This window comes from Engystomops pustulosus, chromosome 1 (genome assembly GCF_040894005.1).
Source record: "Engystomops pustulosus chromosome 1, aEngPut4.maternal, whole genome shotgun sequence".
NCBI lineage: Eukaryota > Metazoa > Chordata > Amphibia > Anura > Leptodactylidae > Engystomops > Engystomops pustulosus.
This window is the reverse complement of record NC_092411.1, coordinates 260,786,436-260,930,614: the sequence shown is the minus strand read 5'-3', so window position 1 is coordinate 260,930,614 and position 144,179 is coordinate 260,786,436. Positions and strand designations below refer to the sequence as shown.

At 43.8% G+C, this 144,179-nt stretch overlaps 5 protein-coding genes across 10 annotated transcripts in view; 2 read left to right on the top strand and 3 right to left on the bottom strand.

Moving 5' to 3' along the window:
- The window catches only part of DHX15 (DEAH-box helicase 15), an 18,969-nt gene extending 15,670 nt beyond the window's left edge, over positions 1-3,299 (bottom strand). The window contains exon 1 of one of the 2 annotated variants that reach the window (XM_072126004.1): positions 3,158-3,299. In XM_072126004.1, the coding sequence (XP_071982105.1) occupies positions 3,158-3,192 (35 nt within the window). In that variant the 5' untranslated portion in view covers positions 3,193-3,299. Of the gene's footprint in view, positions 1-2,081; positions 2,290-3,157 lie in introns of those variants that run through there. The other variant, XM_072126003.1, reaches the window with a different exon arrangement.
- A 32,667-nt stretch (positions 3,300-35,966) lies between these two features.
- Positions 35,967-39,355, top strand: LOC140112715 (extracellular superoxide dismutase [Cu-Zn]-like). Its single transcript, XM_072132603.1, has 2 exons — positions 35,967-36,172; positions 38,294-39,355. The coding sequence occupies exon 2, from the start codon at positions 38,304-38,306 to the stop codon at positions 38,988-38,990; it is 687 nt and encodes a 228-aa protein (XP_071988704.1). The 5' UTR covers positions 35,967-36,172; positions 38,294-38,303; the 3' UTR covers positions 38,991-39,355.
- A 5,832-nt stretch (positions 39,356-45,187) lies between these two features.
- Positions 45,188-56,906, top strand: LOC140078401 (extracellular superoxide dismutase [Cu-Zn]-like). Its single transcript, XM_072126002.1, has 2 exons — positions 45,188-45,345; positions 55,979-56,906. The coding sequence occupies exon 2, from the start codon at positions 55,992-55,994 to the stop codon at positions 56,730-56,732; it is 741 nt and encodes a 246-aa protein (XP_071982103.1). The 5' UTR covers positions 45,188-45,345; positions 55,979-55,991; the 3' UTR covers positions 56,733-56,906.
- A 1,055-nt stretch (positions 56,907-57,961) lies between these two features.
- On the bottom strand, positions 57,962-106,213 carry CCDC149 (coiled-coil domain containing 149). 3 transcript variants are annotated; one of them, XM_072126000.1, is made up of 13 exons: positions 106,059-106,213; positions 88,954-89,115; positions 85,184-85,222; positions 83,444-83,551; positions 82,525-82,641; positions 77,171-77,343; positions 73,739-73,811; positions 70,204-70,288; positions 67,927-68,071; positions 66,250-66,326; positions 63,513-63,545; positions 60,814-60,927; positions 57,962-60,201 (listed from the first exon to the last, which is right to left on the bottom strand). In XM_072126000.1, the coding sequence occupies exons 1-13, from the start codon at positions 106,104-106,106 to the stop codon at positions 59,675-59,677; spliced, it is 1,701 nt and encodes a 566-aa protein (XP_071982101.1). In that variant the 5' UTR covers positions 106,107-106,213; the 3' UTR covers positions 57,962-59,674. The 3 variants fall into 3 exon arrangements, with proteins under 3 accessions (XP_071982101.1, XP_071982099.1, XP_071982100.1); XM_072125998.1 differs by lacking the exon at positions 106,059-106,213 and adding an exon at positions 91,085-91,247; XM_072125999.1 differs by lacking the exons at positions 63,513-63,545; positions 106,059-106,213 and adding an exon at positions 91,085-91,247.
- A 4,698-nt stretch (positions 106,214-110,911) lies between these two features.
- On the bottom strand, positions 110,912-140,920 carry LGI2 (leucine rich repeat LGI family member 2). Of its 3 annotated transcripts, none has more exons than XM_072125995.1 (8): positions 140,629-140,920; positions 133,927-133,998; positions 127,824-127,895; positions 123,603-123,674; positions 123,422-123,493; positions 116,365-116,534; positions 114,638-114,802; positions 110,912-112,474 (listed from the first exon to the last, which is right to left on the bottom strand). In XM_072125995.1, exons 1-8 carry the CDS (start codon positions 140,808-140,810, stop codon positions 111,657-111,659), a joined length of 1,623 nt encoding a protein of 540 aa, XP_071982096.1. In that variant the 5' UTR covers positions 140,811-140,920; the 3' UTR covers positions 110,912-111,656. The 3 variants fall into 3 exon arrangements, with proteins under 3 accessions (XP_071982096.1, XP_071982098.1, XP_071982097.1); XM_072125997.1 differs by lacking the exon at positions 140,629-140,920 and adding an exon at positions 134,095-134,195; XM_072125996.1 differs by lacking the exon at positions 127,824-127,895.
- Between the last annotated feature and the right edge of the window lie 3,259 nt (positions 140,921-144,179).

The following is a 144,179-nucleotide window of genomic DNA, read 5'->3' as shown; positions in this document are numbered from 1 at the left end:
ACTTGTGCTAAAGAGACTAATGGGCTCTATTCGGCGTTTCCAGAGCCCCTCAGTGCTGCAGATTGAAGGGCTGTCTTCCCCACTCCATACCTGTGTAATCTAGCTGCAGTAGGAAGTGCAGGGGAGGGGAGACCTGCTCTGCTCTGGAAACACCTTGGATTCATTAGCCTAATTTTAAAAGTTTATTTTAGAAGGCTGCAGGTCAGAAATATAAGATTACCACAGTCACGGTGCCTGGATCTATGAGTAAGTGTCCCTGGTTCATCATAATGAATTTCGGTAATAGATTCTCTAACACAAAAAAAGCCACTTGTTTTGTATTCCTTTAATTTCTTTTTTTTTTTAATTAAAACATCCCACCTTTCACAAGCCATAGATTTATTTTCAGAAACATTAAAGTGACATATTCTACCTCCTAGTGGCACCATTAATATTCCAAGCAATGAAAAATGTAAAAAAATCCAAAAGTGGTGGAATCAAGACAAAAAAAAATTAGCAGTCACTACACAGACCGGTACACATCCCTCTATGAGTATTGCACCACATAACATACCACCAGAGCACCTGCTGCTATACACCACACCATTAGTATTGCATGACTTGCTACATAACACACCATTGTCTATGTAACATACCACCAAGTATAGCACCCTTTACTGTATGCTACACCACTTGCTATATAACACACCACCAGGTATAGCACCCTTTACTGTATGCTACACCACTTGCTATATAACACACCACCAGGTATAGCACCCTTTACTGTATGCTACACCACTTGCTATATAACACACCACCAGGTATAGCACCCTTTACTGTATGCTACACCACTTGCTATATAACACACCACCAGGTATAGCACCCTTTACTGTATGCTACACCACTTGCTATATAACACACCACCAGGTATAGCGCCCTTCACTGTAAACTACACCACTGGTATTGCACCACTTGCTATATAACACACCGCCAGGTATAGCGCCCTTTGCTGTATACTACACCACTTGCTATATAACACACCACCAGGTATAGCACCCTTTACTGTATGCTACACCACTTGCTATAAAACACACCACCAGGTATAGCGCCCTTCACTGTAAACTACACCACTGGTATTGCACCACTTGCTATATAACACACCGCCAGGTATAGCGCCCTTTGCTGTATACTACACCACTTGCTATATAACACACCGCCAGGTATAGCACCCTTTACTGTATGCTACACCACTTGCTATATAACACACCACCAGGTATAGCACCTTTTGCTGTATATTACACCACCAGGTATAGCACCCTTTGCTGTATATTACACCACTTGCTATATAACACACCGCCAGGTATAGCACCCTTTGCTGTATATTACACCACTTGCTATATAACACACCGCTAGGTATAGCACCCTTTACTGTATGCTACACCACTTGCTATATAACACACCACCAGGTATAGCACCTTTTGCTGTATATTACACCACTTGCTATATAACACACCGCCAGGTATAGCACCCTTTACTGTATGCTACACCACTTGCTATATAACACACCGCCAGGTATAGCACCCTTTGCTGTATATTACACCACTTGCTATATAACACACCACCAGGTATAGCACCCTTTGCTGTATATTACACCACTTGCTATATAACACACCGCCAGGTATAGCACCCTTTGCTGTATATTAGACCACTTGCTATATAACACACCGCCAGGTATAGCACCCTTTGCTGTATATTACACCACTTGCTATATAACACACCGCCAGGTATAGCACCCTTTGCTGTATATTACACCACTGGTATGTCTCCACTTGCTACATAACACACCACCAGGTATGGAACCCTTCGCTGTATACTACACCACTTGCTATATAACACACGGCCAGGTATAGCGCCCTTTGCTGTATACTACACCACTGGTATGTCACAGTAGTACGTATGACCAGTATCCCGGGCGGGATATACGGAGGCCGTGCAGCACACCACAAGGAGCAGACGTTTTCTGACGCGCAGGTTCCCAGTCTCATGGCCGCCGCCATGTTCCAACGCGGACAAAGAAGCGGCAGCCGTGTCCCCGCACTCACCCTTCTCCTCTCTTCTTGCTCGGGGCATGGTCATCGCCCAGGTCCAGTCGGTGCCTCTTGGACATGGTATCCGCTTCTCCTCCCGTACACTGGGGGGGTCACGTGCTCCCGGAGGGACCCGCGCGCACAAACAACGTGAATCGCGGCTCCACAGGCCGAGAGAGAGAGAACGCACGGCGCATGCGCGGAGGAAGAGCGGGAAAGGGGGGCGGCTGAGGCGGCGTGACGTCGGCAAACGAACAAAGAACGCCATTGGATGATCTGTAGAAACCCAAGAAGCACAACGAGTGGACGATGCACAGCCAATAGAATGGCAGGACGTCGAATGAGAGGTGACGTCACTGCGGCTCAGGGGAGCTGTGCGGATGACGTCAGCGATTTATGTGGGGAAGTGTAGAGATGTGTGCTACTTGCGGTTTTAACCCTTTACTACCGCACCTGTCTTGGAACATTACTGCAGCACCTACAGGACTATTTACTATTCAAAAAGCCAGAACTTTATTATTATTCTAACATATGTATTTGCTTGTTGCCAGGGCTTGTTATTTGCAGGACAAGTTATACTTTTTAGAGGCACCATGTAACCCTTTAATGACTGGCCCTTTTTTGTCTTTTGCGTATCCGTTTTTCACTCCCAGTCTTTAAAAATCCGTAACTTTTCTATACACAGCTGTGCGAGGGCTTGATTTCTTCCTAACAAATTGTCCTTCCTAGTGAAGTATTGAATATTCCATAGTGGGAACTGGGAAAACAGAAACAAAGTAGAAAAAAAGTATTTGTACCATTATATTGTGGACATTGTTTTTACAGCTTTTAGAGTGCGCTCCAAATTACACTTTCCCTTTATTCTTTGAGTCGCTACGATCATGGAGATTGATATAGGTTTTTACAGATTTTTAAAAACTTTTTGTAATAGCAAAAAAATCTCTTCATTTTGCCCTATTCTGATGCAAAATACTTTCTTTTGTGGACCTCATAGTGACAATAATAGTGCAACAACCCAGAAGGAAATGAAATTTCAAAGATGCAGTTGAACTCCGGTGGTGAGAAGCCCGAAATTACAAAAAAATACTTACAGCAGGGTGACATTAAGCTGTCCCTCGGGTAACATCTACGGTCTATAGTTGGTATCCTGAAATGGTGCTCCGATCACAGGTCTGACAAGATCTGATAAAATGTCAGCATAGACACACGGCAGTAGCTGCAGAACCTGTCTAGGTGCTGCCAAACGACAGTGCTGTTACCAACTAATGACTCCTGGATCTAGAGCACAATACACTCCACTCCCCCGGATTTATAGAGTGTGCACTTGGCCAATCTGAGCACAACTTTAAAAAAAAAAAAAAAAAAGGCACCCATCCTCATACCTCCCAACTTTTGGGCAAGAGAAAGAGGGACAACAAGCCCCTCCCCTTTTTTTCAAAACTACGCCCATTGGACCACCCACACCTTGATGGCCCCCACATAGTACAATGCCCCTTACTTTGGCCAAATTGTCGCCCCCCCATGGACCCATATAATACCCCCTAATGCAACTCTGCAACATATAAACACATATAAAACCCCTCTTTACCTCCCTTTACATTTGGTTTTCCACTTTTATTTATTTATCTCCCCAAACTTACACATAACACTATCTGTACTCCCACCCCCACCAATCCTCACATGGTGTGGTCCTTATCCTCCAGCCTCCTCCTGTGGCCTCCTCCTTCTGTGGCCTATTGTCCGCTATCCTCCTCCTGTGGCCCCCTGTCCTCCAGCCTCCTCCTGTAGCTCCCTGTCCTCCTCCTCATCCAGCATCCACCTCCTGTCCCCCCGCCTGCTCCAGCATCCTCCTGTCCCCCCTCCTCCTCCTCTAGCCTCCTCCTCCTGTCCTCCAGGCTCCTCCTTCTGTGGCCTATTCTCCTCTATCCTCCTCCTGTGGCCCCCTGTCCTCCAGCCTCCTCCGGTAGCTCCGTCCTCCTCCTCATCCAGCATCCTCCTCCTGTCCCCCCGCCTGCTCCAGTATCCTTCTGTCCCCCCTCCTCCTCCTCCAGCCTCCTCCTCCTGTCCTCCAGCCTCCTCCTTCTGTCCCCCAGCCTTCTCCCCATGTACTCCATCCGACTCCTATGCCCCATTATCCTCCTGTCCCCAGCCTCCTCTTCCTGTAGCCTCTTCCTGTCCTCCAGCCTCCTCCTCCTATAGCCTCCTCCAGCATCCTCCTGTCCCCCAACCTCCTCCTGTCCTCTATCCTCCTCCTGTAGCCTCCAGCCCCCCTGTCCTCTATCCTCTTCTTGTCCCCCCCCCGCCTCCTCCTCCAGTAGCTTCCAGCCTCCCCTGTCCACTATCCTTCTCCTGACCTCCAGCCTCCCCTTTCTGTAGCCCCTGCCCCCTGGTATTAAACAATAACCCCCCCCCCCCCCCCTGTTTCTTACCTTACATTATGAAAATGTGAAAAATCGCACCTAACGTTCAAAGCCCCATAACATCCTACAAATATAAGAGAATGCATAAAAAACCATGTCCACATAAAGTAGACATTCAGTGAATGTTAGTTAGTAAGTATTTTTGCGGTTATGACTATGTGTGGAAAAAGTAGAACATTTTGAAGTTCAAAAATCCAGAATTTTTACACATTTTCACCAAATATCAGATTTTCTCATAAATACACTGCTCTTACAGTAAAGAACCTTTGTCTATGTTGATGGTAGAAGCTCCTCTCCTCTAGGTGTAGAGCAGGGGTAGGGAACCTACGGCTCGGGAGCCAGATATGGCTCTTTTGTTGGCTGCATCTGGCTCTCAGACAGGTCTTTAATAAATAGTGATGGCTGCTGTGTCTCTTAGGCCCCTTCTATACTTGCGTTTTTCACGCACGTGTTCTACGCATGCTTTTGACGCGCAGAACTTGCATTGCACTCTGACCCATTGTAATCAATGGGCTTTTTCAGACTTGCATTTTTATTCACGCACACACACGCATGTTTTTTTAACGCACGTTTAAATCTCTGCATTCTCTACTTTTGCAAGTCACGCGCGTGAAAGACGCACCATATGGAAATGCATCAAAAACGCATTGCACTCTGAGACACATGCAAGTGCAATGCGTTTTTTATGCATCAATTGCCATAGAAAAGATAGAGCTCAGCCCTGAGTCCTTTAAATTGCATTGAAAACGCGGATGAAAAACTGAGATACTGAACACATTTTGACGGAAAACTGATTGAACCTCTGATGCAAAATGTCGGTTTTTCACTGACCAAACCCTGATCGCTCCCTGATCAGACTCTGACGTGATCATCAACGCAAGTGTGGAAGGGGCCTTAGACTGATCAATGTGGCTAACCATCTACTGGGAGGCATGTGCTGTGGCTACCTATGTACTAGTGCATGAAGCACTAAGATCTGGCGGGGAATGCTGGGAGCCGCCGGTCTTTATAGGGACCCGGGAAGTGGGTAGCTCCAATCAGCGGTGCGCTGGCCCTTAAAACAAACGAGTGCCAGCCAGGACGGGAGTGGGAACATGATGAGGTGAGTGAGATCAGAAAGGGGCGCTGCCACAGAGAGGGGCATGGGTGTGCCTGCGGTACGAGACGTAGATCGCAGGGGCACCCGTGACATTGGGACTACCTATCTACTTGGGGGCATGGGCATATTGTACGGCTCTTATGGAATAATATTTTAAAATATGTGGCGTTCATGGCTCTCTCAGCCAAAAAGGTTCCTGACCCCTGGTGTAGAGGATGCCCCTGTCTATGGTGATGGTAGAACCACCTCTCCTCTAGGTGTAGAGGATGCCCCCTGTCTATGGTGATGGTAGAACCACCTCTCCTCTAGGTGTAGAGGATGCCCCCTGTCTATGGTGATGGTAGAACCACCTCTCCTCTAGGTGTAGAGGATGCCCCCTGTCTATGGTGATGGTAAAACCTCCACTCCTCTAGGTGTAGAGGATGCCCCCTGTCTATGGTGATGGTAGAACCTCCTCTCCTCTAGGTGCAGAGGATGCCCTCTGTCTATGGTGATGGTAGAACCTCCTCTCCTCTAGGTGTAGAGGATGTCCCCTGTCTATGGTGATGATAGAACCACCTCTCCTCTAGGTGTAGAGGATGCCCCCTGTCTATGGTGATGGTAGAATCCCCTCTCCTCTAGGCGTAGAGGATGCCCCCTGTCTATGGTGATGGTAGAACCACCTCTCCTCTCGGTGTAGAGGATGCTCCCTGTCTATGGTGATGGTAGAACCTCCTCTCCTCTAGGTGTAGAGGATGCTCCCTGTCTATGGTGATGGTAGAACCTCCTCTCCTCTAGGTGTAGAGGATCCCCCCTGTCTATGGTGATGGTAGAACCACCTCTCCTCTAGGTGCATAGGATGACCCCTGTCTATGGTGATGGTAGAATCCCCTCTCCTCTAGGCGTAGAGGATGCCCCCTGTCTATGGTGATGGTAGAACCACCTCTCCTCTCGGTGTAGAGGATGCTCCCTGTCTATGGTGATGGTAGAACCTCCTCTCCTCTAGGTGTAGAGGATGCTCCCTGTCTATGGTGATGGTAGAACCACCTCTCCTCTAGGTGTAGAGGATGCTCCCTGTCTATGGTGATGGTAGAACTGCCTCTCCTCTAGGTGCAGAGGATGCCCCCCGTCTATGGTGATGGTAGAACCTCCTCTCCTCTAGGTGTAGAGGATGTCCCCTGTCTATGGTGATGGTAGAATCACCTCTCCTCTAGGTGTAGAGGATGCCCCCTGTCTATGGTGATGGTAGAACTGCCTCTCCTCTAGGTGTAGAGGATGCCCCCTGTCTATGGTGATGGTAGAACTGTCTCTCCTCTCGGTGTAGAGGATGCCCCCTGTCTATAGTGATGGTAGAACCTCCTCTCCTCTAGTCGTAGAGGATGCCCCCGGAATGATAATAATAATATAATAATAATAACTGAATAATCCCAAATTTAATAATTTGCCATTGTAGTCCCTCCTTTCCCCAAATAATCTTGGTTGCTCTCCTCTGCACCCGTTCCAGTTCTACTATATCCTTTTTATACACTGGTGCCCAAAACTGTACACAATATTCCATGTGTGGTCTGGCCAGGGATTTGTATAAGGGCAGAACTATGTCTTTATCATGAGAATCTATTGCTCTCTTGATACATCCCATTATTTTATTTGCTTTAGCAGCAGTTGCCTGGCTCTGGTCACTAAAATTATGTTTACCATCCACCAATACCCCCAAGTCTTTTTGAGCTCCAGTTTTACCAAGTAATTGACCGTTTAGAACATAATTATACTTTTTTCCATGGCCCAAGTGCATAACTTTACATTTACCTACATTAAACCTCATCAACCATTTCTCTGCCCACTCCTCAAGCTTCCACAAATCCCTCTGTAATGCTAAACTATCGGCCTCAGTATTTATTTCTTTACACAGCTTAGTATCATCTGAAAATATTGAAACTTGACTGTGTAAACCCACTACAAGGTCATTGATAAAAATATTAAAAAGAAGTGGCCCCAATACTGACCCCTGTGGCACTCCACAGGTAACGTCAACCCAATCTGAGAATGTCCCATTAATGACGACACTCTGTTTACTATCACTAAGCCAATCTTCTACCCAAATAAATAGATTTTTCCCTAGTCCCAGTACCCTCCTTATATTTTGGGGTGCATGGACTACTATCAGCACAGCCAAAAACCCTTTTTCAGACAAGTTGGAAAAGGGGAAAGAATGGTGTAAAAACCTTCATAAATGTGTCGGAAGGTGGTTTTTAACACGAATTACACCAGAAGTCTGTCCAAAGTGGCCTCATGAATTCCCGCTACGTGCTCGCAAGGACATCTGGGTGCTTCTTCTTGCTCCAGTGAATCCAATGGCTCGTCCTCATTCTTCATTGTCTCTGGACATCATCCACGTATTCTGCTTCTTCTGAGGTAACCGGTGCAAACGCTGCCTTCAGAAAATGTATTTAAATCTGGCAAGATGCTAAGTCGATGAGCACAGATGCCAAACTCCTCCGCAGTTTGCATAGGGGGGACAAATTATGGTTGTCCTCCATAAAAATCCATTTGAAGATAACATTTAACAAGTTAGCTCAGTGATACACAGGTCCATTTACACCAATGAAGCCGTTATATCATGTCTTAGAGAAACTCTACCTGCTGTCCTTCCTGTGAATTCCCAATTCCTTCCATGTATACCTGCTCAAACCTCTGCTCCTTAATCGACACTCCAGGACTGTATCTGCCCTGTTCCCATTGGTCCTGACTGGAGTACCAAGTGAGGGAGATTCTGGACAGTAAAAAGGTGGCAGGTAATGACTTTTATCTGGTGGTCTGGAAATATTTTGAACCCACAAAAAGTATTTATGCCCCAGGACTTCACTGGAAATAGATCAAGAAAGAGAGAGTGTAAGTAGAGGGTACTGAAATAGCTGTGGTCACAACCGTGTCACCTGTTTCAGTGGGCTTGGACGTTGCTGTGCTGCTGCCTGCCAGCGACTCCTGGATCCTAGGGCACTCTACTCTCCAGGATGTATAGAATCAGTGCACCAATACTAATGTGCCCCTAGCCAATCTGTGCACAATGGGAGGTGCCTGAGCATTTAGGTTCTCTTGTTCATTATAAGGTGTGTTCTGTATTCTGCTTCCTTGAGAACTAGCTCTGAGCCTCATTGTTATCTGCCTGCCTCAACTTCTGGATCGTACCCTGGATTCTGCTTGTTTGCTGCCTGCCCTGTATATTGGCTGTTTCCTCTCTGGGTTGTGCCTCTCGGGGTTTGTGTCTCTCTTGGCTTGAGCCTTTGTTTCTTTGTGCTGATTTGTTGCTTTGGAAACACTCTTTTATTAAAGTTCAGCTGTGTTTTAGTAAACTAATTGGACTTGATTAGGAAAGGCACACACCTGTCTATGTAAGATCTCACAGCTCACAGTCAGATCACATGAGAATCATGAGGTATAAGGTACTGCCCAGGGGCTCAGAGACAACATTGGGGTAAGGCACATATCTGACAAAGGTTATAGATTAATTTCTGCAGCACTCAAGGTTCCTATAAACACAGTGGCCTCCATAATCCTTATATGGAACAAGTTTGGGATGACCACAACTCTTCCATCCAGCCAAACTAAACAATCATGGTAAAAGAGCCTTGGCGAAAGAGGTAAAGAAGATCCCTAAGATCACTGTGGCTGAGCTCCAGTGATGCAGTAGAGAGATGGGACAAAGTTATGCAAAGTCATATATCACTGCAGCCTCAACCAGTCGGGGCTTTATGCCAACGGAAGCCTCTCCTCAGTGCAAGACACATAGGGGGAGATTTACTTACCTGTCCGACTGAGTTCACCTAAAGAGCATTGTCCAACGATAATGCCACGATTCACTAAGATCGCGCGCCTGATATCCTGCATGTGTCGCTTCCCCGCTCAGGTCTGCCGGAGTTCACCTTCTTCTTCCTGGTGCAGGTAAGTGCATGGCTTGCGACACAATTTGAAAGTTAAATCCGCACTCAGTCCGAATCCGTCGTATTGTCCGATGGCACTTCCCCAGATTTCTGTCGCAAGAAATCCAGCACAGCTGTACAAGCTCCAAAGCTGCTTCTACTCAATACTGAGCAAAGGGTCTGCATACTTATGATCATGTGATTTTATTTCATTATTTCTTTTTTAATAAATTATTTATTTCAGTTTTTTTCTGCCAATATGGGGTGCAGAGGGTACATTAACCCCTTCCCGAGGCGCGCGCCGGGTCCCGGTGCATGGAGAGGGCTCGCGGGCCGAGCCCTCTCCATAGCCGGTAAGTATTTGCTGCATATTGTGTTTTTACCTCGCCGCATGGGCGCCGCCATCTTGTCGTGGATCGCCACTTCCCGATGACGTCACGGGGAGCGGCGATCCGTCGCCATGGTAGCCTCGGGTATTAACCCGTTTTAACCCATGCATTACAATGTGCTAATATACACATATACACAGTATATGTATCCACATATACTGCCATACAGTAGTATGGCAGTATATGATAGGATGAATCAGACTACCTAGGGTTAGAGTACCCTAGGGAGTCTGAAAAATAGTAAAAGTAAAAATAAAAAAAAGTTTAAAAAAAAAAATTATAATAAAAAAACCTAAAAATTTAAATCACCCTCCCCTTTCCCTAGAACTGATATAAAAATAAACAGTAAAAGTCATAAACACATTAGGCATCGCCGCGTCCAAAAATGCCTGATCTATGAAAATATAATAAAGTTTTTTCACTGCGTTTAACCCCGCAACGGAAAATAGCGCCCAAAATGGCTTTTTTTTTGCCATTTTGAAAAATATAAAAAAAAACATAAAAAGTGATCAAAAGGTCGCACAGTCCCAAAAATTATAGTAATGAAAACGCCATCAAAATTCGCAAAAAATGACACTATCCACAGCTCCGTACACCAAAGTATGAAAAAGTTATTGGCGCCAGAAGATGGCAAAATAAAAAAATATATTTTGTACAGGAGGTTTTAATTTTTTTAAATGTATGAAAACATTATAAAACCTATACAAATTTGGTATCCACGTGATCGTACCAACCCAAAGAATAAAGTAGACATGTCATTTAGGACGCAGAGTGAAAGCTGTAAAATCCAAGCCCACAAGAAAACGTCACAAATGTGGTTTTTCACCATTTTCACTGCATTTGGAATTTTTTTGCCGCTTCCCAGTACACACCATGGAATATTAAATACCGTCAATATGAAGTGCAATTTGTTACCCAGAAAATAAGCCATAACACAGCTCTTTATGTGGAAAAATAAACAAGTTATAGATTTTTGAAGTTGGTGAGTGAAAAATGGAAGTGAAAAAACTAAAAAAGGCCAAGTCGTTAAGGGGTTAATGAGCAAAAAACTTAACTTTTTTTGATGTTACCAATTGGCTGCAATGAAACAAAGCGTGAAAAATATAAAAGGGTCCGAATACTTTCTGTACCCACTGTATTATTAAATTATTACCACAATGGGACGATGAGACATAATCGCTTGATCACTTGAATAATACACTGCACTAGTACACTGACATGTTAATGTACATAACAATGTATAGCTGGATTCTATTCTGTGTGAGTATATGGTTCTTCCAAGATAATCATGTGGATACAACATACTTCTCAACATTTGGCAAACTTTCTCTCTGAGAGAAGCGGTGCTGGCCACGTCCCCTTTTAAAGGTCCCGCCCTATATGGATAGTATTGCACACCCCCATGTAGGCAGTGTACTGTATATAGTAAACATGCCCCTTTTTCAGAACACGTAACATACATAAAATGCTGAAAAGAGGTGCCGCAGATTGGGAGTATTCCATTGGGATCAGGAGATTTGTCAGTACTTTCCATCCCCGTTTTTGAGAACCTCTTAAAGGACATCTAAAACCAGGATGAAGGACTGTATGCAAATAAGCCTGAGGGGCTCCAGGCTGCATAGGTGTTAATGGAGCCTAGAGCCCATCAGGCTCATTTGCATACAGTCCTTCATCCTGGTGGTAGATGTCCTTTAAATGTTTTAGAGGAAAGGAGAAGTATGGGGTCTCATGTTTCTAGGGCTTTATGTCTTATAAGGTCATATAGATATAAGCACACCAAACATACTACAGTTCTGTCGGCGTAGAATACATACATTAAGTCTCAATAGAAGTTTCACCACCTTTGTTCTACCATCGCCATAGACAGGGATTCTTTACTGTAAGAGCAGTGAGACTATGGAGATTGTTATGGCCGACTCTATGTACATGTTCAAGAGAGGCCTGAATGCCCTTCTTGAGAGCAAACATATCACAGGTTATAGGAAAAAGATACGATCCAGCTTCTGTGTGCAGTATCATAAAATCTTCAGAAATTTATTTAATACAATTTTAAAAATAGGGAATTATCCCACATGGGAAACATGGATAGAAAGACAAAACAAAAAAACGGTCTGCAGGCAAAGCCTACGCGTTTCAATAAAACATCTTAATCATGGCTTAGCGTGTGCGTTCGCTACCCTGACTTATATTCCCCTAATGAGCTGGTGTCATGTGATTACCAGTTCCGTTCCGAGACGGGGGAATGAACAAATGGAAATAAAGGCAAGTTTGTATATCTAAATAGATTCACATTTTATACTTATGCCTGTCTATCCACTATTCTTAGACCCAGAATAAGAAAATAAGGTGGTATTAGATTTGGAATGGTTAATAGAAATATCACAGGTTATGGGAAAAAACATTTATTTAATCCTGTAGGTTGGACTTGCTAGACCTTTTCACAACCTTATATACTACTAGCAGGGGCGCACCTGCCATGAGGCGAGTTGAGATTCTCGCCTCAGGCGGCGCACCTCCTGCTAGACAAGGGGGCGGCGTCGGGGTCCCGCCTGCCGGCATGTTCTCCAGGCGCCACGTCCCCCAAATCACCCCTCAGCCGGCGCATGGACCTGCCCTTCACGTCAACCCGCCCGCTGGCACTTCCCTACGCGGCCCGCCCACCACATGAACACGCCCGCTGGCCGGCACACTCCCCCGCGTCCCGCCCATCACAGCCACCCGCTCACCGGCATTTCCCCTCGCAGCCCGCCCATCACATCAACATGCCCGCTGGCCGGCACACTCCCCAGCGGACCGCCCATCACATCAACCAAGCGGCACTTCCTCTCGCGGTCCGCCCTTCACATCCACCATCCCGCCAGCCGGCACTTTCCCACGCGGTCCACTCATCATATCCACCGGCCGCCCGGCACTTCCGCTCGCGACCCGCCGGCCGGCACATCCACCTGCAAAGGTACCTGCCCCGGTCCAAAGTCCACACCGGTCCCCCCCCCCCCCTGCTCGGATCCCCTCCCCCGGCTCGCTTCCCTCCCCACCCCCCAGCTCCGATCACCCCCCCCCCCCCGCTCCGTTTCCCCCCTTTCCCCCGGGACTGATTCCCACCTCCCTGGCAAAGCCCACCCCCCCACTGGAGAACAAGGCCAACGATGGAAGAAGAAAAAAGGTAAGGTAACTTCTTTGTATGTATGTATATGTAAGTATGGATGTATATATATATTTGTATATTCTGTATGTGGCATATGTATGTGTGTGTATATATTTGGTGTATATACTGTTTATAAATGTATTTGCTGTATGTGTAGTCAGTATGCATGTGTGTACATTCAGCATGCCACCACGTACAATATAACATATGTCGGCACGCTGTATGTATTATATGGTATATGGCAGCACTCTATGTATTATATGGTATATGGCGGCACGCTGTATGTATTATATGGTATATGGCGGCACGCTGTATGTATTATATGGTATATGGGGGCACGCTGTACGTATTATATGGTATATGGCGGCACGCTGTATGTATTATATGGTATATGGCGGCACGCTGTATGTATTATATGGTATATGGCAGCACACTGTATGTATTATATGGTATATGGCGGCACGCTGTATGTATTATATGGTATATGGCGGCACGCTGTATGTATTATATGGTATATGGCGGCACACGGTGTGTATTATATGGTATATGGGGGCACGCTGTATGTATTATATGGTATATGGTGGCACGCTGTATGTATTATATGGTATATGGGGGCACGCTGTATGTATTATATGGGGCACCCTGTATGTATTATATGGTATATGGCAGCACTCTATGTATTATATGGTATATGGCGGCATGCTGTATGTATTATATGGTATATGGCGGCACACTGTATGTATTATATGGTATATGGGGGCACTCTGTATGTATTATATGGTATATGGCGGCACGCTGTATGTATTATATGGTATATGGCGGCACGCTGTATGTATTATATGGTATATGGTGGCACACTGTATGTATTATATGGTATATGGGGGCACGCTGTATGTATTATATGGTATATGGCGGCACGCTGTATGTATTATATGGTATATGGGGGCACGCTGTATGTATTATATACTATATGGTGGCACACTGTATGTATTATATGGTATATGGCGGCACACTGTATGTATTATATGGTATATGGCGGCACGCTGTATGTATTATATGGTATATGGAGGCACGCTGTATGTATTATATGGTATATGGAGGCACGCTGTATGTATTATATGGTATATGTCGGCACGCTGTATGTATTATATGGTATATGGCGGCACGCTGTATGTATTATATGGTATATGGCGGCACGCTGTATGTATTATATGGTATATGTCGGCACGCTGTATGTATTATATGGTATATGTCGGCACGCTGTATGTATTATATGGTATATGGCGGCACGCTGTATGTATTATATGGTATATGGAGGCACGCTGTATGTATTATATGGTATATGTCGGCACGCTGTATGTATTATATGGTATATGGCGGCACACTGTATGTATTATATGGTATATGGCGGCACGCTGTATGTATTATATGGTATATGGCGGCACGCTGTATGTATTATATGGTATATGGAGGCACGCTGTATGTATTATATGGTATATGGCGGCACGCTGTATGTATTATATGGTATATGGAGGCACGCTGTATGTATTATATGGTATATGGCGGCACGCTGTATGTATTATACGGTATATGGCGGCACACTGTATTGATTTTATATTATATGGCGGATTGTTGTATTTATTTTGTTCTTTGTGGTAGCTCACTCAGTTTATAATATAGTACAATGGGAAGCTCTATGTATTTTGCATTGCTTTATTTTCACATTAAACCAATATGATTGGGTCTGGTCCAGACACTCCATGATATATTACATATATGGAGTCGGGGGGGGGGGGCGTCTTTTTATAGCTCGCCTCAGGCAGCAGAAAGGCTAGGTGCACCCCTGACTACTAGCTATAGCTCCTGATGCTGCCTGGGATAGTAAATAACTGCTTTTAGTGCCTCTGACTGTCTCTGTCTGTGTCTATCTGTCTCTGAATGTCTCTGTTACTGACCTTCTCTGTCAGTGATAGGGTCTGATCATCTCTGCCTCTGACTGTTTCTGTCTCTGAGTGTCTCTGTCTGTGTCTATTTGTCGGTGACTGTCTGTGTCTCTGTCTCTGTTACTGACCCTTTCTGCCTGTCTCTGATTGTCTCTGTGACTGTTTCGGTCACTGAGTGTCTCTGACTGTCTGTGTCTGTCTCTGATTGTCACTATCTGTCTCTGCCTATCTTTGTCTGTCTCTGACTATCTTTGTCTGTCTCTCTCTACAACTGTCTGATTGTCTCTGACTGTCACTTTGTCTATGGAAAGATTTGTCAGAAGTGGCAACCAATCAGAGCTCAGGTTTCATTTTCCCACAGCTGTTTATAAAATTACAGCTGATCTCTCATTGGTTTCCATGGGAAACTGGAACAGTTTTACCTAAGACATTTTTGATAAAACTTCCCTGTATCCTTGTATCCCTGTCCATCTTCCCTCACACATAAGCATCTTATACTCATTGCCTATAGCAGTGGCGTAACTAGCAGTGCCAGGGCCCCATGGCAGGCTTTGGCATGGGGCCCCCCTTCCCACTTGAAAATTATACATATTTGTATACTCACACATGCAAGTTACAATCACACATTTGTACCCTTATGCACATATGCTCATATAGAGCTTATAAACACACATACGTGACATTTACAAACACACAGCATATATACACACGTACAGTATATGCAGACGCCATACACCATATACACATACAACATATACACATCACAGATGCAGCATATATACATCACACATATGTTATATACATATTATGATGTACAAAGTGCAGCATAATATAGATATAATGATGCACATGCTCCACTCTTTAGTGTGTCAGGTCGGATGCTGGGGCCCCCGACATTGTGGGCCCCATAGCAGTTGCTATGGTTGCTACCACTGTAGTTACGCCTCTGGCCAATAGTAAATTATCACAGCTCAGAGCTCATATTAATGTCCTGTGGCAGAATAGCAACCAATCATGGCTCAGCTTCTAACTTTCGCAGCGGCCGACAATGACTCCTGTATAAAGTGGGTAATAAATGGAACTTACACACATACACTCAGCTTTATATATTAGATGATGCCACAAATTATACAGGAGCAAAACAAACCGAAAAATCTATTAAAGAAAGAATTGACCACTCTTCTGCTATGAAGTTCTCCCCATCTCATCCTTTTTATCACTACTTACAGTGACTCATCAGGGGGGGGACCATTACTGGGAAGATATATGTAGTACCCAAACACCTCCTCTTGTGGTGCTCACAGGGGTTGTTCAATGTATCCTGGAAGATATCTGTTTTTTTTCACTTGTCCATTGTCTAGGTTGGAGATCAACAATTCCTAATTAGTTTGAACAGATTCTAAGCCAAAATATCAGGACTTCCCGGTTTTAGCTTTAATAGTTTAGAACCAATAAAATATACTTTTTCTAAAATGAAACCTGTCCATATAAGGATAATACATCCCTGCAAACACCAAACTTTCTATGTCTCCAGTGAGGAAAATTGCCACATTACAAAACCTGATGCTGTTATTATAAGAGTTTCCAAGAAGGGCAGATGTTCTGTGTTTGACGCTTTTTGCTTTGAACCTGCACATGAATTTCATATTCCAAAAATTCTTTAAAATTCTGACAATTACAGGTACAAGCAGAGGCAGAAAATAACATGTTGTTTTTATCCCGCTCTGCCTACATGATTTATTTCCAGTGTATGATTATTTTCTGCTCTTGCATTTCCCCGAGGATCTGTCACTTTCTCGTTTATATAATAATACTTAAGTGCGCTATTATATAAACCTGTCAGGCTTGCAATACAAAGGATCTTGAAATCAAACTGGGAATTGTTCTGCTCATGGTTTTTTTTTTTTCGGTGAGACTACCGGATATTATGAAGATGCGGGGATGAATATTCCAGGCTTTTACTGCAGACGGGTGATCATAAAAACTAGAAGTCTGAGAAAGAAAACTGTCCATTCACTATTTGCACCAGATACTGCTGAACACTCACTGTTCCTAAGAGAGATTAATAGAAATTCATGACTCGCTTCCTACTGATTTGTGTTGTCAGGATTAGGGATGAGCATACCCATTCGGGTGAGTTCTGCCGAACCATGATAGGGTTCCCTAACCCAACAGTGACAAGTGTTGACTAGAGATGAGCGAGCACTAAAATGCTCGGGTACTCGTTATTCGAGATGAACTTTTCCTGATGCTCGAGTGCTCGTCTCGAATAACGAGCCCCATTGAAGTCAATGGGAGACTCGAGCATTTTTCAAGGGGACCAAGGCTCTGCACAGGGAAGCTTGGCCAAACACCTGGGAACCTCAGAAAAGGATGGAAACACCACGGAAATGGACAGGAAACAGCAGCGGCAGCATGCATGGATGCCTCTGAGGCTGCTTAATCGCACCATTATGCCAAAATTATGGGCAACAGCATGGCCATGACAGAGTGACAGAATGAAGCTAGATAGCATCTAAAATATCCAATAATTGACCCTGACACTATAGGGGACGGCATGCAGAGGCAGCGGCAGCAGCGGCAGGCTAGAGAGTGGCATGGCGACATACCCTAAATGGACTCAGGCTTCAAACCAATGGGTGGCAGAGAGGAACCAAAGGAGGTGAGCAAGAAGCGCTCAAATAATATCGGTACATGATAAAAGTTTGCCAGTATATTTTGTGGATTACACAGCAGGGTGGCGACAAAGTTAACATGGAAGCCATGAAAACAACCCAAAATTCTGCCTGACACAGCTCGTTTGATAAGTGGACCATGTTTGGAGGCAGTGAACTAGTAGTAGATTAAAGGTGCTGCAGTTAAAACTATGTTAGTTGGATCTTGGCATGGAGCTGGCGCTCCGCTGCCAGGCGAGCTTTCGCCAATCCAAGCCCCTGTCTCTAGGCTACTCCCCAAACAGCACTTCTAAGAACCTTTTGTATAAGATCAAGTGTAGTAGCGTTCTTATAAGTTTAGGATATGGCGGGTGAGGGGAATGTAAACAGATGCGCAAGAAGCGCTGAAATAATATTGGTAAATGATAAAAGTTTGCCAGTATATTTTGTGGATTACACAGCAGGGTGGCGACAAAGTTAACAAGTTTGTTGTGGAAGCCATGAAAACAACCCAAAATTCTGCCTGACACAGCTCGTTTGATAAGGGGACCATGTATGCCTACAGTTCATGCCAGTCGCTGCACTGGCTGCCAGTCTCCTTTCGAATACAGTTTAAAATAATAACCCTCATCCATAAAGCTCTGTATAATGCTGCACCCCCCTACCTCTCCTCTCTTATCTCAGTCTATCGCCCTACCCGTGCTCTTAGATCCGCCATGATCTTAGATTAACCTCTACCCTAGTGCGGACCTCCCACTCGCGTCTCCAAGACTTCTCTAGAGCTGCACCAATTCTATGGAATGCTCTGCCCCGGACTATCAGACTAATACCTAACCTCCAAAGTTTCAAACGTGCTCTTAAAACCCATTTCTTTAGGCAAGCCTATAACACTCATTAACTGCATGAAGTTTTAACTCTTCTACTAACCCGTCCTGTGTCGTCCTCCCATCTGTTATCCAGCAACCAACAGGCACCAGACTTCTCTGCAGTCCCATTCACCCTGGACCTGGTATATAAGATGACGGCTGAGTGGTTCAAGCGACAGCAATTCCATTTATTATATTTTGTTCTATTCCCTAAGAAGAATGGCTTGACCATTAAATATTCTTTTACCTCGTGTTACCCCATCATCTTCATAAACCGTAAGCTCTGGCGAGCAGGGACCTCACTCCTGTTGTTCCATACAAATGTTGTGCTCTGTTACATTACATTTGTATTTGTTTCCTATGATTTGTAAAGCGCTACGGAATATGATGGCGCTATATCAATAAAGATTATTATTATTATTATTATGGAGGCAGTGAACTAGTAGTAGATTAAAGGTGCTGCAGTTAAAACTATGTTAGTTGGATCTTGGGATGGAGCTGGCGCTCCGCTTCCAGGCGAGCCTTCGCCAATCCAAGCCCCTGTCTCTAGGCTACTCCCCAAACAGCACTTCTAAGAACCTTTTGTATAAGATCAAGTGTAGTAGCGTTCTTATAAGTTTGGGATATGGCGGGTGAGGGGAATGTAAACAGATGCGCAAGAAGCGCTGAAATAATATCGGTAAATGATAAAAGTTTGCCAGTATATTTTGTGGATTACACAGCAGGGTGGCGACAAAGTTAACAAGTTTGATGTGGAATGCCCTGTAATAGCTCTTGGGCGGTGTGCCTTTTATCGCCTAGGCTCAGCAGTTTGAGCACCGCCTGCTGTCGCTTAGCGACGGCACTGCTGCTGTGCCTAGAGCTACCGACTGATGGCGCCATGCCCACGGATGGTAATTCGGAGGAGGAGGAGGTAGAGGAGGGGTGGGAGGAGGAGGAGGTATAATAGGCCTTTGAGACCTGGACCGAGGTAGGCCCTGCAATCCTCTGCGTCGGCAGTATATGACCAGCCCCAGGGTCAGACTCGGTCCCAGCCTGCACCAAGTTAAGTGTAGTAGCGTTCTTATAAGTTTGGGATATGGCAGGTGAGGGGAATGTAAACAGATGTGCAAGAAGCGCTGAAATAATATCCGTAAATGGTAAAAGTTTGCCAGTATATTTTGTGGATAACACAGCAGGGTGGCGACAAAGTTAACAACTTTGATGTGGAATCCATGAAAACAACCCAAATTTCTGCCTGACACACCTCGTTTGATAAGGGGACGATGTATGGAGGCAGCTATATGGACGACTTTTGGAGGTAGCAATGGAGACAACGTGTGGAGGCTGCTATGGAGACAATTTAATTTGGATAGTGCCTGTATGTGGCAGTCCAAAAAAGTTTTCAAACCAGAGGAGCAGGTAGGTGGCCCTCCAGAAAAATGAAATAGATTGAGTGCCTGTATGTGGCAGTCCAAAAAAGTTTTCAAACCAGAGGAGCAGGTAGGTGGCCCTCCAGAAAAATGAAATAGATTGAGTGCCTGTATGTGGCAGTCCAAAAAAGTTTTCAAACCAGAGGAGCAGGTAGATGGCCCTCCAGAAAAATGAAATAGATTGAGTGCCTGTATGTGGCAGTCCAAAAAAGTTTTCAAACCAGAGGAGCAGGTAGGTGGCCCTCCAGAAAAATGAAATAGATTGAGTGCCTGTATGTGGCAGTCCAAAAAAGTTTTCAAACCAGAGGAGCAGGTAGGTGGCCCTCCAGAAAAATTGAATAGATTGAGTGCCTGTATGTGGCAGTCCAAAAAAGTTTTCAAACCAGAGGAGCAGGTAGGTGGCCCTCCAGAAAAATGAAATAGATTGAGTGCCTGTATGTGGCAGTCCAAAAAAGTTTTCAAACCAGAGGAGCAGGTAGGTGGCCCTCCAGAAAAATGAAACAGATTGAGTGCCTGTATGTGGCAGTCCAAAAAAGTTTTCAAACCAGAGGAGCAGGTAGGTGGCCCTCCAGAAAAATTGAATAGATTGAGTGCCTGTATGTGGCACTCCCAAAAATTGTTTAAAACAGAGGACCGGGTCGGTGGCCCTCCAGAAAAATTAAATGCATAAAGTACTATAGCTAGAGCCAGTGGGCCCTTTCAAAAAATAGCCAGTTTCCTCTGCTTTAGTGTACAAAGAGGAGGAGAAGGAGGAAAATGAGGAGGAGGAGGAGTGCATAAATTATTCAGGTTGAGCTTCCTTCACCTGGTGGAGATTGGAAATTATGAGAAATCCAGGCTTTATTCATCTTAATAAGCGTCAGCCTGTCAGCGCTGTCAGTCGACAGGCGTGTACGCTTATCGGTGATGATGCCACCAGCTGCACTGAAAACCCGCTCGGACAACACGCTAGCGGCAGGGCAGGCAAGAACCTCAAAGGCGTACAGCGCCAGTTCGTGCCACATGTCCAGCTTTGAAACCCAGTAGTTGTAGGGAGCTGTGTGATCATTTAGGACTATGGTATGGTCAGCTACGTACTCCCTCACCATCTTTCTGTAAAGATCAGCCCTACTCTGCCGAGACTGGGGACAGGTGACAGTGTCTTGCTGGGGTGACATAAAGCTGGCAAAAGCCTTGTAAAGCGTACCCTTGCCAGTGCTGGACAAGCTGCCTGCTCGCCTACTCTCCCTCGCTACTTGTCCCGCAGAACTACGCACTCTGCCGCTAGCGCTGTCAGAAGGGAAATAGTGTTTCAGCTTGTGCACCAGGGCCTGCTGGTATTCATGCATTCTCACACTCCTTTCCTCTCCAGGGATGAGAGTGGAAAGATTTTGCTTGTACCGTGGGTCCAGGAGAGTGAATACCCAGTAATCGGTGCTGGAATAAATTCTTTGAACGCGAGGGTCACGGGATAGGCAGCCTAGCATGAAATCTGCCATATGCGCCAGAGTACCAACGCGTAAGAATTCACTTCCCTCACTGGCCTGACTGTCCATTTCCTCCTCCTCCAACTCCTCCAACTCCTCTTCTTCTGCCCATACACGCTCAACAGTGAAGGACTCAACAATGGTCCCCTCTTGTGTCTCGCCAACATTCTCCTCCTCTTCCTCCTCTTCCTCCTCCACCTCCTCCGATATGCGCTGAGAAACAGACCTAAGGGTGCTTTGGCTATCAACAAGGGAATCTTCTTCCCCCGTCTCCTGTGACGAGCGCAAAGCTTCCGACTTCATGCTGATCAGAGAGTTTTTCAACAGGCCAAGCAGCGGGATGGTGAGGCTGATGATGGCGGCATCGCCACTGACCATCTGTGTTGACTCCTCGAAGTTACTCAGCACCTGACAGATATCAGACATCCACGTCCACTCCTCATTGTAGACTTGAGGAAGCTGACTGACCTGACTACCAGTTCTGGTGGAAGTTGACATCTGGCAGTCTACAATCGCTCTGCGCTGCTGGTAAACTCTGGATAACATGGTTAATGTTGAATTCCACCTCGTGGGCACGTCGCACAACAGTCGGTGAGCGGGCAGTTGGAGGCGGCGCTGCGCTGCCCTGAGAGTGGCAGCATCTGTGCTGGACTTCCTGAAATGCGCACAGATGTGGCGCACCTTTGTGAGCAAATCAGACAGATTGGAGTATGTCTTGAGGAAACGCTGAACTATCAGATTTAACACATGGGCCAGGCATGGCACATGTGTCAGTCTGCCGAGTTGCAGAGCCGCCACCAGGTTACGGCCGTTGTCACACACAACCATGCCTGGCTTCAGGTTCAGCGGTGCCAGCCACAGATCAGTCTGCGCCGTGATGCCCTGTAATAGTTCTTGGGCGGTGTGCCTTTTATCGCCTAGGCTCAGCAGTTTGAGCGCCGCCTGCTGTCGCTTAGCGACGGCACTGCTGCTGTGCCTAGAGCTAGCGACTGATGGCGCCATGCCCACGGATGGTAGTTCGGAGGAGGAGGTGGAGGAGGGGTGGGAGGAGGAGGAGGCATAGTATGCCTGAAAGCCTGGACCGAGGTAGGCCCCGCAATCCTCGGCGTCGGCAGTATATGACCAGCCGCAGGGTCAAACTCGGTCCCAGCCTCCACCAAGTTAACCCAATGTGCCGTCAGCGATATATAGTGGCCCTGCCCGGCAGCACTCGTCCACGTGTCCGTGGTCAGGTGGACCTTGTCAGAAACGGCGTTGGTCAGGGCACGGATGATGTTGTCTGACACGTGCTGGTGCAGGGCTGGGACGGCACATCGGGAAAAGTAGTGGTGGCTGGGGACCGAATACCGAGGGGCGGCCGCCGCCATGAGGTTGCGAAAGGCCTCGGTCTCTACTAGCCTATAGGGCAGCATCTCCAGGCTAAGCAATCTGGAGATGTGGACATTAAGGGCTTGGGCGTGCGGGTGGGTTGCACTATATTTCCGTTTCCGCTCCAGCGTCTGGGGTATGGAGAACTGAACGCTGGTGGATGCTGTGGAGGATCGTGGAGGCGACGATGGGGTTTTTGTGCCAGGGTCCTGGGCAGGGGGCTGACTATCAGCTGACACAGGGGAAGGAGCAGTGGTGTGCACGGCCGGAGGTGAACGGGCTTGGTGCCACTGAGTGGGGTGTTTAGCATTCATATGCCTGCGCATACTGGTGGTAGTTAAGCTAGTAGTGGTGGAACCCCTGCTGATCCTGGTTTGGCAAAGGTTGGACACCACAGTCCATTGGTCATCCGGTGTTTCTTTAAAGAACCTCCAGACTTCTGAAAATCTAGCCCTCGCCACGGGAGCTTGACTACGGGCAACATTTGGCGCTGATGCACCTGCTCTGGCCCTGCCTCTCCGTCTGGCCCCACCACTGCCTCTTCCAACCTGTTCTGGTCGAGGACTCTCCTCCGTCTCAGAAGCACTGTGTTCACCCGGCCTCTCAACCCAGCTTGGGTCTGTCACCTCATCATCCTCCGATCCCTCAGTCTGCTCCCCCCTCGGACTTCCTGCCCTGACAACTTCACCACTGTCTGACAACCGTGTCTCCTCATCGTCGGACACCTCTTTACACACTTCTTCCACTACGTCAAGAAGGTCATCATCACCCACAGACTGCGACTGGTGGAAAACCTGGGCATCGGAAAATTGCTCAGCAGCAACCGGACAAGTGGTTTGTGACTGTGGGAAGGGTCCAGAAAACAGTTCCTCAGAGTATGCCGGTTCAAATGCCAAATTTTCCTGGGAGGGGGCAGACTGGGGGGGAGGAGGCTGAGGTGCAGGAGCTAGAGGAGTGCCGATTTCGGTGACATGGGTGAACTGCGTGGAAGACTGACTGGTGGACAAATTGCTCGAAGCATTGTCGGCAATCCACGACATCACCTGTTCGCACTGTTCTGGCCTCAACAGTGCTCTACCACGAGTCCCAGTAACTTCAGACATGAACCTAGGGAGTGTAGCTCTGCGGCGTTCCCCTGCTCCCTCATCAGCAGGTGGTGTCTCACCCCGCCTAGGACCACGGCCTCTGACCCCTGCAGTAGTTGGAGGCCCATGTCCCCGCCCTCGTCCTCTACCCCTAGCCCTCGGGTTAAACATTTTGAAAATGAAAGTTATAACTTTCATTTTTTTTTTTTTTTGTGGGTTTTTTTTTTTTTTTTGTGTTTTTTAGTTTTTAAAACCAAACGATGCTATCCTATTGCTATGGCTATTTTCTAGCCAAGTATGAAAGCACACTGCTATGCCAGATGAGATGACGCTGAGTTATGAAAAAATAAACGTAAAATAAAAAGGAAATGGCAGACTGTGCCTAATTGAAATCCAACCCCTAATAAATTTTCCCACTTCGGTCTTTGCAATGGATATGTGCGTCACTAAGCGCTAAACACAACGGTCGCAAGTCTCACTACAAATTCCTCACAATATGGTAGTAGATGCACTGCAGCAAGGACAGCCACCAGCAGATCAACCAGAAATAAAATATATATAACGCTATTGTAGGCGTAAGTAAGCCGTTTGGATTCTCCTATGGCTATTTTCTAGCCAAGTATGAAAGCACACTGATGAGATGACGCTGAGTTATGAAAAAATAAACGTAAAATAAAAAGTAAATGGCAGACTGTTCCTAATTGAAATCAAACCCCTAATAAATTTTCCCACTTTGGTGTTTGAGGTGGATATGTGTGTCACTAAGAGCTAAACACAACGGTAGCAAGTCCCCCTGCAAATTCCTCACAATATGGTACTAGCTGCAAATAAAAAAAAAAAAAGTATAACGTTATTGTAGCCCTAAGAAGGGCTGTTGGGTTCTTGTAGAATCACTCCTGCCTAACACTATTCTAATAGAACAGCCTAACTCTTTCCCTGACCAGCAGCAGCTCTCTCCCTAGCGGCATCCAGACACAGAATGATCCGAGCAGCGCGGGCAGCGGCTAGTCTATCCCAGGGTCACCTCATCTGGCCAGCCAACCACTGCTATCGACGTGTAAGGGTACCACGTCATGCTGGGTGGAGTGCAGAGTCTCTTGGCTTGTGATTGGCTCTGTTTCTGGCCGCCAAAAAGCAAAACGTCGGGAGCTGCCATTTTCTCGAGCGGGCGAAGTATTCGTCCGAGCAACGAGCAGTTTCGAGTACGCTAATGCTCGAACGAGCATCAAGCTCGGACGAGTATGTTCGCTCATCTCTAGTGTTGACCATTAAATTTCCTCTAACAAATATGCGTCCACAGCAACATTTTCTCTAGGATTGAAACCTGAAGTGATGTTATCAGGGGACGATGATCCTAGAAAAAATTATGGCCAATCACTGGTGTTACCGGTGTGGGGTGAGCCTGAATGCTGGACCTAAACTTCTAGGTCAAATCTAGGTTTTAGGACCCAAACCTGCAATATTTGGCATGGTCCGCTCAACCTTAGCCAGGATCCATCTGGTCATCCATAAAAGTAATATCTTTGCAATTAGAAAAGGAACTACAAGGGTTATACATAGAATTGACACTACTATGTAGTACCAGCAGCCAGAGGCGTAAGGGGTGCAGAGGGTGTGGTCGCAACCGGGCCTATGAGGCCTAGAGGGCCCATATGATGTATCTTTCTTATATGAGAAGACTAGTACTATAAACAATAAATTATAATTGGGGGGTCTGGCACGCATTTTGCACAGCTTAAAGTTGCGCCTCTGCCAGCAGCTATTGATAGTGAATGCCTTGTCTTACCTCTAACTGTTAATTTCTTGCTAACTTCTCATACTGCATGGAGCTAGAGGCTGCCAGGTCCTAGTGGTAGTAAGACCTCCAAGGTATCCACACCCTGTCAGCACTTTAAAGGCCACCTCACACACCGTGGGCCTGTTTGTACCATTCACATCACCAGAAGTAATTTAAGGCATTTACCCCATTAAAGAAAGGTATCTGAGTGTCACCTAGTTCCTACTCTCCTGTAAAGACGTTCATCTTTACAGACGCTCACTGCATTAGTTACCACTAGAGGGCAGTACGACTAATACAATGCTAGGGAAGACGTCTTCTAATAGCATAAAATGTGTGACGTTCAAGAGAACAAATATTCCACATTACATTTATTTTTAGATACATTTGATCTTTTTTTATATTAGACGATTATGTACCAACATTAGATTGATGGGTTTATTGTACTTATTCGTCACCCACCATTTAGAATTAATTGACTGAATTTCACTAAAATTTAGGAAATTCATAGAAATGACCCAACTGTTTTCCTTTAACACCACAAAAACTTTTTTTCACCACTACTAATATAAACCTTCACTTTGGATCACACCTGACTGTTGGAGTGCTTCCGGATCTACAGTTTTCCGAAGAGGTTTGCACCAGAAACATGTGGACTTTGCACTCACCCATATTGGGTTTATTGACATGGTGCTACGTTAAAATAGAGAGCTAGTCAATAGTAAAACACTTTAATTCAGTATTATATACATATAATATACAAATATAATATATATTATTGTATTAAGAGTCCACCATATGGCACAATCACCTGTCCATCCCATGTACAGTTTTATTTTGGGTACCACTTATAATATTATAACTCGAATTCCACAATATCTTCCCATTCTAAACAATTTATAAAAGGGCCTTCATAAGAAAAAATAACACACTCCAGCTTTATAAAGAGAATAATATGGTGGCGTTCTTCACTAAGAAATATGGAGTCAGAATATAAAGCGGCGAAGATGACATAGAAGAGATAAATATGGCAGGCTAAGTGCCTCTTAACTTTACTTCTACAAGGCTTTCAGAAGGTAATTTAGTAAAATAAATGGCTAAAGATTGTAAAATTCCTGGAGAACAGACAGAAATAATGAGAGCAGAGGGAGATTTATTTGATATAATAGAAGCTGCAGGTTGATTTGTCCATCACAGAACAAATTGCTAAGTGGATTTTGTGATGTGCGGCTCCCGCCGTCCTGCTGGCCTTCTGCCATAGGAATAAACAACAGTGGAACATGGTAAATGGGTTTCCTGGGTTAATATGTTGTTCCTCATGTAAATATCAGACTGCTGGAGATGGCAAATTAAACAGTAATGATTGTTACAGTAATGTGGTAGTATCTAGATGTATGGCAATCATAAAGGCTTGAAATGTTGGAATTGCTGTCATGTCCTGCCAGGCGTTTACGTGCTCCGCTAGCGGCTCTGCCCCACTGGTCCAAGACTTTCACAGATTATATATATATAGACAAAACTAGGGACTTATAAACGGCTCCCCATGACTGTATAACACCTGTTGGCGGGTTTTTGTATAAACAATCTCCATGCAATAAGTTTCTTTACACTTCTCAAAACTGAAATGTGTGCCCTCCCTGTCTGACTACGACTAATGACTTCTGTCTCCTTATAACCTGTTCTATATGAGGAGCTACACTACTCCAAATGGAAGTATACATTAGGCAAAGTTCACACTATGATTTACTTGAGTCAAAAATTTGACCTTTTCAAGCCTTTCTAAGCAATGTCTGCGGAGAGAATTGATTAATCTTTATAACCAGTAAACTTGATCTCCACAACCCTAGCAATCATCTGATATTACTAGAGAATATTAATAGTGCATTGATACTTACTTCTACCTGGTGGTTCCCTGTACTGAAAACAATTATTGTTGCGGTGCACAATTCGCCCCTACGGAGCTACTCACGGAACAAGACTGGTCCACAATGTCTCAATGGTAAAGCAGTTTTTTTTCTCTCAAAAAAACTGGTTCCCTGTACTGAAGACCAGGTCTCTTTACAGGTGTTGAAGGGTAATTGCCAGAGGGCTATCAAAGACTAGATCTCCTTACAGGTATTGAAGGGTGATTGCTAGAGGACTAATAATGACCAGGTCTCCTTACAGGTGTTGAAGGGTGATTGCCCGAGGGGGTCAAAAGACCAGGTCTTCTTATAGTGCAGTGGTGGCGAACATATGACACGGGTGCCAGAGGCGGCACTCTGAGCCCTTTCTGTGGGCACCCGGGCCTTTGCCCCAGGACACCAGACAGGACTCAAAGAATCTTCCTGCAGTTCAAAGCAACTTGGAAGCAAAGATGCTGTTTTCTGTGATATTTTAAAGTGACTTACTTGGGATTGTAGGAAGAGGGAGAATGTGTAGACAGGGCCTAATTATCTGTGGAGGACCTCCTGCTGCCCCACAATTCTCTGTGTACAGAGGGACACTGGAAAGAAGCTACAATGAAGCAAATTTTCCCTACTTTCTACTGTGTTGATGTCCTTAGGAGGCCAGTTTGATTGAACATTGTTGAAGAACAGGCAGCAATAAGTTACTGCTTTAATTTTTGGTTGGCACCTCGCGGTAAATGCGGGTTTGGGGTAGCAGTTTGGGCACTCAATCGCTAAAAGGTTCGCCATCACTGTTATAGTGTGTAAAAGGGTGATTGTTAGAGGACTACTGAATACCAGGTCTCCTTATAGGTGTTGAAGGGTGATTGCCAGAGGTCTACTACCTAAGTAAGTGGTAGTGGTGGTTCATTGAGTCTATATCTGCTATGTTAGAAGCAGGCCACACATTAAAGTATTAGATGACCTCCATTCAGACGACCAAGACAGCAGCTATTCTTATTTAAGCCCCGAAGAACAGACATTTATAGGTTCACTCGTTCCTGTTAACACTGTCCAGTCTATTAGTGCTGCTCAGTTATCAGCTATTAGCATTTTTTATGCTGCAAATGTGCCACTAAGTGATTAATCTGCAATATATGGCCCCTAGAATAGAGGGATGTAGAACTAAAAATTAAAGAAATGAATGGGGGACGAGCAACAACAGTAATAATTATCCCACCAGCTATTACTTTGAACTGGTCAGTGTAATGGGGTTATGTAAGCGAGCCCCAGTCAAGGACCTTAAGTCATATGAACTTGAATTGTCTTTCTTAGACCTTTTGGTGAAGGAATGAATTGTCTCTTATTGATTGTCCTTTGCCAGGTGTAATTACTTCAGTTCCGTGACCTTAGACCCTTAACATCAGATAAGAAAGGGAGATGTGCTTTGTTCTCCACCATGTCTAAAATAACAATTTCCCAGGAATTTCCATAAAAGCCATTCAACTATTGATTACCCAACATCGTGTGTGTGTGCTTTCTCATCCATGTGAATGAAGATCCTACAGTTAGTGAAGATTATTATCTACAAGGTGGAAAAATATAAGTTTGTCCTATAGGAGACGTCAAGGGGAGTGAAGAGTCAAAAGATGGAGATATACTTTATGGAGCTATTAGATGAACAACTATTCCACCTGATCCCCTCATCCACACAAATAAAGATCCAATAAAAATCCAACTGCTTTGTGTTTGGCGTCTTCTATAAACAGGGAGTCAGGAGGCCTCCACATACATTCCATACTTGGCTGATGCGGACAAAATTAGCTTTCACAGTTGACATGGGGGTCCAGTTCTCACCAATTGATAGACTGGCAGGTCAAGCATGGGTCCTGCAGCTCCATTCAATATTATGGAAGTGTATGAAAATAGTAGTACCACTTTTGGGGTTACATAGGGAGGAGTGAATATCTAATGATGTTTTCTGTTTAACATGCTAATAATTGTTGCTCCTCGAATACTTTAGACCTTCTATATTGGCCAGTCTACAACACAAGCACCTATTTAGAAATTAGGCCAATTTACACATAAAAATGAAGTGACAACGTCTTTATTGAATATATACAGTACAGATATATATTAAAATATGAGATAAAACGGGGGAAGGGAAATAATGCAGGTATCGGAATGAGGGTGAAGATGGAAATTCATCACAATGGATAAATCAAATAACCGTGGGCACATCAGTGGGGGGGGGGGGGGGCGGAGAAAACACTAAATATCATAAAGTGCATAATGCAAATAATAGATCGCCACAATGTCTCAACGGGCCAGTCAAAGTGCTAGTGCATATCCCTATCACTTGATAACATAAAGTGCACATTGCAAATGATAGATTGCCACAGTGTCTCAACAGGCCAGTCAAAGTGCTAGTGCATATCAGGAGAAGGTGTAGGTCTATATCTACATATTGAGCCAAAGTGCGTTCAAAAAGGCAGAGAGAACATTGCTTACCCCTAGTGTTTGGTATGTCCCAGGTATCCCACGGACCAAATGATCCCCAACGCGCGTTTCGGCGCTAGCCTTCGTCTGGGGGAATGTGTGTGTTACTGACAAGATTGAGTATATATGAGCCTTGTAGCCTATGGGCTGCACGGACCCTCACCTGTGGACTCCAAAATGTAATCCCGGCGGAACTATTGGGCGCGCGTCGCACGGAGACGCGCCGCCTCCTGCCCGAGGTCCGTCCCCGCTCACATGACCCGTCACGTGACGCAGACGTCACTCCGGGGCAGTCAGCTGGGGCGGACCCTCAGACAGGAGACGGGGACATCGTACCGCGCGCATGCGCACACCGGAGGGATGTTGTAAAATAGGTGAGGTGACCTGCAAGCCCATTATGCATATAAGAGACTATGAAACAGTTTAACTGAGTGCCGTGTCAAAAAGAAAATCCATATCAAATACAATTATTGACATTTGTACCTTGGTCCATATAAAATGCAATTATTAACATTTGTACCTTAACACAGTAATATGGTGCCAAAATAAAAGGGTGGCATTATTGCTGCTATTGTAGGAGAATGAGGTTAACATAATTTACCATAAGTTATCAACAGCAAAATTTGACCGGCAGTCCATGGCCACAAGTATATATATCATGAAACCGAAACTCAAAACAAGTGTCTGCATTCTGCAGTGTACTTTGTGGTGCGACTCACAGCCTAAGGGTGTATGTGCTGAAAGATATAAGTGTATCATGTGTGTTAGGGTGTACATGTGCAATGGATCCTCCTTAGGGCAATCTCAACACTCACAAAATCAAAAAATCACAAAGTGTATATGTGTGTAAAACCAAAATTATGATGTGACACAGGGGGGGGGGGGGGGGGGGGAGAAGGCGGGTGTATGTGTGTGTGAAAATGAGTGGGGCCGAGAAATATGTATGAGGCGGAAGCCCAAAGACAGCTAAGAGACAAAATGTGCTACAAAAAATTGACTTTCAACCCGACTGGTAAATTTGTAGAAGAATACACAACATATTACAAAGAGCGACCAGGTCCAAGACCATATCTAAAGAGTGTGCCGATGCCCTGTTTACCAAAGTACCGAAGACCCCAACGCTGTACCTCTTGCCAAAAGTGCACAAAAACTCAAATAACCCCCCGGGCAGACCAATTATCTCGGGGAAGGGGGGACTAACGGAGAATATTGGAAAATTTATAGATCATTACCTTAAAGATATAGTAGAATGTCTACCATCATACATTCGCGATACATCAGAGCTACTACAGAAGATAGAGGGAATCCACATGGATGAGGATATGATTTTAGCCACACTTGATGTGGAGTCATTATACACAAGTATCCGACATCAAGACGGCCTTAGGGCCGTACATTTTTTCTTGAGGACCACCACTCTGGAGGAAGATATGAGAAACCTGATCCTCCAGCTGCTGGAGTTCGTCCTCCTCCACAACTTGTTTGTGTTTGGGGTTTCCTTCTACCTACAGCTCCAGGGCACGGCTATGGGGGCGGCATGTGCCCCCTCATATGCCAATTTGTTCCTGGGGCTGTGGGAGAGGGACCTCCTCACGGGTGATCGGGATGTCGCCATGGACCGCGTCATATTTTGGGCGCGGTACATTGACGACATCCTGATCATCTGGAGGGGGTCGGCCCAGCAGCTTGGATCATTCGTTCAGACGTTAAACCAGAACGATTTAAATATAAAATTGACTTATAAGTGTGATCAAAATAAGGTGGATTTTCTTGATGTTATTCTAGAACGTGATAGTCATGGATACCTTCAGTCGGATGTATTCAGGAAGGAGACTTCGGTGAACGCCCTTCTACATGCATCATCTTCCCATCCCCCCCAAACCATTAATGCAGTACCAACGGGGCAATACCTACGAATGAAAAGAATCTGTTCTACAGAAGAAAGCTTTGAGAATCGAGCACAAGAACTGAGGCAAAGATTTCGAGATCGAGGATATAGTCAAAGATCATTAAGAAAAGCTTACAATAGGGCGAAGTCCACCCCAAGGATCGAACTCCTCTACCCAGAACAAAAGAAACAGGAGAATCAAAAGGTAAGATTCATTACAGAATATCATTCCCATTGGTCACAGATTAAACAAATCCTGGACAGATACTGGCCGATTTTAGAATCTGATACCACCATACAAAAGTACATTCCATCATATCCAGGGATAGCAGCCCGGAGGACCAGGAACCTAAAAGATATATTAGTGAAAAGTCACTACATCAGGAAGAAAAACCAGACCTTTCTAGACAACAAAGGTCCGAAATGGGGCTGTAAGCCATGCGGCCGCTGTGTAGCCTGCCCCAATATCATCCGGACAGAAACATTCACAGATTCAAAAGGTGAACAACTATACAAGATCACACATACCATAAGCTGTAACACAAAGGCAGTAGTATATCACGCCACGTGCCCATGTGGGATGATATATGTAGGGCTAACGACAAGGGAACTGAAAACGAGAGTACGGGAACACGTCCGTGACATATGGGCCGCAAGTGTTCCAGAATTCAGTACGGATGGCCTTCCAGTGGCCAGACACTTTAAGGATTTCCATGAATGTAATCCTAAACTGTTACGTGTCTGCGGCATCGATCACATCATTAGTGATATTAGGGGAGGACCAGTGGCACAGAAATTGGCACAATGCGAGGCCAAATGGATTTGGACCTTACAGACATTGAGCCCACTGGGACTCAATGAAACTCTGAGTTATGCATCATTCCTCTGACCCCTGACCTGGACAAGACTGGGTCTTTTAACCCTTTTAAGAATTGTAATTGTTGATTGTGTTTTTAACAGATGTTTATGTCTTCTAGATCTTTTCTGTGATGCCCGTAGCAGGACTATGATACCCTTGAGAGAAATGTGATGCTTTCAACATCTGACACAAGCACATCCTATGGACTGTATACTGTGAAGAAATGATGATACAATGATTCAATCGGCATATCGGCTCTCCACCGAAGTGATACATAGGTTCCCCGTTGGACATCAAAATATGGGACCATACGAACTATCACCCTATTCTAGAATACCATGGTTGTCAACGAAACCAATTAAGAGAAGGTGACACCCCTCTTCACACAGACACACATTGACTAGTAACACTTCTGCTCTTCACCGTAACACCGCACACAACCCCTTGTCATACTCTACAATTCACCAGTCACAGTCACATTGTCACACACATACACACCAGTGATCCACTCCCTCTATGTCCCCTGTCCTTCCCTCTTTTTTCCCCTCACCCCACTCATTTTCACACACACATACACCTTCTCCCCCCCCCCTGTGTCACATCATAATTTTGGTTTTACACACATATACACTTTGTGATTTTTTGATTTTGTGAGTGTTGAGATTGCCCTAAGGAGGATCCATTGCACATGTACACCCTAACACACATGATACACTTATATCTTTCAGCACATACACCCTTAGGCTGTGAGTCGCACCACAAAGTACACTGCAGAATGCAGACACTTGTTTTGAGTTTCGGTTTCATGATATATATACTTGTGGCCATGGACTGCCGGTCAAATTTTGCTGTTGATAACTTATGGTAAATTATGTTAACCTCATTCTCCTACAATAGCAGCAATAATGCCACCCTTTTATTTTGGCACCATATTACTGTGTTAAGGTACAAATGTTAATAATTGCATTTTATATGGACCAAGGTACAAATGTCAATAATTGTATTTGATATGGATTTTCTTTTTGACACGGCACTCAGTTAAACTGTTTCATAGTCTCTTATATGCATAATGGGCTTGCAGGTCACCTCACCTATTTTACAACATCCCTCCGGTGTGCGCATGCGCGCGGTACGATGTCCCCGTCTCCTGTCTGAGGGTCCGCCCCAGCTGACTGCCCCGGAGTGACGTCTGCATCACGTGACGGGTCATGTGAGCGGGGACGGACCTCGGGCAGGAGGCGGCGCGTCTCCGTGCGACGCGCGCCCAATAGTTCCGCCGGGATTACATTTTGGAGTCCACAGGTGAGGGTCCGTGCAGCCCATAGGCTACAAGGCTCATATATACTCAATCTTGTCAGTAACACACACATTCCCCCAGACGAAGGCTAGCGCCGAAACGCGCGTTGGGGATCATTTGGTCCGTGGGATACCTGGGACATACCAAACACTAGGGGTAAGCAATGTTCTCTCTGCCTTTTTGAACGCACTTTGGCTCAATATGTAGATATAGACCTACACCTTCTCCTGATATGCACTAGCACTTTGACTGGCCTGTTGAGACACTGTGGCAATCTATCATTTGCATTGTGCACTTTATGTTATCAAGTGATAGGGATATGCACTAGCACTTTGACTGGCCCGTTGAGACATTGTGGCGATCTATTATTTGCATTATGCACTTTATGATATTTAGTGTTTTCTCCGCCCCCCCCCCCCCCACTGATGTGCCCACGGTTATTTGATTTATCCATTGTGATGAATTTCCATCTTCACCCTCATTCCGATACCTGCATTATTTCCCTTCCCCCGTTTTATCTCATATTTTAATATATATCTGTACTGTATATATTCAATAAAGACGTTGTCACTTCATTTTTAAGTGTATGAAAATGCAGAGCATGGCGCTATCTCCAGCACTCCCATTCACTGGGGGAGATTTATCATGGCTTGTACAGCAAACAAAAATGGCATAGAAGCCCTGAAATAATCACTATTTTTTTCCCCTTCACGCCATCTCCACACCAAGTGGGCATGGACATGATGAGGTCATGGACGGAGAGGACCTCTGCGAGGTGATCCTGGCCTGTAATTTTGCACTCCCTGGACCATGTGAATGTTCACCTTCAATGTTCAGATGGTTTATACACAAAACTACGCCAACTAGCAGTTAAAATTGATATATCCGGTGGTGCTTCCTCCACGGCCAACTGCATGCCCTTCTATGTTCACTTGGCATGAGGTGGTGCAAGGGGGGAAATAGTCACAATTCCTGGCTGTGTCCCAAGAATTACAACTTTATCAAGGCTTGTACGCCAGTATGGAGCGCAAGGTGCTATAGCCGATGGGACAGCAGTATTTGGACAAGCCCTGTAGCCTGTTCATTGCTCAGCAGCTGCGTCGCTATGCCAGGGGAGCCATATACACTATAAACTGTGCTACAAATAGGCTATGTGACTAATGTGTGCGGTGCCTGCGATGCTGATCACTGGTGATGTTGGGCTCTTGCCAATCTGCCGTTGATTACCTATTGTACCCTAGTAGATTTTTTATGTTTTTTCTAATGTCACGACTGTGTTCCCACATGCAGATCGTAATGAGTGAGGACATATAATTGAGAGTTGCTACTCCACTTGGATTTTACTCGACTCCTGGTTTGGACATCAAAAAATGCATCCGAAAACCTGGATGTGTGGTCAAACGCAGGGAGGGGCTTGTGCCGATCAGTGCTGTGTTTCCTCTAAAAGGTAGGCAATCGGTAACTAACAGCACTTGATTTGCATGTGTAAAACACGTGGTACTTGTTACCTGCAGCCAGCATTTTAGAGGAAACACAGATGCTATCAGCACAAGCCCCTCTCCTTTCCGGTTGCATTGCGTTTTAAAATGCGTTGCAAGTGGAACGTGTGACCGCACCCTAAACAGGAAAATATAGCCTACAGCAAGTCGCACTCAAAACTGATAGGACCAACCTGAAATGAGCCTTTTTACTAAAGATGGGCAGTAGCAGCTGAATTGGCCATGTTGAATAACATGTTGTGGCTACTAATGGGATGTCAGCCCCCCCCCCCCAAACCTCCCTATAACTTATGTTATATAACATATATTACATATATTTCAAGTATGTTAAAATGGGCCCAGGTGCGAGGGAACGTTTGAGGGATTGCATTACAGAAAATCATTGCTAAGTACATTTTTTGCTATAATTTCCATGATATTGATATATTGAACGCCAGGTTTTGCTATCGGTGGAAACTTCTACAAGTGGCTGCATGATAGACCCGGCTGAATGAAGCGACTCGCTTATGTGGAGCCCTGGAATGTGACTGATAATGAGCCTCTCCACGGAGACCCCTCCCCTTGTACTCAGTTACAAAACCTCTGAACACCCCAGACCTTGTATAATACGAGCAGAGCCAGGTTCATTCCTTTCACATTACTGATTCCTACATTCCGGCTGCAAAGAAATTCCCAGGTAAATATTACTTCACCTATTGTACAAAAACACACATTTTTAACAAAATGTGTGATATATATGGTCATTTTTTACTATTGTGTTTTGGTTGCTATTAGATTCTAGACTTTTATGCATTTTTTCTGTGACGACTTTAGTGCTGGGTTTTCATGTCCAGGTATTTGCATGCAATTTTTAAAGCCAAAATCAGGAATAAATTTAGAAAAAAAAATTCTCTATATGATCCACAGCTGGTTTTGCTCTAAAAACTGCATACAAAAACCTGAGCGTGTTAACACCTCCCAATTTAGTGCAAAGCTGTGACCATCAGCAAATTTCTAAAATCATATAATTTTGCCGATGCTCGAGAGCTCGTTTCGAATAACGAACCCCATTGAAGTCAATGGGAGACTCGAGCATTTTTCAGTGTGTCATTTTATTGAGAAATATTGTCTTCTGATAAGTTAGCAGATGTATGGAAACATCTGCAATGTGTTTTTCACTGAAGAACATATCGCAGATGTTTCCATACATTTGCTAACTTATCAGAAGACATGAGTGCAGAACGGTGTTCTTCACACTAGTATGTGAAGAACAATATGTGTGAAGATTCTTCACACATATTGTTCTTCAATATTAGTAAATATATAGTAAAAATATACAAACTTAGTAAGAAAGCCCCAATAATGTGAAAACTTTCTAGTACATTTATGATAGTGTTACATTTCTTCACCTGTTTCAAAATATTAGCTTGCCATCATTGAATGAGATTATTTGTGTTCCTAGTGTAGTCCTGCCCTCATTGGAGAATTTAGGACAATTAGCAGCCTTTATTTGTGTAGAGGGAATCATAGGGAAGTCCCAAATATTAGGTACAGAATGTATGTCCAGAGTGCTCCCACACCTGCCACATCCAGGGGCATATTTACAACTCACACTGCCCCAGGCAATAAGCCCGGACATGAACCACTTAAAGGTCCATATACACTTTAGTGATGGTAGATGTGTCCTAGTAAGGGCTCTTTCACATTGGAGTTGGTTTTCATGTCTGTGGTTCAGTGATTTCCTCGGATGCCCCACAAAGTCATTATCCCGTGGATAGGGCCTAACTTTTTTTGTTGGAAAACCCCTTTAACTTAGACGACCATTAAAGAAAATCTACCACCAAGGTGAAGAGTTGTAAACCAAGCACACTGACCTACTGGTGTGTGCCCCCTCTGGTAGGATCTGCTCTTCTTTAAGCTTCTTATGTCCTTGTATTTAAGAACAAAGTTATACAAATGATGCCAAAGGTTCTCCAGGCTCTATAGCTTTTAATGGAGACTGGAGCCCCTTAGAGTAATTTGTATAATTTTAAAGCCTATTTTTGTAAAATCCAGGGCATAAGAAGCTAAAAGAAGAGCTGATCCTGCCAGAGGGGGCACACATCAGTATGTCAGTGTGCTCGGTTTACAATCCTTCATCCTGGTGGAAGATGTCCTTTAACAGGTTCATGACCGCCCGCCGTGTATTGACGTCGGCGGTTGGGTCCCGGTGCATGGAGAGGGCTCACGGGCTCTCCATGCTTTTATGCAGAAAACAAGTCGTCACACAGCTCTTTATGTGTAAAAATAAAAAAGTTATAGATTTTTGAAGGTGGGGAGTGAAAAATGGAAATGAAAAAACAGGAAAGGGCCCGGTCCTGAACCAGCATATGCATAGGGGCATATGCATTCTGAATACCTAGGGGAGCCTGGGCTGTAGATATGTCCATCTCTGTGTGTCCCACGGTGGGTCCTTGTAACATGCAATATCGTCAGACTTCTTCATTGCAAATTTCCCCACTTCATTGCGGAGTAGATTCCTGTAGGTCCTGTTACCTCTCCAGTTATGTCACTTTTACTTAATATTTGTATTCTTCATGACCTCTTTTGTAAGACCCGGATGACAACTGGGTTTCAGGATATGTCTCCATGCAGTCTAATTCACTTTTGCCACAACCAGGGGCCTAATGTGAAGCTCTGGTGCCAAATCTGCAATCCACACCTGGCTATAGGCACAGTAACCACTACTACCCCTGCACCTCACATAGTTTTGCTAATAGATGTAACATGTCGATACCATACAATAAAATGAACCATATTTCTTTGTGTTTTCCTCCAGTGATCCTATCATGGGTTACATGTATCATCCAGCCTTCATCTTATACATACACGCGTTCTACTGTGTGAGCACAGTCACCCTGCCCAGAGAAGAAGCCCAAATTTTGACAGTCATGTCCCAAAAAGTGGATGACATATGGAATACTTTCCTCGTTGGAATTCCCATCAAAAATAATCCAGATAACAATACATATGGGATATGTAATCTACAGCCAAATCCAAAACTGGATGAGAGTGAAGAAAGAGTCTCAGGGCAGGTTCTGCTCAGGCAGTCCTATCCTAATGGAAAGCTTGAGTCACACTTCCTCGTAGAAGGATTTCCCATGGATTCCAGTGAATCCAACAGAGCTATTCATATCCATAGCTTTGGAGATCTCAGCAATGGATGTGACTCTACTGGTGGACATTTCAACCCGTCTTCTGTCAATCATCCTCACCACCCAGGAGACTTTGGAAATTTCGAAGTCCAAGATGGGAAGATCCAAAAACGTCAAACAAACCTTGAAGCTACGCTGTTCGGTCCCTACTCAGTTTTTGGTAAATCAATTGTTGTTCACAAGTTACCTGATGACCTAGGCCAAGGGGGCAACCAGGGCAGTCTGGATAATGGCAATGCGGGAACACGTCTTGCTTGCTGTGTCATCGGTTCCAGCACTAAGTCCAGCTGGGATAAATACACTGCAGGAGCTGAAGACTAAAGTTCTGATATTTAACACAATGTTCAATTTGTCCAAAATCGTTACTAGATTTTGAGGGGCTGAGGGCCAATTATCCTGTTTCATATTTTGCATAGAGTATAGAATTTGTAGAAGTTCTAAAATGTCATTGTGTGGATTCTGAGTATAATTTAAAAGGTCACTAACTTTTTGACAAACTTTGCCTAAATCAAAAGTACAAGAGAATTTAAGAAACTTTGTAATATATCTTAGAGGAAACTGCTTCTGTCTCCACGTACCTGGCTCCTATCATCCAGATCTGGCTGTCACTCTGTAATATCAATTGGAACAAAAAAGTCTCAAAAAGTAGTACAAGAAACCAGACAACCTGATGATAAATCCCCCAATGTTTACTCTGAATGTTTCTACTTTGTTGACTAATTTCTATTGTTTGTAAATAAATTATAAAAAATTTTCATGTGGGTCCTGACAATACGATATCATTTCATCCTATAGATGCTGCACTTTCCATTTTCCTATCAAGGCTCAATGTAAATACATATGGGGGCACATTTATCAGGGCTTGTATACCTGAAATTTGGCTTACAAGCCCTGAAATCTATGCAATTCCTGGTGCAGAACCCACATTTCCCCCTTTCTGCTACCTCCGTGCCAAGTGGGCATAGAGGGCTGTGAATGGGGGGTCGTCACTGCTGCGCGCTGCCCCTGATCTGCGCCCATAGCAAAGGCTATGGTGCAGTTCTACTCCAGGTCAGACCCGGCATAGAATTGCCATGCCAGCTGCCCGGCACATTTATCAGGTAGCTAGAGCCTCCTTATAGATCCAGCGGTTGCCAAAGGGACAGGGGCATCATCATACACTGCCAAACTTATTGCTAGCATATGATAAATGTGCCCCATGGTATATGACCGGGCCAATCGGCTAGGCTCTTCTGTGCAAGTATGACAGAAATGTTCTGATGTAATCAGGGAATCTAACCAATTTAAACCTTTATATTCAGGGGCTTAACTACAAGAGTAGCAGCCATGGCAGAGGCTATGGGGCCCGCAGTGTTAGGGGACCCCGTCATCCAACCTGACACTAAAGAGTGGAAAATGTGCACCATTATATACATATCATGTTGCACGTTGTAAAGCATAATATGTAAATAACATGCTGTATATGTGTGTGTATCTGTGATGTGTATATGCTGTTTGTGTATATGGTGTGTGTAAATGTGCTGTCCATTTGTATATGAGACTGTAAGTGTGTATTTGGTATGTGTGTATGCACTATATGTTTGCAAGTGTATGAGTGAAGAACTGTATGTTTATGTATATAGTTACATGCTCCTCGTGCCGCTTCAGCCGTTAGTAAAAACAGAACCCCATCCTCAGGATTGCAGGGGTCCCATTCTTGTGATTAATGGAGCTCCCAGCAGTTGCACCTTCATCGAACAGTTAGTTATACACTATCCTGGACTTCTAAACTTGAGAGAACCCCTTTTATAATGTTTAGTCTAACTATGCACCTCATATGCAACCCCTTTCATAGTTTATACAGTTGAAAAAAGACACTTGTCCATCAAGTTCAACCAAAGAAGGGAAGGAATTGATTGAGGAAGGGATCAGGGGAAACAATTCTATAGAACATAACTATCAATGTTATGTAGGTGTAAAAAGGCATCTAGACCCTTCTTGAAGCTCTCCGCTGTCCCTGCTGTGACCAGTGCCTGAGGCAGGCTATTCCACAGATTTAGGCTACATTCACACACATGTATGGGGGACGTATATACGGCCGACGTATATACGGCCGATATACGTCCCCCATACACTTCTATGCGCTTACGGCCCTGTACGGGAGCGGTACGGTGCAGCACACGTGCGGCACCGTAACGCTCCGTAGCCCGCTCCGTAGCCCGCTCCGCAGCGCCCGCTCCGCAGCACCGATGTATGCCCACCGTACTACGGTACGGCGGGCATACATCGTGTGAATGTAGCCTTACAGTTCACATAGCAAAAAAAGCCCTGTCACCTCTGGTGATTAAACCTTGTTTTCTCCAGACGGAGACAGTGCCCCCTCGTCTTTTGATTTGATTTAATCTGAAACAATTTACCCCCATATTTTTTGTATGGACCATTCATATATTTATATAAATTAATCATGTCCCCTCGTAGTTGTCTCTTTTCCCGACTAAATAAATCTAGTAGTTTTAATCTTTCCTCATAACTGAGACCCTCCATACCCCTTATTATTTTTGTGGCTCTTCATTGTACCCTCTCCAGCTCCAGGGCATCCTTTTAATGGACTGGTGCCCAGAACTGGACAGTATATTCCAGGTGAGGCCGAACCAATGCCATGTATAGTGGTAATATTACATCCCTATCACGAGAGTCCATACCACTTCTTATACATGACAAGATCCTACTGGCTTTAGAGGCAGCTGATTGACATTGCATGCTGTTATTTAATTATTTACTAGTACACTCAGGTCATTCTCAACAAGGCACTCTCCCAGATTTACTCCCCCAAGGACATATTTTGCCTTTGGATTATTACCCCCCCAGGTGCATAACCTTATATTTATCCACATTGAACCTTATTTGCCAAGTGGATGACCAAACACTCAGTTTTCCCAAGTCACCCTGCAGCCTATGAACATCCTCCATAGACTGTATTACACTACACAGCTTGTACTAATCCGCTCATCCTCCATAGACTGTATCACACTACACAGCTTGTACTACTCCCATCCTCCATAGACTGTATTATACTACACAGCTTGTACTACTCCCATCCTCCATAGACTGTATCACACTACACAGCTTGTACTACTCCCATCCTCCATAGACTGTATTATACTACACAGCTTGTACTACTCCCATCCTCCATAGACTGTATCACACTACACAGCTTGTACTACTCCCATCCTCCATAGACTGTATTACACTACACAGCTTGTACTACTCCCATCCTCCATAGACTGTATTACACTACACAGCTTGTACTACTCCCATCCTCCATAGACTGTATTACACTACACAGCTTGTACTACTCCCATCCTCCATGGACTGTATTACACTACACAGCTTGTACTACTCCAACCCTCCATAGACTGTATCACACTACACAGCTTGTACTACTCCAACCCTCCACAGACTGTATTACACTACACAGCTTGTACTACTCCCATCCTCCATAGACTGTATCACACTACACAGCTTGTACTACTCCCATCCTCCATAGACTGTATTACACTACACAGCTTGTACTAATCCGCTCATCCTCCATAGACTGTATTACACTACACAGCTTGTACTACTCCCATCCTCCATAGACTGTATTACACTACACAGCTTGTACTACTCCCATCCTCCATAGACTGTACTACACTACACAGCTTGTACTACTACTCCCATCCTCCATAGACTGTATTACACTACACAGCTTGTACTACTCCCATCCTCCATAGACTGTATTACACTACACAGCTTGTACTACTCCCATCCTCCATAGACTGTATTACACTACACAGTTTGTACTACTCCCATCCTCCACAGACTGTATTACACTACACAGCTTGTACTACTCCCATCCTCCATAGACTGTATTACACTACACAGCTTGTACTACTCCCATCCTCCATAGACTGTATTACACTACACAGTTTGTACTACTCCCATCCTCCACAGACTGTATTACACTACACAGCTTGTACTACTCCCATCCTCCATAGACTGTATTACACTACACAGCTTGTACTACTCCCATCCTCCATAGACTGTATTACACTACACAGCTTGTACTACTCCCATCCTCCATAGACTGTATCACACTACACAGCTTGTACTACTCCCATCCTCCACAGACTGTATTACACTACACAGCTTGTACTACTCCCATCCTCCATAGACTGTATTACACTACACAGCTTGTACTACTCCCATCCTCCATAGACTGTATTACACTACACAGTTTGTACTACTCCCATCCTCCACAGACTGTATTACACTACACAGCTTGTACTACTCCAACCCTCCATAGACTGTATTACACTACACAGCTTGTACTACTCCAACCCTCCATAGACTGTATTACACTACACAGCTTGTACTACTCCCATCCTCCATAGACTGTATTACACTACACAGCTTGTACTAATCCGCTCATCCTCCATAGACTGTATCACACTACACAGCTTGTACTACTCCCATCCTCCATAGACTGTATTACACTACATAGCTTGTACTACTCCCATCATCCATAGACTGTATTACACTACACAGCTTGTACTACTCCCATCCTCCATAGACTGTATCACACTACACAGCTTGTACTACTCCCATCCTCCATAGACTGTATTACACTACACAGCTTGTACTACTCCCATCCTCCATAGACTGTATTACGTCACTACACAGCTTGTACTACTCCCATCCTCCATAGACTGTATTACACTACACAGCTTGTACTACTCCCATCCTCCATAGACTGTATTACACTACACAGCTTGTACTACTCCCATCATCCTCCATAGACTGTATTACACTACACAGCTTGTACTAGTCCCATCCTCCATAAACTGTATTACACTACACAGCTTGTACTACTCCCATCCTCCACAGACTGTATTACACTACACAGCTTGTACTACTCCCATCCTCCACAGACTGTATTACACTACACAGCTTGTACTACTCCCATCCTCCACAGACTGTATTACACTACACAGCTTGTACTACTCCCATCCTCCACAGACTGTATTACACTACACAGCTTGTACTACTCCCATCCTCCACAGACTGTATTACACTACACAGCTTGTACTACTCCCATCCTCCATAGACTGTATCACACTACACAGCTTGTACTACTCCCATCCTCCATAGACTGTATTACACTACACAGCTTGTACTACTCCCATCCTCCATAGACTGTATCACACTACACAGCTTGTACTACTCCCATCCTCCACAGACTGTATTACACTACACAGCTTGTACTACTCCCATCCTCCACAGACTGTATTACACTACACAGCTTGTACTACTCCCATCCTCCATAGACTGTATCACACTACACAGCTTGTACTACTCCCATCCTCCATAGACTGTATTACACTACACAGCTTGGTGTCATCCGCAAAAATAGACACAGTGCTATTAATTCCTACCTCTATATCATTAATAAATATATTAAATAGTAGTGGGCCAAGCACAGAACCCTGGGGTGCACCACTTATAACTGGTGACCATTCTGAGTAGGAATCATTGACCACGACTTTCTGGATACGATCCTTCAGCCAGTTCTCAATCCATTTGCAAATGATTCCATCCAAACCAGTAGACCTTATTTTACCCACCTTATTTCTATGAGGGACATAATGGGGCACATTTACTTACCCGGTCCAGTCGCGATCCCGCGGCGCGTTGTCTGAAGAGGTTTCGGGTCTGCTGGGATTCACTAAGGTCATGAGCCCGATATCCAGCAGGTGTCGCTTCTGTGCCGAGGTCCGCCGGAGTTCACCTTCTTCTTCCCGGTGCATGTGAGTGCTGATCTTGTGACACAAATCATTTTTAAACTTTTTACTAATCTGTCGGGTTGTCCGAAGGCCACGCCACCCGATTTCTGTCGCATGAAAGCCGGCGTCGATGCGCCACAATTCGATTGCGTACGGCAAAAAAACGGGGCAATTCGTCGCAAAACGCAAATATTCGGGAAACCCGACGAAAGTGTGCCGTTCGGACCCTTAGTAAATGAGCCCCAATGTCTAGTCTAACTATGCACCTTTGCACCTTGTTATAAATAGAGGTCCTAGCAGTGGACCCTCATCGATCATCTAATTATTCACCACCCTGTGGATAGGGAATAACTTCTAAACTTGGGAAAACCCCTTTAAGAATGTGCAGTCTAACTATGTACCTCCTCTTAGGTGGCTTCATTCTTGACAGTTTGTCGGTGCTGCTACTAGGAACATACACAAAGGTGCGATTACACAGATCTCCATGGCCAGTTTCTAACACTGTTGGTCAAATCTTTTTTTAATAAAGATTATTTGTTTCCATGTATGGGGTGTGGACTTATTAAATCATTAGCCTGCTAGCTATTAACTTATTACTGTAGCCAGATTTTCTCTCTAGTCCTCTGTTACAACAACCACAACATCATGTGCCTCTTAAGTCAGAACCTGGAAGCTGCCCAAGGGTTGTCTGCAGTCCAGATATTTGTGTTCAGTTTATATAACCAAATGTTGGTGACTCGGTTCCAAAAAAATCAACACTCATGGACCGGCACTCAGAGTGGACACTCCCACAGCAAGAGATGTACAAAACCCCAGCACCTCCAAGACTGAGCACACAAGAAGCCTTCAGTCATCTCCACAGTCCAGCTGCACAGGTAAGTAGCATTGTACCTGCCTAAAAAGTCATAAAAGTTGGTTGGAGCAAACTTTTTAGACAAAGAGAGAGACTATACTCATATGAAAGTCATTTCATCTGATGTATGTGGGGCTTTGAGGTCAAGGTTTTGGAGGTCTTCATTGAGGTCCGAATTCAGTGCGTTCAGTATATTGCAAAATAGAGCACAAAAAGTATGCATCTCGCTAACCATTATATATAATAAACCGACAGCACAACAGCGTAATATAGACTAGATTTATAAAGTGCAACTCCTAGTCCCAATGTGGGAGATGGATGCGCTGCCCTTGCTGTGCGGCATTAGGCTGTCACATTGTTGTATTACTATTACATTGCTGCTTCTACAGTTTCAGCATATCACACGTCACCCATTATTGATAGAAGTAGACAGGGCTGTCTGTTTTTTCAAATTTTTTAATCCGCTTTTCAGTGACCCTATAGCATTATGTTCATGTGTCTATCTGTGATTGCTACCAAGAAAGAAAAATCTTGTGTAAGAACCGGACTTGTATCTGCCTCAGCTGCAGCATTACTTCATTATTTCTTTGCTAATCTTTGTAAGAGCTGAGATTTTTTTATCTGAGTTTTTCTCATTCGTAGGTTTAAAGTGAACCTGTCACTCTAGAAAGTCCTATCTACAAATAGCATGATATAGAGCAAGGGGAGTGGAACAGATTGCATAAAGTCTTCTTTATGCATGCAGATTTAATTTAAGATTGTGTCGCAAGCCATGCACTTACATACACCGGGAGGAAGATGGTGAACTCCGGCGGACCAGGGTGGGGAAGCGACAGATTCAGCAAATCAGGCGCACGATCTTCTTGAATCGCGGCACGGTGCATTGTCGTTGGACAATGCACTTTCGGGATCTCCTCCGGACCAGGGAAATAAATGTGCCCCATTGTCCTATCTTCAGGCATGTTATAGAGCAAGAGTAAATGAGCAGATTGTACATAATGACCTATCTGCTGGCAGCATGTTATAGAACAGGAGATGAGTATATAGCGTCCAAAATGCGGGAAGAATGTTACAGAGCAGGAAGAGCTGGGCAGATTGTACACGGTGTCCTATCTGCAGGCAGCATGTTATAGAGCAGGAGTAGATGATCAAATTGTGCATAGTTTTTTATGTACCCATATCTAACTTTCATTCCTAGTAGTGTTCATCATGGGTTGTTATTCTTGATGATCTTTAGTTAAAGGGCTATTCCCATTTCAGCAAATGAATGATATTGTTTGTATTATAAAAAATTATACAATTTTCCAATATACCGTATATACTGGAGTATAAGCCGTAGCATGCTGTGTGCAATAAAACCTCTTTAGCCAGTTTAAAAGTTGGGATGCAGCACTAATACTATACTGCCCCCTATAGACGTGGTAATGCATATGCCGTGAGAGGAGAGTATTTCTAACTGTCTGGGGCTGCCCCTTTAAATACACTAAACCAAGTACCAGGTCCTTTGTTTGCACGTCCTGTTCAGCGCAGAATGTTTAATTAAGAATACTTGACAATTGTCCTAAGTCGGTCATAGTCACCACATAAGGCACAGACTGACATGTCAGCTTTAGCACATACTTGCACAAAATACAAAAGCTGGAAGACCTTTACTTAGTCTGCATCAGCTTATTTCTCCTGGAAGTGTACGAAATGTATACATATTGGGGCTTATTTACTAAGGGATCGCACTTTCATTGTTTTTTCAAAATTTTCGGGATTTGCACGGCTGTGACAGGTATTTAAGTGGGGATTGTGTCGCACGCGATTTTGGCGCAGCTGTGTTGGCTTTCATGCGACAGAAATCGGGGGGCGTGCCGTCGGATCCGACTGATTCAGACTGAGCGCGGGATTTAAGATTCAATTTGTGTCGCAAGACCAAGCACTTACATGGACCAGGAGGAAGAAGGTGAACTCCAGCGGACCTGAGCGGGGAAGCGACACATGCAGGATATCAGGCGCACAATCTTAGTCAATCGCAGATGTGCATTCTGGTGGGACCATGCACTTTTGGGGACTGCGCAGGACGGTAAATAAATGTGCCCATTATTTTACAACTAACTGACAACTACCCCTCTTAACTGACTAAACCAGAACCGGTCATGTTGTCACCTGTGGGCCACGTCCGGCCTGGGTCACTGACCGCATGATCGTAGCAGGTCAAAGATACTTAGCCAGAACTCCAGTAGAGCGGGACCCGCAGCAGCGCATTAGCCAGATGCAAGATGCTCCGTGGTGCCGACTCTGGGCGCCGTATTGCAGGACAGAAGACCAGAGAGATCAAAAGAAAGGTGAGTATTGTTTTTTATTAAAATCTGCACTGCCATTAAAGGCAGGATGATATGGGGGACAAAAAAAGAGGGGGAATTATAAAAGGGGCATAATGGAGTGGGTATAAGGAGAGTGGGCATTATGAACGGGGGCATAACGAGAGGGAACATTGGGAAAATTAATTGCCCATCTCTGCACTAAGCTGAGCACTAAACTGACAACTAAATGTTATTGATCACCTGGTCTGTCAAATATGTGTGTCAAGGGGAGTGTCCTTATAAAATCTGACACTATCCAATCAGTGTTGAGGGCCCATAAAGCCCCACTGAGGAGTGGTGACACCCAATTGTCAATTTATTCACACATTTCCAAAAGGAATACATATAGTTCTAAAAAGATCCTCTATTTTATTTTCATATATGGGGAATACAAGTACCATATTTACTAAAATTACATATTAAAATATAATGTAATATACTAAGTATAATCTAGAGTCCTAAAAATAAACCAACAGCCATTATTTCAAGACTGAAAGTACAGTCTTATCCCATATGTTTGGTTGTAGGAAACACCTCTTGTGGATTTTTTTTTTTGCAAACACCAATGTGTAACCAGCCAACAACGTTTATGGCTCTGTAGTTTTTAATTCTTTTTCAAAAATGTAAATTTTTTTAATTCTATTTAGGAACATAAAACTCTTAAAGATCCCCCGTCGGGACTCTCTGGATGGGTTCCTGCTGCAGGGCTCTGAGCTTAGGACCCACACCCTGAGCTGCTCTACTTAAGGTGGTGACTGGGTGGTCTCATCTTGGAGCTTAGTGTGTGTGTCAGGTGTGGATGAGCGTTAGGCGGCTGAAAAAAATTCAACAACTGGGGGAGCATCCAAGTACTCAGCATATACCTGTTCCTTCCGTTACTCAGTGCTGGTTATGCAGGCCCTATACTTGTTGTAGTACTTCTTCTATTATGATAATGCTTTGTATTTCTGACCCTTGCTATGTTCTTGACTATTCTTTGCCTTACAATTCTGTACCTCGTCAACATATTGTTTTTGACCCAGTTATTCAGACTTTGCTTGTGTCTGTCTGTTGTGAGCACATACCCAGAGTAGAAGATGTCATCCAGTTGCTGCCTGTGCTTTAGTGGAGGTCCTGGGAAGTAGGCAAGTAAAGGGATGCTGGGTATATTCAGGGCCCGTACTTCCGCAAATTCAACATTCGCATTCAAATAAAGAGTCAAAAGAGTAGGATACTGATTTGATAAATCTAAAGATTTGGTTGTGAACCAATAATGCACATAATTTACCTGTCCTGTCGCGTTTCCCGAAAGTACATTGTCCGACCAGAATGCACATCTGCCGCGATTTACGAAGATCGTGCACCGGACATATGCATGTATTGCTTCCCCGCTCAGCTCCGACAGAGTTCACCTTCTTCTTCCTGGTGCATGTATTGTAAGTGCATTGTCTTGCGACACAAATTGAATGTTAAATCCCACGCTCAGTACGAATCAGTCGGATCGTCCGACGGCACGCCCCCCCGATTTCTGTCACATGAAATCCGGCACCGCTGCGCCAAAATCTTATCGCCTGCGACACAATCCACTGCTAAATCCATGTCACAGCGCCGCAAATCCCAAAAATATCGGGAAGTCCGACTGAAATGCGATCCGCGGACCCTTAGTAAATAAGCCCCAATGTCTCCAGCATACGTTTGGCTACTGATATGCCTCAATTCAAGGACACTAAACAACTGGAAACTGCGCTGAACCATTCCAAGATGCCAAGATAGGACGTGATTCTTAATTTTTTTTTTTTGTAATCGCCATCAACTCCATTAATATTTCTGAAATCTCTATCCATATGCTGTAAGGTAATAAAAAAGGGATAAGGAATATCCAGGCCAAAGGCTAGTGGAAAGTCTGGTAAGACCACCCACGTCCATGCATTACACAGACACTTATTGATCTCGCCGGCTGCCATGTAACACTTCACTTATTATGAACTGTGTCTAACCTTGACCCTACGTCGTCGGAGCGAGACGAATGCGTAGAAACTGCCGGTTGGTTGCTCTGAGCAAATCTTGCACATAAATGCAGTGTGGTCAAGCCTTAGGGAAAGCTGCCCCCGTCTCCAAGTGTAACCCCCATTATTACTTCATTATTGAGCATCTCGCTGCTGAATCTTCCATCTAACGCTCCACTGGGCCAGAACTACGATTCTATTCTCCAACACAATTTCTGCTCCCTTTGATAATTTAACTGCAGGTTATTGATATCCCTTGTAGTTGAAGGATAAATTAAAGATTTCCACTATATTAAAGCATTTTCAGATTTCCACAGGAAATACTGGATTAGCTTTTACTCATTAGTCTTTATTATGTTAATTGAGGGGGGTAACAAGATGGCTGGGTGTTGTCTACCAGCCGTTGTGACCCTATAAAGCTGCAGAGAGTGTTCGGTATAGTCCCTGGAGATCTGTGTAACCATACTTTGGCATGTTAAGTTAATAGCAGCAGGATTGTGAAAAATAAAATTGTATTCCAGGATGGTAGCTGGACTCAGAACACTGGTAAAGTCTGTTATTTGGTCTCTGTGTACAAACTGCTCTTCAACCCATCCCATCTGTAATATCTAACCAGAAGCCTATTACTGCTCTTACTCAGAGCAGAGAGGAGAGGTTGTGCTAAGAGTGTCCAAAATGGGAAGATCCAACACCACCAAATAAATCTTGAAGCAACACTGACCTCAGCTTTTGGTAAACTGATTGTTGTTCACAAATACTGCTTAAACAAAGAAGAGAGGTGAATAGTAGAGATGAGCGAGTATACTCGTCCGTGCTTGATGCTCGTTCGAGTATTAGAGTACTCGGAACGGCTCGTTGCTCGGACGAGTATTTCCCCTGCTCGAGATTGAGCATTTAATTAAGAAAAGACAGTGAAGAACAGTGAAGAATACAATTAAAACAGTGAACACAGGGTCATTTAAGTGAAGAACACAGTGAAAAACACAGTGAAGAATAGATTACAGATGTTCCGAACATCTGCTTACTTAGCTGAAGACACGAGCGCAGACGAAGGATCAGGCATGCAGGAGCGGAGGCTGATGTGGATCGGAGCGGGGCTGGAGCGCACATCACCAAGCAGGTATGGAGGAGCGGAGCGAGCGGCCATGGAGGATCGGAGCAGGCCTGGAGGAGCGGGCATCACGGAGTGGAGCGGGCATCACGGAACGGAGCAGGGCTGGAGCGGGCATCACGGAGCGGAGCGGGCATCACGGAACTGAGCAGGGCTTGGAGCGGGCGTCATGGAGTGGAGCGGGCATCACGGAATGGAGCGGGGCTGGAGCAGGCATCACGGAGAGGAGCGGGGCTGGAGCGGGCATCACGGAGTTGAGCGGGGCTGGAGTGGAGCGGGGCTGGCGCTGGCATGGAGAATCGGAGTGGGCATCACGGAGCGGAGTGGGCATCACGGAACGGGGCTGGAGTGGGCATCAAGGAACGGAGCGGGGATGGAGCAGGCATCACGGAGCAGAGCGGGCATCACGGAATGGAGCGGGGATGGGGCGGGCATCACGGAGTGGAGTGGGGCTGGAGCGGGCATCACGGAGTTGAGCGGGGCTGGAGCGGAGCGGGGCTGGAGCATTCATGGAGAATCGGAGCGGGCATGGAGGAGCGGGCATCACGGAACGGACCCAGTAACAAGAACAAGTCATGAACAATATGTGTGAAGAACAACTTGCAGATGTTTGGAAACATCTGCAAGTTGTTCTCTACACATATTGTTCTTCAAATACTATTGCGGAGAACACCGATCTGCACGCGTGTCTCCGGAACAGATCGCAGATGTTCATGAACATCTGCAATCTGTTCTGCACTGTGTTCTTGCACTGAACAGTGCTCGTTCAGTTTGTAATTTTACTAAAAAATGCTCGGGTCTCCCATTGATTTCAACGGGGCTCGTTACTCGAAACGAGCACTTGAGCATCGGGAAATGTTCGGCTCGAGTAACGAGCACCCGAGCATTTTAGTGCTCGCTCATCTCTAGTGAGGAGCTGTGCAGTAAGTGCTCCAAGTACAGCTACAATACAGGAACATAAATGCAATAAATTTGCCACAGTCCAGCAGTTACTACACACATACACACAAACACAAGGTATGATTATACAAATATCCAGGGGCAATGGGGCCGATTTACTTACCCGGTCCATCCGCGATCCAGCGGCGCGTTCTCTGCGGTGGATTCGGGTCTTCCGGCGATTCACTAAGGCAGTTCCTCCGCTGTCCACCAGGTGTCGCTGCTGCGCTGAAGTCCGCCGAGGTCCGCCGGAGTTCACGAGCCGTTGCTGGGTGAAGGTAAGCTTTTTTAAAAAAAATTCGGCGGTTTTTCCGAATCCGTCGGGTTTTCGTTCGGCCATGCCCCCCGATTTCCGTCGCGTGCATGCCGGCACCGATGCGCCACAATCCGCTCGCGTGCGACAAAAACCCGGGGCAATTCAGGGAAAATCGGCGCAAATCGGAAATATTCGGGTAACACGCCGGGAAAACACAAATCGGGCCCTTAGTAAATGACCCCCAATATCTTGCTTACAACTTTGTATGGTCAAAACTTCTGGTAGACTCCATTTAAGGGTTGCACATTACAGCAGTTGGCATCATGTTGTGTGGCCCCAACCATTGAGACTTACACCTCACATGCTTTCTGATATTTTAAAATAAGACATATCAATCAAGAGACAGCCACCTACACCTGCGGTCACTATTGTCCTCCTCAAAACAATTATAAAATTAAAAAAGAAAGTTGGTGCAACACAAAATAATAATTAATTATAAAATATATATTTTTTTAAGTTTCAAATATTTTTAATAGAATAAATCATAGGTTTATATGAATGTATATTTTTCTGACAAATGACTACTGTAAAATAAAAAAAAAAAGAAAAGAAATTAAAGTACCCGTATATTCCGGTGTATAAGACGACTTTTGAAGACAGAAAAATCTTCTGTCTGGTCTGGGGTCGTCTTATACACCGGTAATCGCGACCGCCCGCCGTCGGGTCGCGCTGCATGGAGAGGGCTCACGGGCTGAGCCCTCTCCATAGCCGGTAAGTCTTTGCTGCATATTGCAGCAAAGGCTTACCGGTAACACCCGCGATCGGTGCTAGCATGGGCGCCGCCATCTTACCTGGGATCGCCGCTCCCCGTGACGTCGTCTCAATGGTAGCCTCGGGTCTTCCGAAGACCCGAGGCTATTTCGTTTTAACCCCTTCATTACAATGTGCTGATAGCACATTGTAATGAATGAGGAGGAAAATCCCCATATACTGCCATACTGTAGTATGGCAGTATACGATAGGATCGATCAGACAACCTAGGGTTAAAGTACCCTAGGGAGTCTGAAAAATAGTAAAAATAAAAATAAAAAAAAGTTTATAATAAAAAAACCTAAAATTTCAAATCACCCCCCTTTCCCTAGAATTGACATAAATATAAATAAACAGTAAAAATCATAAACACATCAGGTATCGAAGCGTCCGAAAATGCCGGATCTATCAAAATATGATAACAGTTTTTCAATGCGTTTAACCCCGTAACGGAAAATAGCGCCCAAAGTCGAAAATGGCACTTTTTTGCCATTTTGAAAAATATAAAAACATCTATAAAAAGTGATCAAAAGGTCGCACAGTCCTAAAAATGATATCATTGAAAATATTATCAAATTTCGCAAATGACACCACCCACAGCTCCGTACACCAAAGTATAAAAAAGTTATTAGCGTCAGAAGTTGGCAAAATAAAAAAAAATAATTTTTGTACAGGAGGTTTTCATTTTTGTAAATGTATGAAAACATTATAAAACCTATACAAATTTGGTATCCCCTTAATCGTACCGACCCAAAGAATAAAGTAGACATGTCATTTGGGGCGCTCAGTGAAAGACTTAATATCCAAGCCCACAAGAAAATGGCGCAAATGCGTTTTTTCACCATTTTCATTGCATTTGGAATTTTTTTCCCGCTTCTGAGTACATGGCATGGAATATTTAATAAAATAAAAATTGAAGGTACAGTATGGTAACATTTACAGTAAAATGGACGATGGTAATGTTGTTGTTGTATGCCTTATGTTTATGAGCGACAGTTTTCCTGCTATATACCTGCATGTCATAAGAATTTAAATTAAAAAAAGGACCATGTTCAATTCAAATCTGTTTTTTTTTTTTACATTTTTACCGGTGTTTTGTATGCGTTGGAAAAGGCGTAGTCTTATACGGCGAATATATCTTAAACTCTATATTTTAACAGGAAAGTAGGGGGGTCGTCTTATACACCAGGTCGTCTTATACGCCGGAATATACGGTATTTTTTCAGTTTCCAAGAACATTTTGTAGGGCATTAAATGGCACAATTCAAAATGCAGCATGACTCTTAAAAAACAAGCCCACACACAGCTCTTCAATAGGGAGATAAAGATAAAATAAAACTACCGAAAATGATAACTAAAGAGAGAAGATCATGCAGGTCCTGGCAAGTAGGCAAGGACAGGCATGCTGGGCCATTTCCATTAAAGGTTAAAATTTGGGCAGTACAAAGGATAATTAGTCAACTTGACCTGACTTGTACAACAATTGCACCATTGTTGATCGGAGATAGACATCTAGTCAGGTGCTGTGATCAATATCAAAATTGGCAAAAGAGACCTTGCATTATTCTCAACCAAGACTGCCACATGGAAATCCGTTCCTGAAATGTACTACCCTATATATTCGAGTATATGCCGACCAGAGTATAAGCCGAGACCCCTAATTTAAAAAAATTGGTCACAGCCCCAGTATATAGCCTGCCAGCCCCCTGTAGTATATAGCCAGCCAGCCCCCTGTAGTATAAGCCTGCCAGCCCCTGTAGTATATAGCCTGCCACACCCCTGTAGTATATAAGGCTTATACTCGAGTATATAGGGTATATGTCCGACTGTTACTACCCCCACAGAGATGTGGGTGTTTTGATTTACCATCAAAATCAAGCATGACAAACCAGGGACATTACTCATAGAGTCAGGCACCTGGACTGTGGTAATCTTCTTATAGGTTTTATCCATGGCCTCCTTCCTTCTAAAACCAACCAATTATGCAAATGAGTCATAAGTGCTCTGGGGGTGTTACCATAGCACCAAAATGCTGTAGCTTCATGTTGCACTGTCCTGTTGCTGTGAGATTACATCATCAGAGGGAGGGGGAATGACTGTGTGACGCCTGTGAAGTTAGAGCACAGAGGAGCTCCAGTAACAGCTCCCCACATCCCTTCAGGCTCATGCTTGATTTTAGAAGGAAGGAGGCCAAGTATAACAAATATAAGAAGGTGGCCACAGTCACGGTGCCTGGATCTATGAGTAAGTGTCCCTGGTTTATCATGTTTGCTTTTGATGGTAGATTTTCTTTACTGATAGGAGGAGCCAAAATATGAAGCATACAGTCATTGGATAGTCAATTTCTATTTACAAAAGATAAATGTTAAAAGAGGACCTGTCATCAAAATTTTACCACCCTAACAATGGCTGCGGATAAAGGATTACAAGTCCTCCCCATAACACCTAAAATTAGCCGCCAGTGATGCATTAATACCTTAATTACAGCCATTTTTCTGATATGCAAATTCACTTTTCTGAATCCATGTTATGACTCTTCTCCCAGGCTGCCAGTAAACCGCGCCTCCTGATTTTGACTGACAGCTCTGCCCTGTGTTACATTCATGTCATGTGACCAGAGTGACATCATCTCCGGTCATTTAGCCTCCTCATATTAGCAAACTGTACCTGTACTGTACTGCACTGTATGTGATCACATGAAATCACAGCAGCCTCCATAGAGGATGGAGAGGAGTAGAAGTCCTTGGAGGGTGCTGTGATTTCATATCACCAGAATCATACTTGGGGTTCATTTTGTAAATTTAAAAGGGTACAAGACCTTTGATGACATCACACTGGTCACATGACATGAACTGCTAAACAGTATGGAGGCATAGGGCATGGGGAGGAGTAGATGGGAGGGGTCAGCCAAGCAGGACCACCACCCCCCCTCCCTCCGCTGATGCCAGGTAATATAAGATAAAATAGATTTATGGGGATGTGAAGGAAACTATTTTTAGCTAAAAGAAGGGTGTTAGTTAGTTAATAGGGATCTATAGGAACCTGTCGCTGGCTGTATATGTGATAATGTGATGTCAGGTTCCCTATAAGGAAGCCATCCTAACATACTGTACAATAGTTATATATTAACATTGTAAATAGATAGATGCTGTTGATTTAGGGAATACAACATATAACTTACAATATATATATATTTTCTCTTTTAGATATAAGTAAACCATGTGTAGTACATTCTACCTGTGTGCTCTATTCTTCATCTCTTTTTGTTATGGGATTGGAGCAGAGAAGGGTGAAGCCTGCCAAACCGAAACTTTAACAGATATGTCCAAAAAGGTCAATGAGCTATGGCTCACAATGCTTCATGGTATTCCCATCGAGAAGATTCCAGATAGAACCATCTATGCCACATGTCATCTACAACCCAATCCAAAACTGGCCACCGATGACCTACAGATAACAGGCCAAGTTTTGTTCAAGCAGACCTATCCAAATGAAAAGTTAGAGGCGATCTTCAATCTACAAGGGTTTCCTGTGGATGTCAATCAAACAATGAGAGCAATGCATATCCATAACTATGGTGACCTCAGCAATGGCTGTGACTCTACTGGTGGACATTATAATCCCTTGTTCAAGGATCACCCTGGCCACCCTGGAGATTTTGGCAATTTCCGGGTCCGAAATGGGAAGATCCAACTACACCAAACAAATCTTGAGGCAACATTGTTTGGTCCCTACACAGTTTTGGGTAGATCGATTGTTGTTCACAAATCGGCTGATGATCTAGGCAAAGGCGGTAACCAGGCCAGTTTGGAGAATGGAAACGCCGGACCTCGTCTTGCGTGTTGTGTCATCGGTTCCACTACAAGCAGCAGCTGGGATAAATACATTCAAGAGAACACAAGCCTGAAGAATCCAAGACTCTCGAGACGTGTGAACAACGTACGCAAAGTCAAAAACTAATACTGTGCTTCATTTCCGTAGCCTCTCTTTAGCTTTTAGAATCAGTTTCTATTACTAGGTGTTTATAACCATGAGCAAGTCATTTGTGCTCTTGTGTTGTAGAAGCAGAGGGCTTTAAAGTACGTATGTACTCGTCACCTCAAGGGGCTGCAAAATAAAGAAAAATAAACTAGACTCATTTCGACTCATTTCCCATCTTTCTTCATCCCATTTTGTCAACAGTTCGATACAAATTTTAAAAAAAATGTTTTATTTTGGTGTTGTTCCTGATCTTACCCTTCCAACTCTAAACCATAAACCAAATGAACTTTAGGTGTGACCATCAATATTGAGCGGTCCCGAAATGTTTGGGTTTGGGCTGAACATTGCTGGTTCAGGTCCCTGACCCAGGCTTCAGCAGGAAGTGTTCGGCTCACCCTGCCGCTGATAACACTCACAATCGTCGTGGTGAGCCGAACACCTTCGGGTCTTAACTCTTTTAATGCCTCCGGCACTTACTCTACGATCGTTTCTCCCAGATGACTTTATGGGGAGCGACAATGCTTGAGTAAAGGATTTACTTGTGTCTTAGTTTGGTAAATATGTACTGTAAAGGAGTCCATAGTTTCTGTGTATTTTTGGCACAAGCATAATAATAAGAAACCTGAAAAGGTGTAGTGCAGTGGTGGCGAACCTATGGCACGGGTGCCAGAGGCGGCACTCAGAGCCCTTTCTGTGGGCACCCGGGCCATAACCCCAGCACACCAGACAGAATTCAAAGAATCTTTCTGCAGTTCCAAGAAACTTAAAAGATACAGCTTTCAGTCATATTTTGATACTTACTCCGCTACTTGGGACTGTAGGAAGAGGAAGAATTAGACAGGGTCGAATTATTTTTGGAGGATCCCCTGCTCACCCCCGATTCTCTGTGTACAGAGCGAAATTTTCCATCTTTCTACTGTGTTGCTGTCCTCAGAAGGCCAATATGATTGAAAGTTGTTGAACAGGGAGCAATATGTTACTGCTTTAATTTTTGGTTGGCACCTCGTGATAAATATGCAGGGTTTTGGGTTGCAGTTTGGGCACTTGACCTCTAAAAGGTTCGCCATCACTGGTGTAGTGCATCTCTCACTCAGATTTTTTGTTTGACCATGTTAGTCTTGGAGACAAAAGTATTTTTGCCGCCAATTTGCAAGAAGACCAGAAGCAATGGGTGACCCCAAAAATTATAAAAAGAGGAAAGTACGATATCATACTGAAACATATTCTTTATTTCTCCAGCCTATGTTGAAATAATGTTGGTCAGCTTACAATATTATAATGGTAACATAAAAAAATATATCTAAGCGGCCATTCAAGTAGACAAAGCATAAAGAGAACGGGCAGCATACCTGGAGAGCAGATCACCAATGTACAGATATTGAAAAATAGAGGTATCAATACTTACACCCATAATGAGGACATGGAGACACAGAGAACAAGTACATAGAGTGGAGAAGCAGAATACAGACTACAGCAGAAGTATGTTCTACAATGATAGCTCTAAAGAAAAGCCTATTGGATGACCTTTTTTGGATGACCTCATAGACCATTTTTTTAACTTAAATTTTGAGTCGTCTCATCATGGGGGTGTAACTTGATGGGAAGTAGCTACATCTGACCACAGGAACCCATTCGTCACCAATTTGAGAAGACGAGTAATATAACCGATATATTCTAGATGTGGGACCTGTTACTGATTCTACATCAGGACCCAGCAGCTTCAAGTTACACTGCTTTGCTGTAAGTCTTTAGTATCTAACATTCACACATCAGCCTACAGACAGATATTTGTGCTCAGGAATGTGATCAGATTTAGAAATACAGACAGGATAGTAAAAATTGGAATGTTTTTCATCAATGACTCGCATCCAATAAGGATCAGAAGACATATAAAAGAAGATCCACACATATCACTATGTGATACAACAGGCATAGACATCAACGTAACACAGAGTTATAATATAAATTAAATAAGTTAATGAAATGTTCAGTTCTTACGTTAAAATACATTGAAATAGAGCTGCTTCCAACTAAAAATTTGTAACTGTGGACTTGTACAGTCCGGATCAGTGTCAGTGTCTTACAATTTAGGCTTCATATCCATTTCATTGATACCTCAAAATCTTATGACCAGCAAAAGATGCAAAATGTCCCTTTTGCTTATTGTTGAATTAATGGGGAAATCAGATTTTCAATAGAAATAACTGGGATGATCTATGGAAATTCTGTAGATACATAAAACTTCCTACTAGGAATGAGTGAACCCATAAAGATTCAGTTTTGGATGAGCTTGGTAACACCCAAAATAGGTTGCCTGTAGGCCTCATTCACATGGCTGTATGCTCTCCCGGACCAGATCCCAGGCGAGCACAGATCCCAGGCGAGCACAGATCCCAGGCGTGCACAGATCCCAGGCGTGCACAGATCCCAGGCGTGCACAGATCCCAGGCGTGCACAGATCCCAGGCGTGCACAGATCCCAGGCATGCACAGATCCCAGGCATGCACAGAAAAGCAGTTGACGCGGTCACACGCTGAGTCCGGCAGCCATTGAAATCTATGGGAGCCGTGTGAATGAGGCCTTAATTCCACTGACAAAGCCTACTATGGATGAGCGGACCTGTGAATGTTTGGACATGTTTTTTTGGTTACCCAAATTCTCACTTCCACTGGTAACATCCACGATAAGTAACTATTTTCCTATGGTTCGTCTCTCCCTGTGATGACAATCCTAAAGTAAATGGACTTGCTTGTAGTGCACGTTTAGACACATGGACCATAAGACAAAGCCCTCACTCTCTACATCAGACAAGCCATAACATTAACACATTAAGACTTTCATTAGATTTTGATATCTGTTTGCAAGTTAAAATATGTCGAGTCAGGCCCTTGCACAACACAATGCACATCTTTGGAAACCAGTCATGATCCATGGTCATCCATACACGGAGTATCTTCAGAAAGGCACACACTCTCTAAAGATTCCTCTGGTTCAGGAGACACAGATCGGTCATCTTTTCTGTCCAATCCATTTTCAAGTTCAATGCTTTCTAGACTTTGATCGGCAGTTTCTGGAGTTTCATCCAAGCTGGATGGAGAGAATAGCTCTTCTTCCAGTTTTTCGGTGGGTTCTGGACTGGACAATGAAGTTTCACAACTATCAAGAGGAGGTGGTTCCTCTTCTAGAGCATGACCATCTCCAGAACTTATAATGTGGTTGTCCTCCAACTCCACAGAAGCCAGTTCTTCAGCTAAGTCAATAATTTGCTCCTCTGTCTTCTCTAAATCTTTTTTTTCTGAGCACATCAGAGGCATGAGAGGATGTAGATACATGTTCTTGTAGGCGTTTCCTAGTGGATCTTGGGAGTTCTTCATTATTAGTTTAGATTCTTTTTTGGCTGTCATCCCCAGGTCATTAGAACAACGTTCCACGTCCGGCTGCCTGTGGGCTATGTACATACAAAGTAAATAGTAACATCTATTAAAAACCACCAGATTATACTTTACATAATATTTTAAACCAACCTTCTCCGAGCTATGATTCCTACAAAAAATGCAGGTCCATGCATAAGCAGTGATCCTAAAACAAGCTTAATGCAACATGTCCCACAGAGTTGAGATATTTGGGCACATTTACTTACCCGGTCCTGTCGCGATCCAGCGGCACGTTCTCTGTGGAGGATTCGGGTCTTCCGGCGATTCACTAAGGTAGTGCGCCTGATGTCCATCGGAGTTCACCAAGCTATCGTGGGTGCAGGTAAGCGCGTGTCAAGCAAGACTTTTTTTTTGTGTAAATATGGCGTTTTTTCCGAATCTGTCTGGTTTTCTTACTGCCACGCCCCCCCCCCATTTCCGTTGCGTGCATGCCGGCGGCAATGCGCCACAATCCAATCACGTGCGCCACAAACCCGGGGCAATTCTGGGAAAATCACCGCAAAACGGTAATATTTGGGTAACCCGACCGAAAAACAGGATTCGGGCCCTTAGTAAATGACTCCCATTGTGTCTTTTTTTACATAACATGATGTATACATCAAAGTACAACCACAACTCATCGTTACCTTCGTAAGTCAGAGGTTTGTGGCAAGGTATGTCCGTGAAGGTCATCATTGGCGACTTTGGTCTCTGGGTGGTTGGCATGGTTGGCTCATGTAATGAAATAGTGTCCCGTCCACCTACCGATACAAAATATTTATTAACATCTAAAAGATATCAAAACACATCTGCTCACAAGCAATAGCTGCCCCTTTCTGGATCCCTGCATCTTTCCCATAATCACCCACTCCAACCCCACTATGGTATACAGAATGTGAGTCACTGGCATTAAAGAGACCTTCTAGCTTATCCTATGATTTATTAGGGATATTCCTGTCTCCATAGGAGAAGTCATAAACTACTTGAAAGATGTGGGTCCTAGAGGTAGGACCATGTCCCCATCGCACGAGCCAAGGTCTACTCTTGCTCGTTTATTGAACATAGTGTGGACAGACTAAGGGTCCTGTCTCAACTTCAATGGAGAATAAATGGTCAGTCCGACCACAGCTTCACTCAAGAAGCAACCAAAGTTCCCAGGTCCTAGAGGCAGTGTTGTGTATTGGGTAACAACACCCTTTTAGGAGATCCCTTGAAGGGGTAGAGAATTTACGCTAATCTATTTAATCTATTAGTATGATGGATTCCCCTTTGATAAGAAGTCATATTCTTCTGCTAATCAGATCTGTGAATTCCGTAATCTGCATATTAACAAGATAAGATGGGAGTGATACAGTCATTTTTTTGCCCTATGGATGTCCTTTACCCAAAGCGCTGTGTTTAGAGAGAGTTTTACAGAGCGTTTGACAGGGTAAAGCGAGGAGGTTTAATGATGGATGTTGAGGTTACTGAACATTAATGTAACACATTCTGTACTTGAGATTTCTCAACGTGAAGCCCAGTGGAGCCGTCTGCTTTTTCCCTAATGCCGACTTCATCTGTTATATTCTATTCTACCCATCTAGCCCGACGCCTACTGTGAGAGAACAAGCATTTCACTAAATAGGTTTTTTAAACGGAAAAAAAAAAATGTAATGTAATTACCAAAGACAATGGAAGTTACTCAGCACAGCCAAGATGTTACACACAGAAGGACATATAATATTAAAAGGGGTTTTGAGGACATCGATATCAATCTGATCTTAAAGGGGTATTCCCATCCCAGCATTCACATTTAATTCACCTGCTGTATACATACATTACCTCAACTGCATGTAAAAAAATAAAATAAATGATTATGTAATTTCCCATAATCATGTGGCCCTTTAGAAATGGAGAACAGCTGTCCTTGGATACGACCACCGCTATAGGAGTGATTGCATAAAGAAACAAATGGTTTTCTCATATGAAATGGTCGGGAGTTACTGCATATCCCACATGATACTTCCCCTGTTGTAATCACTGCTGAATCCTGGTGGTCAGGCAGGACTTCATAGAGCTTGCCTGTCCACCACTGGCAGAGGTTCAAAGGTGGTCATATCCAAGGACAGCTATCTCGTTTCTAAGGGACAACATGACTATATTTATGGGGAATCATCTTCACACGGGTAAAAACATTTGTATTAAAATCCAATTGAAGAAATGTATATATATGGCGGATTACCCCTTTGAGAACTAGTCATCGATATGATCATGTTTTCCCCAGAGACTGTCCCTTCCAAACCAAGACAGAGAACAGGTTAAAGGGGATTTCCACCACAGGGGCAAGGCCCTACGTCCAACCGAAAGTCACAAGACCCAGTTCATCCAATGACACTTTGGGGTAAGTATGTGTTTCTATATCCAAAGGGGGTTTCTATATCCACAGATGGGCCCACTATCTAATTTGTACGGGATTGTCCCAAATTTCTTCAACTGCAGAGGTTGGGTTGATACATTGAGCTTTTGTTTCAATGAACCCTATGTCGGGAAAAATCTACAAGAATCTGCTAAAATCTGTAATTCTGGGAAAGCTTCCATAGTCATTTCTGGCATGCGATATATTTCCATTCAGCAAAATGAGAAAGTCCCACATGTCTCCACTGACTGAGCTGCAACAGCAGGTTTACAGGAAAAGTTTTCCGGAAAATCCCAGAACCGGTCTTCCCCAGCCTTAAACTTTATTGCTTTATTGTAGGAATCATTCAAAAGATTGAATTCCTGTAAAATGTAAAAATGGGGAATGCCCAAATCAAAGTGGTAACATGACTGATCCACATGACTAAATGAGCCTATTTATGGGTATGTGAAGGAGATGAAGGGGGCAGAACTAACCTGCACTATATAATATGGACCACAACTGGATAGCCTACATAGCACCGTACATTGTCGTACCATCACCTGACCCAAGACCATAGGAAAAAGGGCTCATGCAAAACTGTGGTTACTTTCACTTTAGTCTTAGGCTTTCCATAGATTTTGAATACGATGGCCAGTCCTGCATTAAACGAGAGTTCAATTTCCCTGCAGCGCCACCACTGGTTATACTCAGAATTACACACGCAGTCCATTCAGCTCGATAGGTTGTCCATTTAATGCAGTAACGGGGACAGGTCCTCCAGAGAGTAAAATGCTCTGAAGCTATAGTCTACCCTGGCCAATAGATGAGGACCCTGAACAAGGAAATTCTTCATTTTAATAAGACCACCCCTTTAATAAGACCACCCCTTTAATAAGACCAGCCTGTACCAAGGTGAGTAAAAATAATACAATTATATAATATGCAGTATAGACAAAACATTCAACCTACGCCCAAATCCCACAGACACATTGTAGCTGAGGCCTTAAGGAAGCAGAAAAGGGAGGAAAGAAAGAATCATAAGTAAAACAGGAAACATTTCATTTAGTCACAGTCAACAACATACAAGGCAAGATTATACATTATACATGATACTCGGGAAGTCTGAAATTTTAGGAGACCCTTTTATTTCAGAAAGAAAAAAGGAAATTACAAATTTGAATTAAGTAATGGAGGGGCCCATCTTCTAGGCTGTGTAGGGAACATGACCGTCATCTTGAAAGCAGCCTTATTGGATCAGGGTAAAGTTATTCATCATGGGAAGGAGGCCCCGTAATGGGAAGGAGGCCCCATAATGGCAAGGTGGCCCCGTAATGGCAAGGTGGCCCCGTAATGGCAAGGAGGCCCCGAAATGGCAAGGAGGCCCCGAAATGGCAAGGAGGCCCCGAAATGGCAAGGAGGCCCCGAAATGGCAAGGAGGTCATGTAACATAACAAACCAGAGCAAAACTGAGTCACAAATTGATTGCCCCCATTCGATTTTCCAATATCTCTAGTGGTTCAAAAGTCTTGTCTCTGTCGCTGAACTCGCTGGATTCAAGTGTTATAAACCTGCTGGAATTGATAATGAACCACAAGAGATATTGTAAATCTGATGGCGCCAATAGATTTCTTCTTTGATCTGTTACATGATCATCGTACCACTGGAAAAACTTGTCTTTGATCCAATGTTGTGGACATGGCCTCACGGAACAGTGTGCCCTCTATTCTCTAGGAAGAAACTGGGGAGCAAGAAAAAGGGCTCCTGTTGACAGGTTCCCTTTAAAGTTTGTCCCTCAATACTTGCTGAGGTATTCAGATATGTAATTTTCTACGAAATAAAACATTGCCCTGGAGTACGAGACTGTACTCCTCCTGTACATTACAACTCCCATACTTATCATCATCTAGCATCATCACTGACCCCTGTGGGTTAGCCAACAGCAAATCTACAGTGGCTAAGCTCCAGCTGATTTTCTTTGTGTCTTAGATAGTAGGCGAAACCCTGTGTGGTGCATAAGGTCAGGTCCTGACACATACTATTGCACTTTTCTGAATGGTTTCTGCTGAAAAGTTTTTGATGTAAAAGACAAACTTCGAAATGTAGAAATTTCTGCAACAAATCACTTGCAATCCATGAGGGTGTGCATACTGGTTATCACATGACAGACCCAAATAGCGATCTATCTACTCTACACCTTGTTAGAGTATGGACGACATATGGTATAGCTGGATGTGAGAGTGCATGGACGAGGCAGAGCTGGGTGTGAGAGTGCATGGACGAGGCAGAGCTGGGTGTGAGAGTGCATGGACGAGGCAGAGCTGGGTGTGAGAGTGTATGGACGAGGCAGAGCTGGGTGTGAGAGTGTATGGACGAGGCAGAGCTGGGTGTGAGAGTGTACGGACGAGGTAGAGTTGGGTGTGATAGTGTACGGACGAGGCAGAGCTGGGTGTGAGAGTATACGGACGAGGCAGATGCTGGGTGTGAGAGTGCATGGACGAGGCAGATGCTGGGTGTGAGAGTGCATGGACGAGGCAGATGCTGGGTGTGAGAGTGCATGGACGAGGCAGATGCTGGGTGTGAGAGTGCATGGACGAGGCAGATGCTGGGTGTGAGAGTGTATGGACGAGGCAGAGTTGGGTGTGATAGTGTACGGACGAGGCAGAGCTGGGTGTGAGAGTGCATGGACGAGGCAGAGCTGGGTGTGAGAGTGCATGGACGAGGCAGATGCTGGGTGTGAGAGTGTATGGACGAGGCAGAGCTGGGTGTGAGAGTGTATGGACGAGGCAGATGCTGGGTGTGAGAGTGTATGGACGAGGCAGAGCTGGGTGTGAGAGTGTATGGACGAGGCAGAGCTGGGTGTGAGAGTGTATGAACGATGGTGTTGATATATTTTTGCACAGATAAATTTGTATCTTATAGTAAAGGGGCATCTTAAAGATACGGTATTTGATTATCAATGGCTACTGAGCAGGGACTACCCACTATGAGATCTAGAGATAAGCAAATCTGTTTGCTAGATTGAATAGTTTCTGCTTTATTTTGGATGAATCTTGTAAAATACAGCTGCCATTCATCCCAGAGGTTTAGGGGCAAGTTTCGGGGGGGGGGGGAGGGGTGTTGGATTAACAAAAATGAAATATCTAAAAAATGTATAAAACATGATAGGAGCTTTTCATGAAAAATCAGTGTTTTAATAGACTAGAGGGGATTATATACCGATCTCCAGGACGATTGGATAATTGCGTAGCCAATGTTGCTTGAACTTGGAGTTTCTTTTAAAAAAAACTTTGCATTTGGCCAAATCCTCTATGTTCTTTCAGAGAGAACGTTGAAAAAATGTCAATAATATCTCAATATGTCTACTGAGAAACACATAAAAACAAAGATGACTGGATGTAATAATTACAGGGCTTGATCCACAATCAGACTGATGTCCCAGTGATTACTCTGGTATCAATCTGATTTTAGGAAAGAAACAAGGATTTTTCTGTCCCTATTCTTCTGCTGTTCTTTACACCAGGATCTTTGCTTACAATGATTCCAGGCTACTGCCACATATCTATTTCCCCCTTTACCACACAAAGCTTATGGCTACGATCAGACAGTCTTAGCTGGATGATAATAATGTGCATATACAGCATATAACAAACACCTTCTAGGAAAGAAATATCTCCACGTCTAAATGATGACTACAAAAAGTACTGACCAGGAAGACTCCATAACCCAGACACCTCCAACGTCCGGAGCTTCTTTTCCAGTTCCGCTACCCGGTTACCTAGGATTCTGGAGGAAGAGTAAAAAATTAGAACGGATATACACCCTATTCATTGACACATTGGGGCAGATTAATCAAGCTGTCTGAAAGTCAGAATATTTCTAGTTGCCCATAGCAACCAATCACAGCTCAGCTTTCATTTTACCAGTGCTCATGAATATTTTAAAGGGGAGCTTTGATTGGTTGCCATGGGCAACTAGAAATATTCTGACTTTCAGACAGCTTGATAAATCTGCCCCAAAGTGTCAATGATATTTGACGCAAATCACACCTGCACAGCTCTGGTCTACCCACTGACTCACACATGGCTCTTCTACATCCATTCACTCACCAACATGAGCACACACAGCACTGCTACATACACACACACACACAGCACTGCTACATACACACACACACACACACACACACACACAGCACTGTTACATACACACACACACACAGCACTGTTACATACACACACACACACACACACACACAGCACTGTTACATACACAAACACACACACACAGCACTGCTACATACACACACACACAGCACTGCTACATACACACACACACAGCACTGCTACACACACACAGCACTGCTATACACACACAGCACTACTACATTCACACACAGCACTGCTACATTCACACACACACAGCACTGCTACATTCACACACACACAGCACTGCTACATTCACACACACACCTTTTCTCCACACCCTGCTACATCATCTTCCGTGACCCCATACCCTGGCAGCATCAATAGGTTTAGGGGCCTTGCAGTGATGCAGGAAGCATGTGATCAGTCTTGTGATCAGTCAAATGCAAAGGCTCAGGGATTAGGTGAAACGCTTTATCAGCACTTCACCAGGACTGCAGTGAGGAGGGTTTGTCAGCGCTGGAATCTACTGTTCTTTGGACTATAGGACGCAGACAGGCATCAAGATCTTTTCTTGCTCACAAGTGCATCTTACAATCCAAAAAAATACTGTAATTATAGCCTCAGGATAGTGGATAACAAGCTGATTTGTGAAGGTCCAGTTGTTCAGTATCACTCATGATAATTGGGGTCCTGTTCCTCCTTAAGAACATAGCAAAAATTTTAGAATCCTTCTTACCTCTCCAATCGTATTCTATGGCACTTCCATAGATAATGTAGTCAAGTGGTATACCTGGGTATATCTGGCAGTGCCATAGACAGTGAATAGAGCAGCAGGGTACATGCCTGACCTATCATTCCATTGATTCATTGGAATGTGATCGTGATGGTAGCGATCCCATAGTCATACCCCCCCCCCCCCCCACCGATCTGCTCAGAGGTAACGTGGAATCTTGGGACAACTTCTTTAAAGGATATCTACCACCTATTATTATTTGATTGCATCTTGTTGTAGAGAAATGCCTAAAATGCACCATCTTTTATTTTGCTTGTGACCCTTTTTAGAGCTGAAGTTCCATTTTTAAAAAAAGGAATTTTCCTACTTGTTTATGTGATCACGGATTCAGTGTGCAAAATAAAATCATCTAAGGGAAATTCTCTGGATAAACACGTCTGGGGTTTTTGTGATGAAACATTGTGGATGACAGTACACAGGGGGTCGGCGGGGGCAGCGCACTTACTTGTTAGTTTGTCTTTGGTGCTGAATAACCATGTTCTTCTCGTGAATAGTTTCGAGCAGAGCGGTCGCCAGCGACTTCAGATCAGAGATGGACTGTGGCGTTGCAGGCAGACTACAGCCGTGATCCTCGGATAAAAGCTCCTGAACTGAACAAAACACAGACACGACTGGTGAGGGATAATAAGACAAGATGATGTTACGTCCGTTCAGCAGCTCCACAACATCAAAGGCAAATCTCTAACCTCGACTGGAAAGATGTGGAAAATATAAATGAATAAAGAAATGTATATTCCCTTATAAACAGTGATGGCTTATCCCTAGGATATGTCAGTTACATTGTTATTGTGGGGATTCGACCTTCAGGACGCGCACTATTACTGCACTTCTGGCCTCTAACATCTACAAAAAGTACAGACACCATCATAGAAAACCCAGAAGACCCCATTAAAGTCAACTCAGTCTGCGGTGACCACTATATGATGAAAATGTCCAATTAGTCACAATTAGTTTTTGTCAAATTTAACCCCTTTGTGGTCATTGGTGCCTGAATGTCCAGGTCAAGCTTTGCAGTTTTGTTATGCACTTATACCATTGGAAAAGTTTTACATATCATAACAATTGTTAATCAAGGTTTGCATTACACCTTCAGCTGACAGGCTGGACAGTCGTGCAATTCAAGCGTTCATACATACAGAACCGTAGCGCCTAGAAACAAAATTCAGGGGTCCCGTTAAAGAGGAGAATCTCCCTTTCACATAATATCTGGACTTTGTTTTGAGGTGAAAGGAAATTGGAGATATCCACTGTTAAAGTTACAGTCAGGAATTATAATGACACCAGAATTGTGTTTCTAGGTGCCAAGCTTCTGGAGATATGATCATGCTAATTTGGACACTTCCATGACTTCTATATATGTGTTATCCAGGGCTGTGGAGTCGTTAAACCAAACCTCCGACTTCTTAATTTTCCTGAACTTAGACTTCACTAAATGGTCCCCAAATCCGACTCCGCAGTCCTGATTTCCTGGTCACTCTAGCAGTGCTGAGATAAATGCAAGCATTCCTTCCCAGTGCCCGATTCCTCTAATCTATAGCAGAGGAACTTCACTACTGAGCATGTACATAAAGTGCAGCCACATACATCTACACATCTACATTAAAAGGGGCATCAGTAGTGCACAAGCTGCGCCAACAGACCACATACAGCCGGTCAATACATATGGTCTGCACCCTGCTGATAGTCAGAGTCCAATGAACACTTCCATAACTGATGTAACATAACTAATGGAAGCCTTCGTTAGCACAGGAGGCTGGGGAGGGGTGAGTGCAGCGGAGAAGTTCTTGCTGTTTCGTCGTCCTCTCCTGCCGCTCTGACACTGGTTGTATGCGTCGAGGCCAGGAGAGGACCCTGGAATGATAAGTACTTGTAGGCTGTACTGTACTGCTCCCGGGTCCTCTCCTGCTCTGGGTGCAGGACACATAGCAGAGCGGCACATGGAGGAGGAAAGAATCTGCCGTGTGATGCAGGCAGGAGAGAAGCGCAGGGAAAAGAGAGAATTCATTTATTTTTTGGGGTCTCCAGTGTTAGTATTAAACTCTAGGGGGTCACTATTATTGCCAGCTCCGGGGGTCTATCTGTTAAGGGGGTCTCCAGTATTTATTTGTCTGTTATGGGTCTCCAGTACTATTATTATCTGCTCTGGTTCTGCACTATTATTGTCTGTAGTGTTTGGTTACTGGGTTGGCATTTTGTGCTGTACTGTGGTTGTTGGTCCATCTAGGGTGCTGCGGCCTCTTAAAAGTTGAGCAGTATGACAGTGTGGTCCTTGGACCAAATGTAAATGTTGCTCACCCCCGGCCCAAATCCTTGGGAATAGAACAGACATTTAAAAGAAATTTCTCAACTTTTAAAAATGTTTTATATGTTTGTGGGGTCGGTCCATTTGATCACGGCTCTGACTCCACCAAAATTGTTGCCGACTCCACAGCCCTGGTGGTATCGGCATAGGGCCTGAGGAAATAGGGAGCGTATAACCGCATAGCAATCATGAAGGGGTTAGGGAAAATAAACATTCTGAAAGTTTTTAGGCTAATAGTTCTGTACTTTTTATTATATTACTTTATATTTTCTGTGGTGGTGATGGTTCAGATGCAAAATTCTCCTAAAAGTGCCTTGTATGGACCTGCTCCATTCACTGCTATGGCACTTCCATCAGCCCAGAATAAACCTTTACATAGTAGAGAATACATCCACGTGCAGACATACAGAACCAAAGTACCTTGCTTGGCAGAGAGGACGCCAGTCAGGGCGCTGCTATTAGACTTGCTGCTTGACTTTGAATTCTTCCTCTTCTCCAGCGCGTTCTGTAATACAAGTACAGGAAGACTTTATGTAGAAGGAAGTGAAACACAGAAATTCTGGAAAGTGATGGGAGAAATCAAATGCGAAAGGAGAGTTTATTTTATCAAAGTTATCAAATAAAAAAATAAATCTACAAGTCTTTTTATACAATATAGTTCAGAAAGTTGAGCACCTGGTTCGCAAATGTGATTCCTAGCTCCCTTCTGTGTGTTGGCAGCACCAGGGGTTCCATGGCAGACTGCTAAATCATGCTGCAGGGAGCTCCCTCTAGTGGCATGTGCAGATTACAAGAATTTTATCATTTAAAGAGAGTCTACTAGTGCTTAAATCACCACACAAGTAAGACCACAAATAGGTAGAGCCCATTATGAGCTTTCCACATTTTCTGATGTTATCAGTTATTTAAGAGAATATTCTACTTTTATTGTTAAGCAAATTAGGTTTTTGGTGCACCCTGGTAACACCCAGAGGCATCCTTCCCCTTTTTTTTTTTTTTTTTACACACTTAATTACTTCCCTGTTGGAAACTAGTTGTATGAAGAAAACGGGTGCACCAAGAGTAGGAGAAAACGGGTGCACCAGCCCCCCATTGCCCGACGCATGCACCAAGGATCTTATCTGATATAAAAATTTAAGCAGAATTTTCTCTAAAATAACCATTCACTGGCAAACAGGAATAGTATGTTTGAAAAGCTTATAAGGAGCCTTACACAATGCTGGATTTAACTAGTGGGCGACCTTGGGGCTGGCAAACTCCTTTCAACCCCTTCACTATGATACGACTACAGGCAGTCCCCAGGTTATGTGCAAGATAGGGTCTGGAGGTTTGTTCTTAAGTTGAATTTGTATGTAAGTCGAAACTGTATATTTTATAATTGTAGATCCAGACAAAAAAAAATTTGGCCCCAGTGACAATTAGAGTTTAAACATTTTTTGTTGTAATGGGACCAAGGACTATCAATAGAGCTTTATTACAGACACCTTACAGCTGATCATTGCAATCTGGGACTATAGTAAAGCATTCAGAAAGCTTCACCAGAGGTCAGAGGGGTCTGTCTGTAACTATGGGTTGTCTGTAAGTCGGGTGTCCTTAAGTAGGGGACCGCCTGTATATACGTTCCGTTTGCACATACCCTGTGCAGAGGGCAGATATATATTAACTGTTATATCTCCTGAACTGTGGTACCTAGAAACACAATTCTAGTGCCATATGAAAGAGAAGAATCCCCTTTAATAATAATAATATCAGTATTGTATTTCTAGCTGAAACAGAACCGGAGATATGCACTGTAAAACATTCGATTTCTAAATAGAGATCTCAGTTCCTGACCGTAAATATAAGAGTGGATATCTCCGGTTCAGTTTGACATAGAAACACAATCGTCTTTGACTCTATTAGAGGACACCAGAATTGTGTTTCTAGGTGCTACAGCTCTGGAGATATAAATGTTTGAAGTATGCCCCCTACAGTCTGTCAGCTGAAGGCAGAAAGCAGACAGCGCAGCAGAAGACATGGTGCAAAAGAAGAGCAGAACTGCAAAAACTGACCTGGACAAACAGGCACCAATGACCCTTAGTCATAAATGGGTGAAGAAAAATTAAAAATATAGAATAAGGGAAAAACCTTGAAGTCTTTTGAACCTTTTTAGAAAAAAACTTGAAATATAATAACTCAGGAAAGTAAGCAAAGAAACCAGGGACACTTGGAAACGCTCTTTCCCAATCCTGCGTCTGCCCCTAGAGACGGATTGTGTGCTGCGTCCTGCAATATATAGATCTGTGCCGAGCTCAGGACACGGAGCTGTAATGTGTATTATCAGGAGGGTGAGACCTCCCGGCAGGTTCACACTTATAATGAAGGAAGCTGTTATACTGTTATAGGATGACACATCTACCGCTAAATCATTTACTGATTGTGTGAAATCAGGATGTTCTGTAACTTCATCCTTGTACGGACACATAGAAACAACATTACTGCTTTTTGGAAAAGTTTTTCTTGTTTTTCAACACAAGGTCCATAAAAAACAGCTAATTAGTTAAATCCAGGTAAAAAAAAATAAAAATATAAAAGAAAAAGACATTTCTACCACAATAAATTGTACAAATACTGTATTATCTGTCAAAAGATAGATTAATCAATTTCAAGGCAACCTCAACTTCCAGGTTAAACATACCCTAAAAATATAAGCATGTTGTTCTTGTGAAAATCTGTGATTTGCCATATATACTCGAGTATAAGCCTAGTTTTTCAGCACAAAAAAAAATTGCTGAAAACCCAAACTCTGCTTATACGCGAGTAGAAAAAAATATATAAAAAAACCTTTCCGGCTTCCCCCGCTGCTGGCTATATACTGGGGGATATGGGGTTAGGCTATATACAGGGGGGCAGGTGCTTGCTATATACTAAGGGGCAGGGTCCGGCAGGCTATATACTGGGGAGGCTGTGACCAATGCATTTTCCACCCTCGGCTTATACTCGAGTCAATAGGTTTTCCCAGGTTCTTGTGGTAAAATTAGGGGCCTCGTCTTATACTTGGGTCGGCTTATACTGCAGTATATACGGGTATATTTACAGTACCGTATTTTATAGTCCAGTGTGCCTTATATATGAACCGTACTTACAGACAACAGCTGCCTTGAACTATGCACAGCTCTGCCACCTGCTGGTCATTCATCCTTATAATCAGGTGCGCCTTATAGTCCAGTGTGCCTTATATATGAACCTAGACGTTTTAGCAGCATTTATTGATGGTGCGCCTTATAATCAGGTGCGCCTTACATATGAACTTGGCGTTTTAGTGGCATTTATTGATGGTGCGCCTTATAATCCGGTGCGCCTTATAGCCCGAAAAATACGGTATATGAATATTAACATTTTGTGGAAGTCTGGTGCACCCTCTTGCCCACTTTCAACCCTAAATAGCTCCCATTCTCCTTGATTGACAGTGCCCATATATATATAAAACTTTGCATATGCTCAGAGTGTGCGGTGCAGGTGCTAAGATCTTTTATGGAGAGTAGGGGAGTGTTTCTGTATGCGCACAACTTAAGAGGAGACATAGATCTCACTCTGGGACGATGCCTTGGGGCGCATGGCAACCACTGAGATTTGAGCAACCAAATCTCACATTTACATATTGATTTAAAAAATACATATGGTTTAAAAAGTGTTATTTACATCCATCACAGGTTGTGTAAAACTGGTTTTCTTTTTCCACAAACTTAAAATCCGGGTTATCGCTCATGTCTCCTTCCTGACGCGCCTGTGGAGCTTGTGCCTTTAGGTTTATCATTTCTCGCCATCTATGAGTTTGGACGTGCGATTTTTCGTGACACAAAACTACACAAAAGCAATAAATCAAGTGCATGAAATCCAAACAATTGTTTTCAATTGGAACAAAGCTCCGAGGGACACATTTCATTTTTCAGAAAGGGCTTTTTTTCTTCTTTACCTTGTATTTGACAATGTTGCTTTTCTGCAGATTAACTTCTTCCTGCAGTTGTTTCAATCTCTCTTGTAAATACCTGGAGAAAAATAAGATTGAATCTCATTGTAAAAGGTTTGGAGCGGAGGAGAGGGAAAACACAGGCGGAAAGAAGGATAGAACAATAATGGCCGGAGAAGGACAATCAAGCGGGAGGCCTCTCTGTAGACTTTAGATAATGAATGGGATAGAATGCAGACACAACTTATGTTCATCATGGTTGTCCTCATGTAGCCCTCAACCACAGACATAGACATCCAATGCTCGTTTACTGGAGAAGAAATGGCTGCATCACAGCGCAGAACAGGAAAAACCTTCACACTTTTATTTTACTTTTTCATCAAGATCATACAGACCACCAGCTCCAGCCCGGGACCGCCCATCTGACACTAAAGTAGCTAATTAGCATACATTCACTACCAAATATGTATCATTTATGTACTGTCATGAATGGAGCCTGGTCCCGCCCATCTGACATCAGATAACGAAGTAGAACATTGATTGCTCAGGGACAAAAAAAAGAGTTGTAGGAGGCTGTAAAAGGATCCTATTTAACCCCTTTTTCAGTTTGCGCTTCAGTTTTTTGCTCCTTTCAAAATCCAACCTTTTGATCACTTTTTATCAAATTTTAATATGGTGCAAAATAGTAAAACAAAAAGTGGCAATACAGATATGTGGATGTTTTCTGTTACGGGGTTCATGGGCAGAAATAATCATTTTTAGACTTTCATCGATGAGACATTTTGGGACACTATGGAACCTAACATACATGTTTGTTTGTTTTTAATTTCATTTCAAGGAAAAGGGGAATGATTTTTAATTTTAGGGGTTTCTCTTGTTAGAGGTTTAGCAAATGCCACGTAACACGTAGAATTTGTTTTAGCAAAACTTGCCTGTATTGTCCTACCATCTAAGGCCAAATTTTGCACCACTCTCTTTTCAACGTCTGGAGGAGTTTCGGCTATTCCCATTAGATAACCATCGATGATCCATTAACCTTTGATAACTTCCCCTTAGCTCAGTACAATTAGCAGCCGCCCTGATATCATGTGTATGGATGCGTTACATCCCACGTATCGTGTAAAGTTCTCTGCAAACCAGCATTTCTTTTTGAAGTTACTTTCTCATTAGCGAAATGTACTTTAGTTGTTGCCGTTTAGGGACTGTATTATCGGAAGTCCCTGAAGGTTAATTTAATCCTATTAAATCAACTTCACTATTACCCGGCGCTTCCATCTCCCAACTGTTCCAGAGCCTTCCGACAGAACATAAAGTTATAATGATTTTGAAGTAAGAGATAAAACTTTAGTTTCTCGCCATTATTTAGAGCCGTCTGTTACTTTCCAGAAGTGGGGGAAGGGGGAAGACAAAGGAAATGGAAACTAAGTAGTTTATTGGTTTTACTGACCCGATGGGCTGATTGGTGCTGGTGCGGCCATTGCTGGGGGTGTCCTCAAGCCACAACTGGTACCACATATTCCCTATAGTGTCAGGATTATGGGGGCGCAATCTCACTTGAGCTCTAGAAACAGCATTTAGTGATATGCTTTATAATCGTAACAGTCTCATAATCGTAACCAGCAGTGGTCTGTAGCCTCCGTACAGGGGTCTATGGGGAGTGCAGTAGGAGGTGTAGACAAGCTGTGACATCCCCCCCTTAAGCCGCACCATAACATAACTGTACGTCATGGTGTGGTAAGGGTGTACGAGGGGGAGTTCACAGACTGAGCCCCCTTACATACAGGTCAGGTGTCTTCTGTATTATCCTGCTGATAACCACTGTGATTGGTGCTGGCACAGATCACAACAGATAACCTGTTAGGTGGTGTAGTCTAAGTCGCGCCGTCTGTGACCACATCAGGGGGGAACCGATTGGTCGCCATGATAGTGATATTGTTCACATTCTAGCTGTAATATTCTAGCAGTATATTCACAACATACCGAAATACAGTTATTACATTATATTGTATGAGCGATCAGACCCCCCTTGGGTTCAAGCTGCCAAGGGGACCTGAAAAGAGTAAATATAAAAATTTAGCAAAAATTCTAAACTCATCACCCCTCCCTTTCCTATGAAGGCATACATAAAAAAATTAAAATCATAAACATATGCCCAAGTACCAAATCCTATTAGAAAATTAAATGATTATCGGATGCCTTGAACGCTTTAACAGAGAAAAAACATCCAAATGTCCCAATCAAAGCTTATGCGACATTCTGCCACCTATACAAATGTGAATAAAAGTGATCAAAGGGATGTACACTAATCTGTAAAACCTGAATCAATTAAAACATCTACTTATCCAGCACAAAATTAGATCCGAAACTGCACTTTAAAAAAACTGTGGGTGTCCAAATAAATGGTGATAATTTTTTTGTAAAATTATACTAATGAGCCAGCAGTGCTATGGGGGGTGTTACTAAAGGCACTCTGCAGCTTCACAGGTAGTAACACTGTCTCACTCTCCTTCCCAGCACTTCCCTCCTCCCTCTACCTGCTGGAAACTCACAAAGTGGGAGGGCGGAAGTGCTCATGCACAGTGTAACAGCCTATGAAGCAACAGCATAGAGAGGGCCCCCAAAGCACTTCTGACTTTGAATATTAGAAGATTATCACAGTCACACTACCTGGATCTATGAGTAAGTGTCCCTGGTTGATTTTGATGGTAGATTTCCTTTAAGGTAATCAGACATAACAAAACAATATAAATTTGGTACCTCCTTGATCGTACTCACCAAGGAATAAAGTGGATGTTACGATTGCTAGAAATTTGACTCCTCAAACCCCAAATAATCACAAGATTTGGGGTTAATACTTGAATAGAGGGATAGTCCAAATCTCCGACCTCTTCCAGCCTCTATGGGACTGATAGAGACTGTGCTCGCTTCTATATATCAGTACAATAGAATCACTAGGAGAGGACTTCTCGCCACACTTACAGATTGAAGAAAGTCAATGTCCGGACTCTATAATCCTCCCTATGGATGATATTCCCACAACTTGCTCTAAACACATTAATGAAGCGGTGAGTGGCCGGGTGTATCAGATCTCCAGCCATCATTGTTTTATGTCCTATCTAAGTGATACATATCAGGAATTCCCCTTTATAGTAGAAAAACCTGGTAAAAGATTAAAAAAAGACTCTGACACTAAATTTAGAAGTAGATAATGATGTGATTCCAAAATGGGAATAAAAAAACCCAAAACATAGAAGTAATAAGTGGCTTAACAGCCCATTGCCTGCGACAACACTAACTCCCACTCAACATATGCCGGAATTAATGGAGCATATGTCAGCCATACGACTGGAGCCTCGAGTTTCTATCGTTTTATCGCTGCCGTAACACTGTGATATACACGTGTCTGTCTGCAGTCCCCGATCTATGTACAAGTCCCACCTGTTCTCCATGCACAGGGCATCGATGTCTATGATCCTCTTCTCATCGCCACCTAGGACGTGGTTAAGTTCTTGGTTCAACCTCTCGGATTTATCTTGGAAGAACGATCGCTCCTGCTTCACGTCCTCCAGTTCATCCAGCGAAGCTCTGAGGTCATGCTCCAGGCTTTCCATCTGCAAAAATAGCATCAGAATATTAGTAGTCGGTAAAGATATTGTCCCTGAGATTACACCATGATCATAACACGTAATACGTCCTATAGAATACTGGGTTAATGCTTTGTTCCTCTTGGGTTGGCACTAGGAGAATAGTGTAATATTACTGCTCTACAGATCACCGATGAATCGCTGGAGATCCAACCAGTGGGACTGTGATGTCCACATCAGGAATAACAGCTCACATGCTTTGCTATGGTTATGCTCTGCCCAATTTAACAATAGTTATTATTGTGTTATTATCCTCTACTCCATGATTTGTGAGTTTTGGGATCAAAATTTAAAAAAAATTAATAAAATAAATATTTTTCCTTTTCCCAAAAGGTTGTTCCATGTATTGCAGCTCATGAACAGTGGAAGACCAAGCTGCAATGCACAGACAAGACTGGTTTTATTTCTAAGGGAAAAAAAGTAGAACCTTTTTCTAATCCTGCATAATCCCTTCAAGATGTTCTGAATTATGTAAGGTTATCTGAACAATTAGAAAACAACCTGGGGTTGGCACCTATGTCTGCTCATTGGCGTTGTTCAGGCTCCAGACACATGCTTTTGCTAGGGTAGCTAGTAAATCTATACATTAGATTGCAGATATACCTTTATATTGATGATTATCATGCTCCTTCTGTTATAAAACTTAAATATTTATATTAATGTATGTAAATGAGCCAGAAGTGCTTTGCATGGGGGTTACCAGAGCCCCTCCAGGCTCTGCTTTCACTGGCTAATTTATGTCCTTGAAGCAGGTTTAGCAGATAACGTCACCAAGCGCGCAACAATCTCCAACTCACTGCTCTGCTGCCTAACAAGCTCCGGCTGCACAAGCTCACCTGAAAGCCGCAGTGTGTTGGAGTCCGTAGCGTGCATGTGAGAAATGCCCCGGGCCTCATGAAGTCATCTGCTTGGGATGAGTGAGTAGACAGGTAGAAGTGCTGCAGAGAATGTACACTCACCGGCCATTTTATTAGGTACACCTGCCCAACTGCTCATTAACACTTAATTTCTAATCAGCCAATCACATGGCGGCAACTCAGTGCATTTAGGCATGTAGACATGGTCAAGACAATCTCCTGCAGTTCAAACCGAGCATCAGTTTGGGGAGGAAAGGTGATTTGAGGCCTTTGAACGTGGCATGGTTGTTGGTGCCAGAAGGGCTGGTCTGAGTATTTCAGAAACTGCTGATCTACTGGGATTTTCACACACAACCATCTCTAGGGTTTACAGAGAATGGTCCGAAAAAGAAAAAACATCCAGTGAGTGGCAGTTCTGTGGGCGGAAATGCCTTGTTGATGCCAGAGGTCAGAGGAGAATGGGCAGACTGGTTCGAGCTGATAGAAAGGCAACAGTGACTCAAATCGCCACCCGTTACAACCAAGGTAGGCAGAAGAGCATCTCTGAACGCACAGTACATCGAACTTTGAGGCAGATGGGCTACAGCAGCAGAAGACCACACCGGGTGCCACTCCTTTCAGCTAAGAACAGGAAACTGAGGCTACAATTTGCACAAGCTCATCGAAATTGGACAGTAGAAGATTGGAAAAACGTTGCCTGGTCTGATGAGTCTCGATTTCTGCTGTGACATTCGGATGGTAGGGTCAGAATTTGGCGTCAACAACATGAAAGCATGGATCCATCCTGCCTTGTATCAACGGTTCAGGCTGGTGGTGGTGGTGTCATGGTGTGGGGAATATTTTCTTGGCACTTTTTGGGCCCCTTGGTATCAATTGAGCATTGTTGCAATGCCACAGCCTACCTGAGTATTGTTGCTGACCATGTCCATCCCTTTATGACCACAATGTACCCTGTAACATTTGATGGCTACTTTCAGCAGGATAATGCGCCATGTCATAAAGCTGGAATCATCTCAGACTGGTTTCTTGAACATGACAATGAGGTCACTGGACTCAAATGGCCACCACAGTCACCAGATCTCAATCCAATAGAGCATCTTTGGGATGTGGTGGAACGGGAGATTTGCATCATGGATGTGCAGCCGACAAATCTGCGGCAACTGTGTGATGCCATCATGTCAATATGGACCAAAATCTCTGAGGAGCTTCCAGCACCTTGTTGAATCTATGCCACGAAGAATTGAGGCAGTTCTGAAGGCAAAAGGGGGTCCAACCCATTACTAGCATGGTGTACCTAATAAAGTGGCCGCTGAGTGTATATCAGCCTGTGAAGCCAGAGCCCTGGTAACTCCCCTCAAAGCACTCTGCCTCGTATACATAATAATAAAATTAAGTTTCATAACAGAAGTAACCTACTAATAAATAAGGTAAAGGTGTGGCTGTAATGTGGGTGCTCACCTCTACAAAGCAGTGATGGAGATGTATAGAGGTTAAATTACATGATAGATTTCATGAAATCCTTACGAGACCCCTAACAAGCCTTGTATATTAATTCAATAAAATTTTGATTATCGTATCACAACGTAAATGATTTTTATTTAAGACTGCAAAACCAGCAGCAAGTACTACAAGAGTATTAATAGGAAGATGTGTAGAGGTTCTAAATAGAATATTACTTAGTGGATCTCTCTCCTTTATAAAAATTATAGTTTGAATTAACGCCATGCCTAATAAAATAAAACTTGTAGAAATTTTTTTTTTTTTTATAGAACTAGAGGGGGGAAGATATATACCAATTTCCAAATGAATTGGGCAAAATCAATTCAAACCCAATTGGATTTGGACTGCTATGGAATTTTAGGCAAAGCTTCTGCAAATCGAATCTTTGACTATTTGCTTGTCTCTAATAAAAAGGAAATCTCAGGACATCCGTTGAGTTGATTATCCAGAGCGGAAGCACCTCGAACAAAATATCTCCTGCTCTTGTGATCTGAGATGCCAAGAAGTAAGCAGCTCATGGATTGCTATGAGTGTTGTGTAATGCTCCGTTCCTCCTGGGTGGGCGCTATAGGCATTCTTACTGCTGGATTGCTTCACTGATCACCGATGATCGCTGTAGATCCAACCAGTTATTACATCAGCTTATTGCCCCGGTACAAGCGTTTACTGTCACTTTATGGACCAGACTCAATACTGCACAAGCTTCCAGCTTTTCCTCAGAGTACAACAACACAAGAAGATAATATTGAAATGTTATTTCTGTTTATCTGTATGATTTATTTCTAAGCTTTCCACCCACAAATGTTCTCCAAAACAGAACACTCATCATTAAAGCAACGCACAAATTTTAAAAAAAAAGCGTCAAAATTTGTCAATTGACCATCTACCAACAACAGCAACAACAGAATACTGACACCAAGTGGCCAAGTAGTCATCCAGTACACAATAGACACCGGTACATTTCAGGAGAGTAAGACACAGATGGATTAAAGTGAACAATATCAGATATACCCAGGAACAAAAAGGTGATCGGGCAGGCGAATATTGAGTCCTAGGTCATAGGGGACACTAGCAAAAAGGCAGAAGAGATATATACGCCTTGAGTTTGAGTATGGTGCTTTATTGCTGTATATTCTACAATTATTCAGGTACCCTAGAATCAAACCTCTGGGGGGCCTGAAAAAGAATTCCTGGTGGAGAACCCTGTACTGAAAAACTGTACCCAAAATGGTATCAATAAAAATAGAAGATTGCGCCCCCCCCTCCCAAAAAAACCTAAATCCCCGCCCAGCTCCGTACACTGAAGTATGAAATACACTGACATTTTTTTTTGAGTATTAGTGGCAAACACTAATGCACGTTTAAAAGAAATCAACAACTCAAAAAAACACAAAAAATCCGGGTGTTGTCCGTCGCTAGTCTTGACACACCTAGAAAAGCAACTTATAATTAGCAGTCCGGAGTGTAGGGACAAGATGTCCAGTGCTCTGGGGTGCTAATTATGCACATCCCCGCACCTCCCTCGTGCTATCACACGAGGGGCACAAATTCAAGCTTCTCATGTGACATCACCTCCTTCTCCCATGCTCCCAACAGTGGCGAGGGTGAGCATGATTTGCAGCCTGAAGCACTTGACATCTTGTCCCCCTGATCCATGCTGCTAACTATAACTTTATTTTCTAGGGAAGCCCGGCGTCTCAAGACTAGCAACAGACAACGTTGATATCAAGATGAAAAGGAGCGGGGGTGAGTATTTCTAGGGGTTTTTTTGTGTTTTTGATTTCCTTTAAGGGTAACATCCATGTGTTTCCCCAAAAATAGGACAGTGTCTGATAGTTGGACGGAGAAGTGGGTGACCGTGGTGTCTAAAGGGTTAAACAACTGGGATTACAGCCGGCCTACAGCAGGGTCCACACAGGTTCTGCTTCTGAGCCACTGCAATCTCCATGATGTTGGGGAACGTCATAATGCACTAAATAGAAGCTCATCATGACATTCCCTAACGTCACGGTGCGATAAGGGATTAACGAATATTATGTCAACAACTTCTCTAGCATCGTTATAACTCTACAAACCCTGAATTTCTTGAAGAATAGGCTTGAAGCATATTTACAATACAACAATGAGTGATTTTATCCCATGAATTCTTCACCCATCTTCACTTCATCACAGCCTCGTGCAGGATCTACTATTACTAATATATGGGGGGAGCTGTCGCAAAGTCTGATGCGAAGTCTTATTTTCAGGGAAGGCCATATGTTTCTAAGGGTGCATTTACACGGCCGTCTGGGGGGGGGGGGGGTTGGAGTATATGCGGCCGCAAATTTTACGTATTTACGTCCCCACCGTTCTGCGCCGCACACCGGGAAAAGATAGAGCATGCTATGTAGGTTCCGCCTTGTGAATGTATCCCAAGATTGGAAAAAATGCACTAGGCCTTATTTTCGGGGTTGTCTTATTTTCAGGAAAACATGGTATATTGCAGCCAGACAAAAAAATTGCTAAACAAATAGCTTAAAATCTCTCTTAAATGACATCTACCACCAGGATGAAGGATTGTTAACCAAGCACACTGACATACCGGTGTGTGCCCAATCTGGCAGGATCTGTTCTTCTTTTAGCTTCTTATACTCTAGTTTTAACAATTATGCAAATGAGCCTTAGGGGCTCCAGGCTAAATTAACACCTGCATGTAAGTGTACTTGGTGTACAATCTTGGAGCCATTAAATGAACATGTGAAAAATAAATGTCGACTATAAAAATTTTTTTTAAATGTCCTCATAAAATCACCTGCTCTCTGGCTTTCTCCAGCTGCAGCACAAGGTCCTCGCGCTCGTGCGGTGCAAAATGGCGGATGCCAACCTCATCATCCCCGAGCCTTTGCTTAGCGATGGTCATTCTTAACAGCTGACGATAGAATATAAGAAAAACAATCTTGTACTTCAGTGAATAGTTAGGCATCTACAAACCCCAGTTCACATCTTTAGACACATTTTCCAGTGGAAGAAGATTGTGATTGACCCTGCAGTGTCCTGTTTAACAGACAGAACACAGTGGTGGGGGGACTCCCTGCATCATAGTGATACATAGTAGTATATGATAGACAGAGCCCCGTGGAACAGCAGAGCTGGAACTGTAATCATGAATACAGCAGGGTAGAAGGAGCTCCTTACATGTAATCAGGATTAATCTGTGATTAACCAGTGCCCCTGGTTTATCATGCTTGATTTTATGGTATATTTCCTTTCGGTTTAGTTAAAGTGTGACATCACATTAATAATCTAATGACTACTGCAGGACATGTAGAAGATTTGGGTCCTGGAGTCAAGCTAATTATACAGTTCTTTAATTATGTTGTAGAATATCCTTTTTAATTAGCCATGATGTCCATGATGGTCACTGTCCATAAGCTAAATGGTACTCCAAGCAGTTTTTATTTAGGACAACTTTTAAGAGCTCCGAGTAGTCACGGACATCCTTCTCCCAAACAGGACAATGACTTCTCATCCATACAATAAAGCACATATGGCAGTTTTCTAATAAAATCTCATCCTTGTGTCCTAATCTCCATTCAGTAGATAAAACAAAACAGGGATTTGGAGAAAGAGGCTTAGCTCTTTATAGTGAGAGATTGCACAGACAGCTCAGATACATAATACCTCCACCGCACAAAGCCGGACCCCACAGACAACACATAGTAATTCATCACCTTGTTGTCCCCCTGGACTTCTCCCAGTCGCTGCTGCAGCTCTTTCATCTCCACTTCCAGCTTTTTGCTTCTTTCTCGAGCGTCCCCCAGCAGCTGCGCTAGGTTCGCCTGCAAAAGGTGAAAAAAAGTTAATCCTCAGCTTTGTGCCAAAATAGCAAATCAATGACTCCCACTAATAGAGAAAAACAAAGTTACACACAATGGGGCACATTTACTTACCCGGTCCAGTCGCGATCCAGCGGCGGGTTCTCCGACGTTGATTCGGGTCCGGCCGGGATTCACTAAGGTCCGTGCACCGATATTCACCAGATGTCGCTGCTGCGCCGAGGTCCGCCGGAGTTCACCTGCTTTTTTCTGGTGTATGTGAGTGCTTGATCTTGCGACACAAATGGCTTTTTAAATTCCGCGGTTTGTCCGAATCCTTCGGGTTGTCCGGTGGCCACGCCCTGATTTCTGTCGCGTGAAAGTCGGCGCGATTGCGCCAAAAATCGATCGTGTGCGCCACAATCCCGTGAAATACAGCGCAAAGCGGAAATATTCGGGAAAAACCCGACGGATTCACGGCTGCGGACCCTTAGTAAATGTGCCCCAATAAGTTATTGTTATAAAAGTTAGGAACACAAAAAATCTGACTACCAGGAAATATGGACATCGCTAAGGTATCGGATGAATGGGGGGCAGGATACAAAAATAAAAATGTACTATTCAATTTGCTCTATGGCCCCCAATACTTCAGCAGACATTGTGCTGGACGTTCCATTGGTCGCTTGAGCGCTGCACGTGATGAGTGGCCTCAGAAGTCAAGGGAGCAAGAACACAGGCGCTCAGTAGTGACCACTGACACTTCCAGCCGAGCCAGGAGTGTACACAAAAAGATCAGGTAAATATATATTTCCTATCTTGCCCTGGACCACAATCATCAAATACCACAGCAATGACTAGGGGTTCTCTATTGAACCCAGAAAATGTGAGCAGCAACTCACATTTGCAGAGACTAAGAGACAAAGAAATCTATGGAGACTTATTTTTAAGGTAATGCTCCATGGGAAGAAAAGTATGTAAATTAAGGGGGTTGTTTACTAAAATAAAATTATATGCGAAGAGTTGGATGTTATAGGTTTACTCCACACCGATCAATATTCCCAATCCCTGCAACACTGGACTTCCTAAGGGTCTGAACCACAGTGACATCTAGGAGCAACAACTCTTGGAGAAGGGTAGGATAAGACACCAGCCTCAGCCCATGACTGACTACGACGCCTCTCCTAGCGGTTCTTGTGGTGCCCAGGAAGTTGAATACAGGGAGAGGCAAGTTTCCATTTATTAGAGCCCCTTTACCTATAGTTTATTAGTTTATTTCACACTTGCCAAACTAGAGGACAAAAAGTTACACATAGGTATGACTTCTTTCATGTATTCATGGATAACTGGTAATGGAAAGATCCTGAGCTAGCCATGCAAAGCAGATGCAGTACGGTCTGACCGCCCCATGTTTATCTTAATAAGAAGAGAAAACACAATGCTGACAGATCCGTGTGGAAAAGAACAATAGATTCCACATGACGCATTTTCCGTTCATTCCCGGCATCTGTCATTTAGTGGACAATCAGGAGGCCAAGATATACAGCAGATTGTTTGCGAAATCTGGCAATATTTATACAGGTACTGCAATTCCTATGTTTTTTTTTTGTTTTGTTTTTTTTTAATATGGGCTTGGAAGCTGCTGCAACATGGGATTACCTGCTTTCTTTTCTCAGGAGGAAGCGATGGGTCTCCATCCTGTGCAGAGTAAAAATAAGAGCTTTCAGAATCGATAATGCTAAAACATACATACAACATACAAAAATAAATTCAGCTTAACACATCTAGAAATGTTTAAGTGAAGGCAATTCAATGTTTCCTCCGCAGAGTTTTCCCTCACAGTTTCCTCCGCAGAGTTTTCCCTCCACAGTTTCCTCCGCAGAGTTTTCCCTCCACAGTTTCCTCCGCAGTTTTCCTCACAGTTTCCTCCGCAGAGTTTTCCTCACAGTTTCCTCCGCAGAGTTTTCCCTCACAGTTTCCTCCGCAGAGTTTTCCCTCACAGTTTCCTCCGCAGAGTTTTCCTCACAGTTTCCTCCGCAGAGTTTTCCCTCCACAGTTTCCTCCACAGAGTTTTCCCTCCAGTTTCCTCCGCAGAGTTTTCCCTCACAGTTTCCTCCGCAGAGTTTTCCTCACAGTTTCCTCCGCAGAGTTTTCCCTCCACAGTTTCCTCCACAGAGTTTTCCCTCCACAGTTTCCTCCACAGAGTTTTCCCTCACAGTTTCCTCCACAGAGTTTTCCCTCCACAGTTTCCTCCACAGAGTTTTCCCTCCACAGTTTCCTCCACAGAGTTTTCCCTCCACAGTTTCCTCCACAGAGTTTTCCCTCCAGTTTCCTACGCAGAGATTTCCTCACAGTTTCTTCAGTGAAAAACTGACATTTGCCATCAGATTTTTATCAGTTTTCTGTCAGAGTTTGGTCAGTTTTTCCACACTTTCACATTTGTGACCGATTTTTCCCTTTTTTTATTAAAAAAACCCCAATAACTGGTCTGTGTTTTCTACATAAAGGATCAGTGAATCGCGATGCACTTGCATGTCAGAGTTGAATGCTTTTTTTTCATGTTTTCCCATAGACCTGTATAGGGATTTTTCATGTACGTGCTTCGTATTTTAATGGAATTGAAAAATAATGTAATATCCCTGTAGATAGCATTGTGAGGCTGTGCTTTTAAGCTGCCGCTTCAGACCATAGGTTTTGTTTCCTTTGTACTTGATCCCTTTACTATGTATCGTGTTAAAATATATATAAAAACCATAAATAAATATACAGTTAATAAACAAAAATAAATGTGCAAGCATGTCTTAAAAATAAATGCACATCCGAAAAAGACTATTCAGTATGGTCCTAGATATAAGACATGAGTGTGAAAAACACTTGTACGAAAGGGGCTTTGGAGAATGCTGGAGCATTAGAAAGTTTCTATCTCACCCCAAGTGCTTTATCCACATAGATACATATCAGTTCTTCACATTAGTCATGGAGCAGGGTGCAAAATATAAGTAATATAATAGTCAGAAATAATATTATGTACCAGACTATACTAACTGATGTAATGAAAAGTTTGCTATGCTTTTAACCAGGATTCTGCAATCCATCTGAAATGTATTGGTAGATTCCTATACCAGCACAGCCCACTCCTCTCTCTATTGTCACAGTTTCCTGTAGAATAATGACCCCCCCTACCGAAATCTGACAAATTCTGTCATGAAGACTGGACTATTGTGTTCTGGTACAGTACATGTCTTATAAGAGCGGCAGTAACACAGCTGCTAATGACATGACGTCAGCTCCCCAGCTCTAACAATAGGCTCGTGCCGGCCTGTGAATGGCCACTGACGCTTTATCTAGGACTGTTACAATATACAGAGGGGGATAATTAACAGCAGCATTGACTAACTTATCTTTACCAGGAAAGGGGATTTATTAAGCTCTGGTAGAGGTTTCAGCCTTGCATTTTAACCATTTCAGGTCCAGAGAATTTATGGTCTTAAGACCAGAACAATTTGGTCATACACTTTCTGAAAATCATATAGCAAAATAGGCTTTTATTTATATATGTCAGAGTCTACTATTCATTTTCCATTCACTACTGCCATACAGCTAAATGACGCCCAGTCTGCATACACCCTGTGCACATAGCATATGTAGAGATGTGGCACACTTCATAAGATCTTCTGTACTGTGGCACCTAGAAACACAATTCTGGTGTAATTTTAAAAAGAGGAAAATCTCCCCTTGTGTTTCTAGGCGCTACAGAACCAGCCACGGTTCTATGGCACCAAGAAATACAATCCTCAGGTGATATTAAAGGGAAAATGCAAGGGGAGATTCTCCTCTTTCTCTGAGTTACTAGCGTAGTCAGTGCTGACGGCAATCATTAAAGTTAACTTGGTAGGTTAACAGTGCAGCAAATGGGTGCTGCCATCGTTAAATTCCAGTTGGCACCACCCTCTCATCGGATGGCTGCAATCAATTGCCATGACAGATGCAAGCCTGTTATAGACTCCCATAGCTGTCATTTAGAATTATGCAAAAGCAGTATGTAACTGCTAAATTACAAGTGGAATCTCTGCAATGTACTGACCCAAAGAATAAAGATAATGTGGACCATACAGTGAAATCTGTAAAAAGAAAGCCCACCAGAAAATAGAGCAACTGCGTTTTTTTTTGCCATTTCCACCACATTTGGAATGTTTTCCAGCTTTCAAGGACATGGGACAAAATATTAAATGCTGCCACTAGAAAAGAAAATTTGTCCCACCGATAATAAGCCCTCACTCTGCACTGTACATGGAAATATCAAAAAAGAAATTACTTGAGGAAGAAAGGAAGTGAAAAACCAAAATGCAAAAACACTAAAAAAAAAAATCCTGATGTTAAGTGGTTAAAAAGTGTTTAACCCCTTCACGACTGCCCTATTTGCACATGTCCTGCGAAGAAAGGATATTTTTTTTAAACCTCATGACAGTGGCCAAATTCAAACGGCCATATCTCCTGAACCCTGGCACCTAGAAACACAATTCTGGTGTCATTAAACAGAAGAATTTCACCTTTAATATGATATATGGATTGTGTATGGATGCTTCACACAACCAGAGATATATACTCTTAAAGTTGTAGTAAAAAAAATATTGATTTTAACATACAGGTTTTCCGAATGTAAATTAAAGAGTGGATATATCCAGTTCTGTGAAGCAGCCATACACAATCCTTTCATCATATTAAAGGGGAGATTATCCTGTTTAATACGACTCCAGATTGTATTTCTAGGTGCAAGGGTTCAGGAGATATTGGCATTTCAAATGTGCCCCCTCCGGCCTTTCAGCTGCAAGGAGAAGCTGCGGGAAACACTTAGCTTACAGATTGCTGTATTGCAGAGGTACATGTACCATCTACATTTGTTGCTGAACTTTGACCCTTGGGTTACGTAGGGGTTAAAATATTTTTGCAGATATTAAAGAACTAAAGAGATCCGAACACAAAGAATACACAATAATAATACATAGGATGCAGGGTGACTGGGACAAACTGAGTGTTTGGTCGTCCACTTGGCAAATGAGGTCAATATGGATAAATGTAATGTTATGCACCTGGGGGCTAATAATCCAAAGGCGACATATGTCCTTGGGGGAGTAAATCTGGGAGAGTCCCTTGTTGAGAAGGACCTGGGGGTACTAGTAGATCATAAATTAAATATCAGCAAGTAATGTCTATCAGCTGCCTCTAAAGCCAGCAAGATCGTGTCATGTATAAGAAGTGGTATGGACTCTCGTGATAGGGATGTAATATTACCACTGTACAAGGCATTGGTTCGGCCTCACCTGGAATATGCTGTCCATTAGATGTTGCCATAATGATGAAGTCCTTGTTATAGATAAAGCATCACAGAGAACCAGCCAACTAAATAAAGAGATTGATTCAATACATACAATTAACTCTCGATACTTCTTCTTCAGCGCCTGGTGCCGCTCTCGTAGCTGGTTTGCCATCAGCTTGTACTGGTCCCTTTCTTGCTGACATGTGTCCAGCTCTTTGGAGAGGATGAGTAAAGCTTCTTTTTTGCTTTCGAGCTTCCTCTTGCATACAAGGAACTGGTAAAAGAAGAAAAAAAAAAATCTTTATATTGAAATTCCTCCATACCCAAACCCTAAAAGACCAGGGTACGGGGCTAGGACACTTCTGTCTTCCCCATGCCAGGGGTCAGACAATCACTCTTCTCTCCCTCAATATTAAAGTGAAATTGACCTACAGAATCACTACCAGTATGTGGTCAAGTAGATAAACACCTTCATATTCCTTCCATGGCCTAGCACGGTGGTATCATTCAGAAAATCTACTTTGTGACTTTACAGAGCCAATTTACATCTCAATTGATAGGCAGAGTTCAGTGCTCAAGTCAAGCTCTCTCTGCCTCAGATCACAACCTCTGCTGTAATTGAAAGCATTCACCAGACATCAGAAGAATTGGTTAGTGATGATCCTGGACACAGGACCGTCAATTACAACAAATGGATGTTATGAGGCAGGGAGAGCTTGACTTCAGTGATAAACTCTGCACCTTCCTGAATTTATTCTACGACTTAATATACTTGAGTATAAGCTGATTTATTTGAGTCTGATGGGAAACATTATGTTCATCGACAAACTGAGGAAAGACTGAACCCAAAGTATGTAAAGAACTCAGTGAAAGGTGGTGGAGGAAGTGTCATGGTTTGGGGAATGTTTCCTGCAGAAGGAGTTGGACCTCTCATACAGCTACATGGCAGAGTGTTCGTCTACAACACATGGTTCCTTCCTTGCATTCTTCACTCAATCAGCCAGTAATTTTCATGCAGGAGTCGGACAATGCCCCTGTCACACAGCTAAAAGGGTAAAGCAGTTCCTTGAAACAGAAAACATTGAAACAATGGAATGGCCACAGCAAAACCTCTGGAAAATCCTTGATGACAAAGTTATAGCCAAGATACCCACAACTCAAAATTGTGCAAGAGACTGGAAAAATGATCATTGTGTTTTTTCAAAATAAAGGTTTTATATTGATGAAATTTGGTTATTTTTGTTTTGGTAACAAAAATTAATCAATGGAGATTACTGTACATTATTTTGGAAAAAAAAAATCAAGTAATCATACATTGGTCTATAATTTTGATCTCCGGGTAGGGATCCTGGGTGAATTCTATACAATATTGATGTTATTATATAAAAGAAAAACATCTCTTCTTGCTTGCATTGTGCAAGCTGGGGACCTATGACCACACCAGATATATACGCCAAGTGCCCTCCTATACATTCAGTAACCCAGTGTCAGTTTAGTCTCATGTTGCAGGTTGACCCTATCCATGGCAGTAATTTCCTGATAATATGGCGATATTATCCTATAAGGTCACATTTATCAGGGCTTCTCTATGCCCGTTATGTGCAGAGGGGGTGGTGGCAGGCCGTGCAATCGGCACTACCTATTGCCTGCGCCCGTGGTGCAATTCTACACAAGCTCAGACCGGAGTCTGCTGATAGATCCGATGTGAGGGCAGCATCATAGGCTGGAGCAATTAGCGCCACTTAGCGCTTTTTTTGGGGGGGGGGGGGGGTTGAAGTTGTAGAAATTGGAGAACTACAGCTGATGTAAAGGAGGTGATGTGCACAAAGCTGGAAGGTGTCAATATAAATCCAGTGCTACAGGAATAAGATTATTATGTAATTTTATACATTCGATATATAGATAGATGATAGATAGATAAAAATGAGAGATAAAATATTCAAAAATGAGATAGATAGATGTGAGTTGATAGAAAGGAGATGATAGGAAAATATTAGGTGATAGATTAGTTATGATAGACAGATATTCGATGATAGATAGGATATGACTGATAGAAATAAGAGATAGATAGATAGATAGATAGATAGATAGATAGATAGATAGATAGATAGATATTATAGATGACTTGTGGGGCTGCACTGTATGTATGGTGTTGCATTGCTCTATGATCCGGCCATGGTGACAGCCCGGGGCCTCGGGTGACATGACCCCCGCACGATGGCTGCAGTGTGCGCGGTGCTCACCTCCCACTCCCGGCCATCATCTATGTCTCCCCCTCCTCCGCTCCTCATCATGCTCCCCGGCTGCTGCTGCTGCTGCTGTTCCCCGCTGCCCCCCAAGAATCTCCGCTCCCGGGGGTGACGCATGCGCCGTGCGCACCTGCAGACGTTCCCAGTCACTGTTGGAGCCGCGGGCAGCCAATCAGATGGCTGAGCGGGGGCTATTCCCGTGCAGGATTCCCTCGTCTCCGCGTGACGTCACCAGCGGAGGGCTCCGCCTCCTGTGCGGCCATACTAGCCATGTACCATAATATACACAGACTGCTGCTGGTATATACACATCTGTGCCGGCTCCGCTGCGGGGATAATGATCTCTGCTGTATGCGGTATATAATACATTGCTTGCTAGGCTGCGCTCTGCCAACAATAGCGCCACACCGGTGTGCAGGTTGTGTGTGGTATTGCAGTTGAGTGTGATGGAGTTTCTCGGAAAGAAAGTGACCAGGGTTTGCATTTGGACAGGAATGTGCAATTTTTTACTTAATATAGAATAGTGTTCTAATGGAAATGTATTATTACTGGCATGCCTTATATTTTTCTGTGCAATCCTATGTCGCTTCTTGTTTTCCAAAAAAAAAAAAAACATAAAAAAGCTGTCTGGGATGCTCCATGTGGAAAGGAATAGTTTTTTTTTTACCAGATTAGAATCAAATTAAGAAAGATCTCTGCTTGCTGTCTTTCCTTAATGGTTTACTTCCTGCAGATAAATACTGGTCCCTGGTCATGTGATGTCACACAGGTGCATGACGCGTCATAACAAACATCATTTATTACTCTTTGTGATATAATGAGCCGTACACCTGTATGACATCACGTGACCAGTGATATAATGAGCCATACACCTGTGTGATATCACAAGACCAGGGATATAACGATCTGTGCACCTGTGTGACATCACATGACCAGGGATATAACAAGCCGTGCACATGTGTGACATCACATAACCAGTGATATAATGAGCCATACACCTGTGTGACATCACATGACCAGTGATACAATGAGACATGCACCTGTGTGACATCACATGTCCAGGGATATAACGAGCCTTGCACCTGTGTGAAGTCACATGAGCAGGGATATTATGAGCCGTGCACCTGTGTGACATCACATGACCAGGGATATAACAAGCCGAGCACCTGTGTGACATCACATGACCAGGGATATAACAAGCCGAGCACCTGTGTGGCATCACATAACCAGGGACATAAGCCGTGCACCTGTGTGACATCACATGTCCAGGGACATAACGAGCAGTGCACCTGTGTAACGTCACATGACCAGGGATATAACAAGCCATGCACCTGTGTGACATCACATGACCAGGGCTATAACGAGCTGTGCACCTCTGTGACATCACATGTCCAGGGATATAACGAGCCGTGCACCTGTGTGAAGTCACATGAGCAGGGATATTATGAGCCGTGCACCTGTGTGACATCACATGACCAGGGATATAACAAGCCGAGCACCTGTGTGGCATCACATAACCAGGGATATAACAAGCCGTGCACCTGTGTGACATCACATGTCCAGGGACATAACGAGCAGTGCACCTGTGTGACGTCACATGACCAGGGATAAAACAAGCCATGCACCTGTGTGACATCACATGACCATGGACCAGTGTTTATCTGCAGGAAGAATGAAGTTTTCTATAGAATGACAGCAATCAGAGATCTAGAAAACCGAGAGAAATTAACACAGAAAGTGTATTGGGAAACTGTATCATTGTTTCATACACAAACAAGATAAATTATTAGCTGAAAGTGGACAACACCTTTAATGCTGATTTCTTGGGGGGAGTGGTAATTAATGAGCTGTGTATAATAAGTTGACTTCTGTAGGGTGTATTTCTTTACTTTGTTGAGTTCTCCAGGCCACTGTATGTAGGTAAGGGATAGAACTGGTAATAATACCAACATTACATTTGCATGAAAAGGTCAGTAAAGTGATAAACGCCAAGTTTGTGTTTAATGTATTTTGATGGTATGTATCTAGAATCTGGTCTCCAAAAGTGCTGGAAAGCAGGGATGTTTATTGAGGGTTGAAGAGGGTGCACCCAGGTCCAAAAGCCTTAGGCTGGTGCCACACGTGGCGCTTTGTCTGCGTTTGCACTCTGACCCATTGTAATCAACATGCTCGACATGCTCTACATGCTACAAGCTCGACATGCTCTACTTTTGCAAGTCACGCGCGTGAAAAACGCACCATACAAGTCTATGGAGATGCATCAAAAATGCATTGCACTCTGAGACACTTGCAAGTGCAATGCAAGTGCAATGCGTTTTTCACACGTCAATTGCCATAGAAAAGATAGAGCTCAGTCCTGAGTTCTTTCACGCGCATTATCTGTGTGTGAAAAACGCATTGAAATTGCATTGAAAATGCACGTGAAAAACTGAGACACTGAACAAACTCTGTTTATTGTTGATACACGTCACTCTTTGTTTCTTTGTCTTGTCAGGGTGCTCAAGTAGGTTACAAAACCGTCAATAGATATTGAAAAAGACTTGGCACTCGTATTAGTTGCGTTTGCAATTTAGTGAGTTTTATTTCACAAGTGTATAAGCGTGGCAATCCAAAACTTTTATACAACGTTTCGGTCTACATACGGACCTTCGTCAGGCACTATATACAAGAAACAGAGTGTATACAAATCAATAATGGTGAAGTAATATATACATAATATACATAAATGTACAAAAATTAGAAAACACATATAAGGCGATAAGTTTGGTCAAAGATGATGCGTTGTTGCCACTTGGTACGTTATTAAGGTGAACCTTGAATAAATGTGGTTTCCTGGAGTTTTTTAGCCAAGGTCAGCGGGCTTGGAATCACGTCTCCTGGATGTATGAGACAATCATCATAGGACTATGTGTATAGACTTAGGGGTGTGTGGACCATAGTTGTCTATGTAGGAACGATAAAAAAGTAGTATGCTCGTGACAGTATACTGGAGGATACAACGGGTATAGCGGTACATAGAATAATACACTGATATACATGATGGATACATAAGGTTCAGGTACTCAATAAACATAAGGACATAATGATATACATGATGGGTACAGGTTTCTCTATACTTACCGGATTGCATGGTATATGTTAAGGAAGAATGGATAGATTAGGCTTGCGGCGCAATGGCCGCTGCAGCGCTGGAGAGTAGGTAGCGGAGGTCCGCTATGGAGGAGAGCGCTGGCGTTCTGGGGCGATCGCTGTGTTATATGAAGGAGCAGACCGGAAACCGGAAGTGACGTTCCGGTTTCAGCTGTCGGTCGCTTGCGTTCCAGAGTGGAACGCGGAAGTAAACAAGACAATCTAGCGATCGCGCAGGGAACGGAGCTGAAGATAAGGTAAGAAGGTGTGAGCGATATGAACCATTGCTGTATGGAGATATGGAGTGTAAATATGATAGTGCCTGTGATTAAAGAGTGTGATCAGTGTGTAAAATGAATATGGGAGTAGGGTTGTACTATGTGTATATTGTAAATGATGTCGTTTGCGTTTAATGAGGGATGGGTGTATGACCATATAATAACCGGTGTGTCGAATATGTCAGGAGTGTGTCTATATGGAGAGAAGAAGAAAGGAGAAGAATATATACCTATTGCAATGCGGTCTTCAGGAAATCAGGGAATCTGAAATGAAACAAAGTATAATTAGTGAATAGGCGGTACTCAGAATTAATACATATTTTGTATCTCGTATTCCCTGTTAAGTCCATATGGGGACATTGCATTGAGACGATGTATCCAGAACGCTTCCCGTCTCAATAGTTGCTTGATTCTGTTGCCTCCTCGCCTAGGTACAGGAACATGTTCTACCACCTGGAATCTTAGTTGGGAGATTTTGTGTTTTGCTTGGGCAAAATGGTATGGAAGGGGTAGTAAAAGTTTATTGCACCGAATGTCTGATTTGTGCTTGGATATACGGTCCTTAATGTGCTGGACTGTTTCGCCTACATATATTAGGCCACATGGGCACTTGATGACGTATATTACAAATGATGAGTTGCAAGTGAAGTAGTCTTTAATGGGGTAAGTCGTACCCGTTCTGGGGTGGGATATTTTATCCCCCCTCAGTACGTTGTTACATTGGGAGCAATTGAGGCAGGGAAAGGTACCGTATTTGGGTGTTGACAGGAATCGTTGTCCTGTTTTGTTTTTAGAGGAACCTTCGTCCGCTTTCACCAATCTGTCTCTCATATTGGGCAGACGTTTGAAGCAGGGGCGGAATTGTCGCTTGAACTCTGGAATAGAGGGATGGCTGTTGGAAAGTATTGGCCAGTGTTTACGTATGCTCTTATGTAATTTGAATATGGTGGGGTGGTATTGGTGTATAAAATTGATGCAGGGTTCCTTCTGTGTTTCTTGTCTCGTTGTGTGTCCCTCTGTTTGTAGCACATGTTCAGGATAGCCACGTGTTCTAAATTTATTACGCATCTCTTGGAGACGTGTTTCTCTTTGTGTGGGGTTAGAGACTATCCTGTGGATCCTCTGCATCTGAGAATTTGGTAGGGATCTTTTGCAAGGATTTGAATGACAGCTAGAGTAGTGTAGAAGGCTGTTCCTGTCTGTAGGTTTAGTATATAGATCGCTTGAGAGTCTGCCTGATGTGTCCTTGATAATAGTGGTGTCTAAAAAATCAATTTTTTGTTGGCTATAATTGATGGTAAACTGTAACTCAGGCCATATGGAGTTCAGGTGGGTGTGGAAGTCATTGAGTGTGTCTAGAGGTCCTGTCCAAATGCATATAATGTCATCTATGAAACGTTTCCATAAAATGGCATGGGAGTGGAAACCGGTATTGGGATAGACAAATTGTTCTTCGAAGTCTGTCATGTAACTATTGGCATAAGGGGGGGCTACATTAGAGCCCATGGCTGTACCCCTTACCTGCAGATAGAATGTGTCCTGGAACATAAAGTAATTCTCACGTAAAACGAGAGAGAGTAGGTCGGAGCATAATTTTCTAACTTCAGGGGGATGTTGTGATTCCTCTAGTAGTTTGTTAACTGCCTGGAGTCCTTTGTGGTGTTGTATGCTCGTGTACAAGCTTGATACATCCCATGTGACCAAGAACGCTTCTGGTGGAATGGTGTGCAGGTTGCGAATGTGGCGTAGGAAGTCGTTTGTGTCAAGTAAAAAGGAACGAGATTGTTTGGTTAAAGGAGTGAGCATTTTTTCTATAAAGATGGCTAGTGGGGATAATATCGAATCGGTCGAGGCTACTATGGGTCTGCCTGGCGGTTTGTGAAGACGTTTGTGGATCTTAGGTAAGACATAGATGACCGGTATGACGGGGTTCTGATTGAAAAGAAAGTTATGTGTTTTTTGATCTATTGTCTTATCTTTGAGATGTTGGTCAAGGGTGTGTTTGATCTTAGCGGAGAGTGCGGGAGTGGGGTCATGTGGAAGTTTATGGTACACCTGCTCATCAGATAGTTGTGTGAGGATCTCCTCTATGTAGTCACTTTTATTCATGACTACTATGGCTCCGCCCTTGTCCGCCGGTTTTACAATAAGCTGTTTGTCGTGGATGAGGGATTCTAGTGCTTGCTGATCTAGAAGCGTTCTTGGTCACATGGGATGTATCAAGCTTGTACACGAGCATACAACACCACAAAGGACTCCAGGCAGTTAACAAACTACTAGAGGAATCACAACATCCCCCTGAAGTTAGAAAATTATGCTCCGACCTACTCTCTCTCGTTTTACGTGAGAATTACTTTATGTTCCAGGACACATTCTATCTGCAGGTAAGGGGTACAGCCATGGGCTCTAATGTAGCCCCCCCTTATGCCAATAGTTACATGACAGACTTCGAAGAACAATTTGTCTATCCCAATACCGGTTTCCACTCCCATGCCATTTTATGGAAACGTTTCATAGATGACATTATATGCATTTGGACAGGACCTCTAGACACACTCAATGACTTCCACACCCACCTGAACTCCATATGGCCTGAGTTACAGTTTACCATCAATTATAGCCAACAAAAAATTGATTTTTTAGACACCACTATTATCAAGGACACATCAGGCAGACTCTCAAGCGATCTATATACTAAACCTACAGACAGGAACAGCCTTCTACACTACTCTAGCTGTCATTCAAATCCTTGCAAAAGATCCCTACCAAATTCTCAGATGCAGAGGATCCACAGGATAGTCTCTAACCCCACACAAAGAGAAACACGTCTCCAAGAGATGCGTAATAAATTTAGAACACGTGGCTATCCTGAACATGTGCTACAAACAGAGGGACACACAACGAGACAAGAAACACAGAAGGAACCCTGCATCAATTTTATACACCAATACCACCCCACCATATTCAAATTACATAAGAGCATACGTAAACACTGGCCAATACTTTCCAACAGCCATCCCTCTATTCCAGAGTTCAAGCGACAATTCCGCCCCTGCTTCAAACGTCTGCCCAATCTGAGAGACAGATTGGTGAAAGCGGACGAAGGTTCCTCTAAAAACAAAACAGGACAACGATTCCTGTCAACACCCAAATACGGTACCTTTCCCTGCTTCAATTGCTCCCAATGTAACAACGTACTGAGGGGGGATAAAATATCCCACCCCAGAACGGGTACGACTTACCCCATTAAAGACTACTTCACTTGCAACTCATCATTTGTAATATACGTCATCAAGTGCCCATGTGGCCTAATATATGTAGGCGAAACAGTCCAGCACATTAAGGACCGTATATCCAAGCACAAATCAGACATTCGGTGCAATAAACTTTTACTACCCCTTCCATACCATTTTGCCCAAGCAAAACACAAAATCTCCCAACTAAGATTCCAGGTGGTAGAACATGTTCCTGTACCTAGGCGAGGAGGCAACAGAATCAAGCAACTATTGAGACGGGAAGCGTTCTGGATACATCGTCTCAATGCAATGTCCCCATATGGACTTAACAGGGAATACGAGATACAAAATATGTATTAATTCTGAGTACCGCCTATTCACTAATTATACTTTGTTTCATTTCAGATTCCCTGATTTCCTGAAGACCGCATTGAAATAGGTATATATTCTTCTCCTTTCTTCTTCTCTCCATATAGACACACTCCTGACATATTCGACACACCGGTTATTATATGGTCATACACCCATCCCTCATTAAACGCAAACGACATCATTTACAATATACACATAGTACAACCCTACTCCCATATTCATTTTACACACTGATCACACTCTTTAATCACAGGCACTATCATATTTACACTCCATATCTCCATACAGCAATGGTTCATATCGCTCACACCTTCTTACCTTATCTTCAGCTCCGTTCCCTGCGCGATCGCTAGATTGTCTTGTTTACTTCCGCGTTCCACTCTGGAACGCAAGCGACCGACAGCTGAAACCGGAACGTCACTTCCGGTTTCCGGTCTGCTCCTTCATATAACACAGCGATCGCCCCAGAACGCCAGCGCTCTCCTCCATAGCGGACCTCCGCTACCTACTCTCCAGCGCTGCAGCGGCCATTGCGCCGCAAGCCTAATCTATCCATTCTTCCTTAACATATACCATGCAATCCGGTAAGTATAGAGAAACCTGTACCCATCATGTATATCATTATGTCCTTATGTTTATTGAGTACCTGAACCTTATGTATCCATCATGTATATCAGTTGTGGGGATTTGGCCCAGTAGAGACCGTGGTAGCGGGGTGCTGGGATGCAGTTCAAGACAGGGACACCAGGGTATAGTCCAAAACAGGTCTAGCCTGTGTTTATTTCAGCAGGAAAATAAAACAGCCTATACATTCAGGCATCAAAAACAAAATAATATCCTACCCGTCAGGGTGCTAACTATACAATGCGTCCACTAACTCACGCTAAACAAAATTCACGTGCTGCTCCAGACACACAGGTCAGAGCTGTGTCCTCTCAGCCTCCTTCCACAGAGAGAACACATTTCCAGCTCTGCTAAGTGATTTTATGCAAGCTAATTGGGCTGTTCCCATCACCTGTGTCCAAGGTGCTGGACAAACCCACTTCAGCACTAAGGCCTTGCATAGAAGCAAAACCTTGGGGAAACATACCGCCCATCCACAGTTAACCCCTTCAGTGTCTCACATACCCTCCCCCTCTGTTTGACCCTGTGGGGGCGAACACTTTTGGCCATCAGACAGTGGGTACGGGATAGGGCATCGGCATTCCCATGCAATTTTCCTGCTCGATGTTCCACCGTGAACTTAAAATTTTGGAGCATTAGGAACCACCTTGTGACCCTGGCGTTCCTCTCCTTGGCCTGACTCATCCAGGTTAGAGGAGAGTGATCGGTCACCAGTGTAAACTGCCGCCCTACCAAATAATACCTTAGGGACTCCAGAGCCCATTTGATCGCCAAGCACTCCCTCTCAACTATACTATAGTTCTTTTCAGGAGGTGTGAGCTTGCGGCTCAGGAATGTTATAGGATGTTCCTCACCCTCCACTACTTGGGACAGGACAGCCCCCAAGCCCACGTCAGAAGCGTCAGTCTGCACAATAAAGGTCTTGGTGAAGTTAGGGGTGATCAGTACCGGTCCCTCACACAAAACCGTCTTAAGTCGCTGAAACGCCCCCTCAGCCTCTTCACTCCACTTTACCATCACCGCCCTGCTACCCTTAGTCAGGTCAGTCAGAGGTGCCGCTATTGTCGCAAAGTCGGGGATAAATCGGCGATAATAGCCCACTATGCCCAAAAAAGCCCTCACTTGCTTCTTGGTCAAAGGTCGTGGCCACTGCTGGATCGCCTCTACTTTGTTTACTTGGGGTTTGATGACCCCTCGCCCAATACGGTACCCCAGGTAACGGGCCTCTTCCAGACCCAGTGCACACTTTTGGGGGTTCGCTGTCAGCCCTGCTGCCCTCAGGGAGTCCACCACTGCTTGCACCTTGGCCAGATGACTCTCCCAGTCGTTACTATAGACTATAATGTCATCTAAGTATGCCGAGGCATAACTCCGGTGAGGTTTTAGCACGAGATCCATTAACCTCTGGAATGTGGCGGGAGCCCCATGTAGCCCAAAGGGGAGTACCACGTACTGAAAAAGCCCATCAGGGGTAACAAAAGCGGTCTTCTCTTTAGCCCTGTCAGTCAGGGGTACCTGCCAATACCCTTTCGTCAGGTCAAGGGTGGAGAAAAACCTAGCCTGTCCAAGTCGTTCTATCAACTCGTCAACCCTGGGCATGGGATAGGAATCAAATTTGGACACCTCGTTCAACTTCCTAAAATCATTGCAGAACCGTAGGGAACCATCCGGTTTGGGAATCAACACAATAGGACTCGACCAGTCACTTTTAGACTCCTCGATAACCCCCAGGTCTAACATCTGCCTGACTTCTTCGGCTATGGCAAGCCGGCGCGCTTCAGGGACCCGGTAAGGTTTTTGGTGTACCCGGACGTGGGGTTCGGTTATGATGTCATGCTTGATGACTGAAGTACGACCCGGTAACTTAGAGAACACATCCATATTTCGGAGCACAAACTCCTTCGCTTCCTGAATCTGGGCCCTGGAGAGGGACTCCGAGATCCGTACTTCAGGCACCTTGGCAACGGGTACACCTACCTTTGGTGTCCCCTTCTTGGAGACAGACGCCTTCTCTACTCCCATGGCCATCAGGGACTCTCTTTCCCTCCATGGCTTTAGGAGGTTCACGTGGTATATCTGTTCGGGTTTCCTCCTCCCCGGCTGAGATACCCTGTAGGTTACCTTCCCCACTCTCTCCATGACCTCATATGGCCCTTGCCATTTGGCCAAGAATTTGCTCTCCACGGTGGGCACTAGAACTAGCACTCTGTCACCTGGGTTAAAGGTCCTGAGTCTGGCTGTCCTATTGTAGACCCTAGACTGGGCCTCTTGTGCCCTTGTCATGTGTTCCTTTACAAGGGGCATTACCGCCGCTATGCGGTCCTGCATAAGGGAGACGTGTTCTATCACACTACGGTGGGGGGTCCTCTCCTGTTCCCAGGTCTCCTTGGCTACATCCAAAAGCCCACGTGGGGAACGGCCATATAACAGCTCAAAGGGTGAGAAACCCGTGGAGGACTGGGGAACTTCACGTATGGCAAACATCAAATAGGGCAACAAACAATCCCAGTCCTTCCCATCTTTGCTGACCACCCTCTTAAGCATCCCCTTCAAGGTCTTATTAAACCTCTCGACCAGGCCATCTGTCTGAGGATGATACACAGAGGTGCGGAGTTGTTTTACCTGTAGTAACTTGCACATCTCCTTCATCACCCTAGACATGAATGGGGTACCCTGGTCAGTCAAGATTTCCTTGGGGAGGCCTGTGCGTGAGAACACCTGGAACAGCTCCCTAGCAATAGTTTTGGAGGAGGTGTTCCTTAGTGGAATCGCCTCGGGATACCGCGTAGCGTAGTCCAGGATAACTAGGATGTATTGGTGCCCCCTGGAGGACTTAACTATGGGGCCAACCAGATCCATTGCAATCCGTTCAAAGGGCACTTCTATGATCGGAAGGGGAACCAAAGGACTCCTGAAGTGGGAGACCGGGGCAGTAAGTTGACACTCAGGGCAGGAGCTACAATACCGGTTTACCTCCTCCCATACCCCGGGCCAGAAAAACCGCTGCAGGATCCTCTCTCGGGTCTTCTCAGCACCTAAGTGCCCTCCCAGCACATGTTTGTGTGCCAACTCTAGCACCAGCCTACGGTGAGATTGGGGTACTACCAGTTGCTCAACCTCCTCACCCCGTATCTGGTCGACCCTGTACAACAGTTCCCCAATAATCACCATTCGGGGATATATTTTATCAGCCCCTGGTATCTGGAGTACCCCATTTATCACCTTGACATTCTCCCGTGCTTTAACCAAGGTAGGGTCCTGTAGCTGTGCAGCCCCAAAATTGTCCCGGGAAATCTCAAGGTCCAGCATGTCGGCCACCTCCTCGTGGCCCTCGACCTCACCAGCAAGGACCTCTAGGGGAGAGAATTCATCACATGGGGTCACCCCTACTGCTGGTGTGTGTACATCGGCCTCAAAGGGTTCAGGGGCCAAGGCCGGACATACCTGATGTCTATTATCTGCAACAGTTCCTGTGGTGGGTCTTCGGCTCCAGAGGTCCCAAAACACTGGTAAGTCTCTGCCGATAATAGCCTCATGAAAAAGGGTCCCCACCACCCCCACTTCATGGGTAACAGAACCACAAGGGGTATGTAGGTTGACGACGGCAGTGGGATATTCGCGAGTGTCCCCATGGATACATAACACGCCCACTTTCCGCCCGCTGTACAGTCCTGGGTCAACCAAAGTTCCCCGCACCAGGGTGACCAGACTCCCGGAGTCTAGCAAGGCTTCCACTGTGTGACCACCGATTGTGACCATGCATACTTGGGGTTCTGCATCCGTGACTGACTCTGCCGACAGAACCGGTCGGGCAAACAGCGACACTCGCCGGGCCTGGCTGCAGTCCATTGGCTCCACTGACAGTGGACAGTTGGCAGCAATATGGCCCATTTCATGACACCGCCAGCACTGGACACGGCCATGACCTCTGTCACGAGCCTCACTGGGTTTCTGGGTATCCACGCCCCCCAATGAACCCCCTCCCAACCTGGCATATCTCCCCTTTTCCGCAGTAGCAGTCTTACCGGCTGGTTTGGTGACCCTGTCACTGGCACTGCTACGTGAGGGAGAGGTAAGTAGAAGGTCCTCCGTAGCCCGATACCTCTCTACAAGGGACACAAGATCCTCAGCTTTTGTGGGGCCGGCCTGTCCAACCCACCGCTGGAGCCGAGAGGGCAGAGAACGGGTGAACTTGTCGAGGACCACTCTCTCTACCATCTGTGCGGGGGTGCAGTCCTCTGGTTGCAGCCACTTCCGGACCAGATGGATCAGGTCATGCATTTGGGAGCGTGGGGGTAACTTTTCTGAGTAAGCCCACTGGTGGACCCGGCTGGAGCGGACTTGAATGGTGACCCCAAGACGAGCCAGAATCTCCGCCTTTAGCTGGGGGTACTTACGGGCCTCCGTCTCACTCAGGTCGTAGTAAGCCTTCTGCGACTCGCCGGTCAGGAACGGTGCCAGGACATCTGCCCACTGCTCAGCCGGTAACTCCTCTCGCTCAGCTATTCGTTCGAACACCGTGAGATATGCCTCCACGTCGTCGGTCGTCGCCATTTTTTGCAAAGCCTTCTGTACCGCAGCCCGTGCGGAATGCTGGACCACCGGGTACCCCTGTAGACCAGTACGGGACCCCTCAGCAGTCGTCGCCTGCGGTGCTGCCGTCATGCCAGAAAACTTCTCCATCATCAGCTGGAACATGGCTCGGGACTCTTCCTGCTGTTGCTGGAGCATGGCTTGCTGCTGGCGGGACCTCTCCTCTTGCTGCTGGAGCATGGCTTGCTGCAGCTGCCGATTAGCCAGGGACTCTTCCTGCTGCTGCTGCCGAATAGCTCTGGCCTCCTCCTGCTGCTGGCGGGACCTCTCCTCCTGCTGCTGGAGCATGGCCTGCTGCTGCTGCCGATTAGCTCTGGCCTCCTCTTGCAGGTATTTAATAAAGTCCTCCATCTTGGCTTTATCCTGCACTTTGCCTGCTGCTTACACCCAGGCCATGCAATGTTGCAGGATGTAGCGAGCCTGTCGGGTGTATGTCTTTTGAACTGCCCGCATCCTCCACCATATGTGGGGATTTGGCCCAGTAGAGACCGTGGTAGCGGGGTGCTGGGATGCAGTTCAAGACAGGGACACCAGGGTATAGTCCAAAACAGGTCTAGCCTGTGTTTATTTCAGCAGGAAAATAAAACAGCCTATACATTCAGGCATCAAAAACAAAATAATATCCTACCCGTCAGGGTGCTAACTATACAATGCGTCCACTAACTCACGCTAAACAAAATTCACGTGCTGCTCCAGACACACAGGTCAGAGCTGTGTCCTCTCAGCCTCCTTCCACAGAGAGAACACATTTCCAGCTCTGCTAAGTGATTTTATGCAAGCTAATTGGGCTGTTCCCATCACCTGTGTCCAAGGTGCTGGACAAACCCACTTCAGCACTAAGGCCTTGCATAGAAGCAAAACCTTGGGGAAACATACCGCCCATCCACAGTTAACCCCTTCAGTGTCTCACACAGTGTATTATTCTATGTACCGCTATACCCGTTGTATCCTCCAGTATACTGTCACGAGCATACTACTTTTTTATCGTTCCTACATAGACAACTATGGTCCACACACCCCTAAGTCTATACACATAGTCCTATGATGATTGTCTCATACATCCAGGAGACGTGATTCCAAGCCCGCTGACCTTGGCTAAAAAACTCCAGGAAACCACATTTATTCAAGGTTCACCTTAATAACGTACCAAGTGGCAACAACGCATCATCTTTGACCAAACTTATCGCCTTATATGTGTTTTCTAATTTTTGTACATTTATGTATATTATGTATATATTACTTCACCATTATTGATTTGTATACACTCTGTTTCTTGTATATAGTGCCTGACGAAGGTCCGTATGTAGACCGAAACGTTGTATAAAAGTTTTGGATTGCCACGCTTATACACTTGTGAAATAAAACTCACTAAATTGCAAACTGAACAAACTCTGTCTGAAAACTGACTGCACTCTGATGAAAAATGTCAGTTTTTCTCTGACCAAACCCTGATCAAACTCTGACGTGATCTGCAATGCAAGTGTGGAAGGGGCCTTACCCAGCCGAACACGCTTCCAGGTGGAGGAGGGAGGAGCGCTCCTTACTCCTCCATAAACGGGCAAAATATAGAACATGTCCCATATCTTGTACGGCGTCCGCGCTGTCATTGGGTGCCATAGACCTCCATGGGGGCCGTGATCACGTTTGCCCATTACATTTGTAAGCATGAGGACTAAGTGTGACAGTTCCAGATTTTGGTTCTGTCTCGGGTGATGGGTGGTATGTCCCAAGTTTACCTCTATGTAGATTCTCAGGAGCAGATAGGGTTAAATACAATGGTGAAGCCGTCAGCTCCCCGCTCCACCATTTACCCTGTGCTACTTCTGTTGGAATCTTGGACTTGACAGGAATAAGGATGGTGTGGGAGGTCAATGGGGCAATATACAATTTATTGGACAAAGAGAGGGGCGGCAAACATTATCGGATCCGCAGGAGGAGAGCATTATACTCTGGAGGGGTCACGAAGTGGTACAACTATCGTCCCACCTTCCATCTTCCTGTAATCATGAGGTATGAATAGTGCCCAGTGCAATATACCTTGTGTTGGTGACCCCCTTGGAGTAGATCGAAGGATGTGCCCTCAGGTTTTTGTCAAGAAGCAGTGGTTTTTTTGTGTTGGAAATGCACTTGTACAAGTTATACTTGACTGATCTAGAACTATATTCATTTCCCCTGGCTTGTCATTCCTATCCCAGTAATGGGATTTTATTCCCCTGGCATGACCCGTTGAGTGACAGCGCCACATCACTGAGTTACCATTGGGATCTCTGCCACCTTGAAGTAAATGTCTGGTTCTGTGTTTTCAACTTTCCTGAAGGGGCCTACAACTCCCATCATCACTCTATAGTGTCTAATAATAAGACACAGTAAATATGTATAAGAAATACTAACATATAAAAATAACATCCTGTACATTGCTTGAAAATTAGATTTGTGTAAGTGTGCTATAAATAATAAATACCAATATAAGGTGACCAAATAATTGTATATATAAAGTAATACTGTAACAGTGCTGTACAATGCATAATACTGATATACAGTCACTAATAAGAGTCACCGGAGTGTCAGTGTACAGGTCACCAATTTGCACTAATTGTTACAAGTCGCCATGCACAATGCCAGCAGCCCACTGGCTTCAGCTCTGCTACATCGGATATATTACAGATAATTGCTAACTAGACAACCACATGTGGTCAAGTACTGTTCAGTATTACCAAACATTGTAATGGGACTTACCTCACTGACTAGCCCTTGCCAGTCACTCTCTGTATGGTTACTGGTCATGATTGGGCAGTGTTTGGGCACATCAAGCCCTCGGATTGTGCAGTGCTGTCGGGCCCATGTGCAGTAAGGCAGCTATCCATAAGCCGCAGCTTCCTAAGCCTGATCCTGCACTTGCACTGTTTGTTCTACGTCAGCTTTAACAAGCCCTGGGAGGGAGGGCTGTGCGCCAGCCATATGTGACAAACCTGTTACACCACTTGTTATCAGCCTGCGCCTGCTATATCTGCATTGCAAGCCTGGAATCTGCCTTATTCCTCTAAAAGTAATAAGCCGTGCAGGACTCCTAGAGGGTCTCGTCCGAAATCTCCTCCAAGACGAAATAAAAACTTTTGGACAAATTCACTATTGGGTGACAACTTCTATAGTCTCATTACACCTTTGACACACCTGGCACCTAATTTTACTGGACACAGAATAAGAGAACTTTTGCCAATGTAAAGGGAATTTAAGGGTCCAGCAGTCTGGTACCACTAAACCGTAAGTTGGAGGTTTGGATCACAAAGATATTTGGCTTATCACTGCCCGTTACCACAATTCAGGTAGAAAAGGTGCCATTTATCTGCTTATATGGGTTGGGGAAGTAAGTTACACTTCACTTTACTACACATGTTTAGTTGGAGTAAAGTGAGGTGTAGTTCCCTTGGAGCCATCATCATAAACAATTGACACTTTCTTACATATCCATGCACCATGACTGTGGTTATCTATGGTCTCCTTTCTTCCAAAATAAACTTTTAAAATTATGCTAATGATACCAGAGCCCTTTTGTGTTGTAGCTTCAAAAGCTGTTACACTGCCTTCCCCTCCCCCTCTGCTCCCTCAGTACGTTTCATCCTCTGCCTGATGTAATCTAACACCAGCAAAAGAAGTTTTAGCAAACTATGGGAAACAGAAATTCTCTTGTCTTGTAACAGGCTGTGAAGGTGCAGCATGGAGAGCCCTTCAGGGTGATCAGTATCATTTTAAAAGTTGATTTTAGAAGGAAGAAGGCCATGCATAACAAATGAAAGAAGATTACCACGGTGCCTGGATCTTTGAGTAAGTGTGACGTATCTCATATCTATCTTCCAATATCTATTTATCTACTTTCTATCAAATTCTCCTTAAAGGAAACCTACCATGAGGAATCTACTATCAAAAGTAGATCTGATGGTAAATTCCTTCTGCCTGTCTCCTGCCCTAATCCGGGAAATATGCGAATATGTTTTCCTAGGTGAGAAATGAAAAACAATGCTACCTTAAAGGAAATCTACCACCAGGATTAAGGATTGTAAACCAAGCACACTGACATACTGGTGTGTGCCCTCTCTTGCAGGATCTGCTCTTCTAGCTTCTTATTCCCTTGTTTTTTGTTTTTTTTTAAAAAGCTTTTCAATTATTATGCAAATGAGCCTGATGGGCTCCAGGCTCCACAGGTCTCAGTCGAGCCTGGAGCCCCTCAGGTTCATTTGCAGGCCAGGCTAGGACACGCCCCAGTAGCCTCTGCAGTTAATTTGCATATTACTGAAATAAAGTTTTTAAGAAGCTAGGCTAGGTTCCAGGATTATTTAATTCCAGATTCTGGGAAATATGCAAATATGTTTACCAAGGTGGGAAATTGAAAACAATGCCTCCTTGAAAGACAGCCCCCCTAACACCAATCATGTTCCTATTCCTTCTGGAATACATATACTGGTTTGGCTTCATTCCACATCATGTTATTAGACTTGTAGGTCATACTTGGTGTTAAGGGTTGCATGTTGCAGAGTCCCTCACCATATTAGGGCAATGTTGTTGTGATTCTGAGAGTTCTGTAGAACTCCTTACTCCATAGATCGCTATTATGTAAAGAGTTCTGTCCCAACAACAGACGTGTGACTACTATTACAGGCAGTCCCCGGGTCACGTACAAGACAGGTTCTGTAGGTTTGTTCTTAAGTTAAATTTGTATGTAAGTCAGAACTGTATATTTTATAATTGTAACCCGAGCCAATTTTTGGCTGTGACAATTGGATTTTAATAATGTTGAATTGTCATAAGAACCAGGATTAACAATAAAGCTTAACTGCAGACACCTTTAATAACTGTTATAGCTGTCAATTGTAGCTAAAGTACAGTTAGCTACAATTACCAATTACCAATTACCAGAGATCCGTTTGTAACTAGGGGTCATCTGTAAGTCGGGTGTTTTTAAGTAGGGGACCGCCTGTATTGTGCAGGGCTAAAGGGAGATCTGTTACCGAATGTGACAGTTTATTAAATAGTTTTATTTTGGGGCCTTTAGTTTTGCCTAGAGCTGGTCCTGCTCTTATGAGTATGGCAATGAATTTGCAACCCAAAACGATATAATGGATTAAAATGACTTTATTTGTATCAATTCATACCACTGAAACCATATTAATGTACCAAAAGATATACAGTATATACATCCTTAAAGGGATTTTATTCTTATTTAACTTGTTTTTATTAGAAACTACGGTTACTTTACATTAGTGCATGTTTACATCCTTGAAAATTGTAGCCATTGCCACGTGACACTGCGATCTCCAATAGTCATTCTGGTAATGGGAGGATGGTTTTGCATAGTGTCTTCAGTTCAGAGCTAGACCATGTCTGAGAAAAGTGCCTTACTTCTATATCACATCTTTATGTTTTTGATCGGTACCGTGTCAGACGAAGACTTCTGCACTTTTATTTTGCATATTATAGCGCTTAGTTTTTTAAAAAGTAACTATTAAAGTGGGTTTCCCAGACACCTGGAAATCCTTGGTGGCAGAAAGTATACTTTCCCTTCTCCAGATTATCCGAAAGTACCAGGGGCAGGGGATTCACATTGGCCAATCAGTGGCCTCTTTCCACTATGGAACGTCAATTGTAATGTTAGACTAAATTACCGGAGTAAGTCACTTATAAACCAAGGCCGGCCCGGTGACCCTTTGCGCTTTCGTGAGCCATTGTAACAGCAGATTAAGTAGTCTCCCAGGGGTTTTTCAAAGGAAATCCCTTTTAATGAAATCTACCACCAGGATGAAGGATTGTAAACCAAGCACACTGACTGGTGTGTGCCCCCTCTGGCAGGATCTGCTCTTCTTTTAGCTTCTTATGAAAAAAGCTTTAAAAATCATGCATATGAGCCTGAGAGACTCCGGGCACCATAGCTGTTCATAGCTTCAGGCTCATTTGCATAATTGTTAAAGTCTATTTTTTGAATAAACAAGAGCATAAGAGGCTAAAAGATAAGTGGATCCTGCCTGAGGGGGCACACACCAGGTTTACAGTCCTTCATCCTGGTGGTAGATTTCCGTTAATAATGATTTTCTAAATGCCACTAAACCTAAACAATGCCAATACCCTATGTACACAAAACCACCATACAATACACCCCATGTACTGTACACCTTAAAATGCTGATATCTATGACATATACACTACATTGAATACCTATACATGTTATGATTTACTGTACAACTAAAAAACATTCTCCTAGTGCTCACCTACAGAGTGACAACATAATGGCCCACATTTGTTAAAGCGTTTGCCCAAGTTTTCTGTCTGGCACATGTATTTATGAAGTATTTGCTCTATTATAGTGTTTTTCCACAAAGCCCAACGTGTCACAAAGTTATACATATGTGTCTGCATAAAGGGGCGTCCTGGTGCAGAGACGGACTGTGCACCACATTTAAAGGACATCTACCATCAGGATTATGGATTATAAACCAAGTACACTTACATGCTGGTGTGTGCCCCTTTGTCAGGATCCGCTCTTCTTTAAGCTTTTTGTGCCTTTGTGTTGATGAAAAAAAGGCTTCAAAATGAGCCTGAGGGGCTCCACGCTCCATAGACGTTAATACAGTCTGGAGTCCCTCAGGCTCATTTGCATAGTTTTTAAGCCTATTTTATTAAAGATCAAAGGCATACTAAGTTAAAAGAGGAGCAGATCCTGATAAAGGGGGCACACACCAGCATGTAAGTGTATTTGGTTTATAATCCATGATCCTGATCCAGATTTACTTTAATACAGCGACTTGACAGAATTGTGTCACACACTCTATGTTACAGGCGCACCAAAAAAAAAAAGTTGGTTCACACTTCCCAAACAGTGCAGGGGGCGCCAATAACCGGTTGCACACTACACACCCCACAGGCAAACTGCACATAGTACACACTGCACTCATTTTGATAAATGTGGCCCAATGTGTGTAAAGAATAACAAATGATGCGTGCTGAAGTAATAACTTCACCCAAGTAATACAACCATTTGGTGCTCAAATAATACTGCTGTTATTCATGATATGCAAAGGGTATGGGTATAATTTGGGGAGATTCACAATAAATTTGAAGCAGAGCTGCATTAACCCAGCTTAGCCAAAATTTTTCGACTTGTCTGAAAAGGGGTGTGGCCTTGGGAAAAGGGGGCTTGGCCTAGTCCGGGCGGCAGAAAATTTAGTTGGTGCACCAGAAAAATTCAACCAGCTGACAAACTAATTGCTAGTCTAAAGTCCAACTCCACAGTCTTAGGCTACATTCACACTAACGTATGGGGGACGTATATACGGCCGATATACGTCCCCCATAGGCAGCAATGGGCGCACGGCACCCTACGGGAGCGGTACGGTGCCGCACACGTGCGGCACCGTACCGTTCCGTACCCGGGAAAAAGATAGGACCTGTCCTATCTTTTCCCGTAATACAGCGCCGTGCGCCATAGGTTGCTATGGAGAGGGGCGGGGGTGAGCTGCGCTCACCTCCTCCTCCTCTCCCCGTACACTGCCGTTGCCCGCTACGGTACGGGCGGGCAACGGCAGTGCGAATATAGCCTTAGACTGCACCAGCACGATTTACCTGGTGCAGAATACGACTGTGACGTTCGACTTGCACTGGTCTATATCAGCCAATGTACTTTCTATTCCATACAGTGTCAGAACGGCGTATGACAGGCCCAGCTGTGCCGCAAATCGGGCAAGAATGGACCTTGCTGTATAATTTTCAGGTGGATATCCAGGTCGGTGACAGTGCAGTAAGGCTGTAAGTTAGTTACCATTTTTGCAGCTACCTCAAAGCCCTCATCTATGGTTGTGTTCATGTAGCCTGATCTCTACGTCATAAGTGCAGGATAATATATATATTTACAAAATATGGCGGTTACAGGATATAAACAAGTGTAGAAATAACTTTACAAGGCGAAAACTTCTCTAAGGATAGTAGGGTAGACCAGTCTCTATATTTCAGTACTTTTTCAGCATAGACAGGCAACCTACGTTCTCCAGCTGATAAGGCATCACCATTCACCATCTACTCTACAAGGCTTAGGGGGTCATACAATATACAAACAATTAACGTCTTCGAAAAAGTATAGTGTTTTGTTATAGATCTTCCAGGTGTTCGGTATCTGTTACAAAAAACTGTCGGTAATTATTAAAATTGATAAATGAGTAAGATCATGCAAATTACTCAAAATATTGCATATGAACGTAATCAATTAATTAGATGCTCAGATGCACAGTCTCCTGATACATTGTAGATCTCTGTATTTCCTCAGGAGATTTCCCGTCCATCATATCTGGGTTCTTACAAGCTCAGGTCAACTATGACATGTTCAAAAATCTGAGTATTTCCTTTAAAACTAGAAGCAAAGATAAAATCCCGGCGATCTGTTGACACTGCGGTGAAGGAACGAGGTGCTTGAATGTAGATCTCTTTGAACTTTTCAAAAACTTTCTTTTCAGGATTCCATTGGTATATTTGTGAAAAGGTATAATCACTGCCCAATGCTAGGTAATATCTATCCTTAAAGATGAACGGTTGCAACGCCATAGCTCCACGGGATGGTAAAGCCTGGACCTCAACAAATTGCTTGTTGGCCCATTTCATGATCTTTGAGTCTCCGATAAACCTGGTCAATGAAATGTAGAGTTCATCTTTCATCCTGAAGCTTTTGACGGCAAGCACATCCTCCATGTTTGGGATGTCACTTAGAGGGGTGAATTTTTTTGTGCTTTTGTTCCATTGTAAGATAAGAGGCACTTGGGATCGGCTGGACAATACAAGATGAGGCTTCTCATCAATTTCGATGAATTCTGCATCGGTGTCCCGGAACCATTCATGGAGGGATTGGTAGGAGTAGAAGCCTTTGCCATTCCACTTATACACAGTAGTCAAACCTGCCTTTGAGCTGTCAGCAATGACAAAATAGGTCTCCCCTTCAATCTGAAACAGCTCAATGTCGTTTGGCTTAGAAATACGTGAAACTTCAATGTCTTGGAACTTGGTGAACTTGGCCCAGCTTTCATCGTACTTGTATATGTGAGAGCCACCAAATAGCTGGGCCACCACCATGAACACTTGATCCTCGATAAGTATTGCTTTACATCCAACAATGGACTGGCCTATCAATAAAGAAAAATGGGTTACACTAAATATTTATGAGACAACCCAACATTAGACGTTTTCACAGTTGAGAACATAACTACCATAATTATAAGTCTTATTTCATTAACATGAATTTCTGTTCTTCACAATTTTTGGCAATATAATAAGGATGGAAGTGTCCGCTTTTAGGGGGAAGGCTAAACTTTCATGTCAAACCGGAGGCTTACATGATCCAATTGAGATCGGTAGTACCGGTAGTGAAGATGTATGTTCTCTGGTATCCATAGCATTAAGATGAGCAGTCAGTCAAGTCTTAAATTACAACTGTAAAGTATAAAAACTTTTGCCTAGCTATGCACCAAGCCAAAATCACAAATTCTCTAATATATTCTCATTAGCTATCTGCAACCGTTTATCAGCTAGCAAATAGCAGATAACTGGTACCTCTGGCTGTCTTTGTTTGGTTGGTAGCCATGGGAATCCGTAGATAGACTGAGGAGAGGAGTGTGGGTCAATGTTGTTGGGAGGGCAGGATTATTACCAAATGCATGCTCATGATCAGTAGCTCCTGGGTGCAGGATAATTTCAATCCTGGCAGCATGTAAAAAACTCCAGGACCTGCCATGATGTCATAAGTATGTGACTGATAACATGCTTCAGCGTACGGAGGCCCAGGCCGAAGACAGCTGCAGGCGCTGCTCCAGGAAAGGTGAATTTTTTCTTTTCCGGAGGGGAGTCAGGGTGTCCGCGGGGGGCGGGGGGGGGGGGCAGTGTGTATACAGAGGGGGGGGGGTGTTAGTGTGTCAGCAGGGGGGGTCATTGTGTCCACAGGGGGAGGGGGGGCATCAATGTGTCTGGAGGGGGTCATTGTGTCAGCGGGGGGGGGTTCAGTGTGTCCGGGTTCAGTGTGTCCGCAGGGGAGCGGGGGGTTCAGTGTGTCCGCAGGGGAGGGGGGGGGGTTCAGTGTGTCCGCAGGGGGGGATCAGTGTGTCCCCAGGGGGGGGGGGTGATCAGTGTGTCCGCAGCGGGAGGGGGTGCAGTGTGGCCACTGGAGGGCAGTCCACGGAGGGGCCCACTAAGGCTCTGTCGCCCAGGGGCCCACTAAAACCTGGAGCCGGCCCTGACAGGTATCATTGGAATTGTTGTCAAAGGCTCTCTCCAGCTGTGGTAAAACTATTTTTGTCTAGTAACTTTACAGTTACACTTTAAATTATTGCTAATATGAATCTGACATGAACATTTCTTAGGTTAACCATCCACAATACATCAACCATCCATATTATATTATTATTTTAGGAAAAAACGTAAATATAGATTAGGAACACATCATACACAGCCATATATGGGTCAATCTGCACTTCTTGATGTGCTTTATGTAGTATTCTGTAGTGTAAGAGAGTTAGTTAACGTTAACATTTTGACTGATACCAAATTGTAATATATGAATTACTAGCTGTAGCTCCCGGCATTGCCAGGGATAGTAAATAACTGCTCTTAGCTACAACAAAATAGAATGGGTTAACAAAACATATTTTATACGTATCTATAGACTGTCTCAGACTGTTGCTGGCAGTCTCATTTCAGGGACTGTCTGTCGCTGGCATTCCCATTTCAGGGACTGTCTGTCGCTGGCATTCCCATTTCAGGGACTGTCTGTTGCTGGCATTCCCATTTCAGGGACTGTCTGTCGCTGGCATTCCCATTTCAGGGACTGTCTGTCGCTGGCATTCCCATTTCAGGGACTGTCTGTCGCTGGCATTCTCATTTCAGGGACTGTCTGTCGCTGGCAGTCTCATTTCAGGGACTCTCTATTGCTGGCACTCTCATTTCAGGGACTGTCTGTCGCTGGCACTGTATAATACTTATTGCTTATAGTAACCTATCAAAGCTCATAGCTCATATTAATGAACTGTGGCAGAACAGCAGCCAATCACAGCTCAGCTTCCAACTGCCACAGCAACAGCAGACAATGGCACCTGTGTATGGTGGTTAATAAGTGGGTTTTGGAAAGTGCGGGGTAAAAATTTCGGCTCAAAACCTGGTCTAAGACATTCCATGGGTCACAGGCAACAACTGAGCTAAATTTTGGGACTCAACAGTACAGGTTCCTTTAGCGAACATACATAAATACATACATACATACACACATACATCCAGCTTTATATATTAGATTTCTGTACCTGTTATGTTGTCGTAACTTCTGAAGTTCATTTCAATGTGATCCCACTCCAGGACCATACAGTTTTCCATACTTGGTTGTGCTATGGCCACAAAGACATCGTTCTTATATTCGAAGGTATCGACTGATACAGACTCGTGCGGTAAAATTTGATGAACAACAAAATCTGTAAATTAATGGTATTAAATAAGTTATTAAACTTATAAGAAAATAAGCTATTGCAAACATTTCAATTCCTCCATTCCCTCCTTTTGAGGGTGAGCCTGAGGGCCAAGTCAGGGATGTGTGTCGGTCAAATTTCCTGCTCTGACCAGGATTCATCTAAGCTGAAGTTTTATAATGAGTTATGATGCTGTGATTTTAAGAACTATCAAGTATCTATTTGAGCATAGTCATAGCAATATGTATAGCAATATGCTTTCTTTGCATGCAGCAGTAATGTCATGTGACCAATATCTTAGCAGGTCCTTTAGCCTTCTAATATTATGAAACTGTATACAGAGCATATATCTTATGAAATCATAGCATATCATATCACATGAAGGCATCACAGCAGCTTGCATGGAGAGGAATAGAAGTCCATGCAAGCATGCTGTGATTTTTTTATGTGGTCAGATATGTGCACGGGGTACAGCTTGCTAATGTTAAGAGGCTAAAGGACCTGTGATGATGTCACCCTGGTCACATGACATTAGGTCGCGCCCCTCGACTCGCTCTATAGATCCCTAGATACTGGGCAAGAGTATAACATTTTATGGGGATGTGAGGGAAAGAATTTTTAGCTAGAAGTAGAGTGTCAGAGAGTTACTACTGCTCTATAGGAACCTGCCACTAGCTGTGAAAAATGTGGTGACAGGTTCCCTTTAAGGTATCTGAAATTTAAAAGATAAATTGCCATTGACTCAGCATGTAAGACAGTAGTAGTTGGACCTTAGGCCAGAGACAACCGACCATGAAATCTTAACTGTGCATAGACCATATTTCTTGGACTGACCACAGTGCGGAGGAAAGGACTCTAAATTATGTATGATACAAAAATCCGTGCTTTTTTCCGGTGGAACAGTAGTACCAATGGAGGTCCATGTCTGTCATCATTTTGCCTTACCCAACAGATACAGCTGCAGTGTTATTGCTGCTGCTCATAGTACTATCCTCCTCACTCTGCCCAGCCTCATTCATTTGCATCCACTGTGTTCAATCACCACAGACCCCTGCTTAAATAAAAAGAGTTGGGCTGGCCCACCTGAGTACCAAATGATCATGGATCGCAGAGATCCTCATACATCTGTTACTGCTCGTGCATGTATACAAGAGCCATTTCAGGAGCTTTTGAAGATCCTCCAAGGGTCCTGAAACCGCAGATTGAAAGCAGCCAGAAGGGACACATCCTCCATTCTCCAAGAAGCTGATTCTAGTACCAGATGTAGGAAGTGATTCCAGATATTAGGGGGCTATAATATCTATACAGCTCAGGACCTATGGCAGGCTAGGAAAAGCAGTATTTACATACTATATATACTGCCCCCTATGCACACAATGCAAGGACCTGTTCTAGCTGGAGATCTTTAATACAGTATTTGAATGCTGTAGCTAAATGATTGCAAACTACAGATATAAAAGGGCTTTGCGTCTGCAGGAGATCCCCACCTAATACAGAAATGCAAATTATCTCTGGATTTTGCATTTCCCATTAATCATTATAATAACCTCATTAAGGTCAGAACTTACCGGTTGTTATGCAGTCTGTATCGAAGCTTATTATTTCATTCAGCTTCTTCCCTTGGTACTCAGGCGGCCCGGCACAAAGCACATCCGACACTGTGGAGTTTGTCATCTTCAGCCATGAAAATAGCCACTTAGCTTTGCAGTCACACTCAAACCTATTGCCTCGTAAATCTCTGAAATACAAAGATGTGGACGTACAATGACAAAGACTGGAAGAAGCTCCATACTCTTAACTCCACAGTAACATTTTGGCAAAGCTGAATAGATGTTCTATGCCTAGTGTAGGGCCTGCGCCAGGGCCGGTTTTAGACAAAGTGGGGCCCCAAAATAAAACTGTTTTATGGACAAGAGCAATGCATCCTCTGCCCACAAATGTCCACAAGCAGGGGGGCCCTTTAAGACAGAAGGCCCTGGACAGATGCCCAGTTTGCACTCCCTTAAGCTGGCCCTGGCCTGTGGGGATGGGGGGGGGGGGTTACAAGACAGAACAGGACTGAAAGTACAATAATATTGTGCCCTTACTGCAGACAAACTAAACATGTTTATAAACCAATACAATGATCCAATAAGAAATATTACCACAATATCAAAAAAGTTTTTAGTTTTTTTTCATTAAACATGTTGCAGAATCAGCCAAGTACTATGACTGTAGCCTTGCACGGAACTTGGCTTTGGGTGGTTTCACACAGAGATTTGTGCTTTAAAAACCTCCATTTACCCAAAAAAGACCAAAAGAGTGACCCTTTGGCCTTCATTGAACAAGTGTCAGTATTCCATTATGGAACATATAAAGTAGAAATTCCATATAGAAACATCCAGTAAAAAACAAGTCCTATTTTTCTATTCTACAGTCAACATATCACACTAATGAGGTCCGGAATTATAAAAGGCTACATTCACACGATGTATGCCCGCCATACCGTTGTTCACCGTAGCTCACCCCCTGTCCCTCTCCATAGGAATACACAGCGCGCGGCGCCATATTCCATAGAAAGATAGGACATGTCCTATCTTTCTACGGGCTACGGAACGGTACGGTGTTGCACCTATGCAGCACAGTGCTGTACCGCTCCTGTATAGCGCTGTGAGGCCATAGAAGTGTATGGAGGACGTATATACATCCCCCATACGTTCGTGTGAATGTAGCCTAAGGCTATATTCACACTGACGTATGGAGGACGTGTATACGGCCGACGTATATACGGCCGATATACGTCCTCCATAGACGTCAATGGGCGCACGGCGCCCTACGGGAGCGGTACGGTGCAGCACACGTGCGGCTCCGTACCGCTCCGTACCCGGAAAAAGATAGGACCTGTCCTATCTTTCTCCGTAGTACGGCGCCGTGCGCCATTAATTCCTATGGAGAGGGGCAGGGGTGAGCTGCACTCACCTCCTCCTCCTCCCCCCGTACACTGCCGTTGCCCGCTACGGTACGGTACGGGCGGGCAACGGCAGTGTGAATATAGCCTAAGTCTGATGTAAAACCATCTTATCCACACATAGGGTCATTTATAATAGTCATTTATCATAGTTTTCCCCATTTATTTTAGCAGGCCAGATGTGCTTGATGGATTTGCACCTTTCAAAAATAGCTGCCAAATTAAGACAGTTCAAGGAACAAGGAAAGGCACAAATTGCAACAAATTTCATTGAAACCATTGAACCTCTTAACAACCAGGCATTTATTTGTTTTTGCATTTCTGTTTTCCACTCCCCGCCTTCAAAAATCTAGAACTTTTTTTTTATTTTTCCATGCAGAAAGCTATGTGAGGGCTTGTTTTCTGCATAACAAATTGCAACTCATATTGTATTTAATAATCCATGCCGTGTACTGGGAGGCAGGAAAAAATTCCAGTGAAATTAATGATAAAAAAAAATGCATTTGTGCCGTTTTCTTGCGGCCTTGGATTTTATGGCTTTCGCTCTGCGCCCCAAATGACATATCTACTTTATTCTTTGGGTCAGTGTTATCACAGGGAAATCAAATTTATATAGGTTTTATAATGTTTTCATACATTTACAAAACTTAAAACCTCCTGTACAAAAGCATTTTCTGGCGCTAATAACTTTTTCATATTTCGGTGTACAGAGCTGTGGGTGGTGCCAGTTTTTGCAACTTTTGATGGCTTTTTCAATGCTACCCTTTTTAGGACAGTACGGCCTTTTGATCACTTTTTATTGAATTTTTTTATATTTTTCAAAATGGCAAAAATTGTTGTTTTCGACTGTGGGTGCTATTTTCCGTTACGGGGTTAAATGGCGGGAAAAAGTGTTATTATTTTTTGATAGATCGGGCATTTTGGGACGCAGGGATACCTAACATGTTTAATTTATGATTTTTACTTTTTATTTATTTATATCAGTTCTAGGGAAAGGGAGGTGATTTTAATTTTTAGGGTTTTTTTTTAATTACAATTTTTAACAGTTTTTTGTTTTTACTGTTTTTACACTACCTAGGGTAATTTAACCCTAGGTTGTCTGATTGCTCCTACCATATACACTCACCGGCCACTTTTTTAGGTACCCCTGTCCAACTGCTCGTTAACACTTAATTTCTAATCAGCCAATCACATGGCGGCAACTCAGTGCATTTAGGCATGTAGACATGGTCAAGACAATCTCCTGCAGTTCAAACCGAGCATCAGTATGGGGAAGAAAGGTGATTTGAGTGCCTTTGAACGTGGCATGGTTGTTGGTGCCAGAAGGGCTGGTCTGAGTATTTCAGAAACTGCTGATCTACTGGGATTTTCACACACAACCATCTCTAGGGTTTACAGAGAATGGTCCGAAAAAGAAAAAACATCCAGTGAGCGGCAGTTCTGTGGGCGGAAATGCCTTGTTGATGCTAGAGGTCAGAGGAGAATGGGTAGACTGGTTCGAGCTGATAGAAAGGCAACAGTGACTCAAATTGCCACCCGTTACAACCAAGGTAGGCAGAAGAGCATCTCTGAACGCACAGTACGTCGAACTTTGAGGCAGATGGGCTACAGCAGCAGAAGACCACACCGGGTGCCACTCCTTTTAGCTAAGAACAGGAAACTGAGGCTACAATTTGCACAAGCTCATCGAAATAGGACAGTAGAAGATTGGAAAAACGTTGCCTGGTCTGATGAGTCTCGATTTCTGCTGCGACATTCGGATGGTAGGGTCAGAATTTGGCGTCAACAACATGAAAGCATGGATCCATCCTGCCTTGTATCAACGGTTCAGGCTGGTGGTGGTGGTGTCATGGTGTGGGGAATATTTTCTTGGCACTCTTTTGGCCCCTTGGTACCAATTGAGCATCGTTGCAACGCCACAGCCTACCTGAGTATTGTTGCTGACCATGTCCATCCCTTTATGACCACAATGTATCCAACATCTGATGGCTACTTTCAGCAGGATAATGCGCCATGTCATAAAGCTGGAATCATCTCAGACTGGTTTCTTGAACATGACAATGAGGTCACTGTACTCAAATGGCCTCCACAGTCACCAGATCTCAATCCAATAGAGCATCTTTGGTTGTGGTGGAACGGAAGATTCGCATCATGGATGTGCAGCCGACAAATCTGCGGCAACTGTGTGATGCCATCATGTCAATATGGACCAAAATCTCTGAGGAATGCTTCCAGCACCTTGTTGAATCTATGCCATGAAGAATTGAGGCAGTTCTGAAGGCAAAAGGGGGTCCAACCCGTTACTAGCATGGTGTACCTAATAAAGTGGCCGGTGAGTGTACTGCCATACTACTTGAGTGCATAAGTGTAATGTAGGAGATATACTCCCACAAGCTTCCAGCTATATATACATAGAAGAAATGAGCTGAATTTGACTGTAAACAAGATTGGCAGCGTGCAGTAAAGAGAACAGTAAAAGTACATTAGTAGGACTACCAGTCCATTACATTATATACAAATACATCACAGCATTCAATAAGATATTGTCATAGGAAAGCGCTGGAAGAAGATGAGATGAAAGGCTGTGACATGTATTTCTATGAAGATGCCGTCTCCCTGGGATCACACAGCCTCACGAGGATGAAAGATGTTTAGGCTCATGAATTATACACAAATACATGTAATAGAAAGCAGGAATGTAAGTAGATTAAACAGGAACATAGCATCGAAAAATCTACAGTATAATGCAGGGGGGAGAATGTAACATTCATTGGACAGAAGAAGGGAAAAAGTGAATAGACGGAGCATGTGCAAAGAGATATAACAGCAATAATAAAATCACAAATAATGAGACTTTTTATTTTTCCATTTAAAGGAAAACTACCATTAAAATCAAGCATAATAAACCAGGGGCACTGTGACTGTGCTAACCTTCTTGAATTTGTTACCCATGGTCTCTTTCCTTTTAAAATCAACTTTTAAAATTATGCTAATTACCGGCTTCACAGGTTGTTACACTGTGTGAGTTTAAGTCGGACATAGGGAGGGAGTGCCAGGGAGCAGGGGGGACACAGTTTAATAGCCTGTGAAGGCTGTAGAGCAATAGCCTGTAGAGGCCTTCTGGCTCATTAACATAATTTTACAAGTTGATTTTAGGAGGCTATGGATAACATAAGAAGATACCACAGTAACGTATTTCACATTTAGCACTATTTATCTTGATAATTTTATTATTGAGGACGATATGATTACAGCAATACCATTTTTATATAGTTTTTTTGTATATTGAACTATTTTTCCATTAAAAAAACTTTTAATCTATATTTTTGTGTATAACTTTTTCTTGTAACTTTTATTTATGTGGGAGGGCTTTTTTTTGTAAATGTTATTATTTTTACTACTTTTTAGTTTTTTGTACATTTATAAAATGTACTTTTTAATGTTCTTTAGATTAGTAACTTAATGGCTTTATAGCTGAAAGCATTATGGAAACAATGTCATTTTTTTAGTTTTATCTATTATATAATATATAATCACCCTCATCTACAAAGCTCGGCATGATGCTACACCTTTCTACCTCTCCAGTGTGCTTTGATTATTCTCCTACCTAATTTTAACCTCCCACTCATGGCTCCAGGACTTCTCCTAAGCCTATCACATTCCCTAACTCCATGTACATTAAACACTCACTTTACTTACCCACCCTGTCCACTCCTCCCGTCTGCTATCCGGTAAAGACTTCTCTGCAGTCCCATTGATCTTGGACTCTGTATACAAGATGATCGCTGATGACGGGATCAAGCAGCAGCATCTTTATTAAATTATTTTTATTCCATAACCATATATATAGAATGGCTGGACCATTAGACAAGCTCTTACACCTCTTGTGTCACCCCCTCATCTCATAGACAGTAAGCTCTTGTGTCACCCCCTCATTCTCATAGACTGTAAGCTCTTGTGTTACCCCTTCATCCTCATAGACTGTAAGCTCTTGTGTTACCGACCTCATCCTCATAGACTGTAAGCTCTTGTGTCACCCGCTTATCCTCATAGACTGTAAGCTCTTGTGTCACTCCCTCATAGACTGTAAGCTCTTGTGTCACTCCTTCATCCTCATAGACTGTAAGCTCTTGTGTCACCCCCTCATCCTCATAGACTGTAAGTGCTTGTGTCACCCCCCATAGACTGTAAGCTCTTGTGTCACCCCCTTCATCCTCATAGGCTGTAAGCTCTTGTGCCACCCCTCAACGTCATAGACTGTAAGCTCTTGTGTCACCACCTCATCCTCATAGACTGTAAGCTCTTGTGTCACCCCCTCATCCTCATAGACTGTAAGCTCTTGAGTCACCCCCTCATCCTCATAGACTGTAAGATCTTGTGTCACCCCCTCATCCTCATAGACTGTAAGCGCTTGTGTCACCCCCTCATCCTCATAGACTGTAAGCTCTTGTGTCACCCCCTCATCCTCATAGACTGTAAGCTCTTGTGTCACCCCCTCATCCTCATAGACTGTAAGCTCTTGTGTCACCCCCTCATCCTCATAGACTGTAAGCTCTTGTGTCACCCCTCATCCTCGTAGACTGTAAGCTCTTGTGTCACTCCCTCATAGACTGTAAGCTCTTGTGTCACCTCCTCATCCTCATAGACTGTAAGCTCTTGTGTCACCCCCTCATCCTCATAGACTGTAAGCTCTTGTGTCACGCCCTCATCCTCATAGACTGTAAGCTCTTGTGTCACCCCCTCATAGACTGTAAGCTCTTGTCTCTCCCCTCATCCTCATAGATTGTAAACTCTCGTGCCACCCCTTTATGCTCATAGACTGTAAGCTCTTGTGTCACCCCATCATCCTCATAGACTGTAAGCTCTTGTGTCACCACCTCATCCTCATAGACTGTAAGCTCTTGTGTCACCCCCTCATCCTCATAGACTGTAAGCTCTTGTGTCACCCCCTCATCCTCATAGACTGTAAGCTCTTGTGAACAGGGCGTTCACTCCTATTGTTCCATATGACTATGTTTTACTTTATTGTCTTATTTTATTTGTGTATGACCCCCATTGATTTATAAAGCACTTAGGAATATGATGGCGCTATATAAATAAAGATTATTATTATATACTACATTTGAGGAGGGGTTTCAATGTCCTTATTATTTTATTAAATTTTAATATGTTTTATTACATTTTAATGGGACCTCCATGAGACCCCACAGACTGTCATGTAATGGTACCGACCCCCTCCAATCAAATATGTGGAGTGTCAATGTTTTAAAGAGAAAACCCATTCTCTCCATAACCCCTTAAATGCCATGGCTACTATAGACCACAGTATTAAATGGGTTCTATCACCCAGGATTAGGGTTCCTCTTATCCTGGACACTGGCTCCGGCAGTGGGAGGAGTGGGGAGGGAAAACTTCAATAAAATTCTATGAAGTTTATCAGTATGCTACAAACTTTCTAGTGATCGCTACAGTGATACAGGTTCCAAGTCCCTTTCTGGTTCACTGTTTAGGCAAATACCCAATGTAATAATTGAAGGTTCCAGCTGTATAAAAAAAGATGGAATGAACTGGCAACGGCAAAGCTTCCTGAAACGGATGGGTAAAAGGCAATACAAGCAGGAACAAGTACACATATACAAAGATTAATCAAGAACCAAGCGGCACTGTCTGACACTTACAGTTCAATGAGAGAATCCAAATCACTGAAGATGTCTCTTGGCAGAGTCTTAATATAGTTATTGGCCAGGGATCTGGAAAAGGAGACAAGTAATTGAGCATGAGTCTCCACTGCTGAAATGTATGAACACAGACAAAGTGAACAAACCGAAGCGGAATACAAAACAGATCCCCTGGACTTACAGATGGGTCAGGTCGCGGAGGCCTCTGAAGGCATGTCTGGAAATAGTCTCTATTTTATTTCCTTCAATAAACCTAAGAAGAAGAGACAATGTTGTACAGCAGGTATGACATACATTTTATACGCATGATCAGCCAATCATTTATAATGTCACACGCCCAGAGATATCATGTGGAAGAGAGGCTTTGTTTCCCAACAATGCCAAGCCAATGTTTTCACCCAACTGGACACAAAATTGATTTTCCAACAGGCCTGTGTTTTCTCCATACAATAGTATAGTGATGGTGTGTGTGTATGACGTCAAGTCCCCATCCCAAATGTGCAGCCTAATAGGACACATCTTCCAAAATTCTCTCGATGCACATGGCCTCCAGTTCTGCTTGTGACCCTCGGAATCATTTTGGTTGCTGGTTACTATGTGAGCCAAGAACTAACTGGAACCATCTTGAACCATCCTATCTTTCCTTTCCCCATATCATTTCTTGTAGAATTTCCTCATGATCCACTATTCCCATGGACCCCCTAAGAGTAAAACAATCATGTATGAAATGTAGACTCTATAACAGTCTATATATCGATAGTTGTTACCACTACTCGTTACTAGAGATGAGCAGTCCCAATGTTTAATAAGTCTGTGTCGATTCCGAACGCCAAACCCGAACTTGAATATCGGGTCTGCTAATCTCTACTCGTTACCTATTGCAAACTTTATTACTACTAGGGACCTCCTTATGAAAATGACCACTCCTGAGGAACATGTTATGCCAAGGCTCCCTCAAAGAAGAGGAAGACTGGGATGAGTGAAACTTTTATATTCTTATCCAGTGTAAAACTGGCCCACTAGAGTACCAGAGGATTCTCCGATGGCTTCCTCGCTCTAACACAATAGTGGGCCCCAGAGAAGAATAAAATCCAAATTGGAGGCTTCGAAAGTATATCCCCTAGTAGTTGAAGGGTGGTGATCCCCCAAAATAATTTAAGCTGGTGGATCCAAGGAACCCTAGGCTGACACTGTACTTATCTATAATTTGACTTTGATATTTTTACATCTTGCTCATCTCATTGAACAGTCAATATACAGGCAGTCCCCGGGTTACATACAAGATAGGGTCTGTAGGTTTGTTCTCAAGTTGAATTTGTATGTAAGTCAGAACTGTATATTTTATCATTGTAATCCCAGCCAGAACTTTTTTGGTCTCTGTGACAATTGGATTTTAAAAATGTTGGGTTGTCATAAGAATCAGGATTAACAATAAATCTTCATTACAGACACCTGTGATAACTGTTACAGCTGATTATTGTAGCCTGGGACTAACGTACAATAAATTACCAATATCCAGTGATCCGTTTGTAACTAGGGGTCGTATGTAAGTCGAGTGTTCTTAAATAAGGGACCGCCTGTATACTTATAGCAAAAATGACTAGGAACATGTCATAGAAATAGCTATCCAGACAATGGGCTGAGTGAAGACAATCATGTGTCTTCATAGCATCACTCTATTTTAAGAGGTTTTCTCACAATGCTTCTCTATACTTTGGCCAAGAAATAAGGATTCTGAACAGAAGGCCTCACCCCAACCATTTTACATAAATACTAAGTTTCTTATTATTTTATCATGTCTGTACAAAAGATTTTTTTGGTTTAAAGGATTCATGTTATCTAGTCTATTATTACATTCGCTTTGTGTACATTGTAAAGCACTGCAAAGCAAAAATATATAATATATATATATATATATATATATATATATATATATATATATATACACAGTATGTATATTATATATACAATATAATAAGGAATATTACTCAACAAGCATGTCTTGAATTTTGCTCATTCAGGGGCCTGTAACTGAAATGGGGCAAATTTACTTAAAATCTGTTTTTAGTTTTTGTATGTTTGCTTCGTGTATCTGTAATGAGTAGCCATTGCCCACCCAGTGTGGAAAATTCTAGAAAAGAAAATTACAGTAAGTACTCAATGGCAAGTCCTTTCATAGCTTTTTTTTAAAAAATGCAAACACAAAAACATTTATGTAAAAGAATACATCACTTGTTTGTGTCTTCTATGCATCATCTGCTTGCCCCCTACTATTAGCATTTTTATATTTATTTGTTTTACTTAACAGAATGTTAATGACATACTTAGAATGTCCAGTATCTCTCCCTCTACACCAGAAGACAACCACAGCATTGTCATAAACATGCCCACTTTTTATTAATCAGAAATCGCCTCTAAGACTTCATATTGGTGGTGTCTTGGCTTTTACTTGGCTTCTACTAAACAAAGGTGAACTGTGGATGAGGTTGTGAGGTTGTGAAGGGTTTTCCTGAAATTCTGGAAAAATCTTTTGGGGGCGAGGATAATAAAAGAAAAAAAAAACAAAGTGTACTTACCCTGTTCAGGTTCCTGCATTACGCCAGTACTTTCATTCTTTGGAACCTGCATCCGGCCAGAAGTAGGGGGTGATAGGACTTTGTCAATAATTGGCCTCTTTAGACCATAGAACATACACTCACCGGCCACTTTATTAGGTACACCTGTCCAACGGCTCGTTGACACTTAATTTCTAATCAGCCAATCACATGGCGGCAACTCAGTGCATTTAGGCATGTAGACATGGTCAAGACAATCTCCTGCAGTTCAAACCGAGCATCAGTATGGGGAAGAAAGGTGATTTGAGGCCTTTGAACGTGGCATGGTTGTTGGTGCCAGAAGGGCTGGTCTGAGTATTTCAGAAACTGCTGATCTACTGGGATTTTCACGCACAACCATCTCTAGGGTTTACAGAGAATGGTACGAAAAAGAAAAAACATCCAGTGAGCGGCAGTTCTGTGGCCGGAAATGCCTTGTTGATGCCAGAGGTCAGAGGAGAATGGGCAGACTGGTTCGAGCTGATAGAAAGGCAACAGTGACTCAAATCGCCACCCGTTACAACCAAGGTAGGCAGAAGAGCATCTCTGAACGCACAGTACGTCAAACTTTGAGGCAGATGGGCTACAGCAGCAGAAGACCACACTGGGTGCCACTCCTTTCAGTTAAGAACAGGAAACTGAGGCTACAATTTGCACAAGCTCATCGAAATTGGACAGTAGAAGATTGGAAAAACGTTGCCTGGTCTGATGAGTCTGGATTTCTGCTGCGACATTCGGATGGTAGGGTCAGAATTTGGCGTCAACAACATGAAAGCATGGATCAACGGTTCAGGCTGGTGGTGGTGGTGTCATGGTGTGGGGAATATTTTCTTGGCACTCTTTGGGCCCCTTGGTACCAATTGAGCATCGTTGCAACGCCACAGCCTACCTGAGTATTGTTGCTGACCATGTCCATCCCTTTATGACCACAATGTACCCAACATCTGATGGCTACTTTCAGCAGGATAATGCGCCATGTCATAAAGCTGGAATCATCTCAGACTGGTTTCTTGAACATGACAATGAGTTCACTGTACTCAAATGGCCTCCACAGTCACCAGATCTCAATCCAATAGAGCATCTTTGGGATGTGGTGGAACGGGAGATTCGCATCATGGATGTGCAGCCGACAAATCTGCGGCAACTGTGTGATGCCATCATGTCAATATGGACCAAAATCTCTGAGGAATGCTTCCAGCACCTTGTTGAATCTATGCCCCGAAGAATTGAGGCAGTTCTGAAGGCAAAAGGGCGTCCAACCCGTTACTAGCATGGTGTACCTAATAAAGTGGCCGGTGAGTGTAACAGCAATCAGTCAGAATTTATTATACAAACCAAATGTCAGGCTTGGGGGTACAGACTAGTGGTCAGATACAGTTCAGGTCAAACCAAATATGTCATTAGAGTAAAAGATCGGAATTGAATATGTACAAGTGATGTTGATGCTCAGGTCTTTTTGGGGGAAGGTGTCTTTTTTTAGTGGGCATGTGCACTGATTTGCAGGAAACACATTTGGTATGGGCACACTGGACCTCAGGAACACTCAGAAACTGCCTGGGGACCTAGTAGCAGCCCAGGAGCAGGAGGTAGCGGACACGGCAGCAGGCATGGGCCATCACTGATACATGCACCATATAAAAGTTAAATCAACAATAAAGGGACAAATTAAAAATGCTTATCTTGTGTTCACAGCCCCTTTAAGAGGGTAAAAAAATACATGAGAATAGGTGTTTTACTTCATACAACTGCACATGCCAAAGGATAAGGAAGAACAGAAACAAAAATATGACATTAAGTGAAGCACTTACAGGTATTCGAGGTGAAAGAGACCAGCAAAGGCATCGTCTCGAATGACAGTAAATGAGTTAGAATTCAGCAAGCTGAAAATGAAGACAGCAGGTTAGAAGCGAGCCGGACTTTTATGGTGCTCAGAATTAGCCAAGCAGAATTTATCGCCTGATCTAGCAAAGCCCTGAGAAGAGCAATATTCTGCCTATCGCTGCTGAGTCGACCTGCGTTGGCTGCTGGGGGACACATTATACTAATGCTTTTAGGAAGCTGTTTAGCTGAAATCTTCAGAATTTCACCTTCATGATGTAACGGAGAAGTCTGCATATCTAATGTCATCGTAAGGAAAACTTGAGTAATGATTATTTACATTTTATATAATGTATCGTGAGCAGTTATGTGCGATATACATTGTGGCTTGAGATGCCGGCAATGATTACATTTCTCAACATGATATAAACTCAGTTGAGGAGCTTTTCTTTTAGATAGATGCATCCAGTGTCGGACTGGGGTTACTTGGGCCCATCAGATAAATTTTGCTGGGGGCCCACCGTCCATCAACTCATAGAAAACCGACTCTAGTAGCCTCCAAATTCTGTTGTCTTCTGCTGTACCTCTAGGGTCCAGTACTTGGTTAGAGCCAGGGCCCACCGGAGGATCTTCCGGTCCTCCGGTGGGCCAGTCTAACAGTGGATGAATCGTGGTTAAATCTTATACATTAGGCATGCTAAAAGCACACCATTGGTAAAAAAAAAAAACCTTGGAGTGCAGTTGGATACTCAAGAGCAGAACTTTTGGAAAGCAAAGTCATTTATGCTGCAGATACCTCCGTCTTTCAAATTCACTAACAGGAAGCTGTTACCATTGTCTTCCATGTTATGGATAGAGTAAAGCTGCAACTAGGTCACAGCTACTACTTCTACAAGTCTTTAGGTCACATAACGTAAAGGTAACCCCCAACACAGGGGTGAACTGACCCTTGCGTTTGGTTGCATGTCTATTATGCCACATATCTATGTCTATAAGAAAGGACATGGGCTGCATAATTTCTGATGATCTCATACTTTGATAAATTTACAAAGCCAAAGTTTTCTGGTATGTGAGGCCTTTCAGGGATAATGAGGTTCTCCATATCAGCACTAGTACTGGAAAGCAATCAAAGTAAAACAAAATAAAATAAAATAGCAAACAAAAAGGATAATAATAGCAGTAATAATTATACAGAAAAATAAAATTGAACATGCAAAGTTATAACTAACTTAAGGCATATCAGACATAAAACAGGCATACACAGTATATACATCATATGCATAAGCAAAGTACAGATTTTCATTTTTCATTGATGGATCTACAACTGGATTTCAAGGGCTTTGATATAACACAATTTATTGTACGACGTTGAACTTTTTTTCATAAAATGCCTATTCTACAGATATACTGCATAAAGCTTTAGGCTGCATTCACACACATGTATGGGGGACGTATATATCCCCCATACACTTCTATGGGCTCACGGCACTGTACAGGAGCGGCACCGTACCGCTCCGTAGCCCGTAGAAAGATAGGACATGTCCTATCTTTCCACTTGATACGGCGCCGTGCACTGTATAATCCTATGGAGAGGGGCGGGGGTGAGCAGTGCTCATCCCCTGCTCATCTCCGCAGCGCCGATGTATGCCCGCCATACTATGGTATGTAGGCATGTAGCCTTAGGAGGTAGATTCAGCTTGTAGTCACTGAAGCGCCAAAGAGAAGAAACCATAGCACTAACTGGGCTCTTGCTAGGCGAGATCAAACCATCAGATCCAACCTTTGAGACCAAACATAGTGAAGACAAGAAGCTCTGTGTAGGCTCACGAATGTCCTAGCTCCTGAGACCATGTAGACTAGCAATACCTGGCAAAGGCCTCAGCCTAACTTGAAAATACATGAAATTTCATCAAAACTTCATAGAACCTAATATATAAGGCTGAGTGTGTATGTATATCCGCTAAAGGAATGGGCACTGTCACATTTACAATCAAAGAATTTTACACAGACGACTCCTGTGACTCAGGGGAATGTTATAGAATATGTTTTGTGTTTTCACCCCACACTTTGCAAAATACATTTAGTAACCACCATTACAGGAACCATTATCTGTTGGCTGTTGTGAAAGTTAACCTGGATAGCAACCAACCACAACTAAGATTCTATTTTGCTACAGGTCATTAATATGAGCTCTGATTGGTTGCGGCAGGCAATGAAGGACATGCTTAGTATAAAGACATTCTTAGAATAAGACAGCTTCTGTGTGAGTTAATATGATTTGATTGCGTTGCTTAGCCAACATTGTTGTAGAGTCATTGAGACATTGACATCCAGATATGTGGACAGTAACACCCTTGTGTAGTGTGATAACATCATTGTATATGTATATTTAAATAGATCTATAGGAATTTGGTTGAAAGCTATTCATGGACCCCCATGTCTAAGAATATATTGGGGGAAATTCATTATGTCTTCTCCACCAGTTTTTTGGCAGAGAAGGCATCAAATCTCCCCATCCCCACCAGTTTCCTGGCTTCTCAGACCTGTAGGCCACTTTGGACGTGTTGGGGAGTGGGGCAGAGACTATAGCAAAGAAACTCTGCCAATTCAGACCCTTCTTAGGTCCCTATGACCCTTCTTAGGACTCTCTTAGTTTTATGACCGTTTTTCAAAATGTCAATCTTAATAAATTTCCCCCGTCGTGTTCTGAATGGGTAGGGGACAATAAGGTGCTGCCACACATATCTTAGCATACCTTATCTCTCATAATTATAAAGCATTGTACATGTTAGATATAAAAATTGCAGCTGGTTTTTCCCCCAAATTCCCTATCAGGGGTGAGTCAGCACAACTCTACACACTTAACCTAGTCACACACAGCTTGTCAGCTGCAGGAGTGGACAAAGACCTCCTTACTTAGGAGCTGCAGAGGCTGCACCCATAACATGATAGTCCCTGGAGAGCCTGGTCCCTCTGCAACAGTCAGGATGACTTTGTTCTTGTGTGTATGAGCATCTTAAAAGTTTGGTTGCTACAATCTCTGTAAACATTAATGCTTTTCCATGGAGGCCAGGAAGAGGGAAACATGACAAGTAGTAGGCCATAACTTTCATGGTATGTCATGGTACATATTTGTGGTCATTTACTCATTGAAAAATCAAACTAAATCAAATACAGCAAGAACATACATTTTTACAACAATCATTACTTATAACAGGCCCAGTTAAGATGTATATGTTCAGTAAAATACATACTGTACCTTAGCCATATGTACCGGTTTCAAAATTGTCTGGAGACCTGTACTCACAGCAGCATAGGCATCTAATGTACTAATAGTCACTGCTCCCCTGTCCTCTAATCATATTTCTGCAACACCCTGGAATGAGCTGGGCCGGTCCCAGGGCAGAAACTCTGGATGCAGATAGAGTTGGATCTAATGGTGATGCAGGGAGTTGTCAGCTCGCTGCTCCACCATTGAGGATGTGCAACTTCAATGTGCGGCACAGTAAAGCAAAAACGAGGATAACATCACGTCTAGTGGCTTCAGAGTCGCATAGAGCGGGGGCAGTGAAAACACGAGTGGAGACTGCTGTCGGGAAATGGAATGGGTGTATAAATCAGGGGGCATTATAAGGAAGGGGCTACAGAAAGGGGGCATTATACAGTAAGGGTCCTACAATCTGTTTGTGGGCAAACTAGAGGGTGGGGGGTCAAGGGCGGGGCTTCTGAGCTGCAAAATTCTGTTCAGTTTCCCATGTTCTTCAGAAAGTCTGGAAAATTTCCATCATCCTGATCACTACTTTATCAATTCTGAGAACTGCCTTAAAATGTACATACTTATGAGCGAATATGATTAGCGTCTCGTTTTACATGATTCGCTTTAATAAGATTTCCGCGATAGGCTTAGCGTCCCTTTAAGAGAGTGATGGATATGGAATAGCTGAGAATATATAAAATCGTAATCCGCTCGCCCCTAATTCATTATAATTCCCAGCCATGTACTTTGAAAGCATTTTTTCCAAGTGTTGATTTTGCCTTGATGAACGAGGTCTAGTCCAGGTATAATTCACTGCTTTTCTCTTACTCGGGAAGGAGGCATATTAAATGCTAAGCGCTGAATTCACAAAATGCCATGTCGGGAAAAAAGGCTCTAATGTAGATTAACAACATGAAAAATACCATTAAGAGGGTGGAATTGGGTTTATAAAGGTTCTAAAGAGATAATTACAGCAAAAATGCCACAATTTACACGCGACATGTCGTATAGCTACTACTTATGATTAATAATAGATGAGCTGCGGAGGTTATCAGGAAATGGCTATAGGTCCCTCATATATTATGCAACGTGATATATGTACATGGCTACAGTCAGCATCTATGTATAGTCACAGGAACATGGATCAGCGGAGAATATAAAATAGGATTATAACTCCCCGGACCAGATATAAGCTGCTCTCTTTTTGCACCACGAATTGCGCCAAAAAACATGTCGGAAAAATAGAAGCACCAGAAAACTGGTGAATTCACAAGCGGCGCCAAAATTTTGCTCCCAAAAATAGAAGTAAAATAGAAGTCGAGAGTGTCGGAAAACACCAATATTATGGTGACGTCACATACATTCAGGCGTAAGAGGCGCAGAAAGGAAAGAAAAAAAACAAAACAAAACACTGACGGTTGTCTGTTTAAAAGGCCATAATAAATGACCCCCACACAGTAGGAGAAGTGCTCCAGCACAGTGTGACAGCCTGTGAAACTACATCACAGAGGGGCTCTGGTTCTGGCTCATTAGAATAATTTTAAAAGTCTGATTTATATTGATTGATATGACAATGTCCAAAGTTCAATGTTCCTGCTGTATTCTCGGTGCTGAGGAAGCGGGGGGAGGTTGAGACAGTGTAACAGCATCTCAGAGGGATAGAGAAGACCTTCATACTCATTAGTGTAATTTTGCAAGTTGATTTTAGAAGGTACGAGGCCATGGATAAAAAATATAAAAAGATTACCACAGTCACAGCCTGGATCTATGAGATTATCATGATGAATTTGGATGGTAGATTTTCTTTAAGCCAAAATGTTAGGGTTGTGTCCATTTAAGAGCAAAAATTTATATTAGAAACTTAATTTCGGGGGAACAGGGTAGTAGAGATGGGTAACACTGTGGTTTCAAACACCCCATAGAAATGAGGGATAGTATGGTCCGTTCACTTTTCATGGAAAGATGTGTATCTTCCTTTATGGTATGCACAATCTAGTTCCTGAGACCCGGTAAAAAAAACTATTCTAATAAAAGTTAGTAAAATCACATGATGAAGCTTAGCTAAAACAACCCAGGGAACAACCCAACCTGCTCGGGAATGCCCCCTTATATGGGGGGAAGATTCCATACTTTTCTATTGTTGCTTTTGCAACAGCCTCACCGTTCAACTGTAGCAGAGAAATCCTCCGTGAATCTTCAGAAAAATCTGACCCAAAATCACTATATGTGGATACAACCAGATTTTACCTGCGTATTGGGTGAGGGCTTAATTTTCTTGCAAAAAGTATAAAAAATAACTAATGACTTCCGCCTAAATGTAAGAAATTTTGCAGTGGTGAAGAAGACAATGAGCAGTAAATGTGCATGGCATCCTTGTTTTGCTGTGGCTGCACTTCCCTTTCTCAATTTTGTCAAAATCGCTCTAATTTATTTATTTTTTTCTATATTAATTATTATTATTATTTGTTATATTACCAGATCATGTGTATGTGATAAAAAATTAGATGCTAAAGAAGATGAGATTCAGAGGATTTGCATTTATCTTTAAGGACATCTTTGGGGTTTTTTTTCAGTCTACTCTCGTCCTTCCTGCTCAATAATGTAGACTATAAATAATACTGTGTATAGATATATTATGTATATAGTGTACGTATATAGTGGGATGCAAACTATGTCTGGAATCAGATTCTTGGTGTTGAAAAATAACCCATCAGAGCAGGGAGCGTGTTTTTTTGCATGCTGGGAGCGGTGATGTGTTCAGCATGGCAATGATACCCGGTACCAACAGCGATGAAAGGGGCTACAGTCAGGGTTTTGTTATGGAGTGCGCTACTCACAGCAGCTGTAGGGAGGGCAGATGAGAAAACATTCTGTCCTTGATCTCAGAAAACGTCCCATTGACCAGACTCCTACAAGAGTGAAGAGAAACAAACGTCAGGCACAAAGCAACTGTGGACGATTACAAAGCGATTAGAAACCTTAATATAAGGTAAACTGCTACTCACAAAAATGTGATGCCAGAAAGTCCTGTAATGTATATAAGCATCTGAAAAACAGTGTCATAACCATATGTAAATGCACCCAGAGCCATGGTAACTACCCTCACTCTGCATCCATAACTGCGCCACGTGCCCTGGCTGCCCCCTTGCCCCGCGCATGCACCCCTGTGTACACAGACCATCTGCAAAGCTTAGGCTGCACCTTTCCCTCACTACCAGTTGACATCAGATCGAAGAGGCTATAACCATCAGACAACCCTGTATAAAAAAAACATTTAGCCTAAAGCTACAAAATTTTAAAAATAATAGCAAAGTTTTGTAAAATAAAAAGTACATAACCAGATAACAGAGTAGTATTATTACACAGTATGGTATAGAGGAGGGCGGCTGGGTTATTAAAGTGAACCTGTCACTGGGGACCTCATTTTTACTAAAGACAGATTGCAGAAGCACATTACACCTGCATTGTACATCTGCCTTTTTGCCTTCTTTAAGTATTTGCATTACAATATAATTGTGTGTTATAACTTACCTTGCACCCTGACAGAATCCTCTGTTTAGTTCCAGGGATTGGCTTTGGTTTGGATGCATTTCAACACATGACTTGTCTGTGTTACTCACTCCTCAGCTCTCAGCTCCCACCTCTGTACAGCTCATCCCTCTCCCAGTGATGTCAGCTCACCACAATCTGACCTCTGTGATGGAGCAGGAGGGAGGAGCTGTACAGGAGCACAAAGGTGGGGGCTGAGAGCTGAGGAGTTTGTAGACAAGTCACATGTTGTTTTTTGAAATGCAGCCAAACCAAAGCCCCACCCCTGGGACTACACCGAGGAGTATGTTCGGGCGCAAGGTAAGTTATTAACATACAATTATATTGTAATGCACAGGCTTAGAGAAGGCAGAGAGACATATTTGCACTGCAGGTGTGATGGGCTTCTGTAACCTGTCTTTAGTGAAAATGATGTCCCTAGTGACAGGTTCCCTTTAAGTAATGTTTCTCAACTTTTTTTTAACCAAGTAGCCCCTAGCGACAAATGATTCAACGGATAACCCTAGGCCGGTGATTAGTGATAAAGGGTAAAAAATTAAGCTTAACTTAGAACTTCTGTCGATAACATTATGGGTAAATCGTTTTATTGAAAATTGGAAATACTGTGCATAGTAAGTATACAACAAGTACATTGTTTACGCAAAAATAAATGCAAGTTTAGACAATAATTCACAAGAATGATGTGTCACAGGAGCACAGATATAAGTGTATCTGATGCAAAAATGAACCACAACATCAAAAAAAACAGCAGGAAATGAAGGGGTTGACAAGGGCAAAGGGTAGAACAGTAGGACAACACATAAGGAATTCAGGGATGTCGATAACATTAATATTTGGTTAAAAGAACAGCCAAGAATGCAGCACTGGTCTTCCTAGCAAAACAATTTATATCTTGATGAAACTCTAATATGAAGCAATTGGGTATATGGAAGAAGTGGGCATATTGGGGCTCATCTACGAAGGGTCGCGCTGCACTTTCGTTGAACTGTGCACCTTTTTTCAGGGATTACACGGCTTGTACAGGTATTTTAGAAGTGTCGCACGCAATTGTTTTTTGGTGCAGCTGTACTGGCTTCCATGCAACAGAAATTGGGGGGCGTGCAGTTGGACTGATTCGGACTGAGCGTGGGATTTAACGTTCAAATTGTGTCGCAAGCCCAAACACTGACATGCACCACTAAAAAGATGGTCAACTCTTTCGGTCCCGAGCGGGGAAGCAACACATGCAGGATATAGGGAGCACGATCTTAGTGAATCGCGGCAGAGTGCATTACAAAATGCACTTTTGGTGAACTGCAGAAGCCAGGTAAGTAAATGTTCCCCATTATATCCATCATGTACCCAAATTGGCTAGCGATCCTAAGAGTGGAACAAAAAGCAGCATGTACATCATAGCACCCACATTAGGGGATGGCACGTTATTCTGATCCAGTATATAATTATATTTAATCCCAGGCCAGGATTGACAAGCTGCGGGCACCGTCTACATTTACTTTTTGTATATTGTCTACTTTTTTCTTCACACCTATACGTTATTCTGATGCCACCTGTGGCTGGTACATAGTCTCTGGAGGCCCCACTGACGGGCATATATTACTACAGATTCACTAGCGCACTGTGTAATTGGAGAACCTGTTGCTGCCCTACATTTCATGGGGTGACTTGTGTCTTCCACATGTCGCTATAGACAATGTGGGCACTATGTAGCAGCCTGGCATTTATGGGCAACTTGGTAAAACAATATAATATAATACAGACGGTCCCCTTCTTAAGGACACCCGGCTTACAGACGACCCCTAGTTACAGACGGAGCCCTCTACCCCTTGTGACCTCTGGTGAAGTCTCTGGATGCTTTACGTTAGTCCCAGACTGCAATGATCAGCTGTAAGGTGTCTGTAATGAAGCTTTATTGATAATCTTTGGTCCAATTACAGCAATAAATTTTGAAACTCCAATTGTCACTGGGGCAAAAAAATTTTTTGCCTGGATCTACAATTATAAAATATACAGTTTCGACTTACATTCAACTTAAGAACAAACCTATGGACCCTATCTTGTACGTAACCCGGGAACTGCCTGTAGAGAGATAAGAGATCTCTGACATGCACATTGCTAGCATTTCGAAAATACACTTGTGCTGGTATCCCTCATCCAATGCTAACACCCGGCTTTGAAGAAGTGATGGCAGTGCCAAAATGTACCCGGCTCCAGACTGGCACTCGTTTACCAGTTTCCGTATATTATCACATAATCGTCAATGTTGTTTAGATGTGTAAAGGCAGATTTACAGTTCTCATATTAAAATAGCCATGTCGCCTCTGGTGATTAAACCTTGTTTTCTCCAGACGGAGACAGCGCCCTCTTGTCTTTTGATTTGAGTTATAGGTCAGTATTTTGGAAATACTGTCTATAGTAAGCAGCCATAATGGTAGCAGGACGTATGTTTAGGCCATACTAACAAAACTAGGAACAGAAGAAACATTGTTGGAATTTTTTTTTCCGTTAGATTTGGTATGGGATGTACATCCTGGGGTACCACCAGGTAGAGATTCACTGATTGAAAGAATGAGTAGATCACAGTATCAAGATTTGGGGGAAGACAGTTATAAAAAACAGACAGGTTGGTGGAAACTTATGCACCTACACGTCTATAGAAAGTACACAGAGCTTTTTACACCATAAGTCATTGCCATAATAAGGGGTCAATGTCCACATCTAGAGGAAAGCAGGTTTTCATCACTATCCTAGATTCTTTATCATAAGAGCAGTGAGACTATAGGACTCGCTGGAAATCTACCATCAAAATCAAGCATAACAAACCAAAATATTATTGGTGACTATTATTATATGGCTAACACGCTGATCTATCTGTTGACATACACTCCTATATAGATTTAGTATAAGCTCCAATATACATCCCAAGTGCACGTAGTATCTTCAGTTTTAATATTTTGGTGTTTACCCACAGTCACTGAAATGTTGGTCAATGATTGAGTATCCTCTTTAGTGCAGAGACACCTTTCGACCTACAGGAGTCCCTGCACTTTGACCACAAGTTTCCTCCTGTCTATCAATGTCATCTCTTTTTATGCTTAGGAGTCCAGTGGGTGGCCCTGCTCAGTGATTGACATATTTTCCTTTATGACATGTGACATATATGCATTCAGGGATTGGTGTCAAAGACTAAGTAGACCCCACTCATGGGACTCCTGAGCAACAGGGCCGGATTAAGGGTGGTGGGGGCTGTTCCAACAATGTTTTTGGAAGTATAAAGCCTGCTAGCCAATGTAGTATATAGCCTGCCAGCCCCCTGTAGTATATAGCCTGCCAGCCCCCTGTAGAATATAGCCTCCAGCCCCCTGTAGAATACAGCCTCCAGCCCCCTGTAGAATATAGCCTCCAGCCCCCTGTAGAATACAGCCTCCAGCCCCCTGTAGAATACAGTCACCAGCCCCCTGTAGAATACAGCCTCCAGCCCCCTGTAGAATACAGTCACCAGCCCCCTGTAGTATACGGCCACCAGCCCCCTGTAGAATTTAGCCACCAGTCCCGTGTAGAAAATGACCACAAAATTATAAACTTACCTCACCTTCCCTTCCAGTGATCCCACAACGCTGCAGGCTCTTCCTGACTCTTCAGGCAGCCGCCGGCCACTGAAGACACAGCTGCTATCGCTGGGGGAGATCGCCGATGCACTGTTTTGGCGGCAGCATGTAGTGATCGGACCATCACAACCTGCTGCCGCCAAAACAGTACATTGGCGATCTCCCCCAGCGATGGCAGCTGTGTCTCACTGACACAGCTGACATCCTAGACCCCCATGTGCGATGCAGGCAGCCACGGGCTGGTGGGGGCCCCTTAAAAAGTGAAAGTGGTGGGGGCCCTGGGGCTCGAGCCCCAGGAGCCCCTCCCTCAATCCGGCCCTGCTGAGCAAGAGCGTTATACTCTAAAAACTGTAAATCTGCTCTATAACATGCTGCCCACAGATAGGGCTGTATTATTAGTAGGGATATAAGTCTGGTGCAGATAAGAAGGCAGATTAGGAAAGGTATACAGGGGACACTGTGGCACTGATTCCCTGTGCCCATGTTATAATCTGCCGTCCTCTGTTTAGCTGTGTTTGCAGTTCTTTATTGTGTCTTTTTTTTAGATTTTTGTTATAAAGCCAACTTGCGAGCTGAGTCAGGATCTTTACATATAGTAGTGTGCTGTGTTCCCTAGCTGGCAATATTGGCAGTCATTGCTTTCTGTAAATGCCACAGAGGCCTAGATAAAAAAGTTTAACACTGGTAAATTGTTTATTTTGCATATTGTTATACAGAAAACCATGAAACCAAGCCCATCATGACCAATGTCTTGTTTTCCATGTGTTGAAAAAAAAGATTGTACATAGTGTCCTATCTGCAGGCAGCATGTTATAGAGCAAAAGGGGCTGAGCTGATTGTTCATAATGCCCCACTTGCTGGAATATATTATAGAGAAGGAAGAGCTGAGCAGATTGTACAGTGGGGCACATTTACTTACCCGCCCAGTGGAGTTCACAGAACATTGTCCGACGATCATGCACTCTGCCGCGTTTCACTAAATCATGCACCCGATATCCTTCATGTGTCGCTTCCCCGCTCAGGTCCGCCGGAGTTCACCTTCTGCTTGCTGGTGCATGTGAGTGCATTGTCTTGCAACACAATTTGAAAGTTAAATCCCGCACTCAGTCCGAATCAGTCACATCCTCCGATGGCCACGGCCCCCAATTTATGTCGCATGAAAGCCAGCGCAGCTGCACCAAAATCCAATCGCGTGCGACACAATCCGAGCGCAGACCCCGGTTAAATACCTGTCACAGCCGGCAAAACAACGGAAAGTCCGACGAAAGTGCGTCCGCGGACCCTTAGTAAAAATTACCCATAGTGTTCTATCTGTAGCCAGCATTTTATAGATTAGGGGGAGCAGAGAAGATTGTATGTAGTGACCTATTTGCAGGTAGCATGTTATACAGCAGGAAGAGCGGTGCAGATTGTACATAGTGTCATATCTGCAGGGAGCATGTTATAGAGCAGAAAGAACACTGAAATGGCACATAGTGACCAATCTGCAGTCAACATATTATAGACAGGAGGAGCTGAGAAGATTGTTCATAATTTCATAATGTCCCATCTGCAGGGAGGAGTATATCATAGAGCAGGAAGAAATTTACTTGAGCTTACATAGTTTCATATCTTCCAGCAGTATGTTATAGAAAAAGGGGGGGGGGGGGGGGGGCTGACCAGATAAATAGTGTCCTATCTGCAGGCAGCATGTTATACAGTAGGAGGAGCTGAGCAGATTGAACATAGTGTCCTATCTGCAGGCAGCATGTTATAGAGCAGGATGAGCTAAGTAAATTGTCCCGCTGTACAATGCATCCTAATATCTTATGAAGTGGCCTTCCAGGATGAGGTCGGGATTTCATTAGTGCTTCAGCAACATCATTAGTAATGGTTGTGAGAATATAAAGTTAATGAAGTCAGGGCTTATATAAAGTCTGGGTATTTTAGGCCAAATTGTACTAGGTTTAATATACATTTTTAGCATCCACTTAGGGGACATGTACTGCACTACAGCATGAGCCATTCTAGATAAAACTTAGAGAGTCAAAAGAAATTGACTAACAAAAGTTCTATCCTAAAGGTCCAGTAAGAAGGATATTCAGGATATCCCGGATGATACAATATGACTGTACAGTGAGACAAGTATGGGTTTGTAACATTGAAACTTATCAAGCACATTAGTGGGTGAGTGATTTTGAGTAATCTATATATAATCTATATACCAGTATAGAAGCCCTGTCCTATTACACATTATATCATGCATGCACATGATTTATGACTATCCCATTAAAAATGCAATCTGATATATAAGCACCAGGATATAAGATCCTAAACCTGAGTTAAAGGTGTATGTGGAGCCCCGTTCCTCATGCACACAACTTCTGCAGCCGACGTTCCACTTACAAGGAGCTGATGTCGCTGGGGATGGTCTTTGGGATCCAGGAAGAACCGACACAAATGACGGATTCCTTGGTGCAGCTGCATGTGGACGGACATCTCACCGGTTTCTTAAGTTGGGCGGTGTTCTGTATACATCCAAGCAAAATAAAAATGAGCAAAGGTTCCTTGATAATGTGCGCCTTCATCCTGACCCCCCGGGCTGAGTGTATGTGTGTGCACTGTGAAATAGTGAGGACAGAGGCTTGGGAAGAAGCTGGCTGGCAGGCATTCCTTATTCTGACTGCACCATACTACACTGCACTTGCCTCCTGACATCAGCACTTCAGCTGCAGCCTGTGGGATTTTTTTTTCCCTTCCCTCCAATGAATAATTTATTAAACTCTCCATTCGGGTGAGTTTAAAAATAATCCCCGAGTAGCAAAGGTTCCTACTCTGTTTCAGCAGACTCGATCTTCCTTGAACATGAGAACAAATCAGGGGGATGACCTTGCAAAGGGCTCTGAAGAGTTGTCACTCACAAGGACCCGGAGCTGCCTGCCTGGGGACTGCTTCAGGGAAATCTTCCCATGACATGTGGATCACATTGCAAGTGTTATTTTGGTTTTGGGAGATCGGATGTAGGTAAAGCAGAAAAGGAAGAGTTAATGGTCCCAGGCCTTGATGCAAGGAATTCTCAAAAATATCAAAAATAAATTGACCCCTGGGTAGATACGAAACCCATAGAAAATGTGGGAGTATTTGACATATTTTGACATGATGTAAATGCATATTTTTAATATACTTTTATTGCAACGTAGCCCAAGAGATGCAATACCAGGTCCAGGCAGGACCTATAACACTGGCATTTTTATGTAGTAGTATTTATTTAATATGGGTGGGTTCTGCTTTAAGAGTGCAGAGTATGTAGGGTCTAGAGTGGTACTGTGAGAGGGCAGAGTATGTAGGGTCTAGGGCAGTGATGGCCAACCTTTTGGAGACGCCCAAGCTACAACCAAAAACCACTTGTATGTCGCAAAATGCCAACAATTTAAGGAGTAACTTATTGATCCGAACTGTATCACAAGTTTTAGTATTGGCATCCTGAGTTCACTAGAAAGATGGAGAAATTTGGAGTGTAGCTTCCCTCCAGGGTCCCCTAAAGAGGAAGAATCAGGGGACCCAGTGCAGGAGCTCCAATGACAATCCATCTCTATCCACACCTTCCCGCTCCTCCTGTAGTCCTGGCAGCCAAGGATTTTGCCTTAAAATAGCGCTGAGCATGGCGCCTCCTGGGCTGTATTGGACCGCAGGAGAAAGCCTTGAGTTCTATCTGGCAAACTCTGTGTTTGGGTGAAGGCCTGGGTGCCCACAGAAAGGGCTCCGAGTGCCACCTCTGGCACCCGTGCCATAGGTTCGCCACCACTGGTCTAGGGTGATACTGTGAGAGAACAAAGTATGTAGGGTCTAAGGTGGTACTGTGAGAGGGCAGAGTATGTAGGGTCTAGGGGGGTACTGTGAGAGGGCAGAGTATGTGGGGTCTAGGGTGGTAATGTGAGAGGGCAGAGTATGTAGGGTTTAGGGTGGTACTGTGAGAGGGCAGAGTATGTAGGGTCTAAGGTGGTACTGTGAGAGGGCAGAGTATGTAGGGTTTAGGGGGGTACTGTGAGAGGGCAGAGTATGCAGGGTCTAAGGTGGTACTGTGAGAGGGCAGAGTATGTATGGTCTAGGGTGGTTCTGTGAGAGGGCAGAGTATGTAGGGTCTAGGTTGGTACAGTGAGAGGGCAGAGTACGTAGGATCTAGGGGGGTACTGTGAGAGGGCAGAGTATGTAGGGTCTAGTGTGTTAATGGAAAAGGACATATTATGTAGGGTCTAGGGTAGTACTGTAAGAGGACAGAGTATGTAGGGTCTAGGGTGGTACTGTGAGAGGGCAGATTATGTAGGGTCTAGGGGGGTACTGTGAGAGGGCAGAGTATGTAGGGTTTAGGGTGGTACTGTGAGAGGGCAGAGTATGTAGGGTCTAAGGTGGTACTGTGAGAGGGCAGAGTATGTAGGGTTTAGGGGGGTACTGTGAGAGGGCAGAGTATGCAGGGTCTAAGGTGGTACTGTGAGAGGGCAGAGTATGTATGGTCTAGGGTGGTTCTGTGAGAGGGCAGAGTATGTAGGGTCTAGGTTGGTACAGTGAGAGGGCAGAGTACGTAGGATCTAGGGGGGTACTGTGAGAGGGCAGAGTATGTAGGGTCTAGTGTGTTAATGGAAAAGGACATATTATGTAGGGTCTAGGGTAGTACTGTAAGAGGACAGAGTATGTAGGGTCTAGGGTGGTACTGTGAGAGGGCAGATTATGTAGGGTCTAGGGTAGTACTGTAAGAGGACAGAGTATATAGGGTCTAGGGTGGTACTGTAAGAGGACAAAGTATGTAGGGTCTAGGGGGGTACTGTGAGAGGGAAGAGTAATGAGGGCCTAGGGTGGTACTGTGACAGGGCAGAGTAATGAGGGCCTAGGGTGGTACTGTGAGAGGGCAGAGTATGTAGGGTCTAGGGTGGTACTGTGAGAGGGCAGAGTATGTAGGGTCTAGGGTGGTACGGTGAGAGGACAGAGTATGTAGGGCAGGGTGGTACTGTGAGAGGGCAGAGTATGTAGGGTCTAGGGTGGTACTGTAAGAGGGCAGATTATGTAGGGCAGGGTGGTACTGTGAGAGGGCAGAGTATGTAGGGTCTAGGGTGGTACTGTGAGAGGGCAGATTATGTAGGGTCTAGGGGGGTACTGTGAGAGGGCAGAGTATGTAGGGTTTAGGGTGGTACTGTGAGAGGGCAGAGTATGTAGGGTCTAAGGTGGTACTGTGAGAGGGCAGAGTATGTAGGGTCTAGGGTGGTACTGTGAGAGGGCAGAGTATATAGGGTCTAGGGTGGTAAGGTGAGAGGACAGAGTATGTAGGGTCTAGGGGGGTACTGTGAGAGGGCAGAGTATGTAGGGTCTAGGTTGGTACTGTGAGAGGGCAGAGTATGTAGGGTCTAGGGTGGTACTGTGAGAGGGCAGAGTATATAGGGTCTAGGGTGGTAAGGTGAGAGGACAGAGTATGTAGGGTCTAGGGTGGTACTGTGAGAGGGCAGAGTATGTAGGGCAGGGTGGTACTGTGAGAGGGCAGAGTATGTAGGGCAGGGTGGTACTGTGAGAGGGCAGAGTATGTAGGGCAGGGTGGTACTGTGAGAGGGCAGAGTATGTAGGGCAGGGTGGTACTGTGAGAGGGCAGAGTATGTAGGGCAGGGTGGTACTGTGAGAGGGCAGAGTATGTAGGGCAGGGTGGTACTGTGAGAGGGGTGGGACCCAGCAGTATTTATCACTTCCTGTCCTGTCTCTTTCTCTTCCTCACCAGACGACCATGGAGAAACATGTCCCTCCCACCCGCTCTGTACCATTACTACTCTACAACTGTTTACCTACTTTATGTATCATTGAGGAAACTTCATTGTACATTATTTGTTGGATCCTGACATTGTGTATCTTGTACCATGTAATTTAGCTTTTTACTGCATTATGATGAGATAAAGTTGGTGTTATCCTCCTAAGCCCAG

Coding starts and splice junctions, on each gene's coding strand:
- LOC140112715 (XM_072132603.1), top strand. CDS start 38,304: ATGGGTTACATGTATCATCCAGCCTTCATCTTATACATACACGCGTTC.
- LOC140078401 (XM_072126002.1), top strand. CDS start 55,992: ATGTGTAGTACATTCTACCTGTGTGCTCTATTCTTCATCTCTTTTTGT.
- CCDC149 (XM_072125998.1), bottom strand. CDS start 91,207: ATGCGTCACCCCCGGGAGCGGAGATTCTTGGGGGGCAGCGGGGAACAG. Junction 73,812..77,170: donor GCCCTGTGCATGGAGAACAG/GTGGGACTTGTA, acceptor ATTTTTCTCCAG/GTATTTACAAGAGAGATTGA. Junction 60,202..60,813: donor CAAACCTCTGACTTACGAAG/GTAACGATGAGT, acceptor GTATGTACATAG/CCCACAGGCAGCCGGACGTG.
- LGI2 (XM_072125995.1), bottom strand. CDS start 140,810: ATGAAGGCGCACATTATCAAGGAACCTTTGCTCATTTTTATTTTGCTT. Junction 123,675..127,823: donor CTCTTTCACCTCGAATACCT/GTAAGTGCTTCA, acceptor TCTTCTTCTTAG/GTTTATTGAAGGAAATAAAA. Junction 112,475..114,637: donor AAGTTACGACAACATAACAG/GTACAGAAATCT, acceptor CTTTATTGATAG/GCCAGTCCATTGTTGGATGT.